We start from the raw sequence: 144,179 nt of genomic DNA, 5'->3' as shown, positions 1-144,179 counted from the left end.
CTCAACACTCACATTAATGAAAACAATAAGATCATAAAAGCAGCAGCATTGAGAAAAGATGGAGATCGAGGAATGGAAGAGTGACAAGAAGAGAAAAGAGCACTACACACACACACACTGAGGAATGATAAATGAACATCATGTGTCATCAGAGACAGTTTACCCATGTGACATTAGCTAAGATGATGGATGAGCATGGCTTATAGGCAGAAACACTTGTGTGTGTGTGTGTGTGTGTGTGTGTGTGTGTGTGTGTGTGTGTGTCTTTGTGTGACTGTGTGCAGCTGAGGCTGAATAATTGTGTTTCTGGCTTGTGAACGTGCAAATATGCACGGCTTTTGTTTTTATGGATTTGAGCAAATCACTTATTTTTCATGTTTTTTCATGCTTGTGCACATGTCGTATTGTCGACCCACTTATTGCATGTGTGCGACGGTTTGAAAACTGTTTGAACTCCTTTTTCTGCACAACCCAGTCTGTTGGTCCAAGATGATCGTTGCAACAAATAACCACGACAAATGACTCTGCTGAGGCTGAACGCATGTGAAATCACTTTACTTAGCATTTTCAGGTCTGAAAATAAATATTGTGTCATTATAATATATTACAATAACTTTATCCATGAGCTCCCCTGGATGATATGAGCATAAACATCCCAGGGATAAAGGTAAAGGGCTTGGGAATGTCGTATGCCAGGGAGTGTCCTCACCAAGAAACAAGTACAAGAATGTGTTGTTGTGGAATTGTGCGTTTTTTTTTTCCTTCTTTCAACATGAAAAGATTTTGCAGAACATTCTTTAAAGAAAAATTGAATATTTAGCTTTGGCCACATTCAGTAGAGGGATGGTATGATATCATCCATGACATCTTTGTAATGGAACGAATCCCCTTCTCCATGAGGCTCCAGGAAACTGAGTTTGAGGCACTTGGACAAGGTATAATTCCTACTTTTGTTGAAATTGATTTGATATGTGAAGAAATTATATTTTTTATATAACATGTTAACATTATTGTTATCATATTTGTATCAGAAGTTCTATATATTCCAAATAAAAGTATAAAAATTGGGAGAAAAAAACAAATGTTGCCTGAGAGCCAGTCACCTTCCCTCAGTCCTGAACATGAACTCAAACATTTATCCATGAATATCTCACAAACTCACTTCAAGGGATTTGTTCCACTGGAAATAAAAAAAAAGTTAAAAAAACTGTCGATGAAACAACAAAACGTCTGTTTTGACTTTTTCCATGGAACTGAATTGTGATTCGTTGTCGTGCCAACTGTTCTAATGAGGAAAATATGTCCTCGCTCCCCCGACACTGACACTGTTGACGGCCGCAAATATGAAATAAATCGCGAGGGATTAGGTGGAAAACAAGTCAAGTCTGGTTTAGGGGGACTTAACCCTCCTAATCGCGCCACTTTGATGCAATATCTGAGAATCGCCCTTTGTAAACAGCGTGTTGTCGGCGTGAGCACAGGGTAAATAAAAACAAGCCGCCGAACTACAGAAGAACGAGTGAGAAACCATGTGGAAATGTGGATTTGTCTCCCACAGAAATGGCTTTGATAGCAATGTGTAAAAGTAGACACTGGTAGCGTGTAGACAAGAGGCACCAGGAGACAGACAAAGACGCAGGGCGAGCGAGCAACACATCCAGGGAGAGAGACATTGTGGTTTCTCTTCTCATGGATATATAATCAGTTTAAGAGGAAGTTTTTTCCCCTCAGTTTTGCTTTGATGCACAATCAGATTTCGACCCACACTGTAATTCTGTGTCTCTCTCTCTCTCTCTCTCTCTCTGGCGTTTGATGTGGTGGCACCCTGGCATTGTTCTTGCTATTGTGCCAGTGTGGAAAGAAGGGAGGAGGGCCCGGGGACGGGAGGGAGGGAAGGAGACGGAGATAAATGGAGGGATGGCAGCGCAGTATTGATGTGGCGTTGAGGCCCCAGTAAAAGTTGGAAATCTGGATATAATTGACAGCTACGCTGGCAGATCTGGGATTCCCATCAGGACGCGGCGGAATGTTCTAGAATGTTCCGGAATGACCTCTGAGAACTGTGTGGAAGAGCCAGCAGGCCGCGGGACTCGTGTTTCATCATCTCACCATCACGAATACTAAACATTCATGTTTCTAATTATTCCTGCTGCTCTGTCTCTCTTTGTTTATCTTCCATTAGACACTCCTTATCTGTGTGTGTGTGTGTGTGTGTGTGTAAGAGAGACCTTGCTGTTTACATTGGTTCTGTACATGTGTGTATTCATCTCTATCTGTGTCTGTATCTGACTTTGAGTAAGTGCCTGTGTGTGTTTACATCCATATGTGGAAGTAGACGTGCATGTATTCAAGTGTGGACATCTGTGTGTGTGTGTGTGTGTGTGTGTGTGTGTGTGTGTGTGTCTGTGTGTGTGTGTGTGTGCGCCATGTGATGTGCGAATCCTTGACAACCCGTTCCATTCAGTCACAATCTGTGTGTGATTGTGTGTTCTTGACCTCATGTCTTTTGTGAAATGGGATGAGATGTGATTTCATCCAGTTCTTGATTCTTTGACGTTTGATGATGAACTCTTTGGTTTTAGGTTTCAAGAGAAACTTGTTTTTGTCGACTTGCGGTGGTTTAACTTCTCACTTCACTGCGGTGATGTGCAGGTACTTCTGAGTGATGCTGTGACATCACTGTAGGTTGTGTTTACAGGTGAAGTACTGACAAATGACCTGAAGCAATTTGACGTTAAAAGATCAAATCAAAGTGGATTCAACATCCGTATCTTTTGTTTTCTCACAGTCTGACTAATACAAGAAAGCAGGACGTACTTAAGATCAACTGTTTATTTAATTACCTTGCATAATCTCATCAAACTAAACTGATAGGATTAAAGAACCTGTTGATCTGAAGAGAGCTGCACCTGTTTCCTCTTCATGTTCTACCTGAGCATGTTCACAGATGGATGATTGTCTGCCTGCACGACTCCATTACACTCCACTGATCCTCACACACATATCTCTCCCTCGTTTCCTGTCTGACCCGCTCTCTGTCTCTCCATCGATCACACCACAGCTAATGGCTAATTCCATTTAAACAACCCTGAGGGCGAAGGAATCCCCACACGTACTTGCATGGAATACGAAAACACAACACTAAATGTAATTTATAATGACCCCCAGACAGATCTCTGTTTGCTCAAAGGCAGTGCGATCAATGGCTCGCGGTGAATTCCTGCTGACGGATCAGACTCACTCCCAGTGCTTAGTGTCTCACTTTTTCTCGCAGTCGCTCTACTCTGTTGTTCTTCACTTGATTATTTGCGGGTTTCAAAGAACATAGGAGCACATTTTTAACAGAGCTCTCTAACTGAGGGATACTTGAGTGAGTTTGATCAATGGTTTTATCTCCTCGTTGGGTAAAGTCAAGACACTGAACGAAGCTAAACCTCTCAAAGTGACTAAAGGCCTTTGAGCGTTCACTAGTGGCAGAAAGTTGGACTATGGGCAGAAAATCCGACGGTGGTCTCTGGTTCGACTCCACGGAGTGACAACAAAAGAAAAAACATACCTGGATGGAAAACACCTGGATCTGTTCCCCACTGTCAAAGTGCCTACCCCGCCCCACTGACTAAGTGCCCCTGAGCAAGGCACCTTACTCCCCCAACACCTGCTCCCCGGGCGCCGTGCATGGATGCCCACTGCTCTGTGTGTCCTCCTGTGTTCACCAGATGGGTCAAAGGCAGAGAACAAATTTCCCCCCATTTGCATGTTGTGTGTGTGTGCATGTGTGTGTGGGACCATTAAATGTATCTTCTTCTTCTTCTTGACGGAATCTCGCCGAGCGATATTGCAGCTTTAATATTTAAAGCAGTAGTAAGAGAAGAAGGAGGCCTATTTTCTCTCCATTCTGATATTTTTGTTGATTTATTTGATATATTACACGAGGATCCAGCAACAGGCAACAGGAAATCCTGAAATACGTAGAGAAGTGTCTGTCGTACACTTATTCATTAATATCCTCTTTACTTCTATTTATTAAGTAAAAGGCTCAAATCATCATCGAGGTGCGATTATAATTTTTTTTTCAATACTCATATTTTCTTCATTAAATCAGGTACTGCTTAATGTGAATAATCAGTGTAGTTAATTTAAATTCAGTATTGAATCTGAGTGCTATTGCTCAGTGGTCCACTCCTCTTCAATAAAGCGTAACTTGTTTGAAAGCACAGGAACAGACTAAATGGCAGAGTGTCAGTACAGTGTGTTGTATGGATGTGGTTCCTGTTATTTGCACAGTGGGTTTGCTACTTTTTACCCTTTAACAATCTTTGTGGAGCCCAGTGCCCCCACGGTGAGAAGGTGCTACTTGCCCTTTAAGCTTGACTTCTTAAAAAGAAAAATCCATACCCATTGTTGTGTTTGCCACATTCGTCTGCAACATTTCTTTTTCTAAAGAAATTCTCTAACTTACTGGAACTGATGTTTACAACATTTTTAACTTTGGCTTTGTGTGGTGATGGAGTTTTGAGGTGTTGTATAACTCAAAACTTCAGGTTACTACAGTTTTACCAAAAGGGAAGATGGTAATCAGTTATACTTCCTGTTAATGAATCCAATGCTTCTTTGTTTTAACTGGATATGAACTCAAGCATATTGCCTCTCATGACGGAGCGAGACGGGCTGGGACGGAGGCGGGGGGGCCTGGACAGGTGATGGCGTGTGGCGGGCTGGGGTTGAGGCAACAACAATAAAGACAACAATAGCCTCTATTTCCAGATGGAGAGAAGCGTTGTACTTACTTATCGTCTCCGAATTAATCACTGCTTTTATTTTAGGCGTAACAGGTAATAAACCGATCAGCTTGACATCTTCCTTCCCCTTTAAAAAGCAGGTGTGCCGGCTCTTTGGTGAAATGCCATCGCGGTGATGGATTCGCCACGTGAGCGAGAACACTTCTTCTCAGCAGAGCAGAGTGTGTGTGTGTATTGTGCACCGGCCTACGTGGGTGCACATTACTGTCGAGATAAAGTGCCCTGAAAATAACACTGAAATAATGAGTCATAGATTTCAGGCCAGGGATTTTTTTTTGTCGGACGAAAAGATAAATCGCTTGGAAAAAATGGAGGAACACACTACAAAGATGAGAAAGTGTGTGTGTGTGTGTGTCTGTGTGTCTGTGTGTGTGTGTGTGTGTGTGTGTGTGTCTGTGTGTGTGTGTGTGTGTTTGTGTGTGTGTGTGTGTGTGTGTGTGTGTGTCTGTGTGTTTGTGTGTTTGTGTGTGTTTTCAAAATTCAAAAGAGGAAATAAAGCGAGTGTGAGAAAGATAAAGGGCACTGACGTGAGACCGAGAGAGGAAAGAGAGAGAGGGAGACGGTGAGATCTCTGAGCGAATGAGTGAGCCGGAGAGGAAGGGAACGGAGAGACGCGAGCGAGAGGAGAGAGAGCGAGAGATGATTGATGGAGCCAAAAAGCCGATTTCTTGCTTCATCTGATCTGCATTACTCTGCAATCAACAGGCACACGCACACACACACACACACACTCACCCACACACACATATAGATGCACACACACACATATGGATACACACACACCTTGCAATCAACCCACACACACATGCACACACACACCTTGCAATCAACCTACACACACACACTATCTATATCTCTCTCACAGACTATTAGGCTGCAATCAACATAAAGGTTGCTGATCAGCAGCTGTCATCAAAAACGCACACTGCATACGTATAAACTACACACACATACACACACACACATACACTCGCCCCACTATCCCTGTGGGGGACATTCACTGACATAATGCATTCCCTCAGCCCTCACCCTCACCTTGTCCTTTACAATTACAAGCCTAAACCCAACCCTGACCCAAAACTAATTCTAATCATAACCCGAAAACCAGGTGTTAACCCTTAAAACCGATACACTCTGACACTGGTACCAGTGGGTTTGTGTGTATTCAGGTTGAAGTCCCAACTGGGATATAAAAGCACTCCCACACACACAGAGTCCCTGCTGGGGAATGAGTAACAGAGGAGATGAAATACTTCACACAATGGACCAGACAGAAGAGTTTCAACATGTGTCAATGGTAACACCTCCCACTGTGTTTTACAGCTACTCCGGGTGCGGTGCTTCGGACACAGACGGCCTCGCACACTTTCCTCTCTTATTTGTCTCCATTGATCCCCGAAGGAAAAGTTCATCTTTTCACTTGGCTCCTCAACAGGAAGGTCAAACCACAGGGTCGACCACACGACTGCTCCCCTGGAGCTGCAGGCCGTCAATACCTCGCTCAGGGACGGAGCTTTCATTTTGGCTGAAACAACTAAAGACAGAACAAAGAAAACAAACGTCTGGACTCCACAGATTCTTTTTATTAATCATAGACACATATTATGATGACTTTCATTCAAAGTATTTCACTCTGCAGTTTGGGGTATTGTAAAAAATGTAGTAATGAGCATCACATGGAAAGATTCAAACGTGACAAATGTCTTTATGGCTTTGTAACATGAATACAGATGAACACCTCCCACACACTTTGTTTTTTTTAATTATTGGAACAGTGATGAAGAGACCAAACTGTAACTTTTCACTACAGCAATAATCTCTTAAATTCAAAACATGTCATGAGTCTCTTTTGCTTTTGTTTCCTGTTTATTCCATTAAACTGACAATAAACATATTAAAAGCATCTTGTACATCCTCTCCCTGGACCTTCTGTTTTTTTCCTGCTTCAACACACTTGACTTATCACACATACATACATATAACACACACACACATACAAACACCAGAAGTTTTTGCACAAACAAAAACCTAATTCACAGAAAGGAAAAAATCGTAATATGATCAAATCAGAATAGAAGTTAAAAGAAAATACTAAAATGTAATACTTCATGAAATATGTTGTCTTTTATACAACATAACGGTGCCCAACATAGTTTTTCATTAAGCACAGTAAAGAGAACATACTGCATAAAGATAAACATTCCATGCTATATACACAGTAAGTTCACAGCACCGCACAAACTGTATATTGGTTAAAATGTACATTAGGAATTCGAATGCAGTACAAATACACACAGAAGTACACAAAACAACCGCCCTGCTCCACGGCGAGATGATAAATGGCTGCTGAGATTTGAAAACATTCTAAAGTCAATTAAACAAATGTCTCTCCCTCTTTCTTCCTCTCTCTCTTCAGGCCTATTTGGTTAAACACACATAAACCACCGGGTGACTTATTAGTCGTCCGATGTACGTGAGGTATTGCGAAGCGAGTGCGAGCGGCGGCTCACGCACGCACTCAACACAGATGAGTGATTAGTAACTTAATGTTAGTGAAGCGTAATCATTTCTCAGTTGAGTGCAGGAGGTTTGCCGCCATGAATTACGACCTCTGTAACGCCATCCATCTAGCACCCGCTCCTCCGTCCAGCTTTCCATCCTTACGTCTTCCTCTCTCGCTCCCTCTCATCACTCATCTCTCGGCCCGCTCGATCCTCATAATCAGACATGATCTATAGTGACACGCACGCAAACGCGCAGACTCGCACACACACACACTAATTGTTAATCAGATATTTGTCCTGAGGTGGGCTATCATAATTTTTACGATAACAGAATCTCCGGAAGACAATAAAAAAAACACCCCCCCACCCGCACTGCAACAAGATGCTGTCTGATACATTACTCTCCCCGAGTTGTTTATGTGCACACACACACCTGCACGCACAAAGCACAAACACGTGCGGTAGATACCTGCTTAACACACGACGGCGATGCATCTACAATGATAAAATCCATAGCAGACAGGACGCGCCCCCCCCACGTTCCGATCCTTCATCTGTGTCATCGTTTGCTTCAGCCTAACTCATCCCTGATGTGTCGCACACTGTCTCAGGTTAGCTGATGTAAAAATGCTAAATGATGCCAAGGCCTACTAATGGGATTTATGCCACGAGCATGCTAATGATTCCCGGTGGCTGGATGTTAAAGGTGCGCTCGGTAATATTTCACGGGCCTTCGCGCGGATTTGCCGTAATTTACGATGAGCAGCTCGCGGGTGCCACTGATCGATTCCCGGCGGCTCGGCAGACGCAGAGGTAACAGAGGAGCTTTCAAACTTTCTAAAGAGGCAGCTCTGTTTTCTCGTGGCTCGTATCTGAGAATGTGAAGGGTGACGACAGCACGGGGAGATTACGAGGCGCTGGAGGACGTCGGCAGTCTATTGAACTGAGTGATTTTTTTGGGCTCCAAAATGAAAACGCTGCCATTTAGAAGAACTAATGACCAACTTGTTCCGAAGCTCGTGGGTATGAACGTAACACAGTTTGTGGTTTGGCTTTGACATTAGCGGTGATTAGAAAAATCTTTGCTCTGATAATATTTTCTCAATTTGTTTTTTTTACGCTAACTGCAAATCTAGTGGCTCTTTAGTCATTGACTGCTGGCGTGTGTGCTAAAGAGTTTCACAAAGACTCGGAGCCGAGGCCAAAAGTTCAACAGCTGGAGAGGTACCGGAGAAATAAGACTTTTCAAAAGCAATTTGTGTAGCTGAATCAAAGTTCAAATGTGTTGTTCAAGTTTATTTCTCATTAGTAAGTTAACACAGGGTCAAGGTTACAGTGTTAAGTGTTGGACAGGGATCGGTTTAGCTCAGGAATGCAATAACAGCAGCGTCATAGAGAATATAAAGTAAGAAAAAGGAAAAAGGGAGCTCGAAATAAAATTACAAGTTCATACTATACATCTTAGTATATAATATAAAACTTAATATGAAACTTGGACTATGGGCAGAAAAGGTCTCTTGTTCGACTCCACGGAGTAGCAACAAAAAACGAACCTGGATGGACAACACTCTCATTTGTCCAAAAATCCAAGAGGATTCTCCCTACCCTGTCTAGTGCCCCTGAGCAAGGCACCTTACTCCCCCAACATCTGATCCCCGGGCGCCGTACATGGCTGCGTCACCCGTTCACATGATGTGCCGGGGTCGCGTCAGGTAGAGTTTCACCGGCAGCAGGCGTGAAGACAACAACAGCGATAACTCCACGCTTCTTCATGATGTCATCAAACTGGGTCTGTTGTTAGTGTTTTGATTGGAAGACCCCCTAGTGGCCAAGGTTGCATATCGTGTGTTTTAAATGACAAAAGGCTTTTAAGACGTCTTCACCGCTGACACCAGCAATGCTCGCCCCTTCCTCGTTACCCATAAAACCATAAACAACACAAACTACGTCTTATAACATGGGCGATCAATACAACCCTCGATCCCATCTCTAAATTTTGCCGTCGGCTGATATAATGAAGCCATATAACACCGTCGTATAGGGGGGGGGGGGGGGGGGGGGGGGGGGGGGGGGGGGGGAGATGAGCCAGATAAACTATACTGTATAGTGGACGAGGGAGAAAAGGAGAGAGGCTCCGAGAGAAGGGCAGCGGGAGGGAGAGGGGATGAGAGAGACAGGGTGGCAGGATTGGAGGGGTGGGGGGGTGAGGGCTAGGCGAGGATTTACAGATGGGGAGAGAGACAGTGTGGGGGGGGGGGCAGCGTATAGGCATAGTGATGACCATATTGTCTGCATTATCTGTGAGTGTGAGTGTGAGTGACGCAGAGCAGAAACCATCCAGTGAGGGCCGGCTGCAGGAGAAGACTCTCAACTCTAGAGCTCTGCAGCCGAGTACATCTGTTAAACGGGACGCTTGTTATCCGTCCTAGAAGTGTTGGGTTCCTTGGTATTTGTGTAACTTTAACATAGAGCTGGTGTGAATGCAGGCAAACTGCGAGAAAGGAAGTGAAAGCACCGGGAGAGCCTGGATCCGTGTGGTCAGATTGCGGTGTTCCATTCAGAATCTCAAATCTCAAATTCACCTCACGCAGCAGCTCAAAAGTCCTGTGTTTGTCCTGTCTGTGTGGAATATGAAAGTACCTTTATATCTCAATTGAGTAAATTAAGCAAATACAAATATAAAAACTCTATTATTTATAGTGTGGGAAGTGGATGTTTTGAGCTGGAAGGACGGTTTCATTGCAGCAACAAACAAATAGGAACAGAAAGGATGTCTGCCCTGAGTCGAGGTTTCCCTTGAACTGGCTGCTCCTCTGGTCTTACATACACACATTGGACTCGTGGGCATGCCACTGAATCCAGCTCAGTGTATGAATCCCATTCATAATGGATGATTCTGCACCTCATGATATATGTTCAGTGCCAATGCTTGGAAAGCAGTGTGTCTCACAGCAATATGGAAAGTCAGGGCTGGAAGGACAGGGTAGCAGGAAGCTTTCAAATATCCCTTTTACATATCACTCCGGGGATGCACCCAGGTTCATCGGCGACCTCCGCGACCCGAGCTTGGATGAGAGGAGGACAATGGAGGGATGGACACAATATACCGCTGACTTCAACTTTATGTCAAAAAATATATTAAAATCCGGTGAGGATCCGAATCGGGGACAGAACCAGGAATTTTCTTTCCACTTTCTTTATCATGGCGAGGTAGAGTGTGAGCCTTGGCAGGGACATGCACTCCCCCGTTGCCCCTCTAGTTACCTCCACCAAGGAAATCATGTTTTCATCTGCATGTGTTTGTTTGTTGTTTAGCAGGAGAGGAGGGGGGGGGGGGGTTTGGAGTGATTTAGTTTTTCAACATTTTGGTCGATTTCTCGGAAAGGAAGTCAAGGAGGCTGATGAAAACAAGAAGGCATGTTCAGGGGGCTGATATTTGACTTGGTGCAATTAGCAGAAACAAATAAAAAATCTGGATCCAGTGAATTTAAGCGGTTCCATAAGGGAGCTGTTGGGCCTCAGCGGTTGTTGAGGTTTATTTTTCTCTATGTGTTGGAGGATATTACTAGCTTGTCTTTCTTTTTTCTATCTCTCATTCCCACCGAGTGGTTTTAAGCGAGCAGCACATATATGTGAAGTGAAGGGCAACCCTCTCTAATAAAGTTTCAACCACTATATAATAACCAACTCTTCTTCCTCTCTCTCTCTCTCTCTCTCTCTCTCTCTCTCTCTCTCTCTCTCTCTCTCTCTCTCTCTCTCTCTCTCTCTCAGCCACTGCATATTAAATGGCAATCATGGCGTGAAAGCTCGTATTTGGATCTCAGTGGGGATCGTCTGTAAGCAGCAACAACACGCTCATTGTTATGCCCGCCCCTGTCTTGTGGTAAAGACGGAGTAAGCGAGCGAGACGGGGGGGAAAGAAAAGAAAGAGGGAAAGAACGAATCTTCTTCTCTCCCACTTAACCGGGAGGAAATTAAAATCTCTCCTGGCGAAACCGCGAGCTCTAATTTTGAGAACATTTCCTGTTATCTGCGTTCTCCGCTGCCCACTAAACACAGTCTCACACATGGACGCACACACGCACACACACGCACACACACAATCAAACACACAATGGTGCAGTGATTTTGATTGATCGCTGCGTTTGTCAATCAGAGCTGTGATTTCCCTTTGGGTCATTTCCCATCTGCTTTGTCTCTTTTTGTGCACGTGTGTGGGTGAGTTCAGGAATTTGGGCGTCGCTCCATCTTCTCCTGTACAGAGAAAATCTTCCACTCTCTCTATATGTCATCTCTAACCAGGTTTTCTCTCCACCTCCTCCTCAAGCTACACATGTGGGAGCTCCTGATCTGATCCTCCGTTCCTCGGTCAGTCACTTGATGACTTCATTTCCTTCTCATCACTACACCAGGAATTCCTTGTGTCTCAAAAATCTGGCAGTCGAGTGTCTCTGAGGCTCACTGAGGTGTCGGTAAGCCGTCCCCAGTGGGTGACAATCCGACCAGTGGCTTACCTGCTGGCTCCCAGCGTGTCACCCCTGCAACCTGGTTCCAACGTCTGCTCGGAGCCAGCGATAGAAAAGCTTCTCTTTCTTTATTTTCTCTCTCGTGCCATCTCCTGCTCTGTGACCCGACCTGCTCCCTGTGCAAATGTGCTGATGGTTTGTTCCATATTAGCATGATGCAGTCAAACTCATTACAAACCATTATTCCCTCGCACTCTGCCGCCTCATGGTGTGTAATGACAGCCTTTTCACCGAGAGTGCATGTTTAACAGCACAAAGTTAACAAGACAAGACCTTATTTATGTGGTATTTTCAGCTTAATGTCAAACAGACGGTTTTTATGGAGGAAACAAACACTTGACTGAGCTGAAAGCCGACTTGTTTGTCGAAGTTATCAGAAGAGGAATCTCATTGTTGGCCCTCATTCTCCTTTTGATCAGGTGAGGAAGACGGTTACTGAAATGTTGTAATGGATAACAAATCCAGTAGTTAGCATCGCCCCTGTTTTCACCCCTGGACAATTGTTTGTTTGTTTGTTGATTGGTTTGTTTGTTTTTTCTGCAGGTTTATGAAAAAAAAAATACTGATCGCCTTTCCACGAAACTTGGAAAGGATGGAACATGGGCCGAGAAAGGACCAATTAGATCCAGGGTCTAGGAATCATCCGGATCTCATGAATTTAAATGCGGCTTCTTAAGGGGATTGTTGGGCGTTATGAGCTCTACTTGCTTCCATTCTAGTTTTGTTTCTTTTCAATCTGAATGTATTGAAGTAACTGCTGAGAAGTGAACATTCATAAATGGCCTGTGTGTGTGTTGCAGCCGGTGAGAAGCTGCTCCTGTAAAACAAAGCAAAGAGTCGGTGTCAGTTCATTTTCCTACATTTCCCCACAAATGATCTCTCCAGTGTAATTTGTGCTGTGACACTTTATTTCTTTGATTTGTGATAATATCCGTCCCCTGTGAGTCAGCGCGTCTGTAATTTATTAAATTTCTGTCTTGTTTATTTGTCCATTACCCAGTTGAAATGATGTCAGACCACATTAATAAAAGGAAAGTAATTAGAGCTGAGATATCACTTTTGGTGCAAATTATATACGCTCATCTTTGCTTTGTAAATGTGAGAAGAAAACATATGACTCAGTTTATCCCGTGTGAATGTGTGGCACAGAACAGACATGGGGGGTAAATCACATTGTACTCTAGTGTGAATGGGGCTTCAGATCAATGGCAGCACAGTTAATTATCCACAGTTTGCTTAATTTTTGATAAGATATCAACGGCGACTGAACGCGGGGAACAAAAAGAGTTTGCAGCGTGAGAGAAAGACTTCAGAGCTGAGCTAAAAGTGTATCGTGACCTTAGAACAGGAGTTCAAAAACAACCCTCAGAGGCTGCCCCAATTCCTCCAGCTTGAGTGGTATCCCCATAAAAGAGGGCCGGGCTCTAGGGTCACGAAAGACAGACAGAGAAGAAGAAAAAAAAGAAGAACCGAAGGGCATGGTGACGGAGCGCAAAACCTCATCAAAAAGGGATAAAAGATATACAAAGCTTAACAAACAGTTTTATGAAGACAAGAGGCCGAGGAGAATGAGACAGAAGGGGCGGAGGCCGTAGATGAAAAGCTAAGTTAAAAAGCAAAAAGAAGAAACTTCACCACAGAGAAGTCGATTGCATGTTCAGATCTTTTAACTGCCGGACAAAACAACTGCAAATGCATAAACACGCGCACACATCCGTGAAAGCCTGCAGAGCGCGACACACTGGGATATTCTCAGCGGTAATGTCTTTAGCAGGGCAGAGGCCTCTTTGGATTTCGAGTCTGCGGCCGCAAGTGACGACTTGTTCTCAGACACGAAGAAAAGCCCGACCATCCGTCATGTATGTAAATGACCGACGTGGGCTTTATTTACCTGAACACGTGGGAGCACATGGCTTCAATTACAGGTTAACCTCAGTTTCTTTTGGCTGCTCCACGGAGCTCAGCGACTTTACCATGATTTACACGTCATCCAATAGGAGGCTGGTGCTAAGGCTACATGCTACAGCTGCTTTCAGCACTGAGCTCCTCCAGTGGAGATGTATGTGTGATATCCAGGAGAAGTCGATGTGTGAACACAACAGGGGATCCCCAGGGGTTCCTTGTGAATGAATGGGGTGGGGGGGGGGGATCGATGACACAAAGTGAAAAAGACAAACCCCCTGAATCCCCCTTCCCCCCCCCCTTTTTTTGCACTCAACATGTAAACTTTTACTGTAAATATTACACACTGTTTCATAAATCTAGCCCCTGGTCAGGTACAGACCTGAAGCCGCTCCAGGAGGATTCAGGCCTTCATTGGAGTTTCTTCACACAAAGTAAAAAGAAAAAGGAATCCGCAAACACCAGGAGACAGGTACCGGGGACCAGTGAACGTCTGGAGCATCCTGTCCAGAGACGTGAGTGTGTGAAGGAGCTGTTGTGTTTGGAAACTACATTTCACAGGGAGGCCCCTGTCTCTTTTCTGTGGTCGCGCTCTCTCTCTCAATTTCTTTCCTTCTTTGTGTTTGTCTATCAGTCGATCTGTTTGTCTGTTGTTGTCGGTGCTCATTTTAGCCTGAGGACAACCCAACTCCACGTGCACACACATTCACACACATATGCATGCACAGTATCTTGGCATGGAGCTCAAACAAAACCACAACGGTCCAGCCCTTGGCAACTCGACCAACACGAACTGACCACTTTGACGTCCGTCTGGACACACACACCCACACACACACACACACACACACACACACACACACACACACACACACACACAAACTCAGAAGCGTAGAATATGTATACGAACACTATGTGACATCTATGTGTTACTGTCTGAAGTCGGGTGTGAGGCTTGAGAACAGGTGGAGGTTTCACTCTGAGAGCTGGAGAAGTTACTGTATTGGATATTCAGTGCCCTTCCTGTAGGATCTACTCATCCACATCATCTGCTCCACTTTAACATTTTCTCAGAGTAAATGTTAATATTCTTGGACGAGCCAAACAATCTGAGTATTTTCGGGATCAGTCTCAAATATGACTCAAGCTCGGAAATACAAGGCGGACCGAGGGCTCACTGACGAAATAGTGTATTTCTTTACTTATTGACGTGTTTGAGTGGGCACACGGCACACACACACACACACACACACACACACCCTGTGCAGGGCCCCAGCTAAAAGCAGAGGGGACCATTTCCTGTCTGTCGAACCACACCCTGAGTGAAGGAGAGAAAGTGTACATGGCGCTCGCACTCTGGTAAATATGGTTCTGTATCCTGGACCAACAATTTTTCCATTTTATATTTCTCTTCTCCTTGAGATAGAGTCGTTCTTTCTTCTTCCACCCCTATTTCTTTTTATTTGTTGCTTGGTTTCCAAAAGTAAAGTAAACAGTCTCCATGTTTTCGTCTGTTCTTCTGCTCTTTTGCCTTGGCCCCTTCGTTCGGGGAAGTGTTGACGCCACAGTGGACAATAGACAACACAATCCAACAGTGCTTCTCAACCTTGTGGCACTGGAGGTGGTTGTTTCCTGTGTCAAAGAGCCCTGATCTCAAACCCATCCTGCACCTTTGGGGGGAACAAAAATAAAAGAATGCCGACCGCGAGCCAGGATTTATCAACCACCATTAGGGGCCGACCTCACTAAGGCTCCAGTGACCGTGTGGGAGCAAATCCCTGCAGCCACAGTCCAATTTTTAATTGAATACAAAAATGACAAACTTTTTCTGCACACTTCCAAATTCTCAAACACGATTTTTAATGCTTTTTATTGTCAGCGGTGATAGCACTTTTATTTTCAGGCAGGTAAGGAATCATTTCTTCATTTGTTATTTTGCCTGAGAATTGCATATGTATATTTTCATTTTAGTCCTGATGGTCATCACAAGGAGAAAAAGATTAGGAAAATCCTTCAAAGTGAGGATAAGTGTACCTGTGGGTGTACATTAACCTATGTGTGTGTGTGTGTGTGTGTGTGTGTGTGTGTGTGTGTGTGTGTGTGTATGTGTGCTCGCTCAGGTACATAGTATAAGAGAAAACTTAGCCATGTATAAAATTGGCTCCGCTGGCTGCTCATATTCACTCAACCAGCCTTGTAGCTCCGCACAGAAACTATCGTTCAAATCACCTTGACTCTCTCTCTCTCTCTCTCTCTCTCTCTCTCTCTCTCGCTCTCTCTCTCTCACCTCCCCCTCCCCCCTTCCCCTGTTCCACAGGCTGAGCTCTATTTTAGCAGCCAGCCATAAGAGGGCGGGGAATCAAATTGAAACCTGTCCATTTATGAAACAAATTTGTTCCGGGTATACATTTTCCCCAGTGCACAGAACTGCATTAGACTGTGTTTAGATAAGTCTACGTGTGTGTGTGTGTGTGTGTGTGTGTGTGTGTGTGTGTGTGTGTGTGTGTGTGTGTGTGTGTGTGCGTGTTACATGTAGCCAAAGTCTGTGTGTACTGTATATATGATCTCGCACACGTGTGTGTGTAATTATGAAGTGTACCATTGTTCCCCTCATCAACTTTGTTTACAGTTTCCCGACTCGCCCTGATGCTCCGTGTGTATAAAAGTTATGATTGTGCCGAGGTCTGGATTTATTAATCCTCATCAGATTCAGCTCTTTGCTTCCCGGAGTCACTCACTGTTTATTCAGGAACTCGTAACCCAAGTGTTGCTTGGCACCACTCGGCGGGAGGACAACACATGAAGACCTCCTGCTCCTCGCACTAAGCTGCACTGACCCCGGGCTGGACGGAGGTGGAAGCTCCCACTCTGTATGGATTTCCCCTCTTAGATCCAGTCATGAGGAGCAGAGGTGAACGAAAGCCGACATGTTGAGACTTTAAATGATGGAGACATGACTGAAAAGACTTGATACACATGAATTCCAGTGCAGGGCCAAAGTATCTATTTCTTTCCGAGTCAATATATACTATGTAAACATAATATGCAGTATATTCCTATATATGAACATGAACATTAAAACTTCTTTTTTTAAATTCCTATCCTTCACATTCTTCTTTGTTTAATGTATGAAGCCAGAGAACCTGAGGAATTTTATATCGTCCTCATAAACTCCTAATTACAACCAAATACATGTTTACAGAAAGGATAAAAAATACAAATCATTGTTTACGAGTTGTGTCATTTCGAATTTACTCTCCTCGATAGATTTCCTGTCGTCAAAGTTGCCTTGTTTGAACTGTCAGGGAGCTTCCAGTCCGAATGATACGTATCGCTTCCACTCCAGTGAAGTCATCTCAACTCCGCCTCCCGCTCCCATCGAGCTGCTTCTTCAACTGCAGACGATGAAGAGGTCGGGTGCACGTGCTCTGGGACGTCTTCCACGTCCACTTCAGAGCGAGGAAGAGGAAAGACTTTGACGTTCTGCGAGCACACTGCTTTGATTACATTTGTTTGTGAGACGCTTTTATAAATGAGGCCGCGGGGCAGATAAAAAAAAAAACGCGATCAAACGAGCCGTGAACGATTCCGTCGCACAATAGACTCCAACTTAAGCACGTCCAGCGTTTAGCCATAACAATAAACACATCTGGAACACTATATGGTAAAAATAATTTCCGGCGGATGATTGCAGCTGGCGTATTGAGTTTTAAGAAACCCGGGGCGGTTTTGACAGGTTCCAGCTTTTTGCTTTTGACTCAAAGAGCAAATCACAAACTACATTTTCAGCGATATTAAAGCAGCATGTTACACTGGTGCGTCCAAAGTCTTGTCACTCTTCCTTTGCTGTAACAGTCCTTACACTTCCAAGAAAGAAAGAGAGAGAAAAACGTTCGCTCTGTCTAACTGAATGCTCCCTCACTCTTGGTCGCCCCTGAGCAGAAAGAGAGGACGAGGGGGGAAAAAGAGGCGACGTGAGAGAACATGGTGAGATGGAAAATGTGAGGAGCGGACCGGGGCTGAGCCGGCGGTTTCACCAGCATAACTGTCCTATTGTCTGACTCTACCAGAGGCTGAGCGCTGCACACACACACACACACACACACACACACACACACACATGCTGCTGGGTTCTTGTCATGGTTGTCATCAAACACTGAGTCAATTCTGAGGCCCGTTTGTTTGTGTGTAAGACGTTAAAATAGAATTAGACTAAACAGAGAGGACACAATGAGGACCAACGTTTAGAAGCAGCGGCTGCAGGAGCACCATGATAACACCGGTGATATGATTCACACACGAGGCCCATCGCACACGTGGGATTCTCCTTCGCCGCCAGTTTAAACCCACTGACCTTTAGCGTGACAGCCACTGACTGTGCTCAGAGGAGAAAGGTGCTGAATCAGTGGGAAGTCAATAAAAAAAAAACTTTGGGACATTTGTTCAAATGCACTCAAAGGAGCATTTAAATTGTATGCAACCTTATTATTAATTATTTTCACTCCACGTAATTTCAAATACAAATATGATGCTTAACATATAATAATCACGTCACCAAACACAAGCACTTTCTCTGTGTTTTAAGTTTTCATTTTGTTGCTTATAGTTCTGTGTTTTGTTTCTGGAAGGGAAGCATGTTTCTGATAAATCTACTGCAGCTCTAACTAACTCCTGTTGAGTTTAACACACTTATTAGCATCAATTTGGACAAAGGCGTTTTCTGAATGAATGAAAATAAACTCCAATTTGAACAATTACTTGACTTGCTAGTGTCAAACTATTTTATTCACGATCTTTTACCAGAACCACAGATGTGACACTTGTGAACTTCACCTCATAAATTTTGCACTTTATTCTTTCAAAAGAAAAACATCTGTTAATGCGATCCAGATACAGTTTAATAATCTATGTGAAAATGATTTCCAGGAGATGTAGTTGAAAATGTGTTGCACTGTTATACATGAATAAAAAATGGTCATAAAAAGCAGCTACCTATGACAACATTAAAATCCCACGTCCAAGTTAGCGTGTGAGCACATTTAGAATCCTTCACGTTCACCGTGGTGCCGAACAGGAGCCTCATTGTTTTCATGGAAGAGAAAACTCTGGAACATCCAGCTCAGTCCTACAGCCTCATAATGTCACATCAAAATCTGATTATTGACTTTTCTGCATCAAAACACAAGGCTCTAGTTTTACGATCTAAAGCGCACGACACAAGTGCGTTCAATTAGTGTCAGAATCCATCTTGGAACAGAGGGCACTGCGCCAGGCGCCTGATTTAAAGGGGGTTGAACTCAGTCTCCTTTTTAATCATGGGTGTGTTTCTGGCCCCAACATGCAATAATCCAATCAGAGTGCCACGTCTCCCGTTCCTTTTAATGATGATGCAGCATTTGCCAGGTAGAATGAGAGAAGGCTTCTCTGCAGAAGGTTTCACTTCACGAACACTCAGAGCATTTGTGTGTGGAACAAGCACAAGTGCACGTCTGCCGTGCGCCCGCCTGTGAAGGGGCACTGAGACACTGATTTCAGATCAGGTTTTTGGTCAAATGCACAACAAGCTTTCCACTGCCACGATAAAGTGACGCACCAAATAGTCTTTAAAAAGTGTCGGTCACTGATGATTTACTGGAGAAATTATTAAATTATTTATAAAGATTATTTATAAAGCTTGTTTCATACACAGAGACATTAAAAACAACAAAGATCCACAATTAAAAGAACAAAGCACAGTTTAAAAAACATTTAAAGCAATAGAAAGAGTAGAATGAAAGAGGATAAATGATAAAAAAAAAGAAAATAAACAAGATTAACCTTAAAAAAAGTTAATACAAATAATATAAATATATTAAATAGAACTGCTAAATTTATTTTATAATAAAGATAGAATAGAATACAATGTTGGTCATTTTATAAAAACTGGTGGCACCACGCTTGGAAACAGCGTGCAATAGTTGTATTTCTTATTTATTGTGATTACACGCTGTCTCATTCTGCCCTGCACGCCTGCTTTGTGCAGGAATGACAGAAAAAAAATTCAATCTTGAATCTTGAATATTAAATCTGGAAATGCTGAAGGCAGGAAATTAGCATGAATAATGCAATAATTTAATTAGAGTAAAATGACCATTATTTATCTGATTATGTATGTGTGTTATTGTGTGTAATTTATAATTAAATGATGATAGTATAGTTGCATCATTAGTAAATATTTTACCTTTTATCAGTTGTACATTTATATAGTTACAACATTTGGTCATCATTGCAAAAGACCTTTTGCTACAACAGGGTTTCGGACTGAACGAGTTTTGGAAAGTTCAGCAGCTGTGGACAAGTTGAATAAAATAAATTTGGATAGTTAATGTGTTGATTTTCACTGTAACCGTGACCCCTTGGATCAAATCTGACTCGAGTGACTTATGGGAAAAACTCTCTTCATTTAGCGCGAGGCGTTTAATAGCCGAGCCGTTGAGCCCACCTGTCACCACGAATAAACCTGTAAACTGAAAACTCCGGACCAGCTGTGGTGTCCTGCGCTCCGAGAGAAGAGTCAGCCAGATTCAATATTTAAAAAACGGACAAGATGGGGCTGTCGGCTCCCTGCTCCGACTCAGCGGGGGGGTTGCTCCTAATGCAGTGGAAAATAATGATGATCCCTGTGGTGGCAGCAGAAGTCGGAGCTAATCAGCAATGTGGTTTATGTTGACATTCAGTTTATGTGTATTTATGTAAACAGCGCGCTGCATTACAATAGAGAGACACGGATACAGGAATGAAATAAAACTGGATCTTGGAATTTAAATAAAAGCAATGGGACAAAAAAGAAATATTGGCTCTCTTAGGGGACACTCGGCATCGCCAGGGTTCGACTGTGCAATAATTAAATGCAAGAAATCTTTGATACCTGTGTTGACATAACAGCAGTAAAGCAGAAGTCTAAGGAATAACCTGGTTTGTATTAACGGGCAGACATACTAACATGTTTTCAAATGTTCTTAAGTGTTTTATTCCTGCAGAGTTCTGTTACCTGAGTGTGTCCAAAGGCAGGACACATGAGGATCCCATGTTTGAAGTTGTAATGCTTTGTGTGTTCAGGGATGATGTGCATGTTCATGCATTTGCACAAAACTCAAAAGACACAATGAAAAAAGACAAGCACCTCTATTACACTTTTAAAAAATATTTTAAACGCAGGTGAACATGCCAAAAAATATTAGTCCTTTCCCGTTTACCAGTTGAGAAGTTGCCTTTCCATAGCAGACAAGAGACAGATGTTAATGGGCGATAGTGGGTTGGACTAGTGGAAAAGGATCTATAGTGACAATGTGTGGTCACTGACATGGGAAGATTTATTACACCCTCCATTGATCTCAATATTCAACACAGTTGTTTTTAAATAAACCCAGAATTATCAGAAAAACAGGTTGTATTTCATCCACTTCAAGTCCTCGGAGAAAAATGACAAATCTTTGAACTGGCCACAATCTCCTGCTTATTTTATTTTCTCTGGTCAACAGTGATCGGCCCAAATTAATACACACAGCTTCAACTGGTTCCAAACAAGTCTCCTCTCTGGTTAAAGCCGTTTATGTCGTAATGGGACAGAGTCAGATTTACATCTGGACTCTAGCAAAAAAGCCTCAAAGTTTCAAAACAACATGTTAAAATCTCATCTAAGCCCAGACACAAAGTCTGTGTGTGTCTGTTTGTGTGTCTGTGTGTGTGTGTTTTGCTTCGCCTACTATGTGCCTATAAGGCGAGGGACACAATGAGCCAATGGGACAGAAAGAAGACAGGGACGGGTTGTTGAGTTGTGAGTAGAGGTGTTTATGTAAAATCTACACGTCCCATCGACATGCAAACTGAAAACAGATTGACTTTGTTGTTCCCAATATTTGTCTCTCACACACATTTGTTCCCCTCGTCGCCTTTTCTCTTCATGTGAGATCAACTAAAGTAGTAAAAATCTTTTCTATAGATTTCAAATTCCAGTGATCTTATTTTTGCTTTTCCCTGCCGGTTAAAAGCATATGTTCAGATTTAATGATATTTTCAACAGGTTTTTTTCCGCTTGGTTGTTTATGATGCACAAGTGTGAACTGAACCCTGTTCTATATTTCCACACGTTTTTTAATTATACTGATTTTAATAATAAATACTTTTCTTGTATTTACAGTCAAATATTAGATTTCTCTGATGAACTAATACAAATTGTGGAATATTGAAAAGTTCACTGCAAGAGAACAGACAGAGCTCAAATAGGTTCACCAAAGAATACAAAGATTTTTAATGTACGTATAAAAAACAGAGAACAACAATGAAGAAAAAGAGAGAGAGAGAAAAAAAAATTGGATCCTTCTCAATTTTATTTGTACATCAAAGTGTTTCATGTTTGTGTAACAAAACATTTAAATGCATCACTGTAAGATTTTTTTAATATGGACGACAACAGTGACGCATAAATAAAAAAGTTAATTATTACTTTAGAAAGAGGTCGTGAGTGTTTCTATGTCTATAGAGAGGGAGAGATAAAAAAAGGATAATTGGTTCATTTTGCAGCCAACCAGACAATATGGTTATGTCGGATACTTCAGCTCTTTCATTAAAATATTTGTATTGTAACATTGAGAATATAACTCATAGCCTCATGTTTTGACAGATAATTATAAGATAATAATCATTATTATTATGATTATTATAATAATCCTTAAGTGAAATAATCAAGGGAAAAAAGTTTTAACATTTTATTGATAATAAAAACAAACCATATCCTGTTGTCAGATGAGAAATATTTTTCAAAATGTGTATATTATAATTTTAATTTTTCCACATTTTGAACTCACAGCAGAAGAAGTTCGATCTGACCAGGTCCAGATTGAAATGGTTCAGAGAGGGTGTCCACATTTAGTTTGTATTTTCCACTTTCATACGTAACCTCGACTCCTTCATCCTGCTGTTCGGTGGAAAACCTGAACTTAGAGTTGTTTGACTTTTGTGTCTTCATGCGCTGCATCGGAATTCTTTGTACCTTCGGTTTCACTTTAGTTTGGAGCGATGGCACGACAACACTGAGCTGACAACCGGCCACCATTAGAGGGAAATCGCTCAGCATCACAAATTTAAACACGATTTTTTCATGTAAAAAATAACTTTGATGTCATCGAAAGTACTTCACTCAAACAAGATGTTGACTACAGTTTGTGATAAGTATGAAAATTATAAACACGTATGCGAGTCCTTTCTATACAAGACTCATTGGACATAATATTGAGCATCTTTCTTTAACCGCTGTTTCAGATTATGAACTTCTGTGACTGACACTCGACAATATCGCCGTGAAACACCACAAAAAATCCACATCAAGACAAAATCTAAATATAAACAAAACATGAGCCTCACAAGTCTCACACAAATACGCACAACGTGACGTACAGCGAGCGAAAGCAGGAGCTCTGAGCAATGGAAAAAGGGACATTTATCCTTTTGGGATTTATGTTTTTGTGTAAGGGAAGATGCTCTAAACCAAATATCTGCAGCTTTGTTGGGCACAGGGGTGGATTTGCAGCAGCATGGGAGCAATCTCATGAGAGTCATTAGATTACGTGAGAGCGCTGCGTGGTCGTAATGACCGAGGCCATTTCACAAGACGCTCCCGGTGGTGCAGGGACGATCCCCTCGGTGTGTTTGTGAAGCCACAAAGTTTCCACACGGGCTTAATGAAGAACAAGATAAAGAGAAACACCTTTCATGACCAAAACCAACTCTACATTAAACTTGAACGCTTTTTCCTTGTCATCTTTGCAATTCAGTCAGTTACAAAAGTTTACAGGAGACCTCGAGCATGAAAATCAGAGTTGTTGGTTTTGTTATTAAACCAGATCAGTTGGTTTGATAAGTTCCTATTCGCTGTGAAACAGGATCTTCACTTTAACGTCGCTGTGCTGTGGCTCCACGCTGTCGACAGCTGGCACCCTGCACAAAGCATTGAATGACAAGCGTTTACAGCCTCCTCGCAGGTCGACACAGGGCGGATTGTTTGATACTCAAGAGATACACTTTGGGTGGAGTATCACTTAAAGGACATTGCGGGGCTTGTCCATTCTGGAAGGCTGCCGATCCGAGAGCTGCACCGCCCTGCATTGTTGGTGTCCAACTCTCCTTGAGAAACAAAAAGAAAATGAGTCACCTCATTAAAACGCGTGATGTGACGGGCTGCTTGGCGTGCGAGTCCAGAACCAGCCCGAGGCACATGACAAGGACCCAGAGGGCACTTTGTGTATTTGTATCTCACGAGCACCAAGGCGATAAAGTGCTCGGAATGTTTGTTTACTGTTGTAAACAATGACGATTTAAGTGGATTTGAATGGAATCATCCGCTGATGCAAATAGTTTGAACCCATGGGTGGACTTACACTGCTTTATACGTTCCAAATATAGAAAAGTAAATAAATTATTTCATGGAAAACATCCTTCATTTATCATTTATATCAACACAGTAATTCATCATAATAATCACCGACATTTTATGTTCCTCCAGCCCACAGTAGATTTCCTTTAAAGTAACAAAATGCTACTTTTTTTTACAGTAAAACAGCAGCTTCAAAAAATTTTTGGAGATCGTTGCCACTTTAATTCCCACTCCTCAACCCAAACATGTGTTAATGCTCTACATGCCTTTAAAGAGCGAGAACGAGCTCCTGTCAGAAGTATGTAACTGACTGTTAAACCTATGTTACACTAAAACTAGCAGGTATTTACAGTTTTAAAAAAGAGGTGATTGACTCCTTTCCCATTGCCAGTTGAGGAGTTTGTCTTCCTGTTCTTTTTCCCCTTTGACATCACCAACACATCACCAACGGGGCAACACAGCACACAACAGAAGAAAGCCACTAGTCGAAGCATAGTCCCTCTTTCAATCTCAATTACGATGGAACAATTCAAGATCGCTATCATTTTATGAGGAAACAATCTCTTTTGCCCATTGTTCTCAAGATGTAAGAAGCATTTACTACACTAACATTCAGGGCGTTTTACTTTCCAACACCCGGAGGTTCAGTGCACGTCATAACATCGCGATGGAAAAGGTGCAGCGTCGGTGTCTGGATGCCAAACTAAAGAAGGGGAAGAAATGATCACGTTCACCCAGGTGTCATGTTACCATCACTGCAGATCAGAGCCAGTGCTGATAAAAACCTGTGGCTGCTACGGAGTTATTTAACCCGGGAGTGAATTCTGATTTTATCCATTCCCATTGCAGACAGAAACCTGATGTTAGCAGGTGTTGGAGTATTTATTGACCAGTGGCAAAGGGGCTATGGTACAATAATAAAATAATTTCAAGAGCGATACTTAACTGTAGATCAGTGAAAAATTGCGATCAATAAAAACCAGCACTCACTTCCAATACTTAGCGAGGACACTTTTAAATTATAAAGAACGCAGAATGGAGTTTGGTGCATTTGTTACAGCAGCAGCTTCTCCTCTCAGGAAGCCGGGGATCATGGGTAATATTCATCCTTCAGCTGTGTGTCGGTTCAGTGAGTCAAGAGATAGGCTTTGTTTTTTCTCAACATAGAAAACACTTAATCACTCGGTCACAGAGCCGAACAGAATGAATCAACGGGTGTGGCTGCAGAGGGCGCTGTTGCTCAGTAAAACTGACACAGTGTTGCTTTAAATAATGAAGCCTGTGTACGTTAAATCCTGACAATTCACCTGACCTGGGTGGATTTATCTGTCTCTGACACTGTGTGCGTGTGTGTGAGCAGGCTCGTCATGTTAACCTCTAGGGGGCGTTCAGCTCTAGCTGGGGGACTGGTCTCACCATCAACCCAAGGGTTTTGTCGGAACTGCGTTTCCTGCTGCACAGACGAATCGGCCGCTCGTCCACTTTCATTTCTATTGTTATTTTGACCTCCCAAAAAAAACTATAGAGTATCATCCTCTAGCAGTGCAGAAGGGCTCTGCGCCTCATGACCCTGCACTCGAACTGGCACGTATTGTCACGGACACACAACAAGGATGACAATAGTTAACGTTGTAGCACCAACACCACAGACCTCGGTGACAGAGCTGAATGATGGGACTCCCTATTTCCGGACATGTACCCCTCTTACAGAATGATGCAACCGATACTATATTTCTCAGCCAAGCTTTGCCATCTCACCGAGTTCAGCTGTACACCTGGCCCCATAGGCCCAGAGCTGAACCTGCTGCTGTAACACTGTAAAATATCAGGAAATATGTCAGCTAGTGTTTATTTTTGTGGAAACACTTTTTTGTTAAAAAATTCTGATGGACATTGACGAAAGATTCGGGTGACGTTCATCAATCTACCATCGACCCAATGTTTGATTAGTTATTCATTGGTACACTGTGGCATTAACAGGGTGTTTAAACTATGCTTGAGGTCAGAGTAACAGGGAAGTTACACAAAATAATCTCATGTGGAGTTTGAGGTGGTGGATAGTATGAATATCTGACTTTCATTTTCATTTTAAAATGCATTAGTGTCACTACATTTATGTCTGGCTTCCACAGAACTGTGGAGGTTCTGAGCCCCTATAATGAGGAATTTTGGAAACGCAGCTGAGAGTGTTTTATTCTGAAAACTCTGGGGCTAAATTGTGGAGAGGACAAGATTAAGCAGTCATTAGCTTCCTGATTGGTTCTTATCAGGCCCGACTCAAGCTTTTCTAATATTTAGGGCGACGTTGGTACAAGTTAAAATCTCTTGTAACATTTCAGCATAGATGTTTCTCGTTCAAAGTATTTTCTGTGACCAAACAACCAACTGCAGAGTGAACAATCTGCTTCCTGTTGAAAGCCAACACACACACACATGCCCCGGTGTCTGTGAATGGTCATGTGATGTGCGTTGTCATGTGTGTGTGTGTGTGTGTGTGTAATTCCTTGATATATTGTGCTGGTAATGGAATTCTTGAAAGATTAGTGTCTCAAAATCTTCACATCCTCCAAAAACAAAAAGTTCTGAGTAACTTTGCAGCTGGTATCTTATCATCAACCAACTTTACCCCAGTGGCAGCTTCCAGCAAAAAGGTTTTCCCTGCTACAAGCTTAAGACATGAGATGATAAAGATCTCCTGGATGTTGGGCAGAAGCAGCCACTGCACATCACCTTTAGTAAAAGCCGATTCTACCGCGCCTCAGACTCACAGATGATGCAATCTCATCAGATGGCCTCATTTCCCTGAAGGCCAGTTGATGTGAAAGAGTAGAAATCCCCTTTGCATCTTCCAAAGAGGAACAGAGATGACGGGTCTGATTCCGACACTGCTTCGCTGTAATCCTTCTTATGTTCCTGACTTTACAGCAAATTCAGCCATAAAAGATTTTAGGTTTCCCTCCCCATGTTAACTGACTTATTTGATCCCTGCAACACTTACTTTCTTTTCAGTGGCGACGAGGCACAATTACGTCGAAATTGCAACCGTGGGTTTTTGGCTCATTCCTTCCATTGATTGTGATGGCTGTGGTCATGGTCCTGGCTACGATCTCTTGGCTGCACCACCTCAGGGAATAGTCATCTCTTCTTTTCTTTTTTTTTTAAACATAAACTCCATGGCCTCTGGGTACAGCCCAGCTTGCAGATAAAGGACTTGGCAAGGAGTGAACTTGAAAGTGAGTCTTGCCTTGGGAAAGCTCGCTTGAAGTTGCAGTCTGGCTGGTCGTCGCCTTGGCTGAGAGCTGGACTGCCGTTCCTCAATTTCTCACTGCAGTGAAGGACTTTATGATGAGTGTAATGAGGTTTTTCCATCTTAAAACAAGAGTCTCGGGGAACTCCTAATTGATTTTTACAGGAATTATTATTTCACACAATCAGTATTTGAATACACAGAGAGCAGCAGAAGGACGGGAGATTATCCCATTAGTTTGAAATAGGAATATCGACACTTTTGTGTATCAATACATTAGTTGATTGCAATTATATTTATTCATACACAAAAATCTTACAGATTAATGAGTTCTAATTTGGCAATAATATACAAATTGTCAAAATTTTGGACTTCATACCAGTGGGAAACTGAGGGTCATTGATTTGAATGAATAATGTTACTTTGACACCATTTCTTTGGCAGACAGAAATATGAGCTGGTTTTAGGTTTGACAAAAAACAATGAATCTAATGTGGAAACTATATAAAAAGAAGGGTGGGACGTCCCGGTGACTCAGCGGGCAAAGGTAGTGGCCATGTAAAAGCAGCGTCCAAATGTTGTGTCCAACATAGCGTCTTTGTTAAACTCTTGCTTTTGTGCAGCTGAGTCTCAAGATGTGTAATAAAAGTGAAACAGGACATTTTTCTGAAACAAAAATGGACGACGCTGCACTGAAACATCAGCAGGCGGAGTGAAGGCGTGCGAGTGGCCGTCCACAGAGCAGCCGTGTGCCTGAGACCGACCAACTGGAACAAATCGTTGAGCTGTCTCGAGTTTTAACTAAGTTAAGAAATGAAAGAAACTAAGCATAGCAAAGTATAATCTGCTTTAAGATGAATTATGCAGACAGTTTACTTATTTATTTTGTTTTTCTTATTACAAGTCTTAGTATTTTTTAAAGCCTTTTTGGGCTTAACTCAATGTAACAGCTCTTCTATGGTGTTTTATTGTGTTGTTGTTTTTGTGGTGTCTTGTCAGTGCATGTTTGTATCTTGGTTTAAGCACTGATAAGTACAGCACATATAAAATGCCTGCGAGATGTGTATCATTTAATATAGAGAAGGTTTATTAAACACACAAGATATGAGATGACCTTTACTGATGCTTTTCTCTGTTGTCTCTGTTTGCGTGTCTTTTCGCAGCTCAGTCTTTGTCTTTCAGTCGCACTCGAATGAAATTATTCATAATTAAAATAGTCTTTATCTTCCCTATCAAAACATACAGGAGTATTAAGTATTACATTTCTTTTTCTTTTTTTTAATCTTTTTTTTCAGGACGGGAAAGGTGAGTTACATTTTGATGATTTTGTATTTTGTGTTGTTTTTTTCAGATGTATACCGATCGCTTTTTTGTATAAACGCTTTTCTCCTCTTTACTCACCTTGGATGTGTGAAGGTTTGTGTACAAACTCAAGAAACAAAAAAAGATTTAATGCTTATATTTTGTAAGAAATGCAATTCTCTCTATATGCTGACTCAAACGCCCTTGTTCTCACAGGGATTATGCATATTGCTGAATACCGGGATATGGTTTGTTGTTATGTACAAACTTGTTTATTGCCGTCTTTGTATACTTTGATTAAGGTCAGTTACTTCCCAACTTGGCAGAAAGGGTGAAAAACCACCCGCAGCCGAGATGTGAGGCTGCAGAGGCCTCCTTCTATTTGTTCTCCAGACAGCGGAGTCAAAAGGTTTTCTTTTCATTTGACCTTGCTATTAGAAAATCAAATATACCCAGTAGTTTTTTCTCATCGCTGCTGTGAATGCTTGAAGGAGCCGTCTGTGTGTTTTTGCATGTTTTAGTTCGTTTACCACAAATCATGCGCGACTATTAGGAACTTTAGCACATTTCCACACCGTCTTTATTGTTTCTGTGGTGAAGTGTCGACCCTCTGCGAGCCAGTTCCCAACCACCACCCCTGAATTAGAGAGGAGTTATTACTCCCACACTCAAGAACCCACCAGCCTGCTGTTTGCTTCTCTCTCTGCCATGCATAAATTTCATTTGTAATATTTTGTCTTTGCAGTACAAACATTTGTGGGAAACATTGCTCACTACAATAATAAAATGCTTCTGCCTTCATGTATTGACTGGTCTGAAATTGAGTTTTGCATATGTTCTATCATATTTTAAATCACCTTGATTATAGAATATAGACTGCCTATAAAATCTTATTTATGAGTTTTTATGGGGTTTACAAACTATGCAATTCTTTTTTCCACTCTAGGAGAGAGCTGTGTAAGGTGTTGCCATAAAGGAATAACTTTATTTGTATATTCTAAACAAGGTTACAACGTGCTACACAAAATCCATAGCAATACACGAATAAATCAAAATAAAAGGTATTCGATTCAGTTCAATTTTAAGCTGCAAATCATAACATATTAAGGTCGTAACATTTAGAGAGAAATCCAAAAGCTCCCACATATACATGCATACGATGGAGTGAGGGATGTGAAAAATATACCTTGAAAATGTTTTTTTACATCTGAAAAGAATAGGGATTTTACAACTCTACTGAAAAAAACATCAGAAACTTACACCAAAAAACACAAAGAAAACTTTGTTGAATCAACACAAGCGAGACAGTGTTTGTGACAGTCAGTACAGACGTGTCCTCTCAAGGACGATTGTTTCGCTGTGTGGAAAATAACCTTATAAACCGCGTGTTTTCCTCACCAACAGGACAATATTAGTCATAAATAACAGAGTGAAACTACGGGACGGGCGCACAATCTTTTTCTTGGGGAAAGAATTGAAGATTTTAAAAATAATAATAGGGTGAAGGCGACGGGATGGGGGGAAAAATAAATCAATGGGAGGTTTATATCCAAGACATGCAGCAGGTGGCAGGTGCATTATTTCCTCAATGTGACTCTTTCTCTGTAGTCCGTCCAAAGCCCGCACCACTCAGGATGGGGTGGATCCTGCAGTGTGTATGCCTGGAGGCTGCAAGATTGCCTTTGTTAGCGAAAACCTTCTTACCTTTGGCTTTTGAAGGGCAGTGTTTGAAAAAGGGGACTAAAAAGTTCACAGTCCCTTCCGCCCCATGGGGCAGCGGGGGGAAGGACTGCGAAGGAGAAGGTGAAAGACTTCACCGGAGCCTGGATTTCATACCAAGCTCTGAGGGGTGCATTTATTATTCATGTCAGCCGGATCCCCACAACATTCTGTCAACTTTTCTTTTTGCATTATGGCCACAATAAAACATTTGAAGGCCTGACTGAATATGTACCCGTAGAAATGAATCTCGTCTCTATCTTGCATGGTTTCCATTTCACCACCCAAGCTAAACATCTGCATACACTCATAAACCCAGTAAAGTGTCTTACCTGAAATCTTCCATTAAATGAGATACTATTTGAACAGATGTTCTGCAGTTTGTAGCAACAGTTGATAATATCAAATGAGGAGTTGACAGGAGGAACTGATGTTGACTTAGTCGTTAAATCACCCAAATAGTTATGTTAGCTTCTCTTTACAAGGTAGATTATCATCTTATAAATGAATTCATTATAAAACCATTGATTTACCCTGTGGTTAACTGGGTAGTGATACGAGTTATTAATATGTATGGATCTCTGATTTTAAAAGGGATGACTGTCTTCAGTCAGACATTAGAAAGATTGATGCTCATTTCAAATGCTGTTTTCAAATGTACACCAGAGAACGTCTGTAGAATTTGGTCCGGACGTTCTCTCCGGAGTTCATGTCTGAAAACGGCAACTGTGATAACAGGGTGTGAGTCACAGTGAGAGTGGTTCTCTCTCATTTCAGTGTAACTGTTCTTGATTTACAATTTATGATGTAAATAAGTGAGTCACTTCAAGAGTCAGTGTTTCCAGTGGGGGATCCCCTGCTGTGTTCTCTAATCGGTTTCTTAATGATGATATTCTGTTTGTTTTTTTAAGAATCGGTCAACAGTTATTTCAAGTGTATTGGATTTGACTGCAACGCTGTTCACCCCTGAAACTCCAAAAGTGTGTTGTGGACTCAAACACTTCACCCACCGCTCCATCGGTATAGTGGTGAGTAGATAATGAGTGCGTTTTCATTTTTGGGTGAACTATCCCTTTAAGAGACAAACTCAGTGTTGTCTATTTGGTTTTAATAAAACAAGATGACAGTGTGTGTCATCTAGTTGATCTCAGTGTCTTTGGAATATTATCTATGTAAATAAGTGTGTGTCACAGTGTCGATGACTTTGTTTATACATAAACACGATTAGAGTGCGTGCCACTTTAAGAGTCACAGTTCCTGACTGCAGTGTCTCTGATTTACTGTCATCTTTGTGAAGAAGTGATGACGCTGTGTGTGTGTGTGTCACTTTAAGACTCGGGCTTCTTGATATTAATAGAGCTGCTGTGTCTTCCTCCCGTGACGTCATGGCCACCGGCAGAGAGGTGCTGTCACTCTCTGAACCACAACACAAACCCGACAAACCCACCGGAACCGAACCGGCGGCTCCCATCGGCCTCGGGTTGCTGTGACCCAACAACAACAACAACAACAACAAAAGTAACATCAACTATGACAACTACATGAACGTGGGAGGGGGGAGGTTTTGCGACAGCACTCAACACCAAAATTAGCCTCCAACTCTCCCTCAGACCAAAGAGAGAGAGAGAGAGAGAGAGAGAGAGAGAGAGAAGAAAGAGCCAGCCACAGTCCCAACGTCCGACATCATCACCAGCAACAAACAAACAAACAAAACAAAAAAAAAGAGAAAAGCCCCGAAAGAGACGAAGCGGCCGAGCAGCAGAGAGCAGCCTCCATCTTTAACAGGCTGCACACACACACACACACACACACACACACACACATACAGAGAGAGAGGGAGAGAGAAAGAGGCTAACGCTTGTGTTGTGATCAACAGGTAAGCGGCTCCACGACAGCCCCGCGCTAGCAACGTTAGCTGCTCGATGCTAGCTGCTGCTGCGGAGTGAGCGGAAGGGAAGAAAACAAAGCGGCAGCGGCGGCGTGTCGCGATGCTCAGTGCGTAGATGGCGAGGCGGGGAAACAGCGCATGCTGTGCGGGGGAAGAGGAGGGTCCCGTCCTCGGTAGCACGGAGATGTGTTTGCTAACAGAGGTGAGGGGAGGGCGGAGGGGCGACAATATCAACAGCGTCGTTAGCCGTTAGTAGTTTTTACGACGGGCAGCAGCCGCTTTGCGTCTTATGTAACTAACGGCCTGAGCAGCGTCGGTCAGGAAGAGAGAGAGCGAGAGAAAAAGAGGGATCTCGGTTGAATGAGAGAGAGAGAGAAAGATTCAGAGAGAGAGAGAGAGAGAGAAGGAGGGAGGAGGAAGAGGAGGAAAAAAAGAGCAGCACCGCTTTGCTTTGAATTCACATGGCACATTTACATTTAGGTTCGCACACACACACACACACAGAGACACACACAGACGCTACACAAATACAAATTGAAAGGGGGCTACCGGGGGGACGGCTTTGATTTAAAGGCTGAGTTTGGAGGCGGCAGCGAGGGGACGCGGAGTGACTTAGTCGCCTCAAAGTAGGTTTTGTGTTTTTACTCCTCTTTTCCTCCTATAAGTTGTCTCTTCTGTTCTATTTTGTTCTTCCTCTCCTTCAGCGGCATCCCGAGCCCGAGGAAGCCGGGGCGCTGTGGCGTCTGTCGCCCGGTAGCTTCTGCCCCACACAACTCCGCCAACTCACTTTTTTTTTTTTTTGCTGTGTGCCATTTTCATTGATAACTTCTTTAAAAAGGAAAAAAGCCTGACGCCGCACACTCAAGTTCAGATCCGCTGCTGCTGCCCTGCACGTCGCAGATATTCAGCTTTGCGCTTTTAAAGCTGAACTCCCTTCTCACTTTTTAGATGCTCGTAGTTTGTTTGGGGTGCACGCTGCGCAGTGGCGATCAAAGGCAATTGTGTTTATTAGGTGCCCGAGAGCAGATATGGCGCTGTTCCGTGCACCTCTCTCATTGTTTGGAGCGCATGGTGGATGTGGATTGTCGTAAAAAAAAAAGGAAAAAAGACCCCCCCCCTCCCTATCCTCCTCCTCCCCAAAAAACATCCTCTCCTATCAGCACTTCAAAGGACAACAAGCACGCACTAGCTCCGACGTTTATTTATTTGTTTGTTGCTATCGTTGTTAACTTTTTTTTTGTTGCACGAGTGATGCTGGGAAGCCTGAGTTGCCGTTTCCACTCCACTTTGAGAAAGTTTCTCTTCACCCCCCCTCTCCCCTCCTGCCCTCCTCTCCTCACCCAGCTCCCCTCTTCTTTTCCTCCTGTCGTAAGAAACTGTGATGTTCCTTTGAGATAAGGGAGCCGGGTCGGCATGACAACTCTGAGGGGAGACCAGAGTATGTGAAGCCAGCACAATGAGGCACACACTGCGAGGAAGCTTTTTACATAGTCCTTCACAGTTCTCCAACTCTGCCCCCCCCCACCCCCCCACAAAAAGAGAAGAAACTGAGTGTGTGTGTGGAGCGACTTTTATTCAGCAGATAACCTCAGATTTAAAAAAAAAAGAAGAAAAAAGTCCTAAACTGTGAACCCCCGCAAAACACTTGTTCACAGCTGTTTTAAAAATACTGACACTCTCTGAATTGTACTAAGCTGTTAACTATTTAATTTAGTCATTAGGGGAAAAGTTTGTGTAGTTGTAAAATAGTTGCTGGCTATTCCTAGTAGTCCTTTTTAAATATAAAGTGTATCTGCTGCTTTGGGTTTCACGGCGTCTCCGTGATGAGCAGAAATCACTTCACGAGCCTAGAAGCCTACAGACTAGAAAAAAAAAAATCAAACCAAGTTTAGTGTCTTTGCCTTCCAGTGTTTCGTAAAAAAGTTCTCCCCCTGACAAATTGTTGTTTTTTCCAACTTTTCCATGTTTTTCCGCAGCAGCAGGGAACACGTATACGTGTGTGTAGCTGCAGGAATCACTTGAGTAAAGACGCAATTGCAGAAAGCGATTCACAAGACTTTTTACACTAAGTTTCAAGTTTTTAAAGTCAGCGATCTGTGGTACTAATCTGACTCTGAAGATGTAGATTCAAAGTACGTTTCAAAGCCTGAGCATCTGTGAATTTGACTAGAGGACGGACATGATTCTAAGCCGCTTGTCTTCTGTGAGATTTACGATGACAACATTGTTGTTTTTATTACTTCTGTGAAAAGGAACCATGTTTCAAAGTTCCTAAAACGCTGTCAAAGTTAAATGAAGTTTGGGGCAGTTTGCTATAGAGGCTTTGAATATTTGTCTCCGTTAAAGTTCAGCACCCAGTATATTAATGTGGCACGTTCAGCTCCATGCGTAACTTCTTAACTGCCTTGTTTTCCACCGCTTTGCATCCGTAATAGTGATCTGTGTCTTGATGGTGCCACAAATTCCTGTTGATATTACTTTTGAATTATTTTGTAATCTGATATGATGATTCAGAGTCGGTCGTTTGATAATCAGCACAGCGCCTCAGGGCACTTGGTAAGTTAAGCAGGATCAAGTGCTTTTTGACAGATGTGTACTTTTGATGGAGTTGGGATAGTTTTAGATGCAATGTTGTTACCTTGTTGTGACTGAGTTGTGCGTTCATGTTTTGTTAGCTACAACACACTCCAGCCTGCATATTGTTGCTCTTAGTTAGTAGTCCAGTTAACATGTTCTTATTTCTGAAAAGGCGTCATGCACTTTGTTCAACTTCTATAAACTTCTAACAAGTTTCTATAAAAGTTGGTAAGAAAAAATTCTCTCAATGTAACAGTGCAGCTCTATAACCTTAAAATGTTCCTCTTTCCAGACACTGGATATTATTGTATCTTACGGCCTTGTTCGCTGCTCCTATTAAACGTCAAAACAGTTGACGACTTCCTAAAGAGAACCTCTGCTTGTAAAAGTCTTTCCTGTACGTGTGTGAGACAGAGTGGGAGAGAGCACAGCACTTTTTCCTGTCTGTGTGTGTGTGTGTGTGTGTGCGTCTGTACGAGCGGCGGAGGAGGCAGCCGTGGCTTACTCATATGGCTGCAATATGTGAAGCCTCTGCGGTGGAACTGGGAAGAGAGAAAGTTTTGGGGGGAGAGAATGAGAGAGGGAGAGAGAGAACACATGGAGAGAGGGAAGTCAGAAACGTCCTGTTCAACTAGCTGGAATGTATCTCCTGAGTTTTATTGATGGTTTGATGTTCTGTAAGACATGAGGAACAACTGTAGTGATTTTGTGGGCTGCCATGCATTTGTCTTTGGTCGTTTGGTAGTAGTGCTGCGTTACCAGAGGAGGGAAAAAAAGGGCCAGTGTGAGATGGAGTGGAAAAGGAGACTTCAGCCCAGTTTCGAGCCACTGCTTTGGGGTAGAATTGTGGCATTTCATCGGTAGACGCTCAATTGCTTTGGCTGCCTTTGAAATGAAGGAGGCATGGAAATATTAGTTGTACACTGTAATTTTTTAAAACCCCTTAATTGGAGTAATCAGAGTTGAAATCAGCTTTTTATTTTTTGTAAAATGTATCACCATCAGCATTTAAATTAGGGGGGGAAATACAAGAAGACAGGAATAAGAGTGAACATTATATCAAGACATTTTTAATAAGTAGTTGTATAAGACAAGAAAAAGTTGTATCGACCTGATGGGACTGTGAATTTTACATTGTGCAGTGAATATTCTCACATACGCTAGATTCGAACCTATCATCATCTGGAAAGCCTTTATGAGGGAAGTTTGTAAAACTTTTGCAAAACTTCTTCTGTTGTTTCACCACGTGATACGACTGAATCTGTTTTACATTACCAGCTGTAATCTATCAATAGCACAGGGAATAATTCAGAAAAATTCCAGCTGTAACTTCTGCTAATCTGCTGCCGTCCCTCCACGCGTTGTCCCGTTTCATTGTGTTAAAGTAGACGACACAGCTAACACAAGGCCTGATTTGAGTTTATCTTGGCTTGTTATCGCTCTCTGGCAAATTGGGTAATCTCGTTCTCAAACCTGTTGCCCGGCACAGATGTGTCTGAGGAAGTGAAAAACAACCGCTTCCCTGATTTGAGGAGATAACGGCTCTAATAATCTGTTGAACGGAATAATATAGTTAACTGTGACTAAAGTGGAACTAAGAGCCACTGCTTTCTCAAATCAAAACTTTGATTCTACTCCTGTATTTAACTCTCCTGTTCTGCTTTTGTGTATTTTCGCTGTCTCCCTTTGTGTATTTTGATGCGTCAGATAATTAGACGTGGGGAAGCCTTGCTCAGATATTATAGCCGACATGTTTACAGGTGACATTAAATTACCGTCTCCATACCCCTAAATTAAGATCCTGTCTCAAATAAAGTCTGCACTCAGTCCATCTTCGTAATGTAACACATGTCATATTGTTTAAACCTAAAAAAGATCACATGGGATTCCAAGTTTTTCCGAGGACCTTTTTCTGTTTTGTGGACCCAGAGCTCAGATTTATTTTTCATTTCTGTTCCTATTTATTTATGAACGTGAACCGTCTTAACTCTCTCAGTTTCAAATAAGCAGTAAAAGATAACATCTATTAAAGCAATCAGCTGTTATTCATCTCAACCCTGCCTGCAGTTCAGATAAAGGAAAACATCCATTTGTCACGGATAGTTTCTTAAAAGGAAAAAAAGAAAAAGAAGCTTTTCTGCAAGGCTTCTGGCGCTCTTGGCTCAAAGCTCCGCAGCTAGCACTTCTTTATGACCAGCCCTCTTGTTTTGCTCATATCCCAGGGACACAATTGTTTTCAACTTATTTTTATCGTCTGGGCACATTGTTTCTGGCTCTTTGATCGCTTTATATTAGCTGCCTGTAACGTCAGTGATACAGGGATTTGAGCGTATTCTCCTGTTGCAGTTACTGGAAGTCGGTCTGGAAAAGAGTGTCTGCTAAATGCCCCAAATGTCATCCCCACTCTCCGTCTGTGGTTAGCACAGCGTTGTTTAGGCTCGAGTTTGTCTCTAATGTCTTTGGTCTATTTTAGACTTTTAAGTCCTTTTAGACGGCCTGCTTCAGATAACGAGCACATGGTCCTGGTTTATGCTGAAATGATGCTTTCTTCCCTCCCACTTTTTCTTCTGGGGACATACAAATCCTAAACATGGGACAATTTTTTTCCCCCCTCCTTTTGATCCGAGGCAGTAAATAAATCTGTCACGAAGCAGAGCAGACGGATGAAGTGGTGGCTGAGCAGATAACGGTGTATATTCCTGTAGAAGGTTGTGACACCGGCAGCAGTTGTGGTTATAGACTCAAAAGGTCACAATTCTCAACACCAGCTTGCCCCTTGAAAGTTACTGCTAAACTATGCAGTGGATCATTGTTTCTGAATGTGCATATGCTGTATTTGAATCTTCATTGAACACGACCTGTGGCTCCCGAGTGAGTTTGTGAACGCTCTCCTCCGCTCGGGGGAAACCTGCTGGCTCGTCATGTGCTGAGTTCTGAGTTGCAAGTTCTCGTCTGTTTTGACTCAGCAGTGTACTCGTGACGCTGATGCTTCCGCTGCACCACAGACATTCAGTTATCAATCAGTGTTTATGTGAGTTTTGACCTTGTGTAAAAAATATAACCCACCAAAACACAGCGAGCGATTTGCTCCAGTGCTGCGTTCAATTAACGTTCATATAAATCCTGTCCTAATTGAAAACGAATCAGCGCTCATTTGCTCAATCCATGAAGAAACGAATGGCTGTTTCCACCATGAGAGTCCCGTCTCGTGGAAAGGTTTCTGTCACATATACTACACAGCAGCAGCTTTTTCCTTGACGTTCCTTATGTTAGACAAATTATGACTTTATGCTTTCATCATATAGATGCGAAATACACATTTTCCACGTGTCCTGTAAGTTGTGCGGCTTTGAATCGCTGCTCGTCTTTCTCCAAGTTGTACTGCAGGTGTTGCAAGGTTTTGCATTGGGGAATAAAGAAAAGAAAAAGCGTTTGAATGTTGACGACTGTTTGTCATTAAGGGAAAGAAATGTGGCTTTAAACAGTTGTCAGTTATCTTGAAATGAAACAGACGGAGATGCCATAATTGTTGGCTTCAAAGTGATCTTAATATGAATAGGAAAAGTTTGGAAGCTCCAGTTAATTTGCATTAACTCTGCTTTGTAGGATAATTGTGAATGGGTTTTTATTGAGTCTGTAAATACGGTCTGTCAGCCTGTTTACACTGTGGGTGCATTAAAAGTAAGTTTGATGTATCTTGTCCACCGGCGTTGTGGCTCTCATCCTGATAATGGTCAATAAAACGTTCCACTTTTCACCTTTTGAAAATGTGGCTCCACATTAAAAGGTAACGTCCAATTACAATAACTTGTCACAATAGCTATTGAGCCAAAACCCGCAGCAAAAATCATTAAAGGAGAAATCAATTTTGCAATTGCCCCTTTTAAAGTTTTAATCCTTGCATAATGAATTTGAATGAGCTCCAATATTGCTTTTCCTCAGTGCAGTGGTATTTTATAAGATCTTGGTTAGTAGAGTGCACCCAAAATACTTCCAGCTGTCACACCTGCCTAATAGATTCATTTATCATTTCATCTTTTCACGTGTTGTAATTTTCACACCATTTGTTCACATGCAACTAGCTAAAATGTTTTATTTGGGTTATTTGCTTAAATTCTTTCTCTTTTGAATATAATATTATTTTATACATCTTAAAACAAAGCAAAATAATCTCTTAAAGCATAATTTAGATTTTGCAGGTTACTATTTTTAACGTTACTTAATTGTACCAGTTTGTTGTTTGCACATCAAAGCACGTCTGTGTCAGGATGTCGTGATATTAAATATGTTTCTTTAGAAACTTTATCTAACTAAAGTAAGTTTTTTTTTTAAATATAGCATGTTTTTCAGAATTTGTAGAAATAACTTAATGCACTGAAGGGAAAAAAGGGACAGTTTTTACAAGTAATCCTAAATGTGAATTGATAATAATTTTCTCAATGCATATATCAGACACATTCAAAAGCCAGTGTAGACTCACAGATTTCGTAGACTTAATATATTTAGTGTTGTATCAGGTAAGATTATATAAAGGGTTATTACAACACGTTCTTTAGAAAACGCTAAAAATAATTTAAACTGCAGTACATTCATATGCTGTTTTCTTCAGTGTTCCCATGAGCACGACTCCATCTGCAGTTCCCTCCAGTTTTCACACAATATCCAGCAGATAAATGGTGAAAATTAGCCATGTAAAATGTGTCACTTGCACAAGTGGCATGAATTTGGACGTGATTTATGTTGCAGGCGTCTTTGTGTCGAGGCTGAAAAGGCTGCGAACACACAGATGGAGGGAGTGCTGGAGCGTTTTCTTTAAGTCCTTACTGCTTAATTCAGTGAGACTTTTCTCGAGTAGCAGTGGCAGCTATTTTCCTTTCCTTTTTTTTATTTGAAAGAGCTGCTCGGATAAAAGTAAAAGTTGTCTCACTGCAATTTGAACACACAATCAATGTTTCCAAGGCAAAGAGTCATTTGATGTCATGTGAATCAACACATCCACCTGTTTCGTGGCTGAAAGAAAAATCTTTTTCACTTTACCAGGTTTGACTTGCTGTATTCTATCAACAAGTTAGAATTGCTGAAATAACTGTATTTGATATTACAACAGTTTCTTGCTGAGCTGCTATAAGTCCGAGTTATGACTTTTTCCTGTTGAATCGCAGGTATTTGGGATGTGGTGGTTGTGTGTTCGCAGGTGATTTGAAGCCTCTGCAGCTCAATAGATTTCATTAATATGGCATCTGCTCCTGTACGTCTTTCAAATAAATCAGAAACACACCACCTCTCGTGGCCACAGGCTTCTCAGTGCCGGAGAACATTCATTTCCAGACAGTTGAGCACTGTTGAGAGATGGTTATCAGTTACTGTAAAAGTCTATCGGCGCTTATCTCTCTTCGATGAAGTCAGATCTGACTCACTGATTGGATATCTGAGTCCTGAAGGTCAACCGTCTCCTCTGCGTGAGTGTGTGTGTAGTCAAACCAAGAGCCTGCTCACCCGCATAAACACATTCATTTCTCTCCTTTTCTCCCTTCCCTCCTGCCGTGTCTTTATCTCTCAATCTTTTATTCTTACCGTGATGCAAACTGAGAAAAACTGTTAGTGTCATGTGTGTTTGATCAGACTACAGCCACTGTCAAAATACTCAATTTACTCGCTCTGAGATTGCAATTATTTCTGATTTCGAGTGTAAATACACGCTGACATTTGTTTGCTATTGTTTCCTTCTCGGTCACAATAATATTTCTCCCGAGGTTTGACTTGTTAAACTTTTTCTTCTGCAAATGTGTGTTTTCTCCCAGTGTATGTTTCACAGTCAACCTGCATTATCTCTTTATTACCTCTTTATTTCATGGATGGATGGATGCGTGTTTGTGTGTGTTTGTAAAACACACACACACATAGATGACTCATAGATGACGCAACCCTGTCATCTATGATGTGTTTCATTTTATAAAATTACCCGGTTTTACGGTAAAGGGATCTGTTTTAAATGTGTATCTGCATGCACAGTAAGTTAAATTAAAACTTTTCATTTCATTACTGAAAGTGTATAGTTATGACTACACACTGTACGTGTTGTGGAAGGGGACTCATTTCAGTTTCTTTAAAACGTACTGCGCTTACTCCCCCTCTTCCACACACACACACACACACACACACACAGCCCCATTAGTATTGTAGTCTGGGATCTGGCTAAAACATCTGGTGGCTGAGTAACTTTTCAAAGTAGTCTTTGTCCTCGCTCCGTGTGCATACATGTGTGTGTCTGTGAGTGTGGGCCTTCGTGTGTGTGTGTAATAAGGGGCAGACTTTTTACGGCGTCCCGTCAAATTAAAACTATGATTTAAACGACTAACATGTACATTCTTTTTTTTCTTTCTATAAGCGAATAGCCTCCGCTGATTTTGTGTGTGTGTGTGTCTGCGCCTCTGGCTTTGTGCACTGTTGAAAAAACATTAGGAAAAATTAAGCATGGATCTAGTAACTGTAATTGACGAATGGCCCGTCTGGCCTGTTGTGTTATTTTATTCATGTAACCCTGGCTGGCCCGGTTTAAAACCACGAGACGGCGCAAAGAAAGCAAAGTCAGATAGACCCCCCCCCCGCCGCAAAACCTTCCATCTGGTACTGCTGGCTGTTTCTGCCCAAATCTGAAATTCAGTTGGATGCAGCTAAACCATCTCACCTGCTTTCTGTGAGTTGGGGACGGCCTTGGTTTACTGATACTGATAATCCCACAGCAGCAGCAGCAGCAGCTTTGGGCTTCACAGGCCACCGCCCCGGCACACAGTGTGAGCTAATGCCCTCAGAGCTTCTCTTCAAACCAACTCCAGTTAGAAAGAAGCGGGGATTCATCTCTGTCTACTGCAGTTCATCTTCTCTTACGCAGCATTTTTTTGGAAGGCGTAGGATATTGTCCGGGTACGATGAGTTAAATGTGCGTGTCTGATGTGATGAGGAAAATCCTTTGACGTAGAGTGAAACTTTTGACATTGAGCAGGAAACCACAACCATGGGTAGATTTAGTTTTATTTTTTCTTTCTTTCCAGTGTCACCCAGTATACAGTGCTTGATGCCACTGATGGGGTTGTGTCTGTGTAACACTGCTGCATGGATTTGAATAGAGATCTGATAGCATTTTGAAACATTTCGTCCTGCGTTGAGCTGGTCCAGCTCCTAACTATAGACATTTTCTTGTAGTATTGCAACTAGGGAAGAGCAGTATTGATCTGCCAATTAATGAAGTGAAATATATCCAGGCCCTGATGATAAAATAACCTCCTTCAGCTAATCAAATGAGAATCTTTTATGGATTTCCTTCCAACATCTATGATGGTAAAATCTTAGAGTTTTAGATCATTGGACAGACCAAGACAAGTCAATGAGATGTGACCGTTTGTAATGAAATCAAAGTAAATTTACTCTTAAGTATTACATTTATCAAACATTCTAATGCAACTTAAATTAGGGATAAATAGTGTTTTTTTTTTTTTTAATGGTCATTTTTTGATAAATATCACTTCCGGTAGTATTGGTAATAAAATGTAATAATAATTTTCAAGGATTAGATAAGTGATATTTGTCATGATCAGCATTTTTTGGGGGGGGGAGGGGGTGGTGTGTGTGTTTTTGCTGATGTTTTTATATGCATGTGTAACTGTTTTTGAAGTGTCCACTCTGTGTGTGTGCGTTTGTGTGTGGGAGGGCACGGCTATGTGGATGATGGAGGGAGGGAGGTGACTCTTTTTTGAAATGGAAATTAAGGGGGCACACATCTGGGGGTCTTTGAGACTTTTGTGGGGGGAGATGAGAGGATGGGTGTCAGAGGCCCACAGTCAGAAGTGTGTGGGGGGTGGGGGTTAAGGAGGCACAGATGAAAAAGAGGGGGGGAAGCGTAGTTTCTCATTTTGGGAGAGGTGGGAGGGAGGAGATAAGGAAAGGGGGAGCAAATGGGGGTGTCTGTGGTCAGAGTTTGCCCGTGGTGTGGGGAGACAGAAAGAGAGAGAGAGGTATGGATGGATGCATTGCGGGATGAAGGTTCGAATGAGAGGGATGAGCAGAGATGGAATGAGTGACACAAACATTGTCAGAATGAGAGAACATGGGGGGGGGGGGGAAGCGTAGCTGGAAGGATGGATGGACAGAAGGATGGATGAAGAACTCATTTACATAGACACGGGAGGGGGAGGACGAAAAGTGGAGCGAGAGAAAAGGGGCAAAATCACTTTCTATAGTCAAAAACTTTACGGCTGACAGTTAAATTTACTTAGGGACTGTGTGTGTGTGTTTGTGTGTGTGCGTGCATGTGTGTGTGTGTGTGTTGTGATGGCTGGAATAGCACAGTGGGGGGCATGGCGTTTGTTCTGCAACATGGCTTTTGGGCTTTTTACTGCTTCACACACAAGTTGTCTTCTCCCTTTTCTTTAGAGGATGATTTCACCTCGTCGTGAGAACCTCTCACTCTCTCTCTCTCTCTCTCTCTCTCACACTCTCTCTCTCTCTTTGAGACGAGTCAGGGAGTGGCGGTGACAGTTTAGCGTTGGGACTTTGTCGGTCGGGCTTCTGTTCTCCCAGGCGCTTGGCCACGCACAACTTTTTATACCTGTGTAAAACACAAGAAGGGGCGTGTGCTATCACATCTCTGACGTGCACTTCACCACATCTCACTGCAGCCCTGGAGGGACGTGCCTGTTGTGGGATGAGATAAAACAGGTTTTTGTTTTTCAAATAATAAAATTGCTCTGGATTAGTTCGGCTTGCTGTGAAGCAGGAGAATACTCTGTATTTATCTTACCAGGCACTTAAAGCAGCTTTAACATTTGACTCATGTCATGAAGGATAAGATGAAACAAGTGCCTTTCGCTTTGTTTTTGGAACACATCCTGGTTTTAATTCCAGTAATATCGCACTGTGGGCCACCAACGTTACCTAGAGTATACATGTGGGGTTATGAAGCAAAGTGTTTCAAATAGTTCTGAGGGGGGTAAAGAGTCTCCCCTGAATAACACTTAAGAGCGAGGAAGCTTTGATGGCGTTCAGTTTTACAGAAGGAGATGGGAGAGGAGGACATGTGGAAAGGGAGTGAAGAAAAGTGATGCGTGCTACCAGAGGAGTTAGCAGCAGTGGTTGAAAAGTGGAACACCGATGTTTTGAGGAACCACAGTGTTGTTGAAAACCACTTACACCCTCAATCTGTGTAATGGCGCACGTATTTCTTTTAACAGAAATCTTTCTGTAAGACCTTTTGTGCACTGATATTTCAGTGAGTGCAGAGCTCACACCCGGCTCCACACAGAACATCAGAGCAGCCTCTTGCTAACAATTCAGACCGAGCAGGGGGTGTCTCTCAGCCCGAGAGACATTTTTACACCAAAATAGCAAATACCATTGGTGTTTTATATCACAGTGCATATGCAGCAATATATGTTTTACTTCTATTACCTGGAGTTCAAACCTGTGCTTTGGAAAACCCAGAACCCTGTAGAAATGATGTAGTGATGAGGTCAGGAGCATCCAGATATAGTTTGAGCTTTGTTAATATCATAATGTCAAACTTATAACTCCTCGTGCACCTGTCATGAACTGAATAAGAAGTGATTATGATAAATCGTTCCCAAAAAAATCAGCCGAAAAGGCGAGAACACGCAGTTAAACGTGGCTGTTAATCCTCCTGCAGGTGTGCTTTAAAGTGCTGCTCGTGCAATCTAAATTATAAACCCAGATTATAGAAGGAATTATATGGCTCAGGGCATTCATTCAGTTTCTTGTCGCAAAAATCATCATAGAAAGCATTCCTCGCTCCAGTCGAGGAAAAGTGCCGGATGCTTTGGCATCAGTCACAGGGTTTTATAGAAGAGCTTTATGGGAGAATCAAATCAAAGGGAGAGTTGGTGGCTCCAAGGCACCGTGTGATTTGTGACACTGAGAAATATTAAAGCGTGTTTTTATTGCCGTGAAAATTCTGCATTAAAGAAATTACAATGATCGTATATGGCTTTGGATTTTGATTAAAGTCCGTTTTTTTGGAATGGAGTCCAGCCCCGCATTGACATCACCGAGGCCCCCCCCGATCCCTCCCAGTCTTGCCTTCCCGATAGTGTTCAGCGGGGAAGGCTGCTTCACTTGGCCGGCGCTCCGACAGAGAGGGCTCTGGAAAGGAATATAAAGTCAACATTGTGGGTTAAAAATGTTCCGTTTATGTGTCTTGCAAGTGTACGTGTGCGCGCGCTTGTGCGTCTTTAAGTTTGTCCAGACATTTTTTCCCGTTGGGCCCGGCACTCGCAGGAAACGTCCGATTCTCCAGGAGTGGAAAGTGTGTGTGTGTGTGTGTACATGACTGAGAGTTGTGTTTAGTTGTGAGTGTGTAGCGCTGTGTGTGTATTCTCTCGGTTGATGTGCGCGTGTGTCTGACGTAATGTTTGAGTTTACCCAGACAGAGATGAACCAAACCATGACACACATACATACAGGGGTGTGTGTGTGCACGCGTACGCTTGTGCCTGTGTGTTTGTGTTGAAATTCATCAGACATGTCTTGCAGACGGGTGAGATATGCGCGTGTGTGTTTCTGGCAGAGCCGTAGTTTGCTTTCCGTATTTTGGGGGGAAAAGACAGCCCGGCAAGAGTCAACAATCAGCATGTTGATTTATGCAGCTACTAGTTCCTTCCATTACGCCTACAACTAGCACTGAAGCAGAGTTTGTTCTCCATTATTTTTGATGTATGAGAGTCTTAGCGGTGGAGAGCAAGGTCAAAATCAACAGTCCTGCGTTGATTTATGCTGCTCTCGCTTTCCTGCTACTGCCGTAGATCAAGGCAGGACATTAACACCATACACAGGCTAATGCGGATATTGTCTGGACTGCGGTTGGTAGTTTTTGTCTGTTTAAAAAAAAAAACTCTGTGTGCAAATTGAGTAAACTGTAAAATGACGCTGTTTTAGTAGTACATATTGTTACTACAAGAATATTGGTATTCACTGTTTTTAAGACGTAATATATGAGGGGGAAAGAGGGGTTGCAACCCCTTAAATAATCCAAACCGGCCTGTACAATCCCCCCCAGAAATCAAACCGTCACACTTAATGAAAAATGTTGTTATAAATAGAATATAATGTTTGGTTTTCTCGATTCAATTTAATTTGCAGCTCGAGCTAATATCCAATTTTGTTGTAGCTCCTTTGGCCCCTACCTAGTTGGTATTCTCTGGAAAGAATGTCATATTAATTGAAGGTATATCAATCGATTATTATTCATTGAGTGTTGGGCCATACCATTTGGCCTCAACCCCCCCAATCTTCAACCCCTTACCCTGTTTTGTTACGTTTACTGATGGAAACATGAAGTAGTGGATTGATATCATTTCTTTACTCAGGCACAGAGAGGAACAGGTCTGTTATCGGGAAGTGGCGTGTGTCAGTAGCTTGCACGTGCCTCTGTGTCACAGCACAGAACTCCACAGCTCTGGGTGTGTCCCACAGTAATGAAGACACAGGCCGCTCCCTCGGCTGTATTCCTCCACAAGCTTAAAGATCTGGTCGATCCGGGTCACTGACTGATCTCCACCCGAGGGCGAACATCGCTGTCACGATCCCGTCATGACAACGGGTTCTTGTATCAAGACAAACTGGCTGAAGGAGTTTGTGCTTTGTTGTAAATTGTCTCTTCTTATACACGGATAGCAGTTAAAATTCAGAGGTGGCGCCACTTAACAAGACGTCAGCCAAGTCTGAGTGAGAAAAATATTTATAAACTGATTCAATTTCAAATTTGTTTGCTAATCAGGACGATATAAAAGACGATGGTACTTTTTCTGTCAGAAAACGTTCTAATAAGGTCCTTTATTTGACATAATTGATTTGATAACTAAGATCAAATAACTACTTAAGCTTTAATAAGGGCCACATCTAATCCCATCTAATTGTTTTCATAATTAGTTAATCTATTAATTATTTCTTGTATTCATCATTTAGTTCATACAGTTTTTCTGATATTCAGAAACTAGGGCGAAATATTCTGTTTCCTTTCAAAGGAATCAAAGCAAAGCAGAAAATTCTCACTCTGGTGAAGCCACAACTAGAACATTGCTAGATTTCTTGCTTAAAATGACTTAAAATGACTTAAATGCATTAATACATTGTAAAAGTTGTTAGATTCCTGTGGATCAACTGCGACTATAAGCCGAGTGATGACACTGTACAAAAGGAATCCCTTAGGAACAGCTAAATATGCCACGTGTAACCGAAGACAGTCATCACTGCTCTGTTTTGACACGGACATCAGCAGTTAGTGTCAGCTGCTCCGAGCTGCTCGTAGCGAGCTCCGTTTTCTGACACGTCCTCCACCGGGAGCTATCATGTTAGTTTTTTCTAGTCCAGGGATAAGAACTTGAGTGCCTAAGTCTTGTTTCTGCCCAGTCAGTCTTTTTAATCATTATGATAATCAGGCCTATAGGGGACATTCAAATAACAGAGTTGGCTCTTCACAAAGAAAAGGTTAATATTAAACACTTTTTTTCCTCTTTCCGTCAGTTTCAGACTCACCTCGGGAACATTTTAAAGCTATTTCTATTCCTGGGGAGTGAGGAACACATCTCCTTTTTCCTGTTGTGTGTGTTTTCCTGCTCCTTTGCCTCTTATTCAGCATTTGATGTTAAATCCATGTTGCAGTAGTGATGAGTCAACAACTGGGGAATAAAACACCTACTTCAGCGTTTTCTGCCTGCCTATTCCGGGCAGATGTTGTGCTGTAGCTTCAATTTTGTTTTCTGCTATTTATAGCATTCAAAAAACAATTACAACCAATTGAGAAGCTTTAAAAATTAAATAAATATATGCAGATGCCCTTTTATTTTACATTTTTCCGGATGCTTAATTTGTTTGGAGCATGAGGGCAGCAGGCAAGGTATGACCTGGGAGATTTTAAACCAATAAATACTCTTGCTGGTCAATCCTGTCCCTCTGCTTACGTTATCTGATTTTCCGTCTGTCTCAGATACATTTGAACGTCTTGCTTTTCGAAGTTCAAATGCAAACAGTCAAAACAACAGAACCATCCGGTAATTTTCAGACGCAGCTTTTAAATAAAGAGAAGAAACAGCGCGGTTTCCTGTCCGTCCGACGTGTAATTGATGGAATGTGGAACCAAACTCCGTCTACATGACATTTAAAAACAAACCAATCGGCACGAGGAGACGCTCTCACATCTGTTGATCTGTGGGGCCGCTCTGTTTGTTTGTGTTGATACTCTATGGCTTTATAAGTACATGCAAACATCAGCGTTTTTTCAATTTTTTATTTCAAATCCCTCAAATAAAAGTCACTGAAATAATCCACTTCAGATGGAGGAGTTGGGTTGAGTGTGAGACAATGTGCTCTCTGTGCTCTAATTGGTGGAACATGGAGCTTAACTGTGTCTACATAATGTTAAAAAATGCAGCGAGACACATCAAAAAGACCTTTCAAAGACAATCTTTTTCTCGGGGACAGACGAGGGAAGAGGGAAATCACTCAAAGGACCAGGAAGGAACGAGGGTAATTAGTTTGACCACCATGTCATTTGAAACGGCATTAGTAATAACAAATCAGAAAAAAGTTAGAGATGAAAAGAAGATAAATTAAAGGGCTTGTTTTCATGGTTAAAAAAAACGACCGGGACCGAACCTGTGTGCGTTCAGGATGCGTGTATGCGTGGTTAGGTGTTTAACATATGTATGGCTACATGCATACGTGTGTGTGTGCGTGTGCGTGTGCGTGTGCGCGTGTGTGAGGGGAGAGTTGGTGAGTGGGTATTTGTGTGTAATCATGTACGTCAGGCCGTCATGAATGGTGTGTTTGAGACGGAGCGGAGTGTGGAGTTCCTCGGGCTGGACCAAATTGGAAACAGAAAAACAAACATTCCCTCGGAACACCCCCCCCTCCCGCCCTCCAGCCCTCCCAACCCCACCTCCTCCACCCCCACGTCTGCTGGCTAGTGGCGCAGTCCAACCTGTCTGGGACAATGTAACGGTCTATAGTCGGACCGGACCACACGCATTCGTGGAGGGGGGTCGGAGCTCAGGAGGCAGCGGCTGTGGTGGTGGAGGGGGGTGGGTTGCTCAGCCACAATGACAGTTTGGAAAAACAGACCGAAGAAGCACATGAATATGACAGAGAGCTCAGTGATGGATTGATGGGAGAGGTGGAGATATGGAGGGAGGGAAAGCAGGAGGGCGAGGGACAGAGCTGTAATACTGAGAAAACGAAGAAAAAAGAAAGAGATAAGTCATGGTGGCATGGTGGAGGAATAGAGAAAGAGGAGGAGGATAAGGAGAAAACCAGATTGGCAGGGAAAGACAGTGATTGAGTAAATGAATAAGCAGCAGCTCGACTGAGTCAGAGTTCCACAGGGAAAATATTTAGACCCACATTCACTCTCTAACAGAGAGAAAAACGGTTTTCTCCCTTTTTCTTTCCCTGTTGTGAAAACGTCTAATGAGTAAGTCGCCCTACAGTTTTTCTTTCTTCTTGCGGAGAGAACATTTTTCTTCCACTTTCTTTCAGCTCTAATGGCTAATGCTATTATGTGGTCAATCATGTAATAACCGGAAGCGTGTGTGTGTGTGTGTGCGCGTGTGTGTGTGCACGGTGTAATTTCACAGTGCGGATTTTAAAGCCTGTAGAAAACATCAGAATGTATCAATGTAATCTTTGTTTTTGTAGGTGGGTGTATGTCATAGCGTTTTAAGCCAGGGATCGTTAAACTCTTATGTTCATTTAAAGCAGTGAAATATCAAGCTGTTCTAAGTCAGGACAGTTTGATATCGGCTTTTATTTCAGTGTCATGTTACCTGAGGGCATGTGACACTTCCCTCCCATATGTCCTACCTGGAACTCATCATCTACCATGTTTATAACATCAGAAACAATACTCTTTGAGATGGGAGGGTCTTAAAAAAATTACTCATAATTTAAGTAATGACTCATAATGTGCTTTAATACTGATGCCAGCATTCTCCCTCTTTCTCTCTTTCTCTCTTTCCCTGTTTTCTTCTTCTTTTTAAACCAGCAGATATCCCTTTTCAGATAATGACGCACTCAAGTTCTCAAATGGCTGCTGTGCTCGTTTTCTAGCCTGTAGTCCAAACAAAGTTAGAGCTGCTCGAGGATGTGGTCGGGTCCGAGGCCGACCAGGTAAACCACGGAGCAGGTGGAAAGCCCGTCCCATACGTCCATTAGCTTTTCAAAAAAACGTTGTACCCGCATTCAAGCTTTTCAAAACTTTAAGTGGAAGTATCACATCAGCAGGAGAAAGACGGGCTAATATGCACAGCCTCTGCCATCTTCTTTGTTTTATCATTTAAGCTGATAAAACAGGGGCTTTATGAGCGTACGTGTGAAGACTTCGGATTTGCCTCTCTCACTCACACACACACACACACACACACACACACACACACACACACACACACACACACACACACACACACACACGAGTCAAACTGACCCAAGGAAACCGGCTTTGTATAAATACAGACTCAGATTTAGATTTGCGGTAAGAGGGAGAGAGGGAGTCGAGATGGATGGAAAGAAGAAGAAGAAAGGGTGGCACACAGAGAGAGAGAGAGAGGGTGGAGTGATTTTTGTGGTTGGGGCAACAAAAGGGGGAACAGAGAACTGGAGAGTCTGACATTTAACACTAGAATTACCAAATAAAGACAATATAATCGTCGGCGGATACAGGGCTCACTGGGAAATAGGATATTCAGTCATTTATTTTGTTTATTAATACCTGGAAATCGCTCAGCGGCGACTGTTTTGTTCTCGTTTATAAAGCGGTCGATATTGAAATGGAGCGAATAATGAGTGTGGAGAGATTTAATGCTGGTGCCACAGACTGGTTTCTTAATCTCAATTAATTCCTCACGGTTTTATTAGTGGCTTCTCTGTCACCAGTGTATTGGCAGCAAACTGGGCTGAATGCTTTATTTAAAGTGTATTAAGCTGACTGTACGCTACCAGTTTGCGCCACAGATAGCTGCCATTAGACTGTGCCAAGCTTCCTTGCGCACACACACACATGCACACACACATGCACACACACATGCACACACACGCGCACACACGCTCTCATTATAAATAACTATTTGCTTTTAATTGTGCTCCCTTGAGCGGTTTTTAAGGAGGAGGATGGGACACAGTTTATACCATTCCTAATTAAAACAATTTTATATACAATGTGAAAGTAAATTGCTTTTGCACTTATGCAGGTTGGTAACTTTCCTTGTCAGTTACACGCATGTTTTACTTCAAGATTAACATTATCAGTGGCCGGTCTTTATCCGGGGGCCTTAAAACAATCTTCACATATGGAAGGCGTTGTCAGCTGTCAAATCTGGTGATAATACAAAATTGGTGCGATTAGTGGAGTCTGACCGGCCCAGTTCTCAGGCGGACACACTTTTCTTTTTTGGTCCTCGCGCTCCTTTTGATCAGCCGGTCAATTTGGGCGGACGTCTAAAAGTCTGGATGAAATTGTTTCCTGTAAATGTTAAATATGGACAAAATGCTTGACGTCAAACGGGTTCCAGTAAATGTTGCAGAATAAGCTGGTTTCTAACTTTATTTGTCTCTCTGTCACTTTCCAGGTTGTTAAGGTGATGGTGGACTCTGACAACCGTGACTGAGAGCCTCAACCAGAGCTGGAAAAAAACCCCCTGTCAGGACAGAAAGAAGGGCAGGCTGCGCACGGCTTCTCACACGGACCTGCAACGCACTTGATCAAACTCCAAACTGTAATGCCCAGCTGTTACGCATAAGAGCAGCACCAGCCCTGGACCAGAGGTCGGCCGATGCTTCGTGGAGTTTAAGACCTTCTTGAAGAAAAGTCAACGAGGCTGAAAAAAGTGGAGTTACGTGGACCCGATGGGAGGATATTAGTTTGGACCTGGTTCCTGTTGCAGTGTGGAGTACGGCACCGTGCTGCTGGACGGACAGCCGCTTCCACAGAACTGTGGCCAAGACCCGCAGTCAGCCATGATGTGTTTATAACCTGATGATCAGCAGAGGTAAGACATGTACACAGGGTTTGAAAACATGTCATGTCATTTCACTTCTTATTTATCTCTCAATGTGATCATTCAAAACATTATAACAATAACATTAATGTCCTTATGTAATTAAATTACATTTGTTTAGGTATCATTTAGTAACGAATTAGAGGAGGTATAATATCCTTTAATTGATCACTAATATATATTATAAAGACAATGTTAATTATTATCACTTGATCAATCAAAGTTTAAGCCATGATTGATCCCTGTTTTCTTTGTTTCTAGTCGTTGCCACTTAAAATATTTATATTCAGTCTGTAGCTTTAATTTTTAGGATTAAATAAAAAAATACATGACACTTTTTTTAGCCTGCATTACAAACTTTTTTACATGGTAAGTTCAGTGAGTCTTGATAAAGTTTAAACTTTAAAACATCAAATAAATAAAAAAATACATGCAATAATTTCTCACAGTGAACGAAAAAGGTTGTGATCTACCTCCCTCCTCGAGCTCCATTAGTTTGTAAGTCTTGATCGATCAGTTTAGTTTCCATCAGCTGCAACGGGAACAGTTTACTGTACACTGTACGAAATGACTGCTGTTGGAAAGGCGTTCATGCCGAGCAACTGTGAAGCGTTAACAAAAACTGCTCTGAGTCAGCGCCGGCGGAGGAAGTGAGTGCGATGCCACGACATCCAACCCATTCTCTGTGGCTTTCTGTCGAGTTTTGATCTGCATTGTGTTTGTGTGTGTGTGTTTGCGTGACACTATGGCGCCTCTTGAGTCCGGGCCAAATGTCACCTGCACCAGCCTCACGCCCACTCTGTTGCACTCCGCTTCACTGAACCTCATTAGCAGAGCTCAATTAGTTCCTTATACACACAGTCAAGTTGTGTGGTAGCAGCTTGGTCAGTTGTTTAATCGGCTGAGTGAGATTAGACGTACTTGGAAAAAAATATGTACGTAATTGTTAGCAGGCGTTTCTGAGGCCCCTCCGACGTGACTGCACTGAACTGGGAGCGATGGTGATGTGTACCAGTGGAGTAAACTCGTATAAAGAGATAGTTAGCCTACAATTACAGTATGATGATGTATGAGTGGAGGGTTACAGTGAACACAGGCTGCCTCCATTCAACCATTCAAGGACACGCTCACACGTACACAGGTGATTGCACTACAGGAAAACAGTTGAGGTTTGTGCGTACAAAGCTGCAGTGGTCTGTGGTGTCGGCTGCTTTATAATTACGGCGGTGTTTTATATGTTTTGTTTGTGGAGTCGTTTTAATGACTATATGCTGTATATGCAAAATCCTTCACTCTGCACTTGTGCACTGTACTTTTGTGTGTTTATGTATATGTCAGAGAGAGAGGGAGAGTTTGTGGATTTCAGTATAGTCAGCAGTTGTGTATGTTATTTTATAGGGATGTGCAGTATAATGCACGTTAACCACACTGTGTTTTGTCGCATAATGATTGTTGTAAAACTGTATATTTAAGGCACACACACACACACACACACACACACACACACGTTGGAATATCAGAATTTAAGGCTTGTATAGTTTTCGCCCTGTCAGTTGTGCTCGCACACACACACACACACACACACGCATGTTCAAACAACTGTACACTTGTGTCACCATACATGCCGAAGAACCCTCAGTCTGTTTCCACACACACACACACACACAAACACACACTTATTTTTCTTGCTGTCTCAACAGTTTATTTTTTTTTTATAAACTAAAGTTTAAAAAAATGGAAAAACGTGAACACTGTCCACGGTTCCTGAGTTACCTGACTAGCTGGGACATTGGGTCTGGAGAGATATATTATATTTGGATGTAGAAGAAGTCTAAATGGAGAATTTGCCAAAATCTCCTCAAGTAGAAACTAACTAAATAACTCAAACTACCTGAAAGGCTAAACAGCAACAGGATAGTGGAAAAAAAGTAGGTAAAAAGTGTTTTGTGAAGAACTGGGTCAACTGACCTTTAAGTGTAAATGCAGCGAGATTCTTTGACTTAGTTTGTTTATTCATTACTGTATGTACATTATCAGTTTGTTTCTTCAAAATTCGCCATTTCCATATTTATTTTAGTTGTCTTTGTATACAGATATCATTCGAGCAAGGCTCAGTATATGGCACTGGATGCATACGTATGAGGCCTGTTGCAGACATGAGTGCAGGCGTGTGTGTGTGCGTTTGTATGTTTTTCATTATGTGGTATGGTGGCTTTGCTTGGTGATGTTATTCGGCAGGGCGGATTGCTTTGAGCTGCTTGATGCTTTTAGCTGTGGTCTGTGTTCGTCTGTGTGTGTTTGCGTGTCCAGCTGTGTCTTCACATGTGCATGTTTGCATGCCCTCCGCTGTGAATGTACTCATGTGCATGTGTGTGTATGCATGTGCGTGTGTGCTGTGGCATTACGTTGCCTTTGATGTGGTCATGCAAGTCAGATTTGGCCGATTCTTTTGGGAATGTTGAGTAGAGACAATTCATCCTGACCCACAAGCAAGTTTAGATCTCATGCTACACGCAAACACATTTACACACACAGACACACACGTTATCAAAGCCTGCAGAAGTTTATTTCTGTGATGAGTTTGGCTCCGCAGAGGTAGTGAATCCCCACGTGTTTCTTCCTCATACGAGTCTCCTCCTCGTCTTCCTCTTGATGTCTCTGTCTGTCTCTCTGGCTCCTCTACACACAAAAGTCACCGTAGAACTCGGCTCAGTTGAAAAAGTGTGAATGAGGTGTGAACCAACATGTGTTCATAAGCTACCTGTTGACCTATTTGCAAATAAATGGGTCACCCGGTAGTTATTTGTGTATGTGATAATGCCATCTTCTCATAACTTTACAACTTACAACGACAATATGTATTAGTTCTCACACACACACACACACACACACACACACGTGCAAACAGCAAGTATTACTCTCCCCCCTCCTCAAAACAATTAATCACAATTAAGGCTAATTCGTCATACGGACAAATATTAAAGAAAAGAGGTGCCACTTGCTGTCAGGGCAGTTAATGACTTCATTTGTTAGTTTGTTAATAAGTGACTTGCTTAAAGGACATAAATTCAATCACAAATCAAAGCGACGGATGTGTGTGTCTCATTCTCCGTGTGTGTTTCTAAGGTGTCTGAGGTCTTCACTGTTACCTCAGGGCTTTAAATCAGTGTGACATCACTAATTAGGAGGTGGCTGTTGTGTTTTGCTGTTAATTGATTGCACTGTCTCTTGTATTAATGAAATTTGGACTGAACACTGATGTATCAGCAACTTGCTTCTAAACCTGCCACCGGTTTACGAAAATAACACTGTTTTAGACATGAACTCTTGAAAATGTCCAGGAAATGAACTCTGATTTCTGAAGTGGCTTCTGGATAGAGCAATGCAGGCAGTAGGGCATAATGTATAAATTATCTGCTGTGGAAAACACATTTTTATTTGCAGCACATTGGATCTTATCACCAAAAGTTGTCATCACGTCTTTTTTGTCTGTGCAAAGTATAAACTAGCAAGTTAATAACTCAGCAATATTAATCTGCAAATATAGTTATTATCCATTTATATTTTAAGTGACTTTTAAGGCATGTTCCACAGTTTCAGTATCTATTTATTAAAATAAGCTCAATTACTTTGTGTGTTGGTTCAAAACAATTAGAAGAATCCATCTTGAACTCTGAAAAAAATGATTAGTGCTGGGAAAGTTACCCACGTAGTTGACCGGACTCTACAGCCACCATAATTTGGTGTTTTCTAAATTTGAATAGTCCGTCATCATGACTATCATATCAAGTGATCAGATATTTTGATCCAAGCAAGGTTGGACCTATTCTGAATCTTGGGCTACTTCCATTTGCAGCCTTGGACTTGAAGCCACCCCTCGAGCACCGCTAACTGGAGCTCCCTCGCTGCCCTGATATCTTGTCAAATCTGGCAGCCACCAATGAGCCAGACACGGCTCATACCGTTTGTGGATAGAACGCAGCTGAGTACACTGACACTCAGCCCAGTTGGCTCTGCCGGGCTTCTGATTTGCACTGCGATTAATAAACAGTCGGTATAATGTTGCAGTAGCTAGTTAGCCAATATTAGCCTTTGGCTTATCAAATGACTTGTGGCATAGCCTGGTAAAGTTGAGGTCCTTTTCGGCTATATGACATCAACACTGATGTGGGCACAGTTGCACATCCATATACGGCACACAACTCCAGAAGGTTGGTTTTGTAAAACAAATGGATAGTGTAGAAGTACATACATTTGAATAAAAAGAAAATACTAACTTTCTCCTTATTTGTCTGGAGAAGGGTAAGAACTTCTGAATCAGTGATGGAGTCTGAGCACCTTTGACCCTGTCATGGCAGCAGGAACTAAAAAATTGTACTTGGAGTTATCACCTCTGTAATTCACTCTTCTCCCATCCACCTGTCCGTGCAGATTGTGTAGAGCGACAGCTTTACAGAGCCACAACAACATTTTCCACTGCTGGATTCAATGGTCTTTTTTGTTGTTGTCCAACCGCTCTGGGGAAAAGGAGAAGAATCCATTAATCAGATTAAGAACAGTAACTAGGCAAAACAAGGGCAACGGGCTCAACCTAGTTTTCGAGGCTTCGGCCAATTTATCTTTGTCTCGGTCTGTTTTCTGTGTTTGTAGCAGAAACGGGGTTGAAATCCATTAATCAGATTTGGTTAGCGAGTGACCACATTGCTAGAGGGAGACCAGACCCCAAATAGTGGCTCATTATTCCGGTGTTATTGTACCACATAATTACACTCCAGGCCTGTGTTTGTGTGTGTGCGCACACTGCACAGACACTATATATCCGTTTTTAGACATGACCTGTGGGTAAAATCTGGAAAATTGGCTATGGAGTTTACCAACAGATTGCCTTTCACACATGCACAACACAGCGGGGGGGTTCTCTGCACAGACAACAGCAACAAACCCTCTGCATTATTCAGGCGAGAGGTGGTGCAGCAGGCAGAGGCAGGAAGTGACGTACAAACTCCGCCTTGTAGATCACATGATTCTATATTCGTGCAGTTTGTCTCATGCCTTCCAACCCATTAGACCCGTATGTGTCACTACTTGCTCCCACAATAGCCTGTGCTGCACCCATTCACTGATAATTCACTTTTTAAGGCTGCTTGCTTGTGTGTGAGGCTATACCTGTTTGTGTGCATGTGCATGCAGCTTGCATGTGCGTCTTTGTCCTGTGTGCAGATGTGGGTGTATGTCTTTTGTGTTCAGTTTGGCCTCAACAGTGCGCTGTAGCCAAGTGAACAAGTGTTAACAAGCTCTGTGCAGACTGTATTTATTTAATCCATATGCTGGTGAACTGTACAGCTGTGTGCTGCTCCTGGTATGTCTGCAAGGAAAAATCACTCGGCAGTCGGAGCCTTGTCTGAGGTGCAGGAATTATAGCCATGTCAGCTCAAATGTGGCTGCTTATTTTGACAAAAAGTTGTACTTCTTCTCTCCTTCAAGGAGCGCTTTGCTGATGTATCATAATTTTTTTGCCACCAAGTATTATTCATAGATGAGACATGCATTTACCGGTAGTACACGTGCATTCCCTCTGCACCACTGTAGCACACTCTGGTAACTTTCAGCCCTCACTTAGAAACCCTGACATCATAGCGAAAGTGTGGCCGAGAGCAGCCAACTTACACTTAGACATAAACAGTGAATTTTATGGGTTACCTCACATTTTATAACATGTTGTCAGATTGGATTGTCAGCAAAGAAACACAGAAGCTCTCGGGCGGCTGCTGATAGTGCCTCTGCCAGATCGTCAGCAGAGGCAGCGCCACCGCGATGATAAAGACAGAGCTGCTGGGAGCTGACAGGCCAGTGGCTAGCGGGGCTGTGCAGCAGCTAGCATCCAGCTCGCCCAGCTAAAGCGGCCAGGGTTCCTGGCAGCAGCCGAACAGCTCACCAGAACAATAACAACAGAGTAGCTGGGAGCTGACAGATAGTTCCAACTGGTAGTTTTTTTAGGTCCAGGTGCCCAACACGCAAGCGACTCAGTCACCATGCAGCAGTGGGTTTCACGGTAGACTGCGGCGCGTCTTTGGCTGTGTTGTCAGTGCCAGTGCAGAGGGGGGGTGCGGGACAATGTGGGCACACATTTGCCATCAGAGATGAACAGGGGGAGAAAACACATGGAGCCAGAGAGATGTTGATTGGATGTTTCTGTGTGTATATCGAGCTGTAGGCTGTGTGACATTTCCACACACTCGTATCCAAGATAGAGGTGCATACTGCATATCTTAACTTGTTACTTCTGCCTACTTTCTTGACAGTGTAAATCGGGGCCATCCTCTGTGAAGTTTTATCTGCAGATGTCATCTCCTTTTGTCAGAGATTCTGTGCCATACGGTTGGTCCCAGATAAAAACCTTTCACATCACAGTCAGGAGAATGTTTTGACCGCTTGACTGCATATTCTCCATGGTGGCACTGTTTTAAATTAGTATGTAATTTTTTACTATGGACATTATTGACTGCATGTATTCTATCTGTAAACGGGAAGTGTAGATGCTTAGTCAACGTTCAGTGTGCCAGTGTAACAATGTGCTTGTGCGTCGAATACATGGATTTATGAATGTCTCCTGGAGTATGACTTGCATATTAAAACCTCTGGTACATCCAACAGTACATGAGTTAACCAGAAATGTAGAGACATTTTACATGACAATAATTGTTACACAGAAGTTTGATATACAGAAAACACTCTTTTATGCAGTGATTTACTTTATACAGTGTATCATATTGACTTTTCCTCTCAAGGAAGCTTTCCTCTCGGTGAGCTGAGTCATCGTTGCCCTCTTTCTCTGAAACGTGTCTTACAAAAGTCACTTATTTGGTCTTAATGAATCACTGCTGAGTAAGTCGAACTGGAAAATCAGACGTTTTTGACTCCAGCTGCTTCGTGTCCCTCGGATATGTTTGACTGCAATAACAAACTCTGTTGAGTTTGACTCCTGAATCTTTTCAGGGCCAATTCTCGGTAATGGAACATGAAAAGTTCCATATTGTTGAGGGTATTGGAGAACCTGCTGTGCCTTTGACTGCAACGGGCTAAATGGGGATATGTGAGATATTGGCAGAAAGAAATGGATTCGACTACTGTCGGAGAAAATAACACCAGTGACTGAAAGATTGGTTGGTTGAGAATGTTTTTTTATTATTATTGCTAATTACTTCCAAAGCACTGGAAGTGTGTCGTAGTGATGGAAATGCTAAGAAGGACGGCACTGAATCGGACTTTGAGTCAGAGACAGGGAGGGAGATGCAAGACAAAGTGAATTACCATCAGAGTAATGTTGTGATGATCTCAATGCAGACTTAATAAGGACGTGTCTGTGCTTTGTTTAGCTAAGACCTGCTGAGGTTTGGCATGTGCTTCTTACTCAGAGCTGCTGAAGTTGTCATACTTTGAATTTTGACCGTTAACTTTGCTGTTGGGTCACCGCTCGTCTTTAAAATTCAAGTCTAAATAGGGAGGACAGCAATATATACAACCTAGACAAGCATTAAGGCAAATTTATGCTCAACGTTGGATACGTACATGGACAGAGCCTTCTGTTCATAGATGAGATGTACCTTTTTATTATATAAATTAAAGTAGAAATATTATATTCAGTAGTAGAGATGATGCTATATATATAAAAATGTGCACTATAGAGATAGGAATCAGAGTTCTGGTCATTGATACATTTTCAGACAGGCCCTCAGGCTTTAACTTTAACTTTGAGCTGCTCAACTTTACCAATTTGTCCTGCAGACTCTCCAGCAATCATTGCATATCTCTGAGTCAAGGTTGTGTCAGATATCATGATATTGCATACATATTCCATTTAGCAGTCCAGAGCCTTGTGAGCGCTTCAGTCAGGTGGTGATAGATGTTGTGTTTAACATTTGATAGCCCTGCTGTCTAATGCCAAAACATGTCCAATACTAAATTAGCCAGTATAACTGGTCATGTTCCATTCTGTGGCCCTGAAGAGTTCCTGCTTTTCTCAGACATCTGCCCCAGCTGCTTAACAGTGCAACTTTACTGCTGGAATATTAAGTTTAATACCTACTTTTAGACTGGAGAAAATAACCAACCTCTCTAATGGATAAGTGCCATAGAATGCTTAATTCTGTGTGCGTGCATGTGTGTGTGTGTTTGAACGTGTGGTAATCTTCATGGCAGGTTCCTTGCCATTAGTGCACAACTGAACAAGGCAGCAATTCATTCAGCAGATTTAACTGTTGTGTGTATGTTGTGTGTTTTGTGTGTGTGTGTGAGGCCGTGTGGCAGGTTTCTAAGTGCAGAGTGTGTGTTGTTTTTAGAGAATTGTTTCCGTGCGCCTGTCTGCACCATATGGTCCAATGTGGAAAAAGGCCCCTTTAGGGGCCTGTGTGTATGGATATATGTTCTGTGTGTGTGTGTGTGTGTGTGTATGTATGTGTGTGAGAGAGAGAGAGAGCGAATGAGGGAAAATGTGTATTTGTGTGTATGACTGTGTGTACAGCGGTCTGGTCTGCCCAGAGTGAAGCTGTAAAAACAAAAACGTCTCAAAGGAAAAAAAAGCTGCATAGGAGCAGTGATGTCAAATACTACCCCATTCTCTGTCTGACACACACACACACAAACACACACACACAGAAATATGCATGACCACTGTTCTGCTATATTCTTCCTTTTATTGTTTTCGTTTCTCTCCCTTGGTTTTGATAATAGTTTTTTTTTTTTCTCTCTCTCACCTTGAATCTAACTTTTTGCTTCAACGATCACTTTCTATTTTTCTTCCCCCAAAAAATATGATCTTTCTTTTCAGCAGCATCTTATCGATTCTCATTGTCACTAAGTCAGCTTTTTTGTGTTTGGTGTTGTTGTCAAATTAGTGAAAATATTCTCTTAAAATTTTTCCATCAGTAATCATTTTCTTCCCTCGTCTTGTTTTTCATTTGTCTGTTTTGTTATTCGCTTGTCGTTTATTTTGTCTAATTGGTGTAAACCTCAAGGCTGTGGTAACGACTTCTGGGGTTAACAAGCTTCTGCTAACAATCACACACTCGCACATGCTCGTGCACACACACACACAAACATATTTGGTGCAACTATTCAAACACTCACATGCACTTACGTAAGCATGTGCAGTATAAACAGATGTAAACAAATGTAAGCATATACTTACAAACGTATTCATACAAGGATACACAAAGCCACACAAGCATGCACCTTTACACACAGTTTTGAGACCACCTGTTGTACCAAGTACTGATGTTAGCAGGAGAAACCTGAGACCTCTGCTGTGGTTCAGGCCCGAACATAAACCGGTAGATTTATCCAGGAGACTCTTCTGTTTCTATGTTGAAGACAGTTTTGGACGACATTTAAATAAAAACATCAAATGATGATTGAATGAGATTGAGGGCGGGCACCAGTAGCTCCTGCTGCTTTATTGATCACGTTGGTGCAACCAGTAGCATCACCCATCATGCCATCATTACCTCCGCCATGGACGTTATGTTTCCGTCTGTTTGTGTTTGTTAGTTCGCAGGATTCGCAAACCCCCCCCCCCCCCCCACAGATTTCCATTTTACTATCCCATTTTACAGAGCATCTAGATAGAACAGGCAGATCCAGGAATTATTATTTGCGCGAGACGGCGTGTGAGCCTTGGTGGAGGTTATACGCTCTCTGAGTTTTAATAGTTTTAATATTTTTTCTCATTAAATAAATAAGAGCAGGCCTGGATAGTAGGTTGGAAGTCGTACAATTTCTGTATGTGTATGATGCAATAACAACCAAGACCAAGAAAGACAGAATGACCTTCCCTTGTTTCAAAAAGTTGTCGACTTGACACTACAATTGTTTGACAGGAGAATGTCGTCTGTGCTCGAATACAGTGTCGAGTTTTACTCCATACTCAAGAGTTGTCTCTAAAAAGTTCTATTGCATGAAGGTGCTCAGGTGTCTAATACATTAAAGCATCTCCTCTTAACTTGGTGCTTCGCTTGAACTCGGCAGCACATTAAGGATTTTGGATGTATAGCTCCGAGATGCTAAATTCCTCTAAGCCTTATTGACGACTGGACTCCGACTGGAGTCTCGACTGCAGCAGGATGCGAGTTCTCCTGGTGTGAACTCCCGCTCTAATCTCTCCCTCCTCCGTCTCTCTCTCTTGCTCTCTCTGGTATCTTGATATGGTCTGTGTTCTGCAGGGACTTCTAAACATTTACATTTCTGCTTTCAAGTGCTGTTTATATATGGCTCTTATCTGCTATCTAACACACACGCACACACACACACATATACACGAGTGCACATTCAGACAGGGACAGACGGTGAATCAAACCTTTTTTTTCGTCCTGTCGGTAACACTGTCGCTATGTCCATAATAGGACAGGAGGAGAGAGAAAGAGGGAGGCACAAAGAGAAAAGAGTGCCACATAGACAGAAGGAGGGGGAGGCAGATAATTTGCCACCAGAGTGTTTTGTGGTGAGGTGAGGCGTGGAACTTTGGTGACATTTTTTGGTTCTTCTCCACTGATCCCCTGTCGGGAAAATTCTCTTTTCGCCCCCCCCCTCCCAGTCGATTGCAGCTTCCGCTACAGAATAGCTCCCCGGGGACCAGGAGGGGCTCTGTGATTTGCTCAAGGACGCTCGGACAGGGGGGATCCTTACAGTTGCAAGGGGAAATAACTTGGCCTTCTCTCTGAAGGATGCTTTTAGTCTTTAGTCACACTGCCACCCTGCCCTGCCACCCCTGGCTTGTGTCTTGATAAACTTCCTGACAAAAACACCCCTGAGACCAGGGGCTCTATCCTCTTCTTCACTCTGTAAGGCAGAACAGAAAAAGCTACTACAGTACAAACTTTATAATATATTTAGGTTTTGGACTGTGTTTCAGACCAAACAAGTCATTTGAAGATATCATAATGAGGTGTCGTACATTTAAACCCTCTTAACACAGTCCTCCTGAGTGCAGGTCCCATCGATTATTGTTTGCCGAAACCGGTTTAAATGGATCTAATATAAAATTCATATATCTTCATATCTTTATAATAGGCAAAAATACTAAATTAGGCTCTGGTGGACCACTTCTGTTGAGTTTAAAGGGTTAAATACCAGACTAATTCCCCCATTTTTGGGAAATTTACATGGGAAAATGATACTATAAACTGGAACATATAGACTTGTATAATGAGAACCCAGTCTCCCCCCCCCCCCTCCTGTTAATCATTGTATAACCTAGCATCATTTGAAAGGAGCACCACTGCACCAGGTTAAAGATTCGGCCTCTGACAGGACTGGGAGTATGTCACTGCTTCCCTGCGGGCCCCAGAAGTGCTGCTCAGAGCTGACCCTGACATTTGATCTTCCTCTTAGACCAGTGAGACATGAGACAATTCCACTACAGGGATCAGTGGAGTATCACATGACAGGGGTCCTCTTCATGCCATCAGCCACTGTCACATTATCACATGGTTCCAAATCGACAATGTATTTGTTGCTAACTCTATTTGACAGCTCTAATCTGTTCTCTTTATTCCTTTCTTTTTTTAAGGATGGTTGAATTTATTGCTTCAGGGAGATGTGATGTGACTTGCAGGATGATAGAGCAAGGCAGGCTCGTCCAGAGAGGGAGAGAGAGAGAGGGAGATAGAAAGAGAGAGAGAAAGTCTTGTTACAGTGAAGTTATGGCGAGAGAGTAGAAATAGGGGGAGAGAGAGAGAGAGGAAATGACACATAGGTGGAAAGAATCTCATCCCTGCTCCTGTCTCACACTGACTTTCTTCTTCTGTCTGTGACACTTTGCACACACACACACACACACACACACACACACACACACACACACACACACACCATATAATTGAACAGTAATTGAACACTTCTTAAGAGGTTCAAAGTAAAGATTCATGGATCATGTGTGTGTCTGTGTGTTGACGTGCGAGGAGGTGTGTGTGTGTGCGTGCACGTCTGTATGTGCCATCTGATTCTTATCACACCGTGTGACTGGGAGCTGCTTTTAAGGCAATGAATTCGCATCTCGTCCTCTTTCTGTCTCCTCATCTCTTCCCTTTCTAAATCTCTAAGTCTCCTGTTGCGTGTTATTCTCTCTCCCTCTCTCTCTGTCTTTCTGTCTGTCGACCTGTCTGTTGTCTTTCTCTAGTCAAGGAACAGTTGTCAGTTATTATCAGTGTTCATTGCCAAAAAGACTTGAAACTGAACGAAATATAAAGCCATGCTCAATATTTGGTATCTCTGCATCTTTGTTTTCAAACTTCACTCATCTATCTAGCTGTTGATCTACTTTCTCTCACAAAGTTATATTTTGTGTGTCGAGACGATGCCTGTATAAACATGCAGAGTTTCAGGTTTGACAGGTAGAAACACTCAAGATAACAACTTTGCCAGTGAAGCGTTTGTATTTTACTTTGTCCATTTTAGCTTCTCCACAACAATTTACCATTAGCATAAGCAGAGCACTGTGGTTATTTGGTATTTTGAAGCCTTTATTTGATAGAACAGTGAAGGAGAGATAAAAGTCTGTCTCAATTAAAGGCCTGCTAACGTCTGCGGGTTTTGGTAAATAAAGGCCCTGGTCAGTTTCAGAGGAATTATGGTCTTTATGGACTTTTTTGAAAGCACGTCTGTCTCTCTGTATGCTGACAATATACTGTATTTCACTTTTTGGACAGATCTGGGTGTAGTTTTGGGATCTTCTCACAAAACACGAGTTGATTAGACTTTAGCGGTAAGAGTTTGTCTGACGTCGAGAGAATTTCAGGTCGGCTGCCAAACTGCTTTGATATTATCGGTGTAAATCAGTCTCAGAGTCCCACAATTGTGGTTTGCTGCTTTTTGATTGATGCATAACTGCAGTTTAATGGTGCACATACAAGTATTAGATGCAAAGGTAATGATTTCTGATAAAGTTCAAGCTGAAAGGCGGACGGAAGGGAACAGTGAGATTTACCTCCGGCTTATTCATCCATTAATGCCCCTCTGTATTTGACATTTTACATAATGCTACGGTTCAGCCTCAGGGCTGCAAAATATTTTTCCGAAAATCCAAGAGCTGTCAATCGCAGCAAAAATTTAACATGGAGGAAAATCTCACCTGCATACCAAGGGCTTGCTGTTTTATTTTTTTCAAATGCCATTCATCAGCGGCATAGATCTGAGAGAGATGGAGAGAACAATAAAATGATGAAAAGAAGACCGAGGGAGGAGCTCGGTAAAAAAATAAGAGAAGAAAAGATTGAGGGTGTAGTAAGAGATCGAAAGGTTTATGCACTAAACTCTATCTTGGTGCGCGTCCGTGCTTGTAGTTGTGTGTCTGTCTGTGGATTTGAAGGGTGTACCGGCATTTAGATGGGTGTGAGAACTAAAGATTAAATACCTGTGCTCTTATTACTGATCCACACCTGAATCTCTTGCAAATCTTTGACCTACTTAAGGTGCCCTGATTGAGCAGAGGTCCCATGATTTATCCTCAGCAGACGTGATAAAGACGCTGATAAGCTCCCACAATACGGGCGAGAACGGTTGAATCCAGATTCATCTTCTTAACAAATGTGACAATGTCATTATTTTGTGGCCGGACGAGCTGTTAGATAACACAAACTGCACGTCACGCCCTGAGAGACAAATGCTTTCCGAGGTGTGATCAAGAAATCTGCAGATGTCTTTGGAAATTGAGTGTTCGCTGCCAAATCCTCTGAGTAACAGGATCTGTCAAGATTTATTATTGGGCTTTAGCAACTGTCAGACATGGGAACTTGCTTATCTTTTACATTCAGAAACCCAATTACTCCATTGCATAGGTAAAGCAAATGTAAAGGAATATCGAGAGGAGACACAAAAGAGCTGGGTTGAACTTTCATGCAGGGGCAGCACAGCAGAGCTGTGGGAGATTTGTATCTGTACACAGCGGCAGTAATCCTACATAATGAACTGTGCATGTTGCGTGAATTAGACAAGGCGGGTGTAGTGCTGTGTCTGCCCGCAGGTCAGAACACGGTAGAAGGCACATTACCACAGAGGGGCTTTCACCGGAGGGCTCTGTTTACACGGCTCCGCTTGCTTCCCCCCCCCCCCAGTTATTGTCCAAACCAAAGTGCATTGCAGAGGGGGGGGGGGGGGGGGGGGCATAATGACTCCTCCATAATGCACAATTAATGGTCAAATGGTCGATATTTCAGTCAGAGGACCCCATGACAAGGCATCGCTATCTGAAATCCCCTCCTCCCTAAGCCTCTCTCGTCCATAGAATCACCCGGGCATACCGATACAGATAATCACAAGTGATTGATTTCAGTTTATCCCGGTCAATGTGCATCACACTCACCTAGTTGTGCATGAGCAGTTTGATGCTACGGGCTACGATAACCAAGCCCCTTTAGTTCAAATTAATGTCTTTGATTTGCAGAGTGAAAGCCAGTCTAAGAAAAAGCTACTGATTTGTGTAAGAATTTTTAACTCGGCCAAGGAGTTCATGTTTTAGGTTGTTTTATTATTTTATTATAAGAGCCCATTAAATGGTGATGCAGACAAAGGGGCTGATCCAGGAATTATAAAAATACTTTATGGGGAAATTTTCATTAATTTCCCTAGGTATAATGTGTGGATCTTGATTAAAAAAACGTACTTTATTAATATTATTCAATATTTAGAAGACCGACACATGAGTTTCTGCCATTCGGTGTGGCTTGTTTGAGTTAAAGGGGACTGTTGGAGTTTTGCGAGTGCCATTCTTTATTGTTCTTTATAACATTTCATTTAGGCTTCAAGACCTCATCACGGTAAACATGAACAAAACAACCCATATTGAATCCATAGGCTGTGATGTGTGTGCTCCTCTCTGTGTGACTCAGAGCTTTTATCTCAGAGCTCTGATGTCGCAACGACCTGCAACTTCCCCAGGGCACAGGAAAGCTCACCGTGAGTGTGTGTGCGTGACTGAGTGTGTGTGTGTAAGTGAGTGAGGAAAGTAGGGATGACACCGAGCGAGAGAGAAATGGATGTGAGCTCGCCCATGGAGATTTTATTTCTTCAGGCAAACCTTCTCCGTCTCAGTGCAGCTCGACGACAAAGTCGCTGTTTTAATTAGGAAAGTAACTTTTCTCACTTCTAATAGGAAGAGAAGATGATAACCCTGTAAGTTTCCACCTCGTGAAAAATGTTTCCCGTGCTCTTTTAGAAAAAGCGAGGGCCTAAAGTGAAGAATTGGACACTTGATAAAGAATTGTAGGTGCCTTTAAACTCCTGCTTGACAATTACACCCCCTCCTGTGTCTTTTATAACTTCTAGAAATCAAAAGATCCAGGTATCGCCTTTTTAGCCCAGAAGCTATAAAACAATCCAGTAATTTGCAGGAAACCTCTTCACTATCTGCACTTTTTTGATCTTTAATTAATGATTAACATTCAGCCATAGTTATCACAGTTGTAAAACAGCAAATTTTTTTGTAACTCTAGTGTTTCTGGTTCATTCTAATCCCAGACAGAAATGATGATTGTTCAGTCTGTGTTGTTGAAAATGTTCCTGATAGTTTTAGTGCAGGATCCTGTTGTAATTCTCTGGGAGCGACTTGTCTACCTCCGTCGTCCCTCTGGGGCAGACTGAGGTCTCATAACCATCCGCTGTGCGAGAGCGTATCTGTGTGCATGTGTATCTGTCAGTTGTTATGCAGGATAGAGGAAATGAAAGCTCAGACTGAGCCCCAAGGCTCTCTAAACTGTCTCAGTGTCCTTCACATGCATGTGTGTCTGTGTCTGTGTGTCTCTCTGTGTGTGTGTGTGTTTGGGGGGTTGAGCACATCTGCTCCCATAAATAAGTGTGTGAGAAAACACAAGTTGGTGTCGACAATGAGAAGACAATACACTCAAGTGCTCTTTCTTTTCCCCTGTTACACTCAAGTACACACACTGATATGTCACAAAAAAAGTACACACACAGAAACTTATACTGTACTCACACATGAAGGGATTGAATCTCAGCTTTTGTTGCGAAATACTAGGCAGTGCCGCAGTCTTCTTCCCCTTTTAGGTCCTGTGTGTGCACGTGTATGTGTGTTCTTTTGTGTGGTACGGTAGACGTACTGTGTGTAACTTTCAAACTCTCCTCCCCACAACCAACAGTTGCTCACATTATGGATCAGTGTATGATGCATTACATCACAATGGTGCTTGTGGCTCCTATTATATAACATTTGATTCACTGACTTAAAAACACATTTGTCATTGTTCAGTCTTCTTTAATTTAAGTTGTATTCAACACGACCCAAGCTGCATAGTGTGTGTGTGTTTGTGTGTAATTTCCTGGTTGTCCCCCAGCAACCCCCGAGCTGTGATCACAGGAAGTTGAGAGGAAGTCTTCGGGTCTCCACTACACAGACACACACACACAGACAGGCACTTCGACTTCCTCCCACGCTTTCACACTAGTCGGAGAAATCTTAGTGGAGTGAGACAGAAAGGGAGGGACTCTGTTCAGGTGTGATGATCTTTTCTTTTCTTTTTTTTTTTCAACTATTCTCTTTCTCTGTCGAGTGTGAAGTCTGTCGGCTTCTTCACCACCTTCTCTCACACTCTTATCTTTTTTTCTCGCTCAGTCCTTCTCTGTGAGGCATCAGCAAACTCCCCATCTGAGGATGCAGGGGAGATGCAGTAAAAGAAACCTGCTGAACAGAGACCTGTGTGGTACCGTGTACAGATGACAGAGACCACGATACAGGGATTCTTACTTTGACAGGACTGTGGCAGGGTATCTGGACATATTATAATAAAAAATCTGGTTTGTCCCCCTCAGACTTTTTCATAAACTTTGTCCATGTGACCAAATAAGTCCCTCTTGTAGTCAGGAGGTCCTCATTCAGTCTCGACTGATCAAAGTTTATAGGAATTACCTCATACTGCGATAACTCTCCGCCTTGTTGTTTGCGTTGTCTTCATGGACATTTGCCCGACACGTTATCTGGGAGGTAATAAAGTATTTTTGTTGGAGACTCAACTGGTCGGTATGCAGACATTTGCTGTCTTCTGGCTTTCCTTGCTTCTTTCTTTTCCAGTTTAGATGTTTGTGGCTTCCTATGCTTTCCAAAAAATGGTACCATAACAATACATAGTGAGGGTTGTGCGCCCTTAGGGTTCTGATACCCCCATTCTAAATTAATATCCCGAGACATACTCCATCATCCTGTCTTTAAACCAGGGCACAGAAAGTCTCGACCTCTGTTCTGAAACTTACAGAATATCATGTTCCTCTCGGAAATGGCTGTTTCTGGGGTTTGGATGTATTATAGGTTTTGTCCTTCGGTTATTTGTAATCACCAGACCCAAGTACAATGTGTGTCTGTCTGTGGATAAAAAGGCAAATTGTTGGCAATCTCAGTGGTTGTGCATTGTGATGCTGATATTGTGGGTTGTCTTTATTCATTTCTTTTCTGCTGCTGTGGTTTTGAGGTGTGTAATCACCAGGAACACCCCCCCCCCTTTCATACATTACTTTGTCCATTTTTACTCTGTGAATAAAGGCATTTGAGAAACACACACCTTTTGAATACAATATTTCTGAGGATTTGGAGGACGTCCCTTAATTATTTCTGAGACACTGCTTTTGATGTTTTTTTTTTTCATTTTTGTGTATATGATGTGGTTTGTATCTCTGCACCGTCAGTGTGTTTACTTTTGTATTAAGGCTTTGATTTAATACTTTTATCAAATTCTCTGCTTTTAGTTTGAAGGATACCATTTCACTAGAAAAAAGCCTCAGTTTATTGTTTCTTCAGTTAGTTGTAATACAGCAACAATAGATTTCAGAGCTATGTGTGTGTGTGTGTGTGGTGCTGATGCTGAGCTGATGCAGGGAAAGAAACTAAATGAGGATTTAATTAACTTATTTTTAAACAATGTAAATGATTGGAGGCAAGTGATGGAACTAATCTTTTAATGTGGTCTCATTACAATCGTTTAGGGCTTAACTCAACCAAAGAAAATCTCAAATCGAACCTGTTCTCCAACCAGAAGATCATGGGGGGGGGGGGGGAAACCTTGTTGGGTTATTCACCTAAATTAATAATAAATATACATAAATAACTTTTAGATCAATCATATTGGAATATACCAACTTTGGTGGACCTTTTCAAAACCTATTTGAACAAAATGCAGCCACAACAGACTGAACTGTAAGAATGAGATCAGATTCAAACTTATCGACCAACCAAACTACCAATCATCTCTGCGTCTGTGACTTAGTGACTCCTTCTCTCTATTTGTATTCATTTTGTTTGTGGAGCAGAGCCTGACTTACATTTTCAATCTTCTTTTCTTGAAACGCCACAAGTATATTAATCAGGAAATCAATTGATGCCTTTTCATATTTTTGATTTCTTGGCTTTTTTTCTGTATCTCAATGGGGACAACTCTAATTTTGACAACATTTTTGAGGAGGCACTCCACTCAGAACTTTTTAGCGGTAAACAACAGAAAGATACCAAACAGCTTTCTGTTAACAGGATATGGATATGAACGGATTAAGTTGTTATCACCGGGACTGAACTACAGGATTACTCACTGCCTACACACCTGCACACTAAATAAACACCAAATAAAGGCAAACCATACCGTCCCGTGGGCAGCTCTCAGGTTGTAGGGTAAGAAGATTAGTTTGAGCGTTCTTCACTGTATTTATATGATTACTTATCTGAAATGTGTTTTTTCAGTCATTCTTTATAGCTGAGGGAAATATTACTACTTCAGGTAACCGTGTTTGCACCAACAGATCTGCTCTCTCAAGTTGCCAGCGGGGATGTGTCACCTCCTGATGTTGTTGTTGTGAAATAATGTGTTTATTCCTGCTTTACAACATCTCTGGGAGGCACCTTACTGTTTAAGTCCATTCTAAATATTATGATTTATTATATATAGGTGCAAGTCTGGGTGTTGACATGTGTTTTCACTCTCTCTGCCGGTGTGCGATCCATAAGGAGCTCTTCTCGTTGCCAATCTCCATCTCTTTGCAGCCAATTTAACAATCGGTAATTAAACACACTCCTGGCTCCGAGTGTCTGTGTGTGTGTGTGTGTGTGTCTTTTCCATACTTCCACATGTGTGAAACTGCTCCCTCATGACAGTTGTGTGATTTATCCCTAAGGTTCTTAATGACATTTACACTCACACACAGCTGTTGACCACAACTCCACAACTTTGCCTGCTCACCGCAAAAACAGCGGTTAAGTTGAAAACATCAGTTATGGGGAGAGAGAGAAAGAGAGAGAGAGATCCATTTTTAAAGGAGCTTTCTCAGACGTGACCACACACACATGGTATGCTCCACACACACACATTCACGCACAGACAGGGTATGCTCTAAGGACCATAGCAGGGGAGCTGTGTCTGTTAGTCTGTGTCTTTGTGTGCGTGTGTGTGTGTGTGTAAAGTTGAAATCCAGACAGCCATTCCAGAGGCGAGACTATTGAGTCTTATAAACTCTCAGGTCACAGATTATTGAAATAGCAGAAGAGATATATAGTCTGTGCCTGTGTGTCTCTTCTGCTCCCACTCTGTCACTAAAAACATCAGCTGGAATCCAGACGCATACACACACACACACACACACACACACACACACACGACCACGTGCATTTATATGTAGTTAATAAAACAACGTAGGTGTGTGAGAGAACGGTTTGGAAGCAGTTGTCTATGCCAGTATTTAACCTAACAGCTTGAATGTGTGTTTGTGTTGTGACACTGATTTATTTCAGCATCATTTACAGTGCCTTTGGGAACCGAACTCTTGGCGGCTCTTTCATTGTAATAGTCTAAAATACACAGAGGCAGTCTATTGTGTGGCCTAATCTAACAACACGTACTTTGTTTTAACCTTTTAACCTCCCGTTGTTTTCACTTGAGATGCTCGCACAGGCTAATAGGTTTAAACCCATTCCTTCTGAGGATGAGAGTGACCTGTTTTTATTCTCCTCTGACCCACCTGTGGGCTTCGACACACACACACACACACTCTTTAAAATAAGGTTTTATACACCATAGTGCTTTCAAAATTGCAGATTGAAACAGCTAGTTTGTGTTGTGCCACGTAAATCACTGGCCAAGTGGATTGTCGTCGCTTGTAACATTTTCTGTGCAGCTGTCGTTCTGTGTGTGTTGTAAAGTTAAAGAGTCAAAGTGAGCTCGAGAGCAGAAATTCCGCCGTTTCAATTTGCAGACTAGTTTCAGAGAGACTCAGCGACTTGAGAAACGCTCTTCTCCTAATCTCAGTAGTTTCTGTTCAATAGCCAGACGACTGGGGTTGTAATCGGGCAGCTCCCACTTTGTACATTTGTCTGCATGTCGTGTTAACCAGTGTTCTGCTTTGACTCCCTTAAGGGGTAAATAGCCCTCCCGCAAAGAAACACACACGCACACATACGCACACATATGCACAAAGCCACACGCAGACTACAGTGCTTCCCAGACCCTGTGTGGTGCAGTAATCCAATGTAGCTATTCAAGGTCAGATTCCCCTAATATACTTTTAATGAAGTTTGTGAGGGGGAGGTTGGGAGTAAGTTGCTGTATGTGGTAGTCGGGGTCCATTGCAGTTTTGTGAACTTTGTGTTGCATAGTTTGAGTACAATATATAGCTTCTGTGTGATGCAGTATCTCAGGAAATGCAGTGACCGTGAAGTAGTAAAGGTATAGTGACTTGCAGACTGAAGTTCACCTGACGGGCTCCCAGCTCACTGTGAATCAGTCATTTTCCTGCTGTATTCTCACATTGGCTCAATCCGGACCTTCCACTGAGGGCCCGGAAAGTTCTGGAGAATGTCTGGAGCAAAAATTGTGTTCTCACGCACAGTTCCCCCCCCAGAAAATTTGAGGATAATGTCCACAGCTCAGTACATATCTAAAGGCCTATTGAACATGTACATTAATAATACTTAATCACTTAATGTGCAAGGAGACAGCAACATGAAACTTTAAATCTTGGATCAAAGTAAACTACAAAAAGCAACTTTAAAACTTTTTTTGGCCCGTATGCGAATCTGCAGAAGTGCCTCCTGTCGCCATGTTCACTCTTTTTCTTTAGAATACTTAATCACCACAAGACGTCTGTTTTCTTTTATCAGGCTCTGGAACGCGTTTTTGGAAGCTGTATGTACATTTTGCATTAGCAAATTGAAGCAATGGTGTGATTTACTACTGTTTATACGTTAACTGACGGACACAGAGAGCTTCGGTTTCTCCTTTATGATTCATTACCAGGTGTCTATCCGTCTGTCACATGCAGTGATTGAAGCTGCGCTTTCGACACCTTTACACGTACGCCCAGCAGCGGACACATCAAGGTTCACGCAGGGATAGTCTCGGCGCGCGGCAGGCAGAGGAATAGAGATTGAGAAGACGACAGCCGCAGAGGTGGAGGGTGGGGAAGAGCGAGAGATTAATTGAGAGAGAGCCAGATGAAAGATGGACAGATAGCGAGGGGAGGAAGAGGAGGAGCAAAGTGTGTGTGCATAACATCAGTTTGGTGTGTGTGTGTCTGTGTGTGAGCAAGATCCAGAGCAGAGAGAAGTAAGCAGAGAGAGTGTAGGAGCAGAAACAGGGAGAGAGGCTCATAATGAGAGTGAGGTATTGAAACGTGAAGCTCTGATTAAGTTTGACATTTAAGATGACATATTTTGCATGCTGTTACCCCATTACAAATGAGTTCTACACTCTGGGCTAGTGTGTGTGTGTGTGAGTGAGAGAGTTCTGGTATTGATTAGGGGCCTTGCTGGCAACTGAAAGCTTTTAGTCTTGAAATGGCAGGTGGACTCCGTCTCACAGTGGTTTTATGTTGACCACCTCCCTCTCCCCCTCTCCCCCCCTCCTTCTGCTTCTCTCTCGACTCTAACTTCAATTAGACTCCTGCCCCTGAAAAATCAATTCCAAGCTGTTGCTGACACCCCCCCAAAATCCCCCCCCCCTTGTTTCTGGAAGTGGCCAGACGCACCCCCGCTCCCATGCGGCGCTCCGGTCGTGCACCTGCGGCTGATTTTGATTATTATCCTGCCGCCCCGAATAGGCTTGGTTTCACGGGCTGATCTGTTTTGTCTGCACGGGCACTAAAAAAAGCCTCACGTGCACACTTTCAGTAATATTTTCTTCAGCTGCTTCCACTCACTGACACGTAACCCAAAGCCACGGGCCGTTTCATCGCGACTGCCATTTTGTGCATCGGTGGCCTTCTAAGAAGTAACGATCTGTGACATTTGCACATAAATAAATGACTGCCGAGTGATACGGCACAGCCACGATCATGAAAGCTTTAACATTTGCCACAAACAAGAGACAGTGTCTGCCGGGTCCCTTTCTTTTTTCATGAAGAGAAAGTGACGTGCTCCTGATTTCTAGCAGCTGCTTCAAGAAACAATGATTTGAGAAAAGTTATCACTCGATGGTTGAATAGACAAATTGGACGTGGCTGTTCAAAGTGAATATTCAATGTGTTTTGTACTTTTTCTTTGATTTAAATTATCCAGCACTGCTTGATTGAACTGCCAGATTTTTTAACAGGGCTTGGCAGACGTTTATGGCGACACAATTCTGCTTATATCTAAACAAGCCAAGGACTCGACACAGTACTGTTTAGCTGCTCCTGCCACATGTCCACACCATAGAGAGCCCACTGGTAGCTGGCTGGTCATAGGTCATGGACCCTGCCTCCTCAATATTAGTGGATGGGACATGAACCAAGCTAAAAAAAAGTCAATGTATACGTCAAATGTCTTCTCAAATATAGTTTCTGTGATTTTACATATTACTTATCATCTGACCTGATGTACAAAACAATCTTCAGATTTTCACAGCTTTGACAAATGTTCAGCAATCCATTAAAAAAGATTACGATTAAAAGAGCAGGAAGTTGTTCTTGTTTTCCTACAGTAACTTGTAGTTGTTGCAAATAATCATGTTTAAATACCCAAAGTTTTCTCCCGTTTTCTTTTTTCAAACTTAAACTCTCTTTAGACATTTGGGAAAGTTTCAAGGTAAATCACATACAAGTCATCCTCGTTTTGGGAATGCGTATTAGTATGTGGCGCTTATCTGCCCCTTCCCTTTTGCATTTTTACTTTCCTGCTGCACTCCCTCTCTTTGTTCTTTTCCTCTGTCTATCCATTTCCCCAGACAATCTCCTTTTTCTTCTTAAATAAAGAAAATATATTGTCTCTCCCGTCTAAAACCTCTCCTCCCAGCCAAAGCTCCTGTCCTCCTTCCTTCAAATCCCACTGTCTTATAGTCATTGCTAGGCTATTTATATTAATCAAGACTACTTAAGTTTTTTCTCACTCCAGAATTAGCACCTTCCATTTGCACGTAAATGTATAGGTTGGCGAATAAAAAAGCTGACGTCGTGGTTGGCGGGCTGGGGAAATAGGCTACGTCAGGACAAACTTTCATCACTTCACCACAAACCAGTTAGGCTGATTGACTCTCGCTGTCCACCGTCGCTTACAGCTTGACACAAGAGACTTGATGATGTAATTTTTGGCACCGCTAACTAAACCTAGCACTAAGTGCTAACCACTAAGAGCGTCAGAGAGTGTGTGTCGGCACATTGCCAGTACTTTATCAGGGTTTCCGCTGGTAACATCGCCCAGTGGCAACCTGCCACTGGGGAAAAATCAATCCAACCAATCAATTATCTAATCTGATGTCTTGGTGATTCGCCCAGGCCGGCATTTTAGTTGGGTGGAGGGCGTATGGACAAATCTTCTCTCATTTAGGTCCAAGTTGGGTTAACTCAACTCTGATCCGGCCTGTCTTCGCTTTCCGTTATAGTGAGATAGATGGAAAATTGATGGATTGATGATAACCTGTCCCCAATACGCATGGTTATGGCTTGTTTTTCATGTTTACAGACATCTGTAATGTAAAAAATAAAGTGGGTAGGCCGGTCAATGTGACCGATTCCAGGTATCATGTCAAAGGTTTTGTCCGAGCACAGTGTGTCGGGTTCCATCTGATTCCGAAGGACTCAGTTCAGTTTATCTACACACTTCACATGTGACTCTGAATATGGGCCTCGTAAATTTGTCCATCTTTGTTCATCTCCATAACAAGGGAACATGGATTACAGCTGGAAGAGCAGATCAGGGACAGACAGATGGGAAGAAGGAGAGGATGTGAGGAGAGCTGGAGAGGAAAGGGAAGAGGAAGATGAGATTACCAAAAATACTTCAAATCTGAATTGGTCTCAGACTGACCTAATTTTCCAAGACTCAAGCCTCGGTTGTGCTTTACTTTAAATGTTAAGTGTCATATACGAAATTATAGAGTCAATTATAGTAAGGAACATTTTTTAATTGAATTAATCTATGATTTAGTACTCCTCTTAATCTCTCCCGTGGTCACATTGCCCCTACATTAATCCTCAGGATCCAAACTCCAAACTTTCAGTTCACCAGCCATTGGCAGATCCACCAAAAAGTTAATATTTGGACCCTGCCCCTCATGATAAATCTTCCCAAACTGTTTTCAAAAACTCGATGCAGGGAATCAGAGACAGAAGGATGGCATCACACGAAAAAGTAAGGACAGATGATGAAGAGCAGGAAATGTTGGTACAAAGACTACGAGGATAATATGAAGAGACATAATGACGCAGATCGAAAGACAGAAAAAAGAAACGAGCTACAGAGAGATCTCTGTGTAACGAGTCCTTGCCTTTAGCATTATTTCTTCATATGTTGCGCATTAATCCTTTGTTTATGAAAGCTGGAGATGCCAACTGCAGCTATCCCACGGGGTGGGGAGCACAGATATCTGAAGCCGGCAGAAATATGTGGATGTGTTTCAGTATCGGCATCAAACACAATCCATCACAGTGACTTTATAATAATACAGTGGGTAAAATAGTTGAGTGGGATATCTATGTTTCTCTGTTAGTGAGAAACTGATCTCTGAATCATAGAAAGTTACTACTAGTTTTTTTTCTTTCTTTCAATTTGACGGGCAGACTGCAGGAGCCTGGAGTCAAACCACTGACCTTCTGCTTAGTGGACGACCCAATCATCCTGCGAGAGCTACAGGCAATTTAAAGATGTCAATCTTAAGTTTATTTATCTTATTTTGAGACTGAATGATGACTTCATTGTCTAATCCCCAAAACATTTGCACAGATTTGTATTAATAAGCAAAACTCCACGTGATAATGAGTCATTGTTTCACAATGCCTCTGTGATAAAAGTCTGTGGCTGTTATCTGCCACATACTGCAGAAACCTACCATGCTCCTCCCGGTCCATCCTTCAGCAGTTGTCTTTGGGTGATAATTGACAATTTCAGATAAAAGCTTCACTGGCGTTGGGGCTAATTGCAGTTGATGGAAGTGATTAACTGTCGCGTTTATCCTCGCTGTGGTTTTGAGGCCTTTGTGGTGTATAGGGGCTAATTGTAGCTAGTAGCAGTAGTTGTTATGCGGTATGTTGTGGTGGGTTGCACCTAATTGCAACTGATAGTAATGGTTCCAGTCTGTGTATACAGCCTGAAGCAGACAAAGGCTGGGCTGCGACACAGAGGCACACACGCTCAGACACAGACCCTGCACACTACAGCCTCGAAACACATACCTATGTTTTTCTTGCCCACAACCTGGAGCAAGCAAGTGTGTCTGACGTATTTAAAAGAACAAGAATAAAGATCTCGATGATAACACTTCTATTGATTTTATAGGACTTCTATCCAAGTTATTCATAATTTTGTTCCCATCATTTTGATCAACTTTTCAAGCTGCCACTGAAAAAATCATACGGGGCAGATGGAAACTCTGTCGGGTCGAGCAGTGCTTCTTAGGTTGTGATCTCAGCTTCATCGCTTTACCACAACGATCTGTAGTTTTCCACTCTGTGTGGATGGGTGGGTGGGTGAGTGGGTGCGTATATATAAATTTGTGTGTGTGTGTAAGTGAATGATGAATTCTGACTGGGTGTGGTGTACATCAGATGAGATTTCACTCTGCTCACTGTGCTCTCTCACATTCTCTGTCAACCTCTCTCTCTCTCACCCTCACACACATACACATGCCTGTACTTCTATCTTTGTGAAGACACTCATTGGCATAATGCATATCCTAACCCCCCACCCGAACCCTAACCATCAAAACTAAATGCCTAAACCTAGTTTTAATCAAGTCCAATGTCCGAGTCCAAAACTCCGAACAGCCCATTAAAAGTGGGTCAGAAAATATAGAGTGGCCAAAATGTCGTCATTCTGTAGGTTGGAGGCTCAAAATTGTACCCACAAAGGTATATGTACAAGTACACACACACACTCGAGTGAGTGCCAGGTTCTGGGCGTGGGCCCTGACAGACATAAATTGCTTTATTTTAATAGTTGTATGGTAGAGAAAAAGAGGGAAAGAGAAAAGAAGGTGAAACACTAGAAAAAATTATTTTGAGCGAAATAGAGCTCTCTCTCTCTCTCTCTCTCTCTCTCTCTCTCTCTCTCTCTCTCTCTCTCTCTCTCTCTCTCCTTCACTCTTTCCTTTTCTCTCCTTTTCTCTGTGTTTAAATTGTTCTTTTCTTCCTAATCCTCTAGATTATAACACAGGGTTTGTTAAAATGTGGTCCTGGTCTGTTTTTGTGGATCTCTGTTTTTACGGCCATTTGATTATTTTGTTTTCAGCTAAATTCTCTTTGACCTTCTCTCTAAGTTTGTGTGTGTGTTATCCGTCATGATTTAACTGTTAAGTTAAAAATTATATCTTAGACTAAAACACTGGGCTACACACATTCTATCTCTCATCCACATGCCTCATCAAACGTGCACTATACACCCACACACACACACCCACACACAGTGTCTTTCCCGTCATATTGCATTGATCTAAAAGTGATCCGAATATGACGTCTATCAGGCGTCCTTTGTGTGTGACTGTTTATGAGTGAAGACACACACACAAACGCAGAGTATGGGTCAATGGGTTGACTTCGTTTACGGCTGAATATGAACTGAACAACCACAAATAAACACACACTGGCACGCGCACACACACGCACACCAACACACGCAGTATCTCTCTGTCACGACTGTTGTGAACAGAGCGACCACAATTGTTCTCTTTTCAAACAAAAGAAAGATTATGGCTTAACATAAAACATATGCTTTGTTATTTGATGGCTCTGTATAGTGATTATAAGGGAGGCACAGGAGGGATGGTGGGACGACAAAGGGAGGGAGAGGGAAAGGAGAGAAAGAAAAATATTTTAATGATCAAATTACTTAAATTATTGCAGCAATTATTCTTGCATTTGAAAGTGGGCGATGGAGACTGAAAAATGCCTGAAATACAAGGCCAAGGCCCTGATAAGCTGCCTTTTTGTTTTGTAGGAGGTATTTTTACACTGATAATAAATGAGTGTGGTGGCGGGAAAGACAAGGGAAGAGAGGACAGGTTGGGGGAGAGAAAAGAGAGACATGTGCGGGGGGGGCAAACAAAATGGGAGATGATTGTGAAAGAGAATAAAGAGGAGAGAGGAAACCAAGGACAGGAGGTGACGCAGATGAGGCACAAGAGACGGCGAGAGTTTTTGAAAAATTATATTTTGGACGAAGAGAATGAAAGAAAAGTTTGTGGAAAGAGATGCAAAAGAGGGAGAGATAGAGGGAAATCGCTTGAGGGGCTGGATTGCAGTCCTCCACCTCCCTCATCCATCTTTCTGATATGGGGTGTGCGGTTTGATGTGGTTGAGTGTTGGCCATTCTCCCCGTCTCCTCCTCCTCCTCCCTTCGTCTCCCCCCATTCCTCTCTCTCTCTCTCTCTCTCTCCCTCCCTCACCCCTCTGTCTACCACCCCTCTCAGTCTCTCTGATATGGTTTGGGTTTTGATGTGGTCATGTGTTGAAGATTCTCACGGATGGTTTCCATAACGATAAAAAGATTCACTCCCTGGTATGGAAAAAAGAAAAGAAAAAAGAATTGCACTTAAGGATCCAACGAAGATCGTAACACACACACACACACACACACACACACACACACACACACACACACACACACACACACACACACACACACACACACACACAAATATCTCACAGCTAAGATGTTTCTGATTTTATGGGGCTGTTTTTCTTTTGACGAGGCTTGCGGTTGAAGATCGTCACAGATTTCAGCGTTCAAAGAAGTTTGAAAATTGAATCAAAGTTTTTCAGTACACATACACCATTGTAACAAAATTGTATTTGTATGCACATAATCCCCAGTATATTATTCCTGTCGTGCAGACTCCTTGTATCTGTTTATGTCGTGATTTTTATGGTTGTGGAAATCTGCATAATATTTTCATCTCTCTTTTAACACAGTGCAGAGTCTTCATGTTTTAGATCATGTTGACATCAATCCATTAATGCAACTTTTTCTGTCTCTGCCTTTCAGAGATGGTGAGGAAGAAGAACCCCCCTATCCGGAGTGTGGGAGGTGAGGAGGAGGAGGAAGAAGAGGGGAGGAGGCCAGCAGCAGGAGAAGAGGAGGAGGAGGGAGAGGAAGAGGGGAGAGTGGGAGCAGAGGCCGAACGGATAAACCGACCCTCTGAGCCAGAGTCCTCCGAGCGGGTCAGAGGCGATGAGGAGCAGGAGCAGGAGGAGGAGGAGGGAGAAAGTGAGTGTGTTTCCTCATCTGTCTCTCCCTCATCAGTGGGTGATCGCTACGCTAATGAGGAGAGAGGGGGCAGGAGAGGAGGAGGAGGAGGAGGAGGAGGAGGAGGAGGAGGGGGCAGGTCCAAACAAGGCAACGCGGCGTTGACTGACAGACCCGAGAGCCAGTCGGAGCCCGAGGACGGGGAGAAGGGGGTGGAGGAGAAGGAGAGGAGCGACCGCGTCTCACCTCCTCTGCTCTCCGCTCCCCACCTCCTCCCCGGACAGGAAGGAGGGGAGGAGTCGACAACCGACACCCCTCCGCTCTCCTCCAGCCCCTCTCCCAAGCTCCAGGACTTCAAGTGCAACGTGTGCGGTTACGGCTACTATGGCAACGACCCCGCCGACCTGGTGAAGCACTTTAGGAAGTATCACCTGGGTCTGCACAACCGCACACGGCAGGACGCTGCCCTCGACACACACATCCTGGCCCTCCACAACATGGCCCCTCAACACACACCTCTAGGTAACTGCAGCTCTCACGTGTTTAAGTTCATATATTAAACATCGCTGCTTATCGGTAGAAAACATAGTTCACATCACAAGTTAGTGAAGTAATCACCACTGACCGAGGCTACTGCATCGGACCATACAGTGACGTGTCTGTTCTCTGAGTCCATTTGGTTTTCTTTGGCTTTATCTCAGACTCATGTCATGTTTAAAAACAAGAATAGCATCAAGTGGAGCACACACCTCCACCAGGTTGACATCTACTAGATCCAGATTTTTATTTGGATCTGTACCAAAGTGCAAATCCTGATTTCTTCCCCCCACCCATCAAGATCCATGAATTATTCTCTGGGAAATATAAGAATACGTTTAAAAAATGCCCATTTCTCACAATATGAAATTCCTAGATGAGTTCTTTACCTGATTCATAACACCTCCTTATACCAAGCTACGTGGAAATCTGTGCAATTAATAATTGCAATCCTGCAAACTAACTGAAAACTACACACAAAATACTGTAGTATCATCATTTCATCAACTCACAAACTTATGCATAATATTCTTCTACACCAAATCACAGCTGAGCAGAATGATCAAAAATAAAACTAGCCCCTTATTACCTCATTATTTGTTTATATATACACTCAGGGAGCGGTTCAAACTCACTGCATCACTGATAAGAAAGTTATTCCTGCATTATGTTTTTGAAAAGGTGTTCTGTTTGGACCGTTGTAAAGTTTGTTTTACAATCATGCCACTGCTGCTTGTTGATCTTTAGGTTTTTCCCCTTCTCAGATGTCAGAGCTGTTCTATGATTTTTCTTTGCCTCTAGCAACCTGACCCCCCCCCCCCCCCCCTCCCTCTTCAAACCTTTTTGTTTATCTACTTCCACAAGTTGTGACCCCTCCTTGTATTTCTGCTCCCAGACATACAGACAGGACAAGGGCAGAGGAACCAAGCCAAAGAGTCGGGGAAGACGAGGCCAGATATACACACTCAACAGCATAGGGCAGTTATGATGAATGGCACATATGACGTACAGGTAAGCATTTACATGTCTATCAATTGATGTTTTTCATGAAGTGTAATAAGGGAATTTATACATTTTTTAGTCTGAACTTACTAGAAAACGGACTCTATACACAATATTTGACAGAAATCAACCACAATGTAGAACTAGAGCCACTTCCACAATTAGTTAAACAAAACTGCAATGAATAAAGCTACAGAAATATCTTGTGGTGAGACCATGTGGAGTTTATTTGAAGGAATGTTTTCGAGTGGTGGAACAGAGACTCACTCGTTCAGTAAAGCTCTCGTTTTGTTACCTCTGGTGCAAAGGACTGTCTGAAAGTCGAAGAGTTCATAAATTGTGCACAAGGTCTTTGTACTCTGTATTTATTTTGTAAGAACATTGATTCATATCTTTCAGAGCTTATGTTACCGAAATTTGTGACTGCAAATTACTTTCTGGTCTAATTCATTTTTAATAGCATAAATAAGAAGACCTTGGATCCAGTATGACTGCATGAACGCTGAATACAAAAGTGTCTTAAAAGTGTCTCAAAAGTGTCTTAAAAGTTTAGAGTAATTACTCCAAATGACTTGATCCAAAACAAGCGACACGTTGCTTTAGTTAACAATCCGCTACAATCAGGACATGCAGTCGTGAATTTGAAAACTGAACGGGATTATTTATCGAGTTGAACAATCTGCAGCTGATTTTTAAAAGAGGGCGTGTGTGTGTGTGATTTGAACAGTGAGGCTTTGTCTCGCGAGTTATAAAACTTTACAGACTGATGGATGGAAACAGAGAGGAAGAGGAGTAGAGCCCCTGGCAGACAGGCACGTAGCTGTGGGTGTGTGTGTTTAAGTAAAGGTGCACACAGACACACAGGCTTACTAGGTGCGCTGTCTCACTCATGCGTTGTGTTTCAATGGCGAATAAATTAATGTTGCACTAATCCCTCATATCCATTGGTCAATTTGTTAAGTTTAAATTCTCCCGTATTATATAACGTGTGATTTCAATGTCGTCTTTGATTTATAAACCAGTTGTAGGTCAGAAAATATTGTAATTATCAAGCTCATTTTAGGGACAAATGAACACAGTCTCTTTTCAGAAACTGTTTTAACAAGCTGTCGGGATTTCAGTAACTTTCTGATGTCACAACTATACAGTCACTGTCTTCGCACAGGCCCCCCAACACAAGACCAAACAGCCGATCTGGCTACGAGAAAGCAAAGCTGCACTACTGCTGGTGTCAGGAAGCCAATATATCCTAATATTAGAGTCCAGTTTATTTATTCTCAAATACCAGGACATTTTCCTCTGAATCCGACCATCTGCTCAGCTCGTTTTCGAGCTCACTGACCAGACAGTCCATTTCCTGCGGTTGGCCTCGCTGTGCGTCCCTCACAAATCAGTCGGCCAATCAGAGAAGAAGAAACTCAGAGACGGGACCCAAAACGCCCTTTTCTTGCTCGAGGCCCCGAGAGAAGCGTGGGAGAAGAGATTTAATACTCTAATGAGAGTCTATTGAGACTAGAGGCTGTACAATTGATTCTCAGTACCTCATATTGATATCAAAACTTCAAATAAAACATCGTGAAATATGGGACCTGTACCAGGAACTAGTGCCTGGTGGGAACTGTGTTTTTAAAAGATATTGCAGGGTGAAGACAGAAATACAGTGAAACTGGTGTGATTTAAAATTCAATCTCCAAGAGAAATGTTGCACACAGAGTTAAAAATGAATCAAGTTGACGTTATACGACATCAGAGCACATGAAAAGGTCTGACACAATTTGCACCTGCGATCTGGACATTCAGCTGGATGAGGAAATAAAGTTATATTTAACTTATTACTGCACTTTTTATCCGGAGTTGCTAATAAGTTAAATGAAAAGCTGTAGATTGTGGTTAGAACAAAAAGCTGTTGATTCTCTGGTCAACATGGATGGATTTTCTGTTCCTGTTATACAAGACATTTAAGCCTCACACACAACTTCTCACTTGGCAGTTGTGTTTGCTATGAAACTTTTTCTTTCCAGTTTGCTAATATCATGTATATTGCCTTATGTAAACTTACTGTGTGTAGATCTTCCTCCTATAAGCTTTGTAACTATAAAAATACTTAGAAAACTTTGCTTTAATCTCTCAAAAATCACATTCAGCTGCATGAGGTTTTCACATTGAAATGTGTGTGTGTGAATATCTGTATTCAACATGTAATTTTGTGCGGTTTTTATTTGCAGATATATAGCTTATGATAGCTGCTAAAATATTGCAAATTGGAAGTGTCTGCATTTTTGCAAACCCACATCAATCTTCACTGGCAGAGCTCCGTCTCGTTACCCGCAATTATCTCCCGATCTAATCTAGACCCGCCCTGACTTGTTAACACATGTCCCGTCATTGGTGATTAAACACACATGCTACATACGGAGCCTTTCCCATCAAATGTGATGTCGTCCTGTTCGGGTGGCTGAGTTGCGTTCCTGGAAAAGTCGCAGCGCTTGTGCTCCTGCAGCTGTTGATGTGCTAATACTATTTGTCACTTTTTACAATTAGTAAAGCCACTGAGAACGTATTAACCACTGGCTAGTTTAGTCTTTATGTGATCCTTTTGATGTCTAACTAGTTTGCTGTGGAGGGTTTAAAAGGTGGTGTCATAGACTTTCACAATAAAACAAATCCGTGCAGCAAACTAGGCTTCATATAATATGAATATAATTTAAAAAATGCTGCACAATCATTTATTTTATATAATTATATTTTTTACAAGTGCGAACATTGTTTTCAAGAATCCAAATTAGTTATAATGACAGACTCGGCAGGAAACCTTTCCTATATCGTTTAGATTCTATTATTTCATACTGCCGGCGTATTTGCACTTCTTTTCTTAATATGAGTGTGATTTCTTAAAGACATATTGTTGAAATAATAAGCTCTTAAGTGGTAATTCCTCCATAGTTAATTGTCTTTGAGTACTTTGGTACGACTCCAGCTTTGGTAACAATTGGGTCAAGGATTAGTACTTAAATTGTGCAGGAACAGTAGGGTTTTGTCTGGAAGCTTTAAACAAGATGATCTAATAAACGTACATGTGTGTGGATGTGTGTGTGTGTGCGTGCGTGTGCGCCCGTGTGTGTGTTTGTTTCAAAGAGTGTGTATGAGGAATGGCGGAGGAGTTTCATTTCATTTAAACCTGCCAGTCTGTAATGGCTGTAAGTCACGTAATGGACGGAGAAACACACACACACAGTCAGAAATAGAAAATCCAGTGGGCTTAAGTCGTCATTATGAAGAAAAAGTGTGAGTATAAAAAAAAAAAAAAAAATTCGAATGAAAGGGGTCTCTATTCTCTCTGTCCCTCTCTCGCTTTTTCTCTCTCCCGCCCACGTTTGGAAAATTCCATGTTGTCATTTGCTGAGACGAGGTGGCCCGTCAACCAATGAGATGGCAGGGGAAAAGACTCTGGGAGGAGAGGGATACCGGGAAGAGAGATAGAGATGGAGGAGGAGGAGGAAAGGAGAGAAGGGAGAGAGAGGGACGGACAGACAGAGGGAGGCTTTGAAAGCAGTGGTTCTAATCAGCTGTTATGCAGCATAATGAAACAGCTGTCAGACATATTTAACTTTCTTTCCCCCCCCCCCGTCTGTTCTCCAGCCGCCTCTCTCATCATCCGTCTTTGTCTCTCTTTCACCTTCTCCTCCCGGCCCGCTCTTTCTTTCCTTCTCTAATCTCCCTCTTACTCCAACTTCTCAATTTGCATTTCATCTACGTCCCGCTCCCACCTCTTTCTTTTCCCCCCACCTCTATTCCTCATCTTACACATTTTCCCCCTCAACTCGTCCTGCTTGCCCTCTACCTCTCCTCTTTCTTTCTTTCTTAAATTCCCCTCTGTATCTGTCTGTCCATTCTGCTCTCTAAAAATGACTTGGATGTTTGGCTTCTTTTCTAATTGCCTGGGCGGGGTCTGTGGGGGTCGCGTTGATTGGAGGATTTGTGTCGTGATCACACGTAGTAATGGCTCTCATGAATTTATTTTTTCTCGTGAAGTTAAAATATACCATCCTTATCTATTTTTATCGGGTATTGCTTCCCTCACTCTTTTTTAAGTATCTTTAAATGTTTTGTCTTACACGTCAAGGTAGAGTTTCTGCACTCGGGCAATAGCTGTTAATGAATATAAATTTCCCTTTTCATTGTCCTCTACGCTGAAAGAAGGACTGAGAGGTTTAATTACTCAGCTTTAACTTCAAGGGGAAAAAAAGGGGAGAGAAAAAGCAAAGTACCTCAGTGATATTCTCCAAATAAATCAAATCTTGGAAAATGCAATCAGCACCATCTATTGCAATAAATACATTCACGTTTATAAACAAAATTAAGGTGGGAATTGGGACTAAAATCAAAATCTATACATCTATATTTAAACTGTAAAATTAAAGCTAAAGGCTCCTTAATGAAAAAAACTATAAAACTAAATATTTGCAGTTTGCCAGTTGCATTTTACTTTTGCAAAACAAATATTACCAGACAGCCTGCAGTCAGAATCAAACCACAGATGTGTAATGAGAGAAATCCATAGTGTTCAGCATGTACGGCCTGCCAGGTCGCCTGCTCACCTACACAGCCAGCAGCGCACTGTAATCACTTTCAGTCTGGGAGCTAATCTAATAAAAAAGCAGACGGGTGTCGGGTTGCTCGCTCTGTAATGCGGAGTCTTGGCTTCGTACGGTGCATTCTGCAGTGAAGCCTGTTGATATGTCGGTTGGTTATATTTAGAGCAGCCTTTTAATTGTCTACAGTTACACACAGAAGATTTGATGGATTAAGTTTGCTGTTAGTTTAAGTGCTAAAAACAGCTGGAGGGAATTTTCAGCAGAGCATCTACTGGAGGCTTATGTGATATATTCTCACAATACCTGATGCATAGGAAATAAAAAAAAGAAGAGACTTGCATCTAATTTCTTTATTTTCTTTACTTTTCAATCAGGTCCATCGCATGTCTGTACAGTTTTAACACAAGCTGTTGTCAGATAACTAATGTCTTATATCTAATTGCAGTGTTTAGGTCTTTCTGTACTGCATCTTTTCAAATTCTTAACCAGAACAAATGACTTAAGCCCAAACATCTCTAATCAACCTTGTTAGGCATACGTCAATTTATGATAAAAAAGGTTTGACACTATAAAATGAGCTTCACTTAAATCTGCAACCCCCCAAAAATAATAACTACTCTCGTCTTTTTTTGTCCACAGGTGACCTTGGGAGGCACGTTAATTGGGATTGGCCGGAAGACCTCTGATTGTCAGGGAAACACTAAGTACTTTCGCTGCAAATTCTGCAACTTCACCTACATGGGCAGCAACTCCTTAGAACTTGAACAGCACTTCCTGTCCTCGCATCCGAACAAAGTGAAATCTCCACCGACCACCCCCCTGCTGGCTACAAACAACGTGGCCAAGCACGAGAACCAGGCGATGGGCAGGAGTCCGATCATGGACGGGGCGGAGCGAGTGGCAGTGAGGGCGGAAGACGACACCGTGGTCGGGTACTGCATCCCGGTCAGGGCGTCTTCGGATTCGTCCAGCTGGACGGGGGAGCCGGGTCGAGGCGGCGTGCAGGCGTATTACTGGTGCAAATTCTGCAGCTGGAGTTGTGAGTGGTCAGGGGGCTCGGCGAAGCTCTTGGAGCACTTTGAACAGAGACATAGAACGAGCCTGGGAGGCACCATGAGCCCCAGCAACTCTACTCCTGGGGCGCTGGACAGGGAGCGGGAGAGAGGAGGGAGGAGAGAAGGAGGCGAGAGAGACCACACGGCTTCCAAGAGCCGCAAAGATCCATCATCAAACCCATCCAGCACCAGCCAAGGTAATAAAATGGGGGAAAGTGCAGTGGTGAATTGCTTTAAGTGATTTTCAGGAGAAGGTAGCTGTTTTTATGGAGCACGAGATTAATGAGCAAAATTAAATACAAGTCTTTACTTTTTTTACTTCTCCTGTTATGATGCTGCTCGACTTCTTTGAGACTTTAGACACTGCTGGCCTCCACTTTTTCACTTTTACTAGTTCTGTCATTCTCTGTTAACCCTTCTTTTATGCGTTTTCGAGCGCCGTGATACTTCTTGACCCTCCTTGTTTACTTGCCTTGAGCATCACGAATAGAGTTGACCCCTCTTATAATTTCTGTACTTTTCTCTACTAAAAGACCCAGACCGTTTAATTTAACAGACCTTTTCTGTTTTCCACTCCTAGGAGACCCGAACAGCAGCGACCCAGAAGCAGTGGTGACCAGTTATAACTGTCAGTTGTGTGATTTCCGCTACTCGATGGCCCACAGCGCTGACGTCATCGTCGTGGCGCCGTTGCTGCTGCACTATCAGCACAACCACTCCATCCACCGGTGCTGCATCCAGCACTGCATGTACTGTCCCCAGGGGCTCTGCCAGCCACACAAACACTTGGGGGAGGTGAGATTGATAAAATATTGAGATGTTTATTCGGTTACCGTTTCAGTGTTTGCTCGGCACTCGGAAGAAGAAAATGAGCTGGTTTGTTTTGTTGGCAAAAGAAAGTAAAATATGAACAAGTGTCAAGGTAATTGGTCCAATTTCCAGCCTTGTTAAATTCCCTTGCTTCCCCCAGTCCACACACCCATAATTGTGCGGGCTGCCAAACAGTGCAGCTTAAAAATGGAGCATGGCATCATACAGTTAATGATGTAGGTTCATACTGCTACATCTGGCTTCCAGCTCTTTGATATCAAAGAGTTGGAAGCCAATCACAGCACAAAGGTGAGAGATGCAGCAGGTGGACACTATATCTGAAAAGCTTCCCACATAATGATAGGACAGTCAGTAATAACTAGAGCCAGTCAGATGTATACTGTTTGTTGGCTGATATAAGTGAGCATACTGCTATCAGTGTTTGCTGGAAACTTTTATTTTATGGAATAAACAATGCAGAAAAATACTTTATTTTGACAACTATTTATTTCTGTTACCAGCTGTAGTGGGTTTTTTTTAATTATTCCAACAATTTTCAGTGTAATATAACGTGTATAATTTACTGTATATTCTGGTCTGATTTTTCTGAATAGGTGTCCCACCCCTTTGCCTGTCGGAAACCCGTCTGCCCTAAATGCTGTTCCAAGCTCTCTCCATCCACCAAACAGCAGGACGCAGCTGGTCCGAAACCTGCCGCCACCTCCACCTCACCCAGCATGACCCCTCCTAACCCTAGAGCTGAACCAGGTGTGATTTCTGCTTCCACCTTCCCCCCCCTCTAACCCTGCCCACTCTGTTGTCACCCCAAGTATTTAAAGGAAGATTGTGTCATTCTAACGCAACTATTTCCTGTCTTGGGGTTTTTAGAGCTTCAACTACCCCTTTATCGTTGTTAATTTTTCAAACATCATTAGCCTTTCTTAATTTCTTGCCCCTGGTTTTTCTGATCCCAGGCGTCACCCACTTGTGTGACCAGTGTGCGTTTGCCACCACCGACATCGACGTCCTGCTGCAGCACTATGAAACCTGCCATACCCTGATCAACCTGAAGGGGGCTTCCCCGCACGTCAAGGCCGAGGAAGAGGTCGGAGTCGACAAGGATCATGGTGGAGGAGAGAGGGAGTACTCTTGCACAAAGTGTCACTTCATCACAGAAGTGGAGGAAGAGATTTTTAGACACTACAGGTGAGAAAGAGATCATTTCATATATTTTGCTTTTTTCCTAGAAGGTTGATTTGCTCAAATCAGAGGATATTGAAAAGAAACAAGGACATTTAGGTTTTATTCAATTTAGTAAAGTGCTGAAAATGTAAATGTTTATAGATGAAACGTGTTTGTGTGTTTTCAGAAAACATTCAGTTTTATAATCTTTCCAATAACCAGTGATTTTGTGCCAGGCTTTCAGTGAGCGACTGAATGTGGCGTCATGTGATGCCCAGATGTGAATTAGCGATATCCAAAGAGTCAAGTTTCCAGTTAGAGCGAGTGAATGTTCCACTGAGTGAATGACTGTGTGTAGAAGTATTGCTTGTGTTGGGATTCAAACCCCTGTAATTCTATTCTTTTTTGCACTCAGTATCCGGGAAACGATGACTGAGCACACTCCTATTTAGCTACAGCCCATTAAAACACACACACGCACTCATTGGCCTCATTTAGACATTACAAAAAATGATTTATTCTTCTTCCTTGTCAAAACCTAGTGCCTAGATTTCCCACAATGCAAACCAACCAGCTCAATTTCGCGATTTGGGTGTGTTTTACTACCAGCAGTTAATGGAGCTTTGAGCCTCTTGGCCTAAGCACAGATTAGGAGCAGATAACAGAAGTTTGGAAAACTTAATTCTTTCTAAATCCACACACAGATTTCTTTTCTGTTTTCAGTCTCTACTGATGCAGTTTGTTTTTTGCAAAGCTCCCTCTTATACAAGCCTTTGGTCAGATAATTAGAAGTATTCCCGAGACCTGGAAACCGACTTTGGTGGAATAATTATAACGACTTCTAGTATTTCATACTGATTCATTGTCTTTAACAAAGGCCAACCAGCCTGTAAATATACAACCACAATTTACAGTATGCAGAGAATTTCTTCACGAAGGTAAAATGTTGTTTCAGTGTGTTACAGTATATGCATGATTGCATCTTGAATAAGTCATAAGCACAGTTCTACAGATCTAAAAGCCGGGAAAGGTCAGAACAGACTCCACAGCAGGTTTGTTGCCCACACAGAGAGACATAGCAACACTCACGCACATACACCCACTCACATGCAAGCAGACGCACGCACACACACACACACACACACACACACACACACACACACACACACACACGTTTACGCTCACTGGGGTTTCAGTGACAGAGCCAGCAAATGATAGAGACCTAGAGTGAGTTAGAGCTGGGGTGGGAAGCGTGAGAGTGGTGCTGTGGGAAAGTTTGATTTGAATGAGACAGAGATTCAGAGAACTGTAGATCTTTATCTTCATGAATTTAACATCTGGACCGACTTGCGTTGGAGTTGCTTATGCACATCTTCAGTCTGACGGAGCCACCTTAGCAAGATATCTGCTGCAAATCAAGGTTTTAAAAAATGCGATTAATTCAAGGGTGCAAAGTAAAGGACGCATTGAGGGAAAAGGAAATAGAGAAAAGTGTAATGGATAGGGAAGTAGATCAAAGAAGAAAAGCAGAGGAAAAAGAGAGAAATTGCAGAGAAGGCGACAAGGTGATTGAGGTAGAGCGAGTAGAGGGGATATAACAATCCATAAACATCATTAATAGAATCCAAACTTTGAATCCTGGAACTGAAAGAAAACTTAAATGGAACAAAGCCAAAAAGTTTCACACCACCTGTGTAGTTTTCCGAACCTTTAATGAGTCCAAGGCCAAGTTTTAAAAAATGGAATCAGCAATTCTTTGAAGCACAGAACAGAAACAAACTAATCAGTTTCACAGTTTTCTTTTTCACTTCCCGTTAGACAAGGACACAAAACACCAACGAAAAGTTACTACCACATGGCATTGTTGTGCATTGCACCAGTATTTGTAGCTCTTAGTGTTGATGCTAGGTTGAATAGGTGTCAATGTGTGTGGGTGTGTGCAAATACATTATTAAATATATTAATACTAAGAATAAATCAATTTCAATGCTTTAACACACATTTCAATGCACTTTAGTTCTCTAGGTAGATGCTGTACATGTGCAGAGTGAATGATATCAACTTGAAGAGGTCCATGTGTGTGTACATGTATGGCAATGACATAAAAGCGCCAGATGTGTCTTTGTGCAGCATCTGTAGACGTTTAAGTCCACGAGGTACGAGGTGTACTTTTGCACACGGACATTATCACTAATTTCTACAAACAGACCGTAGACCTTTTTTTTGATCAGCTGGAGACGCTGTTCAGAGCCTCAGCCTGATTCTGTCATTGCCCAGGACACATCTTTTCCTCAGCAATTTCTAAAGGGTATAGAGGCAGGGAGAGGAGGGAGGAGGCCAGCAATAACAGACACGCATGTAAAGCAGAGAAAGAAGACACACAAATCTGCACAGATTATGCGTTTCAAGATATCTATTTTGTTTTGACTCAAATTAAAACTATAATGCAAAGTATATTCTCTCATTTGTGTGAGTTTTGGGACTTTGCTCTTTCTTAATTAAAGGCGGCATCAAACCTTTTTGGTGACACAGTGACAGATCAGGACACTTTCTCGACACACCTTTCCAACAGTCGCCAGCGCTGCTCAGTGGGCGACTAGCACACCCACATCAGCCCTGTTCATTGAGTGCCAGAGAAGCAAACAGAGACTGTGCACAGGCTAAAGCGGCCTTCGCACATGCACTGCACCCTGGAACTTTTCTAAATGTTATCCAGAGGGTCTGTGTGTAAGTTAAATATTCCTTCATGTCTATGATATACGCCTTCATTTAAGTTTTACAAAGTATGAAATTTAACTTTTTGAAACCTGCAGAAATGCTCAAATATGGTGCAATGCCATCATGAATAATTTTGTCCAAGGCTTTTACCTAATCTAGTTTTTTTCAGCATTGAGATTTGATGCGTCAGGCTCAGAAGCAGAATCCCACCAGAGATATGAGAACAGGCAACTGAGCGAACTGCTTTCAATAGTTAACAAGGGTCCACGTTCTTGGTATTGATTTCCAATTGATTTTGCTCATTAACCTACACAAGAGGCACCGATCCTGTTTCCTCAGCCTGGAAATACCCCGGTGCTGTGGTCTGTTTACATTGTGTGTATTGCTGCTCATTCAGGTCCTCGCCAACAGGAAATGAAGGTGGTTTGTTGATGCTTGATTCATTTCTTTTCATTCAGATTAATTTACGTTCCTCACGGTTTTCTCTTAAATTCAAAGTGATTCAGTGGAACACTGAGTCACTTTTTGGCCACTGTCTCGGTGAAATAGCACCGGAGTGGTTGGAGGGAAGCGAGTGGGCTGCGACTAATGCACTTTAAATTTGGTGAATTCAGGGAGTGGGTTTTCTTCGTAATGTGATCAATAAAAATAACTTGAAAAAATAATACATGTAACATGCCGCCCATTAAAAGCCATTAGGAATGAAGGCTTTTTACATTTGAAACTGATGAATTGACTTTCGGTCTCGAAAGGAAACAAAACCTGTCACATGAATCTTTATTCCTATGTTTCGCTCCGTTTTTGTTACTGTTCTGACGTCAGAGTTAGTCATTCATTCATCATTAGTGTAGATAAGTCACTCAACATTTTTTCTCTCTCCGCAGGCGTGTCCATTCGTGTTGCCGTTGTCGACGCTGCGACTTCACAGCTCCAGATTCATCAGCCCTCCTCGACCATTTTAACTCTGTCCACTGTCACGACTCTCCCTCATTAAGCTCATTTGTTACGACCTCCTTACCCACATCGCTGACGCCTTCATTAACACTCTCTGCCAATGGCTGCTCAGCTCCCTCCACTTTAGCCATTAAAGAAGAGAGCAAAGGGGATCTTCGCCTCCTCTATTCCCTTGCGCCACCTGAGGGTCGACTGGCAGAAGGTGGCAGAGAAGAGGGAGGAGGGGTGGTGAAAAGCGAGGGAGGGGAGGAGAAAGAAAGAGAGAGGGAGAAAGGCTGGGTCCTTGGGGAGACGAGAGGAATAGGTGAAAGAGGAGGTGAGCAGGCCCATGGTTTGCTGTGGGTGCCCAAGGAGCGAATGGGACCCGACAGAGGAGTAGAAAGAGGAACAGGAGGCAGGAGCCCCTCTCTTTTCCCCTCCCCCCTCCCATTGTCTTTTGTTGCAGCCAATCACGAGGCCTCGCAGCACAAACGGGGCGTGGCCTCGCCGAGCATGGTTTACCTGGGAGACACAAAGTCATTTTTGGGAGATACCAAGTCGTTTTTGGCAGACGCCAAGCTGTACGGAGGGGGACGGCCGGGAGGAGGAGGTGGCGCTGCAGGTGGAGGGGAGAAGCAGAGCCCGATGCCCTCTCAGCAGTATACAGGAGGAGGAGGAGGAGGAGGAGGAGGACAGGAGGGCAAAGGAGGAGCTGCAAAAGAGGAGTCCCAGTCCCTGCTACGGGTAAGGTGGACACATGCACAACCTCCAACCTCCCTCTGTTCCACTTTCACTTCAATCTCTTATTCAGCTGATTCTTCCTTCCTTGTCTCATTAACTCCCTGATTACAGTTTTCATTCTCCTTCATTTTCGATTCCTTTCAACGACCCATGATGATTAGACCACATGCAGTGAGCAGCTACAATGAAATCTATATTTCCCTCCCTCGTATTGAAAGTATCAAGTTTGTCCATGTGCATGATTCCATTACGTATTTTTCTTTCCCATAAGTTGCATTCGTATATTTTTCTTTCCCACTCACAACACTAAGAAACTCGCCCGTTGCTTTGGGGACAGAGAGGCAAACGGACAGTTCCCATGGTTACCCACTGTCAGTCAGTTCCCGAACCCTACTTTGTGGCCCACAATGCTTTTCACTTCACAGTGATCTCATGGACTGGCAGGGAACAGACTGTGGTTCGCCAGCGCCACAGAGCTTATTGGCTATGATCACATTAGATCAGAATAGACTGGACTGTGTGTGTGTGTGTGAGAGTGTGCGTTTGTCAGGGCACTGACATGGGTCTGTGTAAGTGGCAGTATTAAGTGTGAGAGAGTTGTGTTCGTGGTGTGTGTGCATGCACATGTCAGTGTGTCAGTTGAGTGTGTGGCTTCTTTGAACGAGCTGTGGGTTGGCCTGTTGCATGTGTGTGTCTGTGCGTGCATGTGAGTGTGTGAGGTGTTGGCAGTATCTTGGCAGACTGGGCAGGGTGGGGCAGCAAGAGTTTTACTCATTATCGTGGGTGGGGCAGTTTGTGTCTGAGAGAGAGTGAGACAGACAGAGAGACTTCATGCGTGAGAGAGAGAAGGAGGGAGAAACTGAGAAGAAGAAAGGATGACAGGGAGAGTCCCAAAGGATACAAGTTTGAAGCTAAAAAACTTTACCTCTCATCTCACCAGTCCTGGCTAAAGAAGATTGTCATTTCTATTTGTACACCAATAATACAACTCACTTACATTGTGTTGTGTAGTGATACTAAGACATGTTTGTTGACATTTTCACATTTTCAAAGATATGTTCGGACACTCTGGCCTTTACTGGAAGGCTGAGCAGGTTCTGACTTTTCACTTAACCCACAAAAAGCATATTTCCAAAAATGTTCAATTATTACTTTTAAGCAGTAAAGTTGACTGACCATCATTCCTCTGTTTTGCCGTGAAATAACGTCTATGTATATAAACGTATGTGTATAACTATGTCTTTCATTCACACAGTTTTCTCCTGCTCAGTATTGACCTTAAGCAGTGTTTACACTGAGTGAAACATTCATATATAAGGCTCATTTTTATAGCTAAGTCATTCCATTAAATGGACGTATGAAAATATGAGTTTCAGTCATTTAAAAAATAATATGGTGGGTCGGTAAGAGTTAAAGCTCAGCTTTTACTTTAAATGTCCACGAGGGTCGGTGCAGGCTTGTACATTCAAAGACGTCTGCGTATGTAGACACCTTGTGTCGTGAAAACGATGTCCCAGTAAAACCACATCTGCCGCCTGTGTCCATTTTTCCATTTTTGGGGTCCTTCAGGGCCTTGAGGTGTTTAACTGCTCAGTAAGTGAGAGGGTGTAAAGGTGAGAAGAGGAAAGCGGCAGAGAGAGAGGGAAGAGACGTACAATTAAACAATTTATTAGAGAGGAGAAACATGACTTATTACTTTAATAGTTTCATAAGATATGGCCTCTGCTGCCGTCTTTCTCTTCCTCCTCTCAGAACAATATTTATTCTTAGTTTCTATGGCATACACTTACAGGTCCCGCACACACGCACACGGACACACGCACACACAACACTGACTCATCACTGACTCATCACTGGGCAGGGTCAGGGAGGGGCACTGATGCAAAAGATCCTCAGAAATAGCTAAGTACACACAAGCACACACACGCACACACACACACACACGCAGGCGTTTAGTCCAATTTAAATGTGGCCTTTGATGCAACAGGGCAGATTCAGAATTATAAAAGGTTGAGTCCGCCCAAAATACAAATTGACTCTTAAATGGCAAGAAAGAAGCAGTGAGGGGGGGAGCTTGCAGGACGTGATGGAGGGAGGATTCAGGATGATGGAAGGATGCAGGGAGTGGGTCATTTGGAAGGAAGACACGGATTAAAAAGTGACAAAAGTAGAAACAAATGGTCAGCGTCATATTTCATCTTAACGTGTGTGTGTTTGTTTCTGTTTTCCCTCAGCGTGTGTGTGTGTGTGTGTGTGTGTGTGCCGTTCTGCTTCCTGTGCGTTTTCCTCATCCTCACCTCTCTCCTCTGCATCGATCTGTCTCTCCCCCTTTCCCTTCTTTCTTTCTCTTTCATTTCCGTTCTTTTCTACAAAGGACAACTCACCTGATACACACGGATCGATGCACACACACACACACACACACACAAACACACAGTCTGAGTTCTTAGTATTCTGCTGTGGAAGGTTGCTTGCTGCGTACTGACGGGAGAATATTTTCTTTTGAAAGGCCTGATCTATGTATAATTGCTGCACAGTGCTGCCTTGTTGAGACACTGCTCTGCTATAGGCTTTGTTTTCATAGTGATTTATTGCAATGAAGACATTTTCTCAGTCTGAAATAGTATTTGCTGGCTGTTTGACTGACTCCATGAGACCGGGAGAGAGAGCGCATGAGGTTTAGAGATGAAATTAAAGTAAAAGCCCGGTTGACGTTTTAGTTTATAAATGGAACGAGACAGTCTTTGAGTAATGGTGGTTTTTCGAGTTAAGCGGGGCTGAGAAGGGTCCACCTCTGAGCCAAACATATGTGAATCTACCCAAACATGCGAATCAGCCCCCAAAATTTGGCTCATCTAATACGTCCCAGATTGCTTTCAAAGGGAACTCCACCTCAAGGACGGCAGAGAAGAGCAGATAAATGGACGCAAGCGGGGGAGAGGAAGGAATTGTGGATCTGACCTTACAAACATAATATAATTGTCTTCATCTCATGTGGTCATAATGCACTGCTGAAATGTGAACCTTCGGGGTTTTAAAAGTCCCATGCGTGACATTCAATTCCGTTTGAGTGGAGAGACGGACAGAGAAAGCAGAGGAGACGAGCTGCGAGTGATGAACGGGGATGTGTGCTTTCAACAGATCAGAGAGGAGTTTCATTAAAGTTTCTCTCGTTTACATATCTGCCCGACCAAGCTAATTATGTTTAAAAGACACACATATGCACTCACACGCGCACACACTCACACACTGTATTACTTATTATTTTGTGTCTCATTTTCCTCCTTCCCTTGCATTAATTGTGTGTCAGTGTACATCTGTGTGACCGTATGTGCGCGCTTGCTGCTGCTCGTGTACCTAATTATGTGTGATGCGTCTGCATTGGCATCTACCCGAGTGCGAGTGAGTGTATGTGGTTTGTAGGGAAATTAAACCATGAATTGAACTTATTTACCATGCAGATAATTTAAAAACCACTTTATATCCGCTACAGGAAATAATGAATCTCATGCTCCACTCAGCCTGTGTGTTGGTCACATGGTGCGTGTGTGTTTAATTCTCTTTTAAATTGCCTGCATGTAACTTTCCTTTGCCTTGGCTGCATAGCTAAGGTTAGCATTAATAGATGATTACTTACCAATCCAGGAGAAAGGTGTCTCCTGCTGTGCAAGCCAGTGCCAAGATTAACTTTTGTTTTGTTTTATCTCGTCACGTTAAAGAAAGTGATGAAGACTTCCTGGATATCTGCATCCATGTCAATTTCTAATGGGTTCCTTCTTGGACCATAACCCACCCTTCCACCTAGTTTTGTGTAAATCCATTTAGTAGTTTTTTGCCCACTCCTATTGAAAATCCAACCAACCAACAAACAAACAAATGAACACGGTGTGAAACCCTAGTCTCCTTGGCAGAAATAATAACCAAAGGAAAAAGGATCTTAGTCAAAACTATCTGCCAATGTTATGTGTTCAATGTTCATTCCTTCATAGTAAGAGCAAATAACGCTAGATTATTGATTTCACAATTAGATGATTTCACAATTAGATGTTCCTTGTTCCTCCTCTGACATTTGCACAACCCCGACAGAAGTGCACAATGATCACTGTCTCGTCAGGTCAAGTTCCCCTTTGTTTCTTTATTCCTTTATTTGTTTATCTGGATACATTTTGGCACGAACTGAGTCTAGGTGAAAACGCACCGAGCCGTTGCTCTGTTGTTATACTGTAAAGGCTTCAATACACACCACCATAACGACCAACTGCTCCGACAGCCATTAAACATCAATATTCTAGCACAGTTAAGAGCAGCCTGAGCCCAGAGCTCATAGACCAAGATGCTCTGCTAAGGAGGGTTGGCATACTACACACAGCCCCTTGTGGAAAAGATGAAGAAGACCTGGCTTTATTTTCTCTAGTCACTGAAGTGCAGTTTTTCTGTTTGCATATGTTTATGAGTGTGTGTGTGTGTGTCTGTGTGTGTGTGTGTGTGTGTGTGTGTGCGCTGGAAAAAGATAGACGCTGATATTCGCCAAACTCTCCCCCCTCTCTCTCTCTCTCTCACACACACACACACACACACACACACACACACACACACACACACACACACACACACACACGGTTGTCTGTTCTGGCCTGTTCCGTTTGTTTGTGTAGCAGTCACATTTCCCATCAGGACATAGACTCAAATAAACACAGTCATCCTGGAAAAAAAAGTGTGTGTGGTAGTGTGTCTGTGTGGTACCAAGTCTTGTGTGTTAAATCCAGGCTGTGTTTAGTGTACCAGAAACATAATCAGACAACCTGTTTGCTGTAATTTCGACCTCTGTACGTCTGTTTGTCTGTGGAAAGACTGTCTCTATGTGTGTGTGTTTCTGCTCTGTGTGTATATGTGTGTGTGTGTGTGTAGAGTTACAACCCGTGTGTGGCTTTACGCTCTGTGACAGTCCACAGCAGTCGTATTGTCTGCTCGGAATATTACATTTGGCTTGAAAAACAAATTACACCATTTTAACCACATTTCAACCTATTTTGGCTGTTCCACACGTTCGCACACATGCCCCGCTCGCACACATATTGCAGCTGACAACATGTGTAGCAGGGAAAGGTGACAGCTTGGCATCTTTGGCGCCACTCACCACACAAATGTGCTTATTTGTTTGACTACATTCTGGCTCACGTTTCGAATGTTAATCCTCTTTTCAAGGTCTGATTGACTGATTCTGACTCGTGTTTGAAAAATAAATAGAGAAATACAAAATGTAATGTTCCCTTTCAACCTGCTTGGAAAACATGATTTGCTTCTGCATCAGACAACTTCTTAACGTGTAAAGTCAATCATCAGTCATAGGAAAGTGCAACAAATTGACTTTAAAATCCCAGAATTTGGCAGAGTGGCTTTTTTTGGGGGGGTTAAATTCTGGCAGCAGTGTGGCATAGTGATTACTCACATGTTCCTCATTTACAAACACACGGGTTCTGTCCCCTTGTGCCTGAAGAGTCCCTGCTGCTGAAGCGTCCTTGAGCAAGACATTGAATCCCTGTTTCCTCCCGGGCTGCTGCTGGGCAGTTGACCCTGCAGCCGGACCTTCCTGTGTAGAGGAGTCAGCAAGATAAGGAGTGACTCCTTCTGGAATCAGTGGAGAATAAAACAGACCTTCCTGTGATTATCTCAACTTTTTCTGGCTGGCACTCGGAGAGCTGTCCTATTTGTGACGAACCGCAGTAATCTGGCGCCAAAGTAGGAAAAACCATTAAAAGTATTCATATAGTTTTTGCTCCGCCCTCTCGATTAAGTATGATTACACAAGAATCCTGATCTTAAATGCCCTTTATAGAACAAACAGAGCCAACCAACATGCGGTAGTTTATATCACATAATATCATGTAATGTGATATAATGAGTTTGACTGGAGCCTAACATGCCGTCTCTTCAGATCCCTTCTCAGTCCACTGAGTGTTTCATTGGTTAGGACACATGTCGCTAACACACACGGCCTCTTCATTGGTTGGTCGGGGCGCCCATGACACAGATGTTCCACCTTCCCCGCCAGTGAACCAACCAGGTGTTTTTCATCATGTCGACATGGCAACGGTAAAACACAGTGGTTATTTTAGCTCCTAGCTGTAATTTAGACGTTTACATCAATTACTGTTACAATCAACTTACACACACACACACACACACACACACTACTGGAAGTGTACGTGTGTGTGCACATGCGTGTGCTTTTTCTATTTCTCGCTGTTTAGGAGCCATGGCTTTTACATTACAGTCATTCTATGTCTCTCTTTCTGTCTTTCTCTCCCTCCCCCCCCCCCCCCCCCCTCTCTACATTTTGTGTAAGGCGGGAGCCATTCACCACAGGCTCTGTGTGTGTGTGTGTGTGTGTCTGCGCATGTGCATGTGGACGCAAACGCAGACGTGCATTTGCGTGTGTGTTCACACATGGAACTAATATTGAGGCCAGATGTTCCTTTTGCTACAACAAGAACTCTACACGCAGTGCTAGCCAGCTACACGCACAGACACACACACGCACACACACACAGAAATGCATAGGGTACACCATTCTGGCAGCATTTGTGTAATTAGGAAGCTGATTGGTTAGATTAAAATTCCATCTGACCCCTGACCAATGGTTAATTTGAAAACCATGCCAACCTTATCCTTCCCTCCGTCTCCTGGCTCGTGTCTCCTTTCCTCATCTCCTATTTTAATCGGGGGTTCTTTCACACAATCAGGCCTTTTAGCCCTTTTTTTTTTAATGGTGACTGATGTAATTTGACAAACAAGGGAAAAAGGGGCTGGAGAAAATGATGGTGAATAGTATGTGTAAAAACTGCTTCCAGTAAATGACTGAAAGTAGAAAATGAGTACAAATGACTGTTTCCCCGTTTATCCATTAGTGTGTCCGAGGCCACGTAATGTAAAAGTGCCTTGCTTAGCAGAAACACTTAATGAAGAACAATGTGCCTCTGTTTGACACACAATGTTAGCTGAACGATTTTCTTGTATGTAACTTTTTTATTTTGAACTCTTCTGTTTGTATTTGTTTTTGTGAGCTTATTCTCTTTTATGTCTTTAGGAGAAATGCCTCCACACTCCTTTTACTTCCTCCTGTATTCAAGAGCAGTGTAGATCCCCTGTCACCCAACAACTGTAAAACAAATATGAAGACTAGTTAATTACCTGGTTGGTTTGTCAGCAGGATTATTCAACTGATTTCAGATTTCCACAAAATGTGGTCGAAGGATTTTTTTTTTAAATTACAAGTTGGGTCATTTTATACTCTGCCTGCCCCCCCCTTCACAGCTTTCCCCCTCTGTCCTCTCCACATAAAATAATAAAAAAAAGAAAAAGATACAATATGCAATACAGACATGCACACATACAGGCCTGACCAGTCATTTTGACGCTTTAATCCACTGTAGGACACATAGTCACACCCTGATTTGGTGTGTGCAGTATGTGTGTGTGTTTGTGTGAGACAAACAGAGAGAGAGAGAGAGTGTGAGAGAGAAAGTGTGTATATATCTGTGTGTTTGTGAGTCAGCAATGCCATGGCAACCTTGGCGATCCAAGGCCCTCTTGGCAAGGCAGCAAGTTTGCCCTGGGCACGTGAGTGTGCAACAGATTTTGCCATCCAAGTGTGTGTGTGTGTGTGTGTGTTTGTGTACATGTGATTTGAATGTAAAGTGTAGAGTGAAGATTTCCACTCTTCTTCAACACTCATCCGCTGTTACACTCACACACACTCGCGGTGCCATGCATACTTGATAAGGGGGTAAAGCTAGACTAAGGGTGCATCAGTTTTCTCTCCTTCTCCCTCTGTCTCTCTCTCTCTCTCTCCCACAGACCCCCCCTTTACTCCCTCATCTCTCTCTCTGCCTGTCTTTCCCTGTGTGTCCCCAATGAGGTGTTCGCTCATTATGAATTCTCCACTAGTGTGTTTGTCTCTGTGCGAGTTGGTTTTTGAATTCTGCTCCACCGGCATGATGCATCTTGTATCCTCGATTTCCCTTAAGACCATTTCTTTTCTGTTCTCTCACTCACTCTCTCTCCCTCTTACTGTGCTGTGCAGCACAACAGGACCTGACACAACTCGGTACAGCTTTGACTGTTCAAGACTTGTTTGCTCCCACAGTGTATCAACTGGTATTGTGTTCCTGTGGTCCTGTGTAGCTCAGTGCTGAAGATGTTATTGGCTGGTTGTGCTGCGAGAGCCTTGTTTTTTTGGTTCCATCTTCACAGCTAAGAAGTTTTGATGGGCGCCATAAAGAGACGTTTTACGCAAGTTACATTTCGGGTTTCGTGCCACTGCTACTTCAGTACATCTATGGGCGACGTTCTCATAAAAAAGAATGTGTCCAACAGCCGAAACGAATGAGGCTGTCTGTCAGCAGAGATGTGGGACTTCTTTTGTAGATTTTAAATATGCACAAAAGGAGGATTGAAAGATTGACAACACAGTTTTCACATAAAATCCGTACTACATTTGTAATTATCTTTGAAGGCGTTGTTTTTACCCCTGTCCATTTATATGTTGTTGATCTGCTTGGTTGGTTTGTGTGTTGGAAGGATTACCCAAAACCTATTCAACAAATTTCCATGAACTTAGTAGGAGGTTGGGACATGAAACCGATCATTAAGACTCCTTGTTGATCTCGACGGAGGTGATGATGTTTGACAGGTTAAAAGTCTTCGTAGATAGGATACGCAGACTCTTGGAGTTGGTACAGGATGCTTGTATTGCCTGTAGCTTGCTTTGCCACCATTCTCTTGCGGCTCAAATAGTTTTTCCAGTGTCTCATTTTGGAGCAGTGATAGAGCAGTGCAAGAAGAGGCAGTCATCTTCCACCAAACCACAAAAACTAAAAAGACTTGTCACTCTTCATGTGAGGTGAGTCTGCTCTATTTCAAAGATTAGATCAGTCTACTCTTTACTCAACTAAATCAACATATACTTGTCAAACCAGTTTGATTTCCCCTGTTGTGTACTTATCATTGAGAATCACAATATTAAGTATATGTGACATTTCAAAGCTTTCTATTAATCACTTAAAAAAAAAAGCGGTATATTAAAATATGTATCTTGGCCAAGGCTCGCGGTTTGGCACCGTTCTAAAAGGTAATTTTCCATCTGAAGTTTGAGCTCAAAGTCAAAGCAAAGGAATTTTAAATGCCCCAATAATTACAGCATGTAATTAATGACACAAGTGTTCCTCCTTTTCCATTAAGGGAGGCGATTATAACAAGTTTGTTTAAATCCTGTGTTTTTATTGGGGCTCACACTCATAGCTAATAGTCTTTTAGTTGGAAATCTCTTCTTGGATGTGACGTGACTCAGTAAGGGCGTTATTCTTTTTATTTTTAGAGAGAAACCAGATAGATTTGAACAAGAATGAAGGGAAAGGGAGTTTTTATTGGGAGAAGGTGACAGACTACTCTAAATATGTTTGTAAACATCGGGGTAATGATGGTGTAATTTGTGTGTGTGTGTGCCTGTGCGTGTGCGCGTGCTATAAACTAGAGATGTTTCTTGAAGATGCGTCATTGCTGCAGGTGTTTGGCTTCTGAGGTTGTACAGACTCACACAGAAACACACACACGCTCACTCTGACACAAACATTCACACACTCGTGTCCCCTAGTCCCAACTATCCTGTTTCTTAATACACCAGGTGCAGCCAAACAATGGGTGTGCATGTGTGTGTCTGCGTGGCTCACACGTCCTTGAGCATTTTTTTTGTTTCCCTAGTTGTCCTTATGATTTTGCAGCATGAATATCTAAGAGCTAAAAAACCGAATGAAAGTTGGACTCACGGAGGACACACGTTTACTCGCACTGTGTTTATTGAGTCTGGCTGTATCTCCAGTCTATGTTTATGTTTCCCATTAGAGCAAAACATAGCAACTGACCTCATGTCCATTCGCACTAGATCAACACAATTACAACACTGTAATCTCCTGTCCTCGCTGAAATGTCGGAACCCTGCTCCATCTTTCTAACTGTAACCAGATATATGTTTTATAATTCAAGCCAAGTCCGATAGCATCCGCATCCAGTCTGACATTAACTCCTCTCTTTTGAAGCTCAGGTCACTAAGATAACCAAACACGTTTTAGAGGGGAAAAAACTCCTCTGAAAGTGGACCCATGTTATTCTTTTGATACAACACAGTTCCCTAATTAAGAGCAACTGTCTCTCTCCAAGCCGCAGACCTGAGAGGCGCAGATTCAATGTTTGCTGGTAATCAGAGACTGAAAATCTCTACTGACAATAAACAGAAGACTGAAACATTTTTTTAGTGGGAAAGTCACATTTTGTCTTTCGTGTCAGTTAATACTTGCTGTTGAAGAAATAATAATTCTTGGGTATTGCTACTTTGATTTTACTTTGATCTGTTAAACAATAATGAGTCCAGAGTCGCTCGCCAAGGATATAACTGAGATCTTTGCTGGCAATAAGTCAGCGATGTCAAGGAATATGAGCAGATAAAAGTTCATGCAAAATGTTATGAAAGCCCCAGGTCAGCTTTTAGAGAGAAAAGGTGTAGGATGGTACAATTACAGTTAAATATGCAATTATGACTCAAACTTTTGGAATCATCCAAAACAGTTTACCTTAAGATCTTTGTCTTCAAGCGTAGACTACATAATGATGGATGATGCATCTTTGCATCCTCCCACTAATCAATAATGAAGCAAAAATATCTTAGGGAAAGAATGCCCCCATCTTGCGCCTCTGAAGTCTGCCAGCTAGCAATCAGGGGATGGAGTCATGGTGGCGACATTTCGCCGATACACGCTCTCGACCAATCATGAGTCCCTCAGCTGTCAATCATGACAATTCAGCTTGTTTTGTAGCATCATAAAACATTACAATGAAGCTCGCTCCAAAAAAATAGCATGTTCTATTAACATGGAGAAAGCCATTTGACCTATACTGCAGCCAGCCACCAGGCAGTTCGGCTTAAACTTTGAGGAGCTGTCATGTCATCCGTCCTCTTGTACAGTCTTTGGGTTCCACCTTATTTCCAGTAGTTCCGAAGAAGAGATATAAACGTGCAAATATTAGATCCAACAATTTTTATCAATGAAAATTGGCATATTTGTCATTTTAAGCAATTTAAAGGTGCCCTGTTGAATTTGATCATAGTCATGGGTTTTCACAGAAATAAATGGCCTCTATCCTGGAGGTTCAACAAATGTGCTGAGGTTCTTTCTTTTCGTTTGGCATAAAACATGTTTTTAAATGTTTAAACCCATGCATTATTTACAACCACATTTTTTCACTAGTTCTTCTTCTTCTTCTTCTTCTTCACTAGTCTTGTTAGTGCTTCACTAGTCTTGTTAGTGCTTCACTATGTTTGTTAGCATGATGCCACAACTAACAGTGAGTCAGTAAAATGGAAAGAAAACAGTTGTGTAGAAATCACAAAGACAAACATAAGCAGAACAGGGACCTACTCAGGAAAACACTGCTCAATAGTGCTCCTAGTGGTCAAAAACTCCACAGGGAACCTTTAATCACAAATTAACCACAAATATGCCAATGCTATAAAACAGTGTAATTGTTAACAAATGTCTGTATACAAAATAGAAGTCACTAAAGATGCATACAAGTGAATATGTATAAAACATGCAAACAAACAAGCAAACATGTACAGGCCTTGCAAACACATGTGAAGGATCATCATTATCTAAAGCCCCTTATTTGTAGATCAACCAGGAAACAAGTGTTGAATTACCTCAAGACCACCGAGCGAGCGACCCGCAGACATAGAGAGAGAGAGAGAGAGGGAGAGAAAAGGGAGTGCCAAAGGAGACAAGAAAAAGAGACTGAAAGAGTTAGGGAGGGACAACAAATACGGAAAGATGAGAGAGAGAAGACGGAGGGAGACAGGGTAGATAGAAATAATGGCAGACAGAGAGAGAGAGATGGTAGCAGCTGCCAAACTCTGAGTGGGGTTAAGCATCACCACAAGTACAACCTAATAAGGTCTGAAAATACACACACACAAACACACACACTTGGCCAGTGTTCAGACTCTGTATTTCTGCAGTGAGCAACTGTAAGCAGTAACTCACATCTGGCCCCAGAGCCTCTAAGGCTGAACACTGTTGTGATGCATAATGTTGAAGTCTTGTTTGAGGAGTTTCCCTGTGTTGGTCTGACAGCTACTTCAGCTTCTTGTTGCTGTTCTACAATATCAAATTCAATTAGCATTAACATACCTGTTTGGATTTGAGCTAAATGTGTGTTTGTTCAGAAAAGAAAACCAATTACTGTGCGAGACGATCAACTATTTATCACAGTCTGCTTCAATATGTCTCCTCCGCCTGAAATGTGCATCAGAGTGCCTGCAGCTGTAAGCCAGTTAGGTTTAAAACTTTGTAAGGAACTTTTTAAAACCACTAGACACAAATTGTAAGACCTAACTACATCCCAAAAGGGAAAATATACTTGTTTAACGCAAGTTAGCATCCACCTGTTGCTTTAGTAGGAAAAGCTTTCGACACAGTGCGGTTTGCAACATGAGCACTTGCGGTTCTTGGGTTTAACCACCACGACCACTCGTCATTCTCAAGCCCCTTAGTGTTAAAACTTGCATTTCCACATGTTCATTAACTAGCTAGCAGGCTGGCTACAAACATACCCAGAAAGAGGCTAACGATACCGGGCTCAACAGAGCTAATAATTGTTATTCATTTTTGGCGAAGTGGAGAAACTTTCACTTTGACCTTCGGTGGGTGACGTGCCGAAACAATTGAGACTTGCCAGGAACTGTGGCCCATAGATATATGTATAAGGCTAGATGTCTCGTCCGCGTTTCCGGCCAACGGAGTCGAACGTCGCCTATGGCGGCCATCTTGCGTCAGGGGGCTCGCTCACCCATAACATTGTGTAGGTAGTGGTACATGTACTTTTTAAAGAAAATAAAAGAAAATAATTCTTGATGTATATTTGTAAAGGGAAATCTTGTACCTATTTAAGAACATTATTCATTTTTTTTTTTAAATAACATAATTATTCATAAGTATACAGTGTCATAACTACATCTCTGATGGTACGTACCATTACATCACAATGTTATAGGTAAGCGAGCCCCCTGACGCAAGATGGCCGCCATGTACGGACGTTGGACTCCATTGGCCGAGACATCTAGCCTTATATATATATATAAGGAAGCATATATATATATATATATATATATATATATATATATCTATGCTGTGGCCACCCTGTGTATGGTCTACTGTCTACGTGTCTTCCATCTATGTTGTTCTGTAATACTGTGAACCTGATAGAGGTGTTAGAAAAGGTTTTCAGTCTGCAGAGAACATAAAAAATACAAGATTGCTTGTCTTCCAATGTATGTGAATGTACGTGATTGTAGCTGAGTTACTCATGTTAGGAATCAAAGTAAATAAAGGACAGAATGCTTCCATTTGCGACGGCAATAGTTCTATTTAATCCATTCCTCGTGTTTCCTACTCTACAGCAGATAGCATATATTCAAGGCTCTTTTTACCTGTGCTGATAGCGACACGTTGGCTCAGCGTGTGTGTTTACTCTGAGTCACAGAGAAGTATTTAGCAGACAGCGTCATGCAGTTGTATCAGCGTATGGAACATCACATGAATTGTTATTACGCTGTTAACGTTTCCCAGATGTCTTTCCGTGATACCGCCATAGCGCTAAAAATATTTTTTATATCTTCTTGTATAATGTGAAGCTGCAGCCCGTACAGTTGGAGCGTCTGCTTTATTTATTTCTAAACAGCCCCAGAACTGGATCGAAGATTGTGCGTCTCTGCTCCTCAGCTCTCCAAACCCTCTATTTAGTGCTCACAATCCATTTAAATATTATTAAGCCCCTGCAGCACTTTACAACTGTTACGTTAAAGTCGAGACCCATCGCCGACTGCATCAGGTACAAATCACGTTATCTGGTCTGAGCAATAAGAGGTGATCTAGTTTTGAGGCCGAATGCGAGAAAGTAGGAGAGAAACTCTTCGACTCCTCTGTTATTTGACGGTAATCTGATTTAAAGTCTTTAATGTTGTATCGTGCAGAGTTTAGGATTTATCTAGTCTGTGTTTTTACGTCTTTTTAGTGGGGTATCCACATTTTTTTTTAAAGTGAAACAGTTAAACATCCAGATACTGGCCAAATGATGGAGTGGTAATGGTTTTAGTGCAGATCGCTGTGTGTGTGTGTGTGTGTGTGTTTTCTACCCTTGAGCCACAAGAAGTGTGGACACGGGGCTTCTAGCGTACGTGACTTTGAATGACAACTCCTCATGTAAACTATAACACAAACATGAACGCCGCAGAGGCAGCTTTGCGTGTCGGTACAGCAACATTACTGTGAAAGGTCTAAACAAACTTAGTGAGTCGACGGTTCTATGCTAAATAAAAGCTGTTGAGTACCGCGCCAGTGAGGTGAGGAATGAAAGTTGACATTGCTGCCTGCAACTCAGCCCTCCGGAGTAACCTAAGACACCACAATGCAAATCGTCATCTCCTGCATGTATGCGCACAATGACAATTTAATCACACACACAGACAGACACACACAAGACAACTCTGCTCTCTTGATCCCTTTGCCCCTGGAGGCAGGAAAAAAAGCCAAGAAGCTTTATAAAACAAAGTGAATAACGGGAGGATGGAGAGATAGAGGATAACTTTGTGCCGCTCTCCCTTACTGAACAGTTATCACTTTCTTCACTCAGTGTACCTCTCTCTCTCTCTCCCTCCACCCCTTTCTCCACTGATGGGAGATTAAAATCTGATAGGAGATCGCAAAGACATGTTGCACTCCTGTTCTGACACACACACACACACACACTCATGCATATAGACGGTAACATTAGCTCTTGTATAGCGGGGAGCTCCTGATGTAAAACACATGTTCCTGCCTCAGCAGTGTGTGCTGGTGTGTCTACGGCTGTTTAAACCAACTTTATCGCTCCATCAGTTCAGAGACAAGGAACGATTCATTCAGCGAGCGAGGGAGGGGTGGAGGGTAGAGGAGACGAGTGTGTGAGTTGCTCCGCGTGTGTGTGTAGATGTGTGTAAGGGAGACAGTGAGTGACAGTATTTTTCCCTTCTGTATTAATCAAACCTCTGGAAAGTCGGCCCGCTGTTATTGAGACTACGGATAATCCCAGAAATCCAGTGTTGTACAAGCCTGATACCTTTTCTGTGTTTTCACTTTAAAGACGGATGACTTCGGCCTCCTATGTGCAGTAAAATGTTTGACAGCGTTACAGACTGTGAGAACACGTCTCAGTGGTTCCATTGCTTTTGAGCCAAAAGTGATTCCACAGATGCAGAATAAATCACTGCTAAGTACCGTTTGTTTTTCTCCATTGATCGAGTCAATCAAAATCTGCCCTTAGAACGAGATAAAATGAGGTGTTTTTGCCATTTGCACTGATAGGAGACCAATAAACAGTTTATCAACTCAGGAACTTCTGTCTACATTTCTTTCCTTTGTGAGGGTTTTGGTGCCAAAAGGGTTCTTGATACTATTCTGTGGTTCACGAGGGAATGAGGTGGATTTTTTTAGGCCTGAAGGAAGAAAACAGTAACATGTTGAGTGCAGCTTCATTCAAAAAATAGGAAAGCAGACCTAATATCAATATCGATGTAAAGAATGGATAATAACTATATATTAATCTTAAATCAAACTTATAAAATTGTGTTGTCTATTTAAGTCACCAGGCTGGAAGATGCCCTTTTCGCCACAAACTCTTGAATCACAGTGTCTTTCCATGTTGACATCTATGGCGGCGTCTTCAACGTGCATGGCACCTCTTTTTAATTTCATTTCTTTTTGTGAGGGTTTTTTTCAGTTTTGCATCAATCGCATGTTAGAAACGTCATCAATCTGCCCTCACATGGGCTCATCGGACATTTTCCACTCACTTTACTTGAGAAATGGGAGGAAAAGTACTGTAAAATGGCATTTGTGTTCTCCCACACACAGCGCCTCTGAAAACCTTTGATAATCCATTACCAGGCTAATTTACCAGATGGTCACAGCACTTTAGATGCAGTGAAAAAGAAAAGAAGTAAAGAAAATGACTGTTTCCTGAGTTCAATTCCTGATGCGCCTTCGTACCTGGAACTGCTCAGTCAGAAAGTGCTGGGAGTTGAGTCATGTCGTTTAAATTGAAACAGTGGAGCTGACGTGAAAACGACCAGCGGTAAAGTCATGTCTGCTTTTGCCTTTTTTTTCTGGGCCGGACAGCTTCAACAAAAAGGAAGAGAGAAAGAAATAACGGACAGTTAGTCGTCTGAAAGGTGTAATCCATCAAAGACAAATCAGCAAATTAGTCTTGTTCTTTTCCTCAAGTTAACGTGGTGCCATCGGTTTAGTTCTGCCCCCCCAGCTTGACAATAGAGTGTTACTGACTCACTGGATCAGAACTGTTCACATTTTAACTAAATCGCAGGGTGCTGTGAAATTAAAGCTCCAAAGCACACATGTCGATAACATTTTGTTGAACCCATTGATGGGCTGGTCGAGCGCGGTGAGCGAAATAGCAGAAAACAAATAGATTTGCTTGATAAAGGTTTCTTCTTGCCGCCAGTCGTTCTAGCAGAGGGAACTCATCTACATTTAAATTCAGCGGCCAATGTGTGTGGTCATCCGTGCCTTTTGATTTAGTGTGTGTGAGCGCTTTATTGACCGGCAGATGAAGGCTGGGTGTGTGTGTGTGTGTGTGATGAAAAGCAGGCGACCAGATGGACTTATGGGAAATAAAAACCTTTTATTTATTTATACCATTTGATTAAATGGCATTTGTTTCCGTCTCTTGGTGTGTATGTGAGTCCGTGTGTTTAACGTGTGTGTGTCTTGTATTTAATGACAAATAGAATAGAGGGATCAGAGCAATCAGGTTTGAATGATTACTATGGGAATGAGGGAGAGCAACTGATAGAGGGGGAGAGAAAGGGGAGCAAAAGAGACAAAGTCAGATTAAAGAATCAACAAATACTTTCACGTCAACACTGAAAATATTGCTTCTGTTGGTTCATTCTCTCTCTCTCTCTCTCTCTCTCTCTCTCTCTCTCTTTTTTTTTCAGATAATACCATTTTTGACTTTTCTCTTCATGCTGTGTGAGCTCTTATTTATTTTTAAAGATATCAGATACGTGAAACTGGCATTATTAGATATAACAGTCTAATAATATATCAGTCCTGCAGCTAACAAGCTATTTTGTCTGAAAAACATTGTCCATTTAATGTTCTCACAGCCTCCGGTGGCGCCCTCAGTTTAACCAGACAACTAAGGGTGCAGTTACTTTTAATCATTGGTTAAACTATTGATTATTTTTTTGAGTAGTTTAAAGTGAATAGTTTAATTTTAAATATAGTATAAAATGTCCTTCCCGATTTCCTGAAGCTCAGTGTTACTTCAGATTTCTAGTTTTGTGAACAACAACAATCTAATTATTTACTTAAATGTGAGACAGAAAAGCAAGAGAACTTCAAACATCATTGCAGCATATTCCTTTTTCAGTGATTTAACAAACGTGTGTGGAGAAGTTGGAACCAAAGACTGTTGGAATATTACATTCATAACTTAATTATATCAATTACTTAGCAATTCATCTTCAGTCTAAACTGCTGTATGCACATTTTCTGCTGTTTACTGTTTCACTAATTGTTTTTGCTGTTGTGAGTGAGTATAATTAATGTACGGTGAGTAGTTTCTGCAGTACGGCTTCACCTTTGGTCAGATTTATTTAAAATCGGTGTCAAGTGCATGAGTCTGCCTGAAAGACATTTGTTCGGCCGAACTGATTTAATATTCAGGGACGTTCTTGTGGTTAACGGTGCAGCGTCCAAAGGTCACCCTGCCATCACTTCATAAATATTTGGTGTACATTAATTCCAGGTTGGGAACTGAGAATGATTTTTATGCACCTTCCTCATTAGTCAGAGTCAGACTGCAGCTGAAGTGGCTGGTATAGAAAACTATGCAGATTCCAAAGTCAACACTGATGTTTTGTGAGCAGCACAATAAACAGAGGGTTTATTTAACAAGTGCCAACATTCATTCGCAGTAAAATACACTTAGGTTAATTAAGTGTTGAAGCATTCACGTTTATTTGGTAATAAAGTCATTCATTTTTATTAATATACACAAAGTAATTTTTTGGGGGTGCATGTTTCAAGGTAGATGACGGCTTCTTTCAGTAGATAAATTATATCCCTGTTCTATAATTTGTTGTATCTATAATATTCAGCAGAAGCGACATCACACAGTGCATATCTAACAGATGACAGTTGTTGCATAAATAATCACACAAACTGTCATCAGTGCGTTTGCGTCTCATCTCAGTGTGTTCCTTTTTTAATGTACAGACATAAACACAATGACGAAGATCAAAGTAAAGAAACAATAACCCCCCCCCCCCCAGAGTTTGAGGTCAGTCACATTGCTCTGTGTGATTTTTGTGGTATTCTTTTGTCTCGCTTGATTTTTCTCATTAAGATAATTTTAGGTTGGATGCTTTTCTAGGAAAGTTTGTTGGATCATAGCTGAGATGATTTAGAAATGTGGCTCCCTGGAGACGCTGAGCAGCCTGAGCCTATCAGCACACGCTGTGTGTGTGCATGTGTGCTTGAGTGCGTGAGTGCGTAGCTCAGTTCATGAGTAATAGCTGTAACTTACAGAGAGTGTAGTGTGTGACTTCACAACGTATGTGTCTATACTGAACACCGACCAACAACCTGCGCCCTGCTGGACACACTTTTGTGAGTGTGAGTGTGTGTGTGTGTGTGTCTGTGTTCTGGAGGGGAAAAAAACCAACGGAAGACAAGGAGTGTCTACATATGTTCCAGCACAGATTCCAACCTCATAAATCACTTCAACTGGTGTTCAACAGTCAATCTCTCTTTCTCTCCCTCTCTCTCTCTCTCTCCATAGAAACACACTGTTCTTCCTCTGCCAACAGAGAGATTTGTGTTCCGTCTCTCTGTCGTATAAGATTAGTGAAGACACGGACAGAACTGAAGGAGGAGAATGAGCAGGAAGTAGATGATGGGAGGGATATAATGGAGGGAGGAGAAAAGACAGAGAAGGAGAGATAGAGGAAAACAAGGTTTTTGCCTTATTCTTGGCAACATGTGTTTGTGTATGCGTTTGTGTGTATGTAGCGTGTGGGCTCTTGTGGTCATCTCTCTTCTTCGATATCATCTCTATACTTCTCGATTAATCTTCTTGTGTGTGTGCATCTGGTACATACGTGTGTGCGTGTGTGTGTGTGAGTCTTTATCTGTGTGTCCTGATGTTATCCAGATGTGCAGCAACGGTGGGCTGTAAAACTCAGAGTTATTGTCATAACATTGTTGCTCACTGTGTGCGTGTGTGTGCGCGTATGTGTGTTGCTTCCTGTCGTCGTTCTAGCACTTTATTACAGAGCTGATGGAGAGCCAGCCCACGGACACTCTCTCAGTCTCTCTCAAACTAACACACACACACACACACACACACACACACATGCATATACTGTATGAGCAAACACAAGAGTCAGTTTTCTGCAGTGTAATTGGTTCCAATATCTATTTACACACTCTTTACTCCATCTGTGTCCAGGATGTTGAGCTCCTGCTCTGTTTGCTCATCTGTGTTGGTCCAGTTGGGATCGCTGGCAGTGATTAGGAATCAATCGCTGTAGCAAGGCCCAGCCAGAGCGTGGATGTACATTATATGATATATAGGGTTAAACTATTAGGTTTTGTCAAAATTGCAATTTTAAAGACTCATATTTTCTAATTATAACTTAACACACATACCAGTGTGAACCAGCTTACAGTGTGGCTGACAATTGGAGTAACATGCATTAAAAACTTTGATAACAGTCTATATGAACACTTATCACAATAAATGTTGCATTATTTTATCTTTGTAAAAGCAGAAAAACTCATAAATACATTTGAAAACATCTGATGTAGATCATTTATCACTGTTTACATTGCATAAGCTTTATAACAATATATAGTGAACCTTTTTTATATTTCTATTGAAATGGAATTGCCATAATTAATGATGTTGTTTCATTGCCCAGCCCTTGATTATATAATAATAATAATTGCAATATATATTTTCTCAAATTATTCAGCCTCACTGTTAAATGAACATAGCACTATGTAAAAAAACTGAATGTGAAAAGTCTAAACACAAGAATTGCTGAACACAAAGTAACTTCAATGATTATTCCTAAATCTTTGTTTTTACAACTTCTTTACCTCACACCTGCTGAGATATGATGGCTATTATTCTTTCTTTAAAACGAGACTTGTGTGTCATGTCTTCATGCTCAGTGAGAAAAACAGTTTAAGATGACTAATGATGTGTCACATGGAGCCTTAATGTGGTTTAGTTTCAGTTTCTGCATAGTTTTTCTTTTTCCCCACAACACCATCTTAAGTCAATTACTGTCAATCACATGATGCAGTGGTAAAAAAAAAATAAAAAAAGTCTTGGCCAGTCTCTCTCCCCTTCTCCCCATATCTCTCTCTTTTCTCTCCCCTCTTGTCCACCCACCTGTCCTCTCCTCCCCCATTTGTCTCTGCTCACCCCAACCGGTCGAGGCGGGTGGTCGCCCACGTGGAGTCTGGTTCTGCTCGAGGTTTCTTCCGGTTAATGAGGGAGTCGCCAAATCCTTTATAATTTTTAAGTCTCGACCTTCTATGTAGTGTGCCTTCAGATAATGTCTATCACGATTTGGTGCTATACAGATACAAGTGAATTGAAATAATCTCTTACAAATATGTGATTGTGGAAGAAAGTCAGGCTGTCAGTTTAAAAGAATGTCCCACTTTAATGATGTCTCATCCAACCTGTCGCCTTCTAGCTAAAGTCTCTTCTAGGGAGGGTTGGGGCGGGGGGGCTGTACATCACTAAATGAAACTCTGGGCCACCAGAGGGTGCATCGAGCTGTGGCTTCCTGCACAAAAACACAAAACCCATGTCCCAAATGTCTACAAAATAATACAGACTGTGTTTAATGGAGAGATAGAGAGGGGAGCTGGAGGTGTCATCGGTTGGTGTGACACTTGACTTTTTATCTTTTATTGTTCCATCCCTACATCCTGCTCTGCATGATATACTCAGGAGAGAGTTTGACCAACTGCTCTGGATTTCAGCGGCGGCCCGTCTGCCCCTGTAGCTCAGTGCCACAGCTCCTGTTGGAAACGTTCGGTATCTCTCCTCCGCACCCTTCTGTCGACTCCACTACGTCCGCCATTGTTGTTATTTGTTTTCTCGCTGTGAGGAGACGAGAGAAAAATGTAGCCGCAGATGAAATAATGTAAGAAAACTGGGGGGGAAAAAGGAAAAGAGAGAATCAGAGCTGTGACTAGATTTATCGTTTTCTTCTTATGTGATTGTTTTTCTCCCGCTCTCCACCCTCCTGTCTCCTCCGTTCCCTCTGTCCCTTCTTCTTTCTCTCTCTCAGTAATGACTATGTGCTAAGTATCACTTTAAAGGTCATGATATTTGCTACCTGGAGGTGTCTTTAGTGAGTGTGTGTGTCTCATTATGAGAAGTGTGTGTAACAGTGTGAGGGGAATAAGTCATCCCTCAGGCTGTATCTGGATGAATGTGTCTGTGTGGGTATGCTGGATATCAAGCTGTTCGTACAAAATCTTTTTCACTGGTGGTAATTTGTTCACTCTCTTCCCCTGTTTCTTTCCCTCAGTTTGCCTCTTGTTCTTCCTCTCCTCCTCTCGCTGTCCCCGCCTCTCCGTCTCTCTGTTTCTTTTTCAAACAGATTGCTTTCTGCAGGGGTGGTAGAGAAGAAGAAGAGCAGATAGACACAGAGAGAAATTGAGATTCCTTGTCCTTGAGTGACCCAGTTCCATTTCTTGCTGAAAATGAAAGAAAAAAAAAAAGAGTCTGCTTTGTAGTTTTCTTCAACCACTCTCTCCATTACAAGGTTTTTCTCTTATTGTTTTTTTCAAATTTAATAAATTTTGCTCAGTGTGCCTTTTCCTTTTCTTTTTACCTCCCCTGAATGATCCAAACAGCCGATCCAGGATATTGAAGTGCAGACTGGAGTTATTACTGACAGGGAGGCAGGGATCTTACACCATTAAAATGGTTTATCTCTAAGAATGCTCTTTAACATCGTCCTTTTTTTCAAAATATGTGAATTTAGCATCACGTAGATGTTGTAGCCTTTATAGTAATCTCCACAGGTCGTTTCTTCAGCTATTTTACCAGTGCATTACCACACCCAGTAAACACACTGCAATTTACAATCAGTTTACACCAATGTTTGAGGCACTGAGACATTTTAGGATTAGCGAAATTGAGTTAAAACACTCCTCCACCCATCCAGCAGCTGTAGTGCTTATCCTGCGAGTGTTGCAAGGAGGATCAAATCGTTCCCAGGTGACATTGGGTGAGAGGCGGCGTACACCTAAGAGAAGTCTTCAGTTTACCGCAGAGGCGACATGTACACACTGACTTGAAACACTCACACGTGCCTCCTCAAAACACTTCGTACGTGATATTCACACTTAAAGAGTCCATGTCATTGTTACTTTGTTTACATTTGAATCGGTTGGTTTTGGTTTCACTTTGTAATTCAGGGAGCGGACTTAAGAGTTTTGTATGACATAGGTATGTCCTGTTCATCACCTACGTGCCTCTACCAAACTTTTTGAATAAGGTGCAGAAAAAGAATGTCTGCTGTCCCTCGGTTAGAATGCAGGTAATGCAAGAACCTGTTCATAGGGTTAATTTTGTTGCCACTGTATCATGATGCTATTACTACCAGCCAAATGAAGACTACCAGCAATCCCGCGAGCAGCTTTCGTTCCTTTGTCTTCCGCAACTGTTTAATGCTGTCTTAACTTCCTGCAATTGGTCCAGACGACCGAACCATCCCCAAAAAAGTGTTTTCAAGACCACCTCCTATGGTCGGATGAAAGCCAGGTCCATGAAAGTGCCCTAATGGAACCTGGCAACCTATTTATCTGCATGTAAAACTGAGATTAAGAAGTGCACAGTTGCTGCAACTGTGGCTTTTTATTGAAAACTATATCATCCCTAAAAGCTGCATATTGCAGAAACACAATAAGTATAAATAGAACACTAAGCCTTAATTTACTTATTGTCTGAGGATGTGGCTTTTACTGTCGCTTTTTCCATTAGCTGCCTGTGGAGGTGTCGGGGCACAGTTTGTTTCTCCGCCAGGTTTCCAACCTGTTGATGGATCTGAGTGTTTGGCGGTGGCTGTATGCCACGTGCGAGTCTAATTAAGGCCTCAGATAAAGTGACAGCTCTTTTTTTTAAGCCTGATAGGACACCTCTTTTCTTTTCTTTTGTTCACCTCCTCCTCAGTGGATCGAGAGCTGTGTGAGGCACATTAGAAAATCTTGCCACAAACAGGATGTCAGGTGATACTCCCAGAGCAGCCATCTCTCTCCCTCCGTCTCTGATAACGAGAGGTTATCATACATGGTGCTACCTGGAGCAAATGGAACAGAGATGGGACATCGATTAAATGCGCGCCCATGGACACACACACACACACACACACACACACACACACACACACACGCACGCTCCATTGAGAATAGCTGATCCGTTTGGTTTCGTATGGCCATCAACACCCTGAGAATGTGTGTCCATCTTTCTTTTTTAAAGAGTGTGTGTTTGTGTGTGGCTCAGTGCAGGGAGAGGACTTTGAGAAAGAGAGGGGGGGGGGGTTAGAGTAATTCAGATATTGATGTGGTCGTACTGCCAAACATCACTGGAGCCTTAGCGGTGGCTCAGAAAAAAATACAAGCTGAATTCAAAATGAGGTTGAGAATTAAACTATATAGATATTTAGAGGAGCAGGGACATAATTAAACTACTACAGTTCACATTTTCTAATATTTCACCCCCACACAATTTGCATACTTAAGTCGTTTATATCTGCACAGCCCAGGATCATACGTTTTCGTTAAAGGGCTCCGGATGCTTGAACTTATGATATGGATGAGGAAGACTTGCACCAAAACTATGTGCAGTGTAAAGCTGATGCCTTTTGCAGTAGGAAAAACTCACAAAATACATACATGACACACTAGTTTATTGACTAGCTCTTTGTAAATTTCATTAAAATTGCCAACAAGTCCAAACATGATAAATGATCAACTTCTAAAATGTGATACTTGCTGCTTTTTCCATTTAACAGCTACATTTTTATTCATTTTACATGAGTTTTGAACTAAAGACATTATTTATGGCCCCGGAAAATAATGAATGAATGTATGACTATCAACTACAGGGAATTTACCTATTCATACTGATGTTCATTTTGCCATCAGGAAGAATTGTGAGCACCTCTGTACTTGTCAGCATTATCAGGGCGTCATATTGGACCAGGTTGACTACAAGGTCCTTGTAAAAACTCCGACTCAACTCTACTTTGCTCAAACATCAATAAGCAAATCATAAAAAAATATAACCAAGATGTTGAACATGAGCTAAAATCTGCACTGTCACTCTGCCATGTTGATGAAGTTTACTATGTGTTTAGCTCAGAGCATGGCTGTGTCTGAGCTGCACAGAGTCGCTACCACGCCTGTCGACTCGATCCCCCATCTTAACCAAAGCTAACGTCTCATTTCACAGCGTTAAAGTAAAAATCCTGGATCTGCTCATTTTTCCAGAGATGCTCCAGAATTGAACGCGTTCTTCTTTAGTTCATGCCCCACCCACTGTAGAATATACTGGAGATTGGCTCTGTAGTAAATAATCCTGCTGGCACGAAAACATTAACTCCTTTGCGTAGGTAAATATTTACTAGGAGCGTGAACAGTCAACTAGACTAAGCTTTGCTTCTCACCCTCCCTGGTACAGCTGGATGTAAAATACCCAACAGATTTATTGATAATGAATACGGCTCTATACTCACAATGTTATTTATTTTTCCCAGAATAAGACTCCATACTGTCTTTGTCTTTTTTAAATCCTTAAACCGTTTTGAGCGCACTGACTTACCCCGTGCTCTATAGGAATTCACAGCAACAAGCCCGCGGCCAACTTTTATATCAAGCCACATTTAAATGAGCGTGTTTTTATGTGGGAGCATTGTAAACTACTTAGACTTGCTTTATGCTTTTCAGTGTGTGTCTGTGTATAGTGAGCAGCACTTCCACAACCCTCTCTCCCTCTCTCTCTCTCTCTCTCTCTCACATTCTTAATCCTGGCGAATCATGCAAAGCAGCACCTACTCGACTAACTGCCCCCCCCCCCATCGTTGACACTGCTCAGCATACAGTCAACAGCACTCGGCAATATTCTGAAGGGTCGCCGGCGGTTCCGTGCGGTCACGCTGAGGCCTGCATAACGAAATGCTACAGCGCTGTCACTTCCACAGTAATGATGGTTAAAGGTCACAGTATTTCATTAATTTCGGGTCCTCTTTATCACTGGCGGTAGTGCTCTTGGGTGTGAATTGCCTCCGCTGCCCGAGTGAATACGAGGGGAAACTCGACTGGTTAGATTGAGCCGTCACAAGACAGAGATTTGGATTGACAGAGTGAAGAGGTTGTAAAACTGTTATTCTGTCAGATTTAAATTCAATACCCTGGTATAACCCCTCGGTGGAAATTTTGAATTCATACTCTCCTTTTGTGGCTTAGCTGTTTTTTTTACATACTGCTGTTGGAGTAAAAGCTTCTTTCAGCTCTCATTAAAGCTGTGGGAGTATTCATTTGTTTTGCTAGGAGTCCAATATGTCCCATGCATTTTGATGAGTGGGCCCTAATGAGCTGCCCAGCCTTATCATTTGTCCTTTTGGCTTCAATTTGATGGAGCACTTTGAGGTTGCCGAGCTGCTCATTTGGGTTTGGAGAATATAGGGTTGGTATCTTTTTATTTTTGGGTTACTTTTGTAGTTTGTTGATATTTGTTTCCTGGCTGTGGTTGAAAACCGGATGTTTTATGGGGATACATATTGATATTCCAGATTTAATTGTATTTAAGGCAGCTGAATAATAGTAAACAGTGAATTTGAACTATATTGCTTACCTCATATTTCATTATCTGTGTGTTTGTGTGTGTGTGTGTGTTACGGTTTACCCATTGTCTTCCTGTACTCCGTGTTCACCTTGACCTGTGCATCTACTCATTTCCCACCACTGTGACCTCTGACACATACAGACGCTCACACACATACACAAATGGCCATCCAACCGAGGCTGAGAGAGACTCGGTTTTTTGGGGGGGCCATTTTATTTTATTGTTCTGTTTCTCAACTCGTTATTGAACAGAGTTATCCGTGACACTTTGGCAATATTGTCCTCCTGACATTCATGCAAATAAAGCTTATTCAATTGAATTGCTTTAAATTGACTCTGAAAATGCTGTGAACCGTCCAAACTCCTCTAGCTCGTCCGTCTCTCTCTCTCTTTCTTTGCTACGGCCATTAATTCGGTGTTTGCCTCGCCTGTCAATACGTGTATTGACAGCACCCGGAGAAACAGACAGGCGGGTCACCAGGTGGGCGAGAAGGTGGAAAAACAGCTAAATTTGGGCGACAGGCTGAGTGAGTGATGAATGTAAAGGTTCATTCTAATAATTCATCCTGCCATGTTGGGACATAAATTTAAAAACCTGGCGAGAGGAGCTTCTTTCAGCACTGCTGTGGAATTTAAAGCCTTAAAAAACGGCAGTGATATCGATAAAAGTCCCTCTGTTCTTGTCTATTCATTGTTATCTTACCCTCTTCTCTCCTCATCACCCATTTTCTCCTCCTCTTCTCCCTTCCATAGTCTTCATCACTAGTGCTAATTGGGGAGATAAAGTCATTTGGCAAAGCTTGGTGTGTGTGTGTGTGGGTCTGAATGTGAGGACGTTTAGAGGTGTAATACTCTAAAGTGCCATCCATTATGCAGCTTGGTTGGGACCTCACTCCTCTTCCTCTCTCTTCTTCCCTCTCAATATTTTTTACATCTTCCCCCTCTTTTTACTTTTCAGTTCGCTCTTATCTTATTGTCTCACTCCTCATTCGTTTTACTTCCTTATCTTCTTCCGTTTCTCACCTCAATTAAGCAAACCTTAACTTTCCAAGGTTGTCTGGCGAAGATGTATGGTCATTGTGCGATTTTTTTTTTTTTTTTAGTGAACGTCCTTACCTTGTTTAATTTAAACCAATATCAAACTATTGGCTCTACAGCTGTTAGCATCATTCTTAAATGTAAATGTAAGAAATGGTGTGAAATGGGAGAAATAAGTTTGTTTGACTGGTGTCTGTGGTGGTGAAATTGTCCTTTTCAGTCCTCTGAATTATTAGAATCATTCCATTGAAATAGATTTATTCACTGACTGGTTCAGTGTTTGACCAGAGCTTTGACTGCACAGTTCTATTCACTGAACTGAAACACGGCTGAACATTCAGTTGAGCTTGCTCATTATAGTGTGCTGATAATTGATGAAAGCCAACAAGCTTAAGTTGAATGAAGATGGCGTTTACACACTGAAAGCTGTTATGATAAAGTTCTATATTAAGCCTCCAACTTATATTTTCTCAACACCAAACCGTTAAGAAGATATTTGTAAAATGAAATCCCTTTAACAAACATTTGAATATTGTACACAAAGTTTGGTATCGCAATCATTAATTCATGAAATTTGTAACAAGATACTTCATCAGTCAGGTGAAAATGCTTTACTTTAAGTTGTAGATAAGACTTACATAAGATTTAGGCTTACATTATGACCTGCAGACCTCATCATAGGTTTCAGTTCGACTGAAAGTGTTGATTTCTAACCCGTTTAACAGGCAGTTTTAACCGTTCAGCAGTACCAGCAAATAACTCCTACCTTAAAGGGTCATGAGGGTCATTGCTGTGTGGGAATCACCCCATCGGACCATTCTCAGATAAACAAGAAAATGGAGTCCAGGACAGTTAATAAGACACTTAATACCAATGGATAAGAGCGCAGGTATAAAGGATGCACTTTATAATAACTCTCTCTCTCTCTACATCACTCTCTCTCTCTTTTGCTCTGGGCAGTGGGGTGAGTTAAGGTTTCAGTGTCCTGGTTTCCACACCCGATTATGTGCTCTGTGTGTGCATGGGAGAGTGTGTGTGTGTTGCAGTAATGTGTGTTAATGTCAACCTTCAGGGCCTTCCCATGAAGACACTCTATACACACACACACACACACACACACACACACACACACACACACACACACACAGACACACACAGACACACACAGACTTGCTACTTTACTGGTCAGTGTGAAGTGGGCCCCTGCTCCCCAGATACAAATATGAAAAAGTTTTATAAGGAAGAAAGTATCATTTTAGATAAGGAGTATAACTTCTAACCAAGGAATTGCACATTTAGCTCTAAAGTTTCCGAATAAGTTTTACACAGAACCTGATACAAGTAAAAATGATTAGTTTGGGTAGAATGTATATATTTTAATTTATAATGAGAAGTAACCACTAATCAATTGCAGTTCAAAGAGCTTTACAACCGATTGGGATTCACAAGGTGTAAATACAGAAAGTCTTTGTACACAATAAACAGATTTGTGTTTCAAGTTAATTGTATGAACTTGAGAAAAAGTGGTTGAGAGGCTGTGAAGCATTGAATCAGTTCTATTACAGATATCTGACAGTATCTTATCAAAATGATAAGTTACCTAGAATCAGTTGCTTGATAAACACAAACCAATATAACAGGTTATCAGTAGTTCAGACATAGACACACACACACGCACACATAATACACATGATCACACACAGAAGTACACACACTCATACACAGTAAACGGTGGTGTCCAGGTCTGCATGCATTGAGGCTGTTTATCAAAATTAGATCAACGTGGAACGATTTCCTCTTTTTCTCCGTTTGCTAATGTGCTTCTCTTGCACTCTCTGTCCCCCTCTCTCTCTTTCCCTCTCTCCCCCACAGTTCACTGGTTATCAGCGTTTTACCCAGAACACAGAACTGAGAAGTCGATGCGACCGCGATCCTTTATCAAAATTAGATCAATGAAAATAGGATTTTGCTTAAGTGCGGCCCACTTTTTTGTTTGTGTACGAAGTTGTGCACGCTTCCTCCTCGTAAGCTGACACTCTCCCATTGCTGCGTAACAGAAAAGGAGCAGCTACTGTACAAACTGATCCCCAGAAGAAAGAAAAGGCCTCGGAAGTGAGAGGAAAAAGGGCCGGAAAAGAGTGATAGCACAGGGTGAAAGAAAGAAAGGAGGTTGAATGGAGGGAAGTGGGCCACACACAGTGTGACCCACATCTGTGTGTGGGAAAGAAAGACTATGACCTCACCCCTTTTGTGTCAGATGGAAATGAGTGTGTGTATCATGACGATGTCATCTTGTTCCGGTGTTTTCTGCTGCTTTTCTTAAGATGCTCATCGGTCTCTCTCAGTCCCCCTCCTCATACACTGTTAACACACACACAAACACACACTCTAAGACACTTGTATATGCACACACTCGCATGTAAACCAATATGCAAACACTCACACTCATAAATGGGAATTGCCACACACACATAATGACAGGGCCTGTTGTGAAAGATGACACCTCTCCCACAAGACTGTGTGTGTGTGTGTGTGTGTGTGTGCATGCATGCGTGTGTGTGTTGTAGTATCTTATTAAGCAAGGAACTGGGTTGTTCTGCTACCTTATCCAGCCCCTCCGCTGTGCAGGGACTATCATTGTCGTTTTGTATATTTATGGAGCAGTTGCGTCGGTTTATTTACAATATTCTCATTGCACGTCCTGTTATCATGCACCTGCACATTACAGTTCCTATTTCAAATTTATTTTATTCCAGTAGACACTGAGTTTTGCAAGAGTAATTTGCATAAACGGGTGAAAGACAAATCAAACCATCTTCACCATAATCACCACAGTCATCTTGGACATCAGCACCAATCAATGACAAGCTATCATCCCCTTCCCCCAACCTCAAATACAGTCAGAGCTGATTTCCTTTGTCAGCAATGGAACAGACTTGTTTGTAGGTGGATAACTCATTCTGACCAGGTGGTTTACAATAGCGCAGACTTAAGTAATAACGAAACAAACGCAGAAGACGAGGAAGAAATTTCAACGAAGAATTCACAAATTATATAACGGCTGCACAGACACCACCTACAATGGGGCTGCGATCATCACAACTTCCTCCAACGTTGCCCTCTTGTGGATGTGTTGCTTAAAAATCATTCTAACATAGAGGACACATGGAAGAAAGTGGGCAGTGACGGTTAAATGGTTTGAAACAGACGTCAAGAAAGGTACTATATGAATAAAGTGTATTATCATATAACTGTATTAAATAAGTGTCAGCTCTCTCCAGGATAACATCGAGGGAGCTATAGTTGTTTTAAAGAAAACTTTTCAGTAACGATAGACGCACAGCTCTGGGCTTTTTCCTCAAACCCTCTTACATCATTATCGTATATATATATATACACAGTAAGCACAGGATGCTCTTCTGAGTGTTGTTGTAGTAGAAGACTACAAATCCAGCATCTTAACGCAGCACAGGAGCCTTCCAGCTCCTCTGCTGCTCACTGCATAGCTAATGTCTGAAGATGGATTTTTATTCTGCAAATCCTCCTCACCTCCAGCCTTGGTTTTTAAATAGTCTCATGTTATCACCAAGGTTTTTATGTCTCCTGAAATTTGATTTTAGCAGGTTTTGATAGCCTTTTCAGATGGTAGACGCAGCTGAATGCACTGCACTGGTAGTATTGTGCAGGGAGTGTGAGGGCTGTTGGAGCAGACTGTTGGAGCAGGGCTGCAGGCCGTGGCTGGAGGGAGGGAGAACTCTGAGCGGCCGCACGTTGAGCTGAAGGTCAGGCCCGGGCTGGCTGGGCAGCGGGCGTGGTGTCAGGACCCACACCGGCCATTTTCCATCGAGCAACAGTTTCAATCCACCAATTATTATGTTTCCATGTAGTTTCGCAGTTTTATCACCAAAGAATTCCATAAGACATTTTGATAAAGCGTTGATATGCTGCGACAACTTGATGAGACATTCACTGTGATTATTGATGATTCTGTTGATGCTCTGAAACACAGCACGTGGTTTCTATGTGGGACAAGAACTACTCCACAGAATACAACAAACCACACCAGCATGTTCCCCTCTGACCTTTGCACCGTTTGCTACAACGGCACGGTCTCCCCCTGTTGGCTCTTGGTATGGAAGCGTGCATTAGTTGCTCGTGTTTAAATGCAGCTTCTGAAGAAGGCTGCCCTTGAATCGAGACACAGCTTATTTTACCATCCTTTTTGTTTGTCACATATCTGTTGATCGCTTAAGGGAGGTGTTTGGTTGCCCCATAACAGAGTTACAAGGCGCAGGGCACCATGTAACTGGCTTTGAGCCATCTGTGCTCTACCTCGCTTTTACTTATTGCCAGAGTTGTTGTTGGTTTTTCGTTTCTCCCTGTTGAGTAAGAATAAACCTGCCGAATAAATTTAGAGTCGGTTCGCCTTAAATCCGTTCAACTCAAACCCAATTATTCTATTAGGAGACGCAATTTAAATGCACACAGTAGTCTGAGAAACCACACACATGGAGCCATGTGCGTAACACACACAGAAATAGTTGATGGTTGGTAGCACCTCCACTCTATTAGATTGGTCCCAGATGCCAACCCTGCCCCTGGGTGTGTGTCTGTGTGTATGCACAAGCTTGTGTTTGTGTGCATGTTGAAAGATGCATTTGGTGAATCTTTATCTGAAACTACCCCTGTATCCTTGTGCACACTTCCACTTCCTACTCTTTGTGTGTGTGTGTGTGTGTGTGTTTGTGTATGTGTATATGTGTTAGGGAGATAGCAAGAGACTGATACAGTGTATAGGATATTAGAGTTGGCAGAATGGAATTTAGTTAATTCCTCCAGCTAGTCTTCTAGCTTGATTAAATATTCGCTGATTTAATGCAAGTCAGTGCATGTATTAGTGTGTGTGTATGACTGTGTTTGTGCGTGTATGCATCTGTGTTTGTGTGACGCCGTCTTTGTGTTAAAAGCAAGGCTGCCCTACTCTTTAAGTGAATTAAATGTAATTTCATTTTGAAAGACTTGTTTAGAGAGCCCTCTTTTTTAATTTATTTAAGACCGCAGGGAGGCTCAGTCTATCTCTTTCTTCTTTTTCTCACTCTTTCTTTCTGCACTTCCCTCTTCATCTATTTTGATGAAAAAATTCAATCCAAGGATTTCCGAACCTTAACATTTTTATTTATTTGACCCTGCACGTAGAAAGTTGCCATCTTCTCCCAAGACTCAAAGCTGACAGTCTGTGACAACTATATGTTTTTATAAGCTGGGAGATGAGCATTAACTTTAATTTTGTTTTTATAATGGAAGCAGAGCATTTAGTCGTCCGGCAGCTCATGCGTTTCATCTCCAGCTCCACCAGCAGTTCAGAGATGCCACCGCACATTGGTTGCAGATGGCAGCTGCAACATCGGGGGGGAGGTAAATTTGAGGGACTCTGTATAACAGAACCAAATCAATGGACACTTATCTATCTATCACAGCTCTTCCATAAAGATCTAAACGGCCGTGCAGTGTAAACAGTTTGTACAACATCTGTAAATTTATGGCTACGAGAGAATGTCGGAATGGACTCAAAGCCACAGCTGAGGGCTCGGGCCACTGTGCGGTTCCTCCAGATGTTTTGATGTTTGCATAAAAATCTGATTCTCATGGATGAAGCTATAATTTATTAGTTGGTTTTATGAGCCGATTCACGAAAAAAGTCACAGAGAAAGGCCCATAACTTCTGTTTGAATTTAAAGGATGGCAATCGTTTTAACCCATTTAATGGGATGCTGGCATGGCAGCATGAACCCAATAAAGAGCAAAAACAAAATGTTAAATTGGGGAATTAGACTTGATCACAAACAAGCCATGAAACATTATATGGAGACTATTTTTAAAGATATTTCGCCTGAACAAACTGTTATGTATTGAATTTAATGTCATGAGGGTATGAAGGTCTGTTAGAGCTGCTGTGCATGAAAGCAGAGAGACGGACCAACCCGATGTGAAGGTTATTAAACCAGTAAATGTTATTTTATGTGCAGACTGCCACTGAGGAGAATGTACTCTTAATTTCTGCTGGCCTTTTCATGGTCATTATGAGACTGATAAAAACTGCTAATATGAACTTATCAGTGTTATAATAAAGTCTTTTCCTCAGACAAGTAAATTATCTTCTTTTTATCGACATATTTAAGCTCTTAAAAATGAGAGAACTCCACATGACTGCGTTTTATTGGGCAGAGAATCTACTTATTCCTTAAGTTAAACTCAACTTTGTGTCTCAAACTCAACTTTTAGGTTCATTTGTTGGCTTGGATCTGCCTTGATTAGGAGGAAGTTGATAAAGAGTTTAATTCTCAGGGTAATGAACGTTTGTGTGCATCTGTGTGTGTATGTGGTGCATGTGTGCGTGTCAGAGGGCGTTGTCGGCCGTGCTAATTGAACGGTATCACAGGCCGCAGATAAATAGATGTCATTAGGGCCTTGAGCTCTAATTACCAGCAGCCCTCCTCTGCAGGCTGAGGTGAGTGGGAGAGGCCAGGTATCAGCAATCAATCAGAAAAACAACATGCACACACACATACACACACATTCTGCGTATACACACTGATGCTCAAGAGCAGAAGGGGCAGAATCACCAATAAAGTTTGTGTGTCTGTGCATGCATGTGTGTAAGCGTGTGCGTAGCCAAGCAGCTGATGATTGAAAAGGAAGTCTGAGATCATGAGTCAAATTGTGTGTCTGCATGTGTGTGTTTTGGAAGATGGTGGGGGCTATTTCTGTACTTTCCTGTGTAATTGACACTTGAACTCCTCTCTTGCTCTCTCTCACACACACACACACTCACACACACTGTGGAATCCTTGTAGCTTTAGAGTAGCCAAGACACCCCCCACACACTCTTCTCATCCAAATGTAGCTCGCTCTCATTAGCCATTGGAAGCAAATCTTTTCAGGTGTGTGTGTGTGTGACTGTGTGTGTGTGTTGCGATGAGGGGCAGCTGTGGGGCCATATGTGAATGATTTGGGTGCTCGGAGGGAAACTGAATTCTGATGACAGACGCACTGTTTGGCTTGCAATTCTAGACACACACACACACTCATACACACACACGCGCGCGCACACACTCACACGCACACAGACACAGGAAGCACACATCAATCAATCACCTGGCTCTGTCGCTCTACATGTGGCGACCGTATGGTGTGTTTCTCACAGACACACACACACACACATACACACACCCACACACACACACACTGTGTGCAAGTGCTCGGCTGCCTGATGTCAGATGGATGAGAACACATGTACCATAAATACTGTGATGTTAGCTCAGGTGTTTATTGCATCAAACCTTTTTAGGAGGAGGATGTTTTATCAATCACACGTTGAGACGGAGAGAAGCTGTTTTCCATTCAGAAAAAGCGCATCTATCTCAAACTTAGATTTTCCGTCCTGATCCAGACACGATGAAGAATGTCATCATGTCTGTTTATGAGCCAAACGGGGAGGAAACAAAGAGGCAATTACGCCACTTTTCATTGGAAACAGAAAGCGGTGTCTGATTAGTCGTCCGTCAAATCTAATCTGTCTCCACGTTCGAGTATGGATCTTCAATCAGTTCCTGATCTGTGGATTATTTAGGCCAGAGACCAACAACCTCAAATTAATTCAGGATTATTGCCTTAATTATGCACAGTAATTTACTATGTGAGATTTTTAGCATTTGAACAGTATATTTTCCATCACAATATGGTACATGGTCTGCATTCATATCCAGTAGATTGTTTAGTCTTTATGAAGATTCAGTTTTTAGCCATTCACCTGTTCACACACACACTTGTACAGTGCATCCATGTCTATCACACATCAATTACACACTAGCAGAATAGCCATCTCTCCACATTCACAACCAACACCAACTCAGAGGGGTTTATTTACACATGCAAATAATAATGTCTAAAAGCAGGCAGTACACAAAAAATCCTTCTTTATCGTACTCGACCCATTCTGAGCAACAATGTTCTTCAAATACATCTGTGCTGCATTCCTGCCCTTATACGTGTGCATGCATGTGTGTGGTGTGCGCTCCCACAGAAATGTAAAGTGGTTAATTGCGCTGTGATCCTTGCGGTGCATTAGATTGCAAAAGCAAACTGAACAGTGCCACTCCCACCGGGCTCCTCTGCTTTTAGCCGGCATCACGGAACAGATGCTCCGAGAGTGGATGTGCCGGTAGTGGCTCCATCTGCAGCTCTGAGACTACAGGAAACACAACAAAAAAAAAGCCTGACTGAAGTGCGGAGCTCTTTTGTGAAAAAGTTAAAACCGGGTACTCTGAGCCCGCAGAAATATGCTAAACTCTCAGCACTGTCACGAGCGTAAAACAACAACAAGGCAGCGCTGAAAGGAGGAGGTCCCAGCGGAGGACAAGTCCATGATGGGAAGGGGAGAAACATATTGTGATAACAAGAGACAGACAAAAAATGACAGAGGTAAAGATGGTAGACACAGAAGGTGTGTTGTGGGTTTTTAGAGCCGAACCCAAAGGCACCTACAGTATTCAGATCGTCAGCTGCTGCTTGTGTGAAGACTACAACCCACAAAATAAAGAGGAGACAAAAATGTAGGCAACACAAATAAATGCTGGTATATTTGGACAATGCTGATATATTTTTACAGAACTTACACCAGTAAAAGTCAATGAAACAAAATAAAAACAAACGGGGAATGCTGCAGGAGTGGACAGACAGAGAGGGGAGGAGAAAATGACGAGAGGAGAGCGACAAACCTGAAGCGGAGACGGAGAGAGAAACAGAAATGTTTGGATAGACAGGCAGATAGAGAGTAGACAGACTCGTGGAGGAGAAAGATGTGGTGTGCTGTCCTTTCAGGGTCATAAAGGTGGTGAATGAGGCCAGGGACTTAATGGGATGGAGAAACGTTGTGATTGGCTCATTACTGTGATGGAGCGCGGTGCCACGACAATTGGCCTTTTCACCTCCCTGCCATTCCTTGCGCACACAACTTTTCTATGCACCGCTGCTCCGTGAACTGCAGAGGTGTGTGTGTCTGTGTGTGTGTGTGCGAGTGTGTAAAAAGTCAAAGACTTGACTGCAAAGTACCTGCTCCAGTTCAGACAAACACTAATGCACTTCATGCCACAAGGTGAAAGAGTAACTCATCCCTTTCCTCGTCTCTGGAGTAGTGCTTGACAAAATTACTGCAGGAGCTCGATTTATCTCAGAAGTATCTCTATCCCACATTTAAAGGACAAACTGGTTGTTCACGTGGCACGGTGGTGTAGTGGTTTGTACTGTTGCCTCTGTGTGGAGGTTCATGTTCTCACCATGTTTGATGGGTTTTAAACAGCCTTTCATACAATGTCTGCACGGACATTTTGATCTTTTTTGTCAAACTTGTTTTACACTTATAAAATCATAGCACAGGAGAACAACAGCCCCAATATAACCCCCCATTTGCAAAAATAAATAAGAGCCACTAATTTTCCTCTGTCTCTTTCTTTCTTTGTTCCCTTTCTACTCTGCTGTCGTTCTCACCCTCAGTTTCTCCAGCGACTGTATTTTTGACCTTCCCCCTCTAACGCTGCCGGTGTTCTCTTTGGTCCACAGCGGCGCAGAGGCAGCGGGGTCTTCTGTGCCAACTGCCTGACCACCAAGACATCGTTGTGGAGGAAGAACGCTAACGGAGGCTACGTCTGCAACGCATGTGGTTTATACCAAAAACTGCATTCGGTAAGTCACAAACAGGCATGTCAACAGATGCTGCGTCTGCACCCGCTGTCTGGTACACCACTGATTACACTAAACAAACTCTAGTCCTGTGGAGCCAATGGATAAATAACTGGCCTGTTATTTCACAGTTCTTTCACACAAATGAGAGGAATGAGCTTTAATTTCAACTTGTCAGTTACCTACAACTAAGCTTCCTCATCTGTGTGTCAGTTAATTCAGGCTACACACAGAATACCCTCTCATGAAGTTTATTGAATTAGGAATATTGTGTTTCAGAGTATTTTATAGACCCTGCGCTGGGTCTGCAGGGTGGGTTTTGACCACTAATTATAACTACTCTTGTCTAGCCGATTAGCATACGATGCAAATGATATGAGGCATATTGCAGTAAAAAAAAAGTATGAATATATTCTGTGAAAATGTGAGTGTGTGTGTGTGTGTATATATATTGATTGGTGGGTTCCGGGGAGTTACAGTCCATTTCAGCAGTCACAGTGAGGCATTTCCATAGAGTGAGAAATATGATGGAATGAATCTACTTTACCATCTAGGCCTGGGGAAAGTCTATGGAAATCCCAAATTTAATTAGACTGCATGAATTACAGATGAGATAAAGACTCAGCCAGGAATTCAGTTTACATCAGAATATTGAACTCTCCTACCACGGATAGGTTTTAAGGGGTTTGAGCTAATTTACTCTTCAAATGTACCTATTTAACTCAAGTTAAGAATGAAAGGAGCCTTCAGAGCCTCAATGTATATAATTATATAAATATATATATAGATTCATGTTCATATATTGGCTTTTTAGGATCAGCTTGTAAAATTTCAAAGTGAACAAAAATCTTTCCGTCTAATAAATCAGTGTTAATAAATGTAGAAGTGCAGGAGTTGGCAGAATGTATCACAGCCCCGGCCGCTGCACCGCAATTATCGAATGGAGCTTTAAAGACCTTTTAGAGGATGACAAGCTATCGCAGTTCACTCCTTCCTGCCCCTGCAGACGTCCTCAGTTCAACCCGTCCATCTCATCTGCTGCTCAAATCACGTCCCGGCTCCCTCCACTCTTGGCAATCATCACGACAACCATATTTTATATCCCATAATAAAAGTTTTATATGCTCTACACACATTATTAGAGAGGATAGCAGCTAGTAAAACACTTGGGAGCGAGTGAGGGAGAAGGGAGAGTTATGAATAAGGAGAGAGAAAAAGGTGGACCCAAAAGGGAGGTGGGAGGAAGCCAAATAGAGAGGGAGGAAGAGGAGGAGGACAAAGATGAGAGAAGAAAATTCAGGGAAAGGGTGCGGACAGAGATGATGAAGGTGGAGGGCGTGTGTGAGGAGTAAGAGATGGATTGAGATATTAGGAGATGATGAGAGGGGTCAACCAAGAAGAGAAAGAGAGAGGGAGAGAGAGTTGTGTGATCCGCCAGTAATGCAGCTCAGGTATTTTATCAAACCCTACAACCATAAAGATGTACGACATTACAGCTACCATGTGTGTGTGAGTCTGTTTGTGTGTCCTACATATTTGCACACACACACACACACACACACACACACACACACACACACACACACACACACACACACACATCTTGCTATTTGCAGTCTGTACATGTACAGTTAATAAGGCCAACTGCTGCCTTTGCAAAACATAATGTGTAAATTAAATGAACAAATAAATAGAACCTATTTAAAAAAAAATGTGGATACAGATGTTGATCCACTTCCAAGACTTGTTTGGAAAGTGAATGGATACAATACGCTTTTATTTCTGGGTTAAGTGACTGTCAAGCTCCCGAGGCGTAGAAGTTTGGAAGTGGACCTAAGACTCTGGACAGAGATTGTTTTGGCTTTAAATCACTGTTTTAAACACTGTCAGTATGGATGTTACCTTAGCATCTATAGTTTGTAAGGAATCAGACTCATCTGCTTTTCTTTTCTCCCTCGACTGAAATGTCGTTCCCTCCTTCCCGTCGCTCTTCCTTTTCATCTCATGTCTCCTCTTTCCAGTTCCTCTTCTCAACATACATGACTCTCCCTCTTCTCTCATTCACTTCACATCTGTCTCTCTTCTCTCCCACTGACTCTCTTTGGTTTTATTTTTATTCTCATCCTTCCTCTATAGGTAGAACCACTAACAAACAAGGCCCAAACAGGACAAGTCACATTTCTGTGATTTGACTGACATACGTGTTTTTTCTATCGTTGCCTGTCGGAGTCGTCTCATGATTGACTTGTTTACAGTGAACGGTTCCAGGCTGCTACATGAAGCCGCTGGTCCTGAATATGTGTGCATTAATATATCCTCAAAACAGATTTTTTTGTTGGCACATGAACATGTCACAGTCATGGTTGTTGATTCGTCGTCAGAATTGAAGTGGCGATCACAGTTTCACATGTTCTGCTCAACATCTCTGGTATTTTCTCTTGGATCTTCTCTCCTGAAACTGCTGCTCTACAAAGACAGATAAACCACAGACACTTTCATGTTTTCATACTTTATCAGACACAAGTATTCCTGTCCACACAGGTACACACTTACCATATATGTATTAAATCGTTCCTGTTCATAGTCTCAGTCAAAGCATATATTAAAAAAAATATGCCATCTTTATTGCATTTCCTTTATTTTTCTTCACCATGTTTCTTTTAGCCTTTCATCCACTTCAATCTCTCCATGTTGATCTTTCACTATTTCCTCTTGCTTCACCCCTCTTCATCTAACTTTTCGTGATTGGTTTTGATCTAAATCACTCCCACACATACAGGCGCAGCAGATCATTTCTAGACATACATTAATAATTTATACCTGCATGACAGTGTACATTTAAATAAGCTGAAAGTGTGTTTTTTTGAAGCTTTTGAAAAGCTGTTATCTTTATATCGCTTGAATTTGACCTTGTTTTCAATTAATGCTGCGTGGAGGTCACTGTTTCTAATGTGTATGTAGACGGGAGGACTTTTAAATAATGAAAAGGATAGCAAATCATTACTTCTGAGTTGAAGCGTACGTACGCTTTAAAAGACACTTTAAACTGCTGTGTTTATTTGACTTCCAGGAAGGAAAATCTGTCTCTAATTTGTCTTAAAACAGTTGAGATTTTATTTTTGGCACAAATTTAGGACTAAACGATAGAAAAAAAGTTTAATCTTCCCCAAATCTTTACAAGAACTTCATCAATCCTACAGTGGGGAATAGATTAAGTGAGGAGTGTTTCAGAAATAGTTTTGCAGGTGCCATGGAGCAGTTTTTAATGTTTTTTTTATAGATTTAGAAGTTTGCGCTTAATGAAAATACACAAGAAGTTTCCGTGTACTTTCTGAGTGAGAGAGATTATTTGATGATGTCGGAAACAGAAACGAAGACATATGTTCGTGTTTATGAGCTTCTGATAACAAAGTAAAAGTTTAGTCTTCAGGGCAAACACCATTTACATCACATGTAAGTGCTCCCCCTTGTGGTTTGGGCAAGAATCACAGTGTACAGGAGTCTTGCACACACACTTTGTTCTATAATTACAAGTTTTAGATTATTGACTGTGTGTCATGTGTAAGATGATATGACAATTTTAGTGTTCTTTTGAAATACAATTACCTTAATGTCAGCGTAGTCACACAATAATGAGGTACAAGACGCATAAGTCACTTTAATAAATTGATGAAGTGTGAAGTTCGAAAACAGAAAGTGATGACCACATTTAAAATCAAATGTTTGCTAACCTTTCTCTTTTTCATGTTTCTTCCAGACACCCAGACCTCTAAACATAATCAAGCAGAACAACGGTGAACAAATTATCCGACGGCGAACCCGCAAACGCCTCAACCCCGACCCGCTGTCGTCTGAAAACCCCACCCCCAAGCAGCAGCGAATCACCAGCGAGGAGCGCATGAACGGGGAGGAGTCTGACCGGAGCTGCACGTCGATGAAAAACCAGCAGCCCTCCCCTCGCTCGCGCTCCCCCCGTTCCACTCAAGCCTTCTTAGCCAATCAAACGCTGGAGATCCACAGACGCATGCCTCCCCTCCTCGTCCCTTCGCACCCCCCCTCCTCGCTGGTAGTCGAGGGCAATGGCGGCATGGCAGAGGGTGTATTATCATCAAAGTTAGAGGGAGTTAAAGGGGGAGGGGGGTCCGAACGAGGCAGTCCAATTGAAAAATACATGCGTCCGTCCAAACCGTCTAGTTATTCGCCTCCTGGGTCACCGATTGAAAAGTATCAGTATCCCCTTTTCTCTCTACCCCTGCCGTTAACCCTCTCACCTGATCTCACCCCTGAGTCCGATTGGCTCAGATTCTGGACCAAGTACAAGATGGCGGCCACCTCTGGGGTTCCCGGTACCCTCAGTAATCTAAGCAGCCCTGGTAGCCTCGGCAATAACGCACATTACCTTAGTGCAATGGTTTCGCCTGTACAGCATCATCAGCAAAGCTACACGGTGCCTTACTGCGCCTCTCCCTACTCTCCTCTTCCACCCCCTCCAGCTCCCCCTCACTATCCCCCTCCTCCTCTTCATCCTCAAACCTCGTCCTCCTCCTCATCGTCATCATTAGAAAACGACGCTCCGTTGGATCTCGCAATAAGACAAAGGGATACGAGTGCCGCAAATGCCCACGTGTCAACAAATGGGGCCGAGAGGAGAAAGCTTGAGTCGCCACGAGCCGAGAGGTTGCGAGAGAACTGGAAAGGAGAGAAAAAGGAGGAGGAGAGTACTGATGAAGGCGTCAACAGGAAGGAGGAGTCGGGAAAGGAAGAGCAGGATCGTTTGACAAAAGTTGTATCGTCGTATCGCACGATGGTGGACGTAGCCACGCAGGATGATCTGACCAATCGCTGCATCCACTGTGGGATCTACTTTTTAGATGAGGTCATGTATGCCCTGCACATGAGCTGCCACGGCGACCAGGGACCGTACCAATGCAGCTTTTGCCTCCACACATGTGCGGATCGCTACGATTTCACCACTCACATACAGAGGGGCTTACACAGGTACACAGACAAGACGCCGCAACAGAAGGGCCAGCCACAGGAGGGCGAAACTCCGAGCATCATGGAGACGTCCCAGCAGGAGACGGGAGATGTGACTCCAGAGGAAAAGATGGACGAAGGCGATCAAGATGCGGTCCCGTGTGGAAGTGATGATGTCACAGCAGAGGGTCCTGATGATCGAGCCGAAGGAATTACAGGCAGTGATGTCAATGATAATGAAACGGAAGCGGAAATGGAGGTAGGAGCAGAGAGTCACGATGAAACAAACCAGGATTTAGGAGGCGAAACGGCGTCGGACGGCAGCGCTGACGTCACAAAGACTATCGAGGTCACGACTGTCGCGGAGTCTAAAGACGAGGAGGAGAACGTGGAGAGTAACTAACCCTGAAACCTCTTACTCCCACAAACCTTTACGAACATGTTTCATCAAATGAATAAGCTGTATGCCATCACGTTCCTGGAGGTTAGCTCATGTCAAAGCGGGCCTATCCCGGGCACTAAACGGAACACATCCTTATGCTGGAAGCACTCGGCTGTCAAATGGTCAAAAAAATCATTGTAGGATCCCGCCGCACGGCTGCAGGGACAATATGGAGGAAGAGTCTGTCGAGCAAAGGATCCCTCGACGGCTCTGTAGCAACTTACTCAACAACGGAGTCCGGGCATGCAACTGAAATCACCATTAATTAACAGCCACTTGTGTGCTTTCCAAATGAGAGGATTGGAAGCTCGACTGAAAGCGAGACTGGTCTCATTTAGGATGAGTTCATGGAGCTCAGCACCTGCACAGCCAACAAACAGCAGAGCAAAAAATACAAAAAAATAATGCTACAAGCAAAACAGTTGAGCTGAGCTGAACTGAGCTGATCTCCTATGCACCAAACTGAACCCCGAGCTGGCCACGACTGCTCCCATGCATCACTCAGACTGTTATATCCCGGTACGACCAGATTTGATCTGGTCCCTGCGCCCGGAGCATGTTTTTAACTATTTTCCCGCTGTGCAAATGAACCCAAAACCAAAACTTATTTTAAAGACTTGAAGTTCAGAACAAATCCAGTTTGTTCTGGGCGGCCGTTGGATTGGTGCAACGGGTTCTTTCACACTTTGCTGAAACTGACAGTGTTCGCTCAGATCAATGCAAATTCACCACGGCTGCAAAGTGGGGCAAAAATGTCGGACTGGTTGGATTTGATTTGACCATGACTTTTTGAACTGCTTACTTAAAACCAGTTTGAACTGGTTGAACCGGTGCAAAGCCGGACCGAAGTGTTCTCTTCATCCATTCGGATTGAACCAAGTGACAATGTTTTCTACCTTCCTCCGTGCCATGATACTAGCTACGTGCCTGGCTGCCTGCCTAATAGAACAACCATCTATTAACCTGCTTAACATTTATATTAATAATAATAAAGGTAATAATAATAATGATGATAATGTTATAGTTGAAAACATGCAATTTGCTACTCTTTCCTATATAATATGTTATTTTGTAAAGGAAAATAATGCTTTTTTGCAGGAATTGGTACTATAAGAATTAGTTTATTTTCAATTTCCTTTTGTTTTCTCGTTTTTGGAGCTATTTGTCGTTCTTAAGGAGACTTGTTACAGCCGTCTAACAGAAATGGTACAGAGAAAACGAGGGGGTTGTGTGTCCGTGTGCATTTGTGTTATTGCGTCGTTTATTTGTGCGAGGATCAGAGGATGTGTCCGTCCCCCAACAATGATGTTCAACATAATGAAGGCTTGCGCTTGGTTTTTTGTTTTCAGTCCTCAGGGGTCACACGTGTTGCACACCAACCCGCCTGTTTCATAGCATGGGACACGTCCTTTTTACATGTTGAATGGTGTAATGGTTTTAGCATGTTCTCTTATATATGTTCTTATCATGTTCTTTATGTGCCAATAGATCAACATGGTCTCAGTATGTAACATTTATTTTTCTGTATGTCTTTTACATGTTGTTAGGATTCATGCTTTTATAGAGAGACTTAGGAACTTAGGGAGAAAAACCCTAACTTTTATCAAAAGGATCAATTCTTTGGGTTAAGTGTATAAATCTTTGCTCTGTGCTGAGTCTACGGAGCCTCTCGTCTACAGTGTTTAAATCAGCCGATATATTGCTGAGGAGTTTGGTAGTTTACCTCTATGTAGCATGTTAGCGTCTTTTTAAATCTGCAAAATAAGTCGCCTTAACTCGGAATGGGAATTGTTACTCGTTAGACCTAAACAATACTAATGAAAACACAGGATTGTTTTAGGTCTTATTATAATTCAGTGAAGTAAAATGGAACATGTTGCTCTCAACTCAAGCATCCCCACCCCCCCCGTGCGCGCGGTCATTGGCTACTCGTGACCCACTTCACATCCATCTTATAAAATGCATTTTAAAATGTACCTGCTCTTCTTCAGAGCCAAGTCTCTCTAAACCAAACTTTGCATTTTTCATCGTTTACGTTTGTCATTGAGAGAGTTGTGAAATGACCCCCCCCCCACACCCTGTCCTATAAAAAAGAAGCAACACGTCTGCCATCTTGTTTATTTTTGTTAAAAAAAAACACTTCTCTAGCCTTGCTGCCTTAGTTGCTAGAAAACAAACACAAAAAAATCACCGAGGGACTCCTTTGAAGGAAACAATAATAGGCTGATTGAAAGTCGGGATGGAGGAAGCTGAAGAAAGAGAGATATTTTTCTATGCTTTTTCCAAAAAGACTTGAATGACAAATATTCCGCCTAGTGCCTGGTAACTTGTTTTTGTTTTTCTAATGGCTACGTCTGTCTGTGTCAAAAGGTTTTTCTATGTCATGAGCCACGTCAGGCAGAAGCTGGACAAACATTTTGCTTCCCACCGATCAGATTTGTGCATTTTCAGCCCAAAACCTATTTGGTTGCTATGCTAACTGTTGCTTTCATTTTCACATGTATGTACACTACTTGGGAGAAAGTAGAAATGTATGCCTCAGATACTTGTTTATGAAAACCTGAATACCAGGATGTTCTCTAGTGTGTATTTGGTTTATTTGACGATAGAAGCTGAATTACAGCTTGAAATCATGTCGCCAGTTCACGCTAAAGATAGAGCTCATTCTAACATGGTATTATTCTGAAGTGGAGTTTGTTATTAATTCATTTCTATCCGATTTTAAGGGGTTAACTCAGGACTTTTTTTGTGTGTGTCAGCAAAAGATCCAATTTCATTCTTTTTTTCAAAGCAGCAGTGAGATGAGGTTTCTGTCTTGCAGAAATTTCTAAAACGTAACAAAGTAGAAAATCTGATAAATTCCCCCGTCTGCCCTGTCGAGTACTCGCACCCTGCAGCAACCTTTTTACATTCGATTTTCCACTCTTTTGAACAATTCATATTGATGTATAGAAACAAAGCATTTCTAAATACCTTAAAGGGGCCGTATGTTCGAATTGGCCAGCTGTTCAGTTCATACCCCAAACAACTAAGGGGTAGCATATTATTTTATTTCACGTTATCTTAGCGTGTGTCCAACCCCTCCTCTTCCCCTGAGCCATAGATGGTGCGGCTATAAGGCAAAGCAAGAGAAATCTTGATGGGCAGATTGACTGTCAAGAAAAAAAATCCATAATGTTTTTACCGGCCTTGTCAGTCTCCTCTGGCCTGTTCTGTGTAGCTGTCATTCAGGGTGCTCATAAAGGATCTCCAGGAGAAGCATTAGCCTACAATGTAGAGTTTTGAACGGGATTGATTGGAACTGCAGACAAGAGAGCGGCAGCAGCCTTAAGGCGAGTGGGAGGAACACAAATTCAGATTATTTGAGAAATCCCTTAGTTTGAGGACGGAGTGGAGGGATCCCACTGAGAGAGGAGGGCTGCAGGTTCACACAGAACCTGCAGTTTCCACTTCTTTATCCTTAGACCAAGGGAAGTTGCCACATTGACTTCACTATACCTCATGAGGTACAACACAAAACGTAAAGATATTTTTTAACTGAAAAACGTACATATTGGCCCTTCGATCAAAACATTATGTCTTCCTGATAAAGCTAAGAAACATTTAGGGGGTTGGAAGTGTTTCTCACGAGTGTCATTGCTGCTGGGTGAAGACATCTCACTGCTGCTTTAGAACTGTGTCCACTGAAGCAAGTCTGACATCCTCATATCTGACAAAGTGCAAGCATTCTTGTCCTCAAAACATTTTGCTCAACATCTTAATCATGTAGGGCTCCACTGTCCATATCACATCTATCCAGATCAAGTTGCATTGGTTAGACTTTTCTCCCAAACGTTGGCCTTTGGTTGGTATAGGTCCCATCATGTGAGGACTTATGAGGCAGATCCCAAATGTTAAGAAAGATCAGTTTTCATCCCTACTTCTGGAAATAAGTTGTGCAAATGTTACGTTTTTAGAAAAGACTTGTTTTCGGGTTTCTCTCAAGGGGCTGCTAGCAGAACACAAACTGTTTACATTTGCAAATGTAGCAAAAAAAAGAAAAGGGACACCTGCTGAGATGGATGGATGGGTGCCTTTGAAGAATAAACAGAGAGAATGTGGATTGAAAGGCGGAGAATGGGATCAAAATAAACTTTCAGAGGTTTAGTTGATGTGTCCATTCATCCCACCTCTCGTCCGTTTGTTTTTCGCTTTAACCTCTCTAACATCGCTTCTCTTTTTCCTCATCTATTATCTTTAATTCGACGCATACTTCTTTTCCTGTCTGTTTCTCTCTCGTCTGTTCTCTCCTCTGCCGCTCACCTCATATGCCCCTGCACCTTTCTGCCTCCCTGCTTTCAATGAAAGTAATTGAGGTGTTCTCAGCAGGTTTGATGGGGTTGAGATGGAGATATTTGACTCCGTTATTCAGATTTATGCTCAAATAATTGATTCTGACTTTTACACCAAACTCTGCTCATGTTGACTTGGTTAAATTTCTCTCCTACTTCAATTGTTTATTTTATGTTTGTTTGTGGGAAGAAATTAATCTAATTCGAGCTCATCCATTTTCCGACAGGTCTGAACTTTCTGATATCTTGTGCTTTTGGTAACAATTTGCATGGGTGGGAAAACAGGACGGTCTGGTTCTGCCTTTTGATATTTTTCTTCCTTGAGTCTGGTTTTACATCTCGTCCCTCAGTGGGCCGGAGACGAATCCCGATTCCAAAATGTTTGGATGGTTTAACTTTTGAAAGCAGATCCTCTCTCTGTTCGGAGTTGAGAGCAGAACGAACACAGCCTTGATGATGAAAGCCTTTGTTCGTGCACACTCTTTCTTAATGTAAGTGGTCTGCAGAACTCCTTCCTTATCCAAATATCCTCTTTAGCGTCTTCGCCAGCCGAACGTCGCCTCTCGAGTCGTGTGAGGATACTGTTCGGCTGAAACACAAATAGACTTTAACGGTGGCAGGAACATTGGAGCGTTTTCAGTCCAAAAGAGGACATTTTGCTAAGAATGGAAGTTCTGCAGGTCACATGACGGGACATGACTTTTTACTTCATTATTGAATTGTATGTGTTTTGGTTTGATGGCATTTCACATCAGCGTTTACATTGGGGGGGCCTTAACAAGTTTTTTCATTTTAATCTGTCCGAATGTGTTATAGAGTTGATGCTGTTGCTTGCACTCAGTTTATTATGTTCTTATTGCCAAGGAAGGGATAACACACACACACACACACACTCTCGCACACACACACACACATAGGTACGGATTCAGTGTACATTTGGGATGTACTGTATTAATCATGGGAGACAAGGGAGCGAAAGGCCAGTTTGTAATTGGTCAGACAAACATACGCATGCACACACACACACACACATACACACAATGACTATGTACATTTAACCAATATATTTTAGTAGAATTTTTATTTCTCTATTCAGTCGAATGGCTTTTATAGAAAGTATGGGATTTGTTTTCTTTTCTTTTCCTCCGTGTTGTATTTTATTCTGCTACTTCTCTGTATGTTATTGTTTTTAGGTTTTATCTCATGCAAAAAATGATATTTCAGCAACATATTTTGACAGCCAAGAAAAGTTTGTTACACAGCTAAACTTGAAGAAATAATGATGACGATGATAATAATTAATAAAAGTAATAACAAACATACTGGAAATGGACAATGGGTGTTTCATTATATCACTGCAGAGATTTAATCTTCAATGTGTGTTTTGAAGAGAAAAACCTTCATCTCTTCCTTCTGCCGTGTTCTCTGAATGTGTCCTGAAGCTCCAACACGCTTATATCTGTCTCCTGTGATCTGCTGCCTGCGTTTACACACACACACACACACACACACACACACACACCGCATACACACACAACACACAACACACTGTCGAAATCCAACTAGCTCTGAATAAAATAGTTACACGCTTTCCTTCCACTCCACCCTCCTGACAAAAAAAAAAAACCTTTTCTTCGGCTGTAGATCAAATGGGATTGTTCGAGCAACACGTTTCTTGGGCATAATGAACAGCATCCATTATTCTTGTTGAAGTGACAACAGCTAAGTTACTGCACATATCAAAGACATGCGATGGCAGAAGCAACACAACGTTACCAAAGGCTCATTTTCTCGACAAAACTCACCACAGAAAATCACCTGAGCTCCTCCCACCAGCCTCCTTCGTGTCGGGAACTCTGTCAGGACACAAAGGCCTCAAATCTTTGCTCTCTTTATGTTCGACATTATCAATTTATCATTGTGCTTATAATACGAACATTGATTAGAGTTGATTAACTCTGCTTTAGAGTCCTCAATGAAATTATGTGACAGCAGGGCACTATTGAAATGTGTGTGTGTGTGTGTTGGGAGTTTACAAGTGTGTGATGATTGGGCACAGGAAGTCGGCGTCGGACCAGCATACTAAACACCCTGGTGTCTCCTGGAGAGGTCAACACACAGACACATGCAGCAGCACATAATTATGAACCCGTTCCAGGAAAAGGAGAAAAATCCATAAAGGAATTTAACAACACGGAACAATTCACAGGCACGTTTGCGTACTGTGTATTCTCTAAAGGGGACAAACGCATCAGACGGCAGATGTGCGCCTGCAAACGCTGAATTCTTTCATTTTGCTAGTGCGTGCTTCCTCTTAGGCTGGCAGCGTCCGGATCCGACTGTTTAAATCGTCTCGCAAACATCATTTCTGTTCATTGTACGTCATGTTTATGTGAATTATCTGCACCGCTGACAGAGGGATGGACTCTAAGTTTGTGTGTGTGTGTTTGTGTGCTGGTGCTTTTCATAGACCATATAAAGATGGACGATATGACTGTTGCCAAAAAGTGAGTCTAAAGGGTCTTGATGTCCGGCTCCAGTACAGGCCTAGGTCAGAACCCCCCTATCTCCTCCGTGTTAATAGATGGGACATGGACCAAGCTAAAATAAGCAGAGTACGATTTCAACTGTTTCTGTCTAGCTCCAAATACGCAAGATGGCTTCATTACGAGGGGACTGGGAGGAAGTAGTGACTCGTCGTTTCACATTTGTAGGTACAGTGTAGGTACATGATGCTCGTGCATGAAGCAGCGTTTTCAGGTTTTTATTTGAGTTGATTGACGTCCAAATTTCCTAACCTGACAGAGAGAAAGGTCACAGATGGATGGATGGATGCAGGTTTAGAGAGATGAAACTAAAATGAACTGCTCTAATATACAGGATCTTTGCCTCCAACTCCAGTTTCTGCTTAAAGCTAAAATAACAGCTCGACATCGCCTCAGTATCAGAACTCTCTCTCTCTCTCTCTCTCTCTCTCTCTCTCTCTCTCTCTCTCTCTCTCTCTCTCTCTCCTTCTGACATTTTGACCTTTTTTGTGGAAAACATAAGATTTTCATTTTGGGAATCAACTGCAACAGGATCTTTTTCAGGTTTTCTGTATTTGACGAAGCTGCTAACGTTGTATTTGGTTCGAATAAAAAAAAAAAAAGATGTCTTGATTTCTCACTTTTATTCGTCTCCTCTTTTCAGGCGGCGTCCTCAAGGCTTCCGGGCTCAGAAGATACAAAGGTGCCCTCAGTTTTCTTCTATATCGCAGACACACTTGAGAAGAGCAGAAGAAATGCACAAAAATGGTTGTGTGCATGTATAGCGTCTGCAAGTACACAGACTGCAAAACTGGATTTATATATTTTCACACTTTCAAACACACACACAGTCTCACACACACACATTATGTCAAAAACACACAGCTCATCCTCGCCCCGTCCTTCACATTAGGGCTCTCTCAGTTCTTTTCATAATAATTCCCTTCATAG

At 42.3% G+C, this 144,179-nt stretch overlaps 1 protein-coding gene across 2 annotated transcripts; it reads left to right on the top strand.

Moving 5' to 3' along the window:
* Positions 1 to 51,847: 51,847 nt before the first annotated feature.
* trps1 (trichorhinophalangeal syndrome I) lies at positions 51,848 to 142,025 on the top strand. Of its 2 annotated transcripts, none has more exons than XM_053446576.1 (10): positions 51,848 to 51,920; positions 80,356 to 80,577; positions 81,989 to 82,104; positions 87,330 to 87,942; positions 88,326 to 88,540; positions 89,170 to 89,323; positions 89,530 to 89,761; positions 93,340 to 94,132; positions 130,834 to 130,956; positions 134,711 to 142,025. In XM_053446576.1, exons 1-10 carry the CDS (start codon positions 51,908 to 51,910, stop codon positions 136,331 to 136,333), a joined length of 4,104 nt encoding a protein of 1,367 aa, XP_053302551.1. In that variant the 5' UTR covers positions 51,848 to 51,907; the 3' UTR covers positions 136,334 to 142,025. The 2 variants fall into 2 exon arrangements, with proteins under 2 accessions (XP_053302551.1, XP_053302550.1); XM_053446575.1 differs by having other exon boundaries at positions 80,356 to 81,078.
* The last annotated feature ends 2,154 nt before the right edge of the window (positions 142,026 to 144,179 follow it).

Source organism: Pleuronectes platessa, chromosome 18 (genome assembly GCF_947347685.1).
Source record: "Pleuronectes platessa chromosome 18, fPlePla1.1, whole genome shotgun sequence".
In the NCBI taxonomy this organism is placed as follows: domain Eukaryota; kingdom Metazoa; phylum Chordata; class Actinopteri; order Pleuronectiformes; family Pleuronectidae; genus Pleuronectes; species Pleuronectes platessa.
This window is presented reverse-complemented; position numbering and strand designations above follow the sequence as displayed.

Bases quoted from the DNA above. Each gene is read 5' to 3' on its own strand.
- trps1 (XM_053446575.1), top strand. The intron at 81,079-81,988 runs GTAACTGCAGCT...TTCTGCTCCCAG, and splicing joins CCCTCAACACACACCTCTAG to ACATACAGACAGGACAAGGG. The intron at 89,762-93,339 runs GTGAGAAAGAGA...CTCTCTCCGCAG, and splicing joins GAGATTTTTAGACACTACAG to GCGTGTCCATTCGTGTTGCC.